The following is a 144,179-nucleotide window of genomic DNA, read 5'->3' on the forward strand; positions in this document are numbered from 1 at the left end:
ATGGATGCATTTTTAATTCAGTAAGCTAGTTTCATAATAGTAACTGATATATCTATTTGTACTAGGATATATGAACATTGCTTTCATCTCGTAAGAAAAATTTCTTAGTGTCTAAACAAATATCCAGTACAATCGATAAACCGCCGCCGACAAAGTCATGTCGGCGACCATCGATTGTGATTGTCCGAAATCGAACTCGCTAATATTACTCCCAGTAACAACGTCTTTTAGTAATACAGTAAAAATTAGTGAAAGTTCTCTTCTCTTCCGTTAAATCGTCGTTGCGTTTAATTTAACAAGGGATGTCACTCTTTTACTCTATGATGGCGCCATTTGCATTTTAGCATTTTTTGTACTTTACTCCAATATTGACATAAGATAAACGATTTGAAAAAGGCGGGGCATCAGATGCGCCCCTCCCATCGCGGTCCATTAGTGTAAGCTGTAAAATAACTATTAAATATGCTTTAATATATATATAATGCTAAAATAACTTACTTGATGCGGTTTGCATCATTCTGCAACTGAAGTTCTTTCGTTAATCAATTATTAAAGACAGTGATAGTGATAGGAAATTTAATATCTGTTCCTAAAAGCATGTCACACTTACTGATTCCAAGTTAAACCATTTAGCTATGATATTACTATGTATACATAGTGCATTACAAAATGATATCATGGACTTTCGATCATTGTCCGATACTAAATCGAAATGCTTGGTCCGATAGCAAATTAAGGCTTTACGTTGATAGTGTCTATACCTCTTTAACAAATGTACACCTGGCACATTTGTAAGCCGAAAAGGCGTAGTCACGACCAAAATATTTATTTTGGTGTTCACTGGGTAAATTATATTGTTACCTAAAATCAAGCATATTGGGAAGTGTTATGAACTACCTGCACTAAATAATATTTCGATCCATCGATATTCCGGATTTTCAGCAACAACAACAACAACAGCAGCAACATAATGCTTTAGTGTACAATCAAAACTGCCTATATTTCATTTAAAGCTATAAGATTACAATTTCACGAAAGAAATGTAGAAAAATGCAAATCATATCATAATATATACATAGCCTACAATCATAAAATATACAGAGCTAACAAAAAGCATTGTAATGAATGTGGAAAATGGTTTTAAATCGAAAATAGTAATACATGTGAGCTATGATTTTAACACAATAAAAGTTAAACATTAATACATTTAGCATAATACGCAAGTGGATATTGTATTTACCTCCCCTGCACTATAAAAAATACATAGACGTTATCCGGTTTTTCGACCAACGCACCTGACCCTATTTGGTATTGCCAATGGATAATCTTAATCTTATCGTTGTTATTATTAATATACATCCGTTTTGGAATTATTTTTTTGACATAGTAACTTGTTCCGCCAATACGCATGAATGCATTGTTTTATTCATAGGAGTGTGTAGCGTACATTGACATGGACAAAATGATCACGGTTCCATATGTGACAATAAAGAAATTTCAAATGTCCGAATCCAAAGACAAATTATGAACTTTATTTTTTCCTTAGTCGAACTGCTCGACAGTAGGGCTTGGTAATACGATTGTCACGACACTACGAAGGAAGGTTTAACTATACATTTTATTTACAAACAAACATATATAATTATAAGCAACACAATCGTCATTAATACATAATAAGCTAAGAATATATTTTCACACATGGATGTATTTAGAATAGTTGATATATGCATTCCATTATTCATTTATAAATCGCATGTTATGAATATGTACAATCAGCTAGATCAAAGCTATAACATTATTTAGCGTTTTAAATGTGTTAAGAAGCTGTGTGAATAGAGTCGTTAACAGAGTCGTTCAACGTTATGCTTATAGATATGCTCAGTTATCGAATGTATGGACATATTAAACTTTACATTCATTTAGGCCACACTATTCTGCTAAAACCAGATTTCGCTTGAAACACACACATGTCAATGTGGAAGTTTATTCTTTCTTTATGCTGAAATGTTGATGAAATAGTAAGTATGAATTACCATCGTATTTTATATTCCTTTAGTCTTATCGATGGTGTCATCTGAAAGTTACTTTAGAATTACTCGGTAAGAACATTTTGTCAAGATTTGTAAACACCTGTTCAATCTCACTCGAAATATCCTTCAATCTCTCTCTGACATACTTGCTGTTATTAATATATAGGTTATATAAATAGAAATTTCATTTTCTCTGGATAAAACACAAAACAAGATTAAAACACGGCGCCGATAAGCACTCGGGCATAAAACAATAACAGCATTACCAGCCTAGTTTGCCATAAATCTCAGAGGGCATAGCATCGCCGCTTTTATGCCTCTTATTTATCATTTTTCTTTAGAAAACCTATATACTTTCAACAAGATGGGTAATAACAGCACCCAAAAGAACAAAGCTCATAACGTAGTAAATCTGCATGTATACGATAGTACCAACACTCGGTTCTGGAGGGGGTGTAACTGTTTGTGTTGCGTTTATGCACTCCAAATCTGGACAAAGGCGAACTTTCTTGACATCAACGCGGACACCTAGCCTAAATTCTCCCGTCTCAATGTCATTGATTATTCGTGTCGCAACATCGGTGAGATTTATTGTGTTTGAAGATTGGTAATTCAGATCGTATTTTGCCCGATCAAGTAGCAGAACAGAAAGCGTGACTTCGCCAGACGTATGTGTGCTCCTCTTATTACGATTGTTCGTATTCAACGGATTCTTAAAAAACGGATAAAAGAAGACATCAATGGCGCCCTGGATGTTTATCTTACTGTATTCTCTGAATGATTTTTCAAGTTTATAGGGTGCACTTGCAATGTCTTCCGTGGACTCATCGTTGCTAATAACAAGTTGCAGTATATTAGAAATCTTGATTTTTCCACATTTAAAGAATGTCTCTAGACCCTGACCGATAGTAGCCCAGAACTCACTTATAATGCTAGATTTGATGGTTATAAGTACTCGAAAAAAATTGCTCCACCCAATGTCACAAAACGACGGTGCATCTGGAAACGGATCGACGTAACATTTGGAATGGCTCTGAAAGGCTAGAGTTTTGATTTCGCCACAACTGGGCGTATTGTACGGTCGAATAAGTGGAACCAGCGCCACTTGTAGACATTTTCGAACGCCATCGATCCAATCTTGTCCGATTTTGTCGAATCCGTTGTAGTTTTCGGAGTACAAGTTACAGAATTTCTCGCCATAGCTAATTGCATAGGAAGCTTCAGTACCAACGCATGGAAACCTTTCCTGAAACATTGAAAAAATGCTTGGTATATGTTAGATATTATATACGGACGCGAAGTGCAAATTATGTTTAAGCTTATTGTGCAAAGGGTAGCGTGTGTATATTAAAATATCATTGTTATTTACCTGCACACTACTAATTAAATGGTTTTTACTGGAGTGATAAAAGTTTCGAAAACGAAACAAATAAATCTGTTTTTATTGTAGTACGTACCTCCAAACATTCCTTGTACCAGTTGCATTCTGACCCATCAGGGCTGCTGCACCAAGAAGGGAGAGGAGTGCGTGGGACAGTTGGTAATGCATAGCCTGGCCTACACGAGCAGTCGGGATACACAGGCCCTGAATGAGTAAGAATATATTTCCATCCATGCTTGTTATCAAACTATACGTGAATTTATGGTCAGTAAAACAAATTGTTTAATACAGAAGAAGTACATACCTTCCTCTAAACCATGTTGTTCTAGCATGCATTGATAATAACAATACACGGCTGTTCGGTAAGTACAAGTGTGGTTTTCTCTCGATTTCTCTTCTATGTAATCTTTCGTTAAACAAGTAGACCACTGGTATTTATTATTATAATCAGGGAAAGCATAGCAGCCAAAAGATCCTTCGTCACAAACAACCCCAAATGATTGGTCAGGCAGACCTGAAACATAATACAATTCCAAACGTCAACATCAGGATGGTATAGGTCTAAACCTATCATTTATCGTCGCATTAAATGTTATTTAATTCATTTTAATTTAAACTCATACTGTATATCACGTTACAGTCAGGTCAGTGTTTTGTTGTTCTAATAGGTTTTGAAAATTGTGCATTTTGAATATTTGATATATGCATTCCATTATTCATTTATAAATCGTATGTTATAAGTATGTACAATCAGCTAGATCAAAGCTATAACATTATTTAGCGTTTTCATTGTGTTAAGGAGCTGTGTGAACAGAGTCGATCAACGTTATGTTCATAGATATCTTCAGTTATCGAATGTATGGACATATTAAACTAAACATTCATTTAGGCCACACTATTCTGCTAAAACCAAATTTCGCTTGAAACGCACATGTCAATGTGGAAGTTTATTCTTTCTTTATGCTGTAATGTTGATGGAATAGTTAGTATTAATAATCATCTTATTTCATATTCCTTTAGTTTTATCGATGGTGTCATCTGAAAGTTACTTTAGAATTACTCGGTAAGAACATTTTGTCAAGATTTGTAAACAACTCTTCAATCTCACTCGAAATCTCCTTCAATCTCTCTTTGACATACTTGTTGTTATCAATATATAGGTTATATAAATAGAAATTTAATTTTCTCTGGATAAAACACATGCAATAAAACGATTAAAACACGGTGCCGATAAGCCCTCGAGCATAAAACAATAACAGCATTACCAGCCCGGTCATAAATCTCAGAGTGCATAGCATCGCCGTTTTATTATCCCCTTATTTATCAAATTTCTTTAGGAAACCTACATACTTTCAACAAGATGGGAAATAAAAGCACCCCAAAAAACAAAGCTCATAACGTAGTAAATCTGCATGTAAACAATAGTACCAGTGATCTGTTCTGGCGGGGGTGTAACTGTTTGTGTTGCGTTTATGCACTCCAAATCCGCACAAAGGCGAACTTCCTTGACATCAACGCGGACACCTAGCCTAAATTCTCCCGTCTCAATGTCATTGATTATACGTGTCGCAACATCGGTGAGATTTATTGTGTTTGAAGATTGGTAATTCAGATCGTATTTTGCCCGATCAAGTAGCAGAACAGAAAGCGTGACTTCGCCTGACGTATGTGTGCTCCTCTTGTCACGGTTGATCTCATTCAACGGATTCTTAAAAAACGGATAAAAGAAGACATCAATGGCGCCCTGGATGTTTATCTTACTGTATTCTTTAAATGATTTTTCAAGTTTATAGGGTGCACTTGCAATGTCCTCCGTGGATTCATCGTTGCTAATAACAAGTTGCAGTATATTAGAAATCTTGATTTTTCCACATTTAAAGAATGTCTCTAGACCCTGACCGATAGTAGCCCAGAACTCACTTATAATGCTAGATTTGATGGTTATAAGTACTCGAAAAAAATTGCTCCACCCAATGTCACAAAACGACGGTGCATCTGGAAACGGATCGACGTAACATTTGGAATGGCTCTGAAAGGCTAGAGTTTTGATTTCGTCACAACTGGGCGTATTGTACGGTCGAATAAGTGGAACCAGCGCCACTTGAAGACATTTTCGAACGGCATCGATCCAGTCCTGTCCGATTTTGTCGAATCCGTTGTAGTTTTCGGAGTACAAGTTACAGAATTTCTCGCCATAGCTAATTGCATAGGAAGCTTCAGTACCAACGCATGGAAACCTTTCCTGAAACATTGAAAAAATGCTTGGTATATGTTAGATATTATATACGGACGCGAAGTGCAAATTATGTTTAAGCTTATTGTGCAAAGGGTAGCGTGTGTATATTAAAATATCATTGTTATTTACCTGCACACTACTAATTATATGGTTTCTACTGGCCTGATAATAGATTCACAAACGAAACAAATAAATCTGTTTTTATTGTAGTACGTACCTCCAAACAGTCCTTGTACCAATTGCATTCTGACCCATTAGGGCTACTGCACCAAGAAGGGAGAGGAGTGCGTGGGACAGTTGGTAATGCATAGCCTGGCCTACACGAGCAGTCGGCGTATACAGGCCCTAAATGAGTAGGACTAGATTTCCATCTTTGTGTAAAATTTGTAATCAAAATACACGTTAATTTATGGTAAGTAAAAAACAAATTGTTTAATACAGAAGAAGTACATACCTTCCTCTAAACCGTGTTGTTCTAGCATGCATTGATAGTAACAGTAAACCGTTGTTTGGTTCATACAAGTGTGTTGTTCTCTCGATTTCTCTTCTATGTAATCTTTCGTTAAACAAGTAGCCCACTGGGATTTATTATTATACCCAGAGAAAGCATAGCAGACAATAGATCCTTCGTCACAAACAAACGCAACTGATTGGTCAAGCAGACCTGCAACATAATACAATTCCAAGTGGCAACATTAAAATGGTGTAGGTTTAAACTTATCATATATCGTCGCATTGAATGTTATATATTTTAATTTAAACTCATACTGCATCTAACGTTACAGTCAGGTCAGTGTTTTGTGATTCTAAGGCCACAACAAATTGATCATTTGTTCTACGGCAATTTAAGGCAATTCAGAGGAGAGCGCAAGGCGAAAAATAAAATAAAAATTAAAAAGTTTATTTCTAACTAAATTTATCATGCAATATGTCAAGAAATGCTTTTTAATTGCAAACATAGGTTCTTAGTTTAAATATAAATGAAACGGTTTTGATTGTATCACATGAAAATCTGTCTCAATATATAACAAATGGCAATAAGATCCAGTGCTTTACTATTACTTAAGACACTGCCGATTAAATTGCGGGACAACACAATTGAAGCAGTATTAAACAAATCTGCAAATGTGGCACCGGTCATTATATTAGAGCAGGTGGTGGAATAAAGATGTTTCCCTTTCAAGACAGACAGACAGACAGACAGAAAGACAGACAGACAGACAGACAATTTATTTTGACTTGTACAATGTACATCGTCAACAACACATAATGATATAACATATAATGTCAACGTGTATGTAAAGTAACAGATAATGCAAACAAATTAGTATATATATACAAATATATATGTACAAAAGTATTCAATACTTCTAAGTAATTAAATTAAATAAACTAATATATATATATATATATATATATATATATATATATATATATATATATATATATATATATATATATATATATATATATATATATATATATATATATATATATATATATATATATATATATATATATATATCAGAGGATGAACATTAAATAGAATTATGTTCTAACATTAATCAAAGCGGATCTTTCTTTGAGAGCATTTTTAACAAACAGACATAAGTTAATCAGTTCAGCTCTATTGTTAGATTTCAACAGCTGCATATATTTAAATACAGAAGGTCTTATAAAGTAACAATTGCTGATATATTTCTTTCTTAAATTGCTAAAGGATTTACAAACACAAATAAAATGATATTCATCTTCGATGTCATTAGAGTTACAACACAAACAATATCTTTGGTTGCGTACAACGTTATTTCTATTGTATCTACCAGTTTGAATATGGAGTGTGTGCACGGACAGCCGTAGTCTACAAAAGAAAAAACGTAAGCTCTTTGGTAAAATATCTAAATAAGGTTCATATTCCAGACAGGTTTTAAAATGTCTATACACATCTAACACCGTACTATTTTCTATAGTACTATACCAATCTTGTTTAAAAGTATCTATAATTCTACATTTGATTTTTTTTAATGAATGATTTAACATCAAAATTGTAAATATCACCAAACACATAACTAAAACCATAATCATTTAATATCTTTTTAACATTATACACCCAATTACGGCAACCTTTATCACTATCACTCTTAGCCTGTTTGTATACAGATTGTATGATTATATTATCACTGTTAGCAACCTTAAACAAATAAGACAATATACGCACATATCTATGAATATACAATGGATATCTACCCAACTCTCCGTAAACAGTGGCATTGCAAGTGTTTGTTTTAACGTTCAGTAATCTTTTACAAAATTTCAAATGAATTCTTTCTAATTCCTTTGATTTAGTATACCCCCAAACCTCTGCCGAATAATTTAAAATAGAACCAACAAATGCGTCAAATAACTGACACATAATTTTGGGTTTTAAGTCATAATCTTGACATTTACAAAATAATACGTTCATTGCCTTAAGTGCTTTGCCATTTAAATGTTCTTGGTTCAGGTTAAAATTTCCAGTATAATTAAAAACAACACCCAAATAATTAAAATCATCAACAACTTGTATATCATGGCCATTGTAAGTCCATCTTTCATTGGGAAATAATCCGCCTCTTTTACGAAACACCATGATTTTCGTCTTATCAATATTCACCTTTAATCCCCAGGTATTACAGTAATTTGACAAATTGTCCAAATGGGTTTGAATTTCTTCAGGAGATTTTCCTACAATGGCCATATCATCAGCAATAGCATAATAATGACAATATCATCTATTTGTAATCCTGAATTAATATCATTTTGTAAATACAATTCAATATCTTCCACAAATAAAGAAAATAACAAAGGGGACATAACTTCACCCTGACGCAACCCGACAGCATAGCTAAAGTATTCAGAATATGATGACAACGATTTTACACAAGATTTAACCTTCATATACATATCACGCACTATTCTAAGTATTTTTCCCTGTATTCCACATTTATACATTTTCAGCCATAGGGCATTTCTATAAAAAGTATCAAAACATTTCATCATATCAACATATATAACATAAAGCCTTTTGTTTTCAAACAAATAATTTTGAATAAGAGATAACAATATAAATACAGCATCAGTGGTAGAGCGCCCTTTTCTGAATCCGAATTGGGCATCCGAAATAATATCATGTTGTTCACAAAACTTTTCAACACGCTTATTTATAACAGTGGTAAATAATTTCGATAAACAACTAACTAAAGTATTCCCCTATAATTATTTACATCAGAATATGATCCTTTTTAATGTAAGGGGATTATAATCCCTTCAGTCCATTGTTCGGGAAAATAACCCGAATTTAATATATTGTTTAACAAATTACATAGATGTGATGCTAAAATGTCTATAGTTTCAATAAAATATTCATTCAACATATTATCAGTACCATAGGCTTTACAACGTTTTAATGACTTAGTAGCATTTATTATTTCTTGTACAGATATTGCCTCGTCAAGTTCTGGAAAACTATTATTTGGTGCATTAAAATCATAATTAATATTAAAATCCTCTGCGTCATGATTAAGGCTGCCAAAGGCAGAGGTACTGAGATTTGCGAAATATTCTCGAAAATTATCGAGTGGAATTTTATTTGATTTGTTTGTAGTTTTAGACTTAAAATATTTCCAGAATTCTCAAGGCTTACTCTTTCTCAAATTTTCAATATCTCCCATTCTCTTTCTATAATCAATATTCTTTCTCTTACGAACTATATTCTTGTACTGTTTTTTCGCATTGCATAATAACAATCTATTTGCATCTGACCTATCAGTATTAAAAATTCTAAGAGCATCTAAATACAAATCACGTGCTACAGTACAATCATGATCGAACCAATTCTTATTGTTATGGGTATAATTCTTAAAATATACATGATCTGAATAAAAACGTCAAGACCTCGCCTTTACCACGAACCAATGGTTTATAGGTCCGTGCCTTGAAAAAAAATCATGACACCCTCCATAGCTTCAATGCCCGTAAGAAACAGGCCACTTTTATAACATGCCACTTTACTACAAATCGATCAAATAAAACAAATGGATAAGAACAAAGAATTGAAAAAATTAAAACAGTCATTTTACTGACAAAAGGTTTTATTTTCTGATTTTACTGATGTTATTTGTATATGTGTAATGCACTAGTCAATTGTAACCACGACCCCCATGGTCCGGGGAATAGCGGGGACTTTGACTTTCGGTCCAGCCAACTCCGGGTAAAACCAACGGCACTGCGGGGCCACCTGGAAGGTGAAAACACGGCCCATTTCACCGGCTATCTCCGGTATACCCCCGGTCCCGGGGGGGGGGGGGGCATGGTTACAATTGAATGGTGCATAAATACAGACTGTTTCTGAAACATTTACAAGTCCTTCTATTTTTATCAATTACGAGTATAAAACTGAGAAATGCATTTTAGAATTTAAAAAAATAACTCACGAAAACATGTTCATTTGTTGTAAGTCGAGTGTCCGTGTATTTTAATATGTTTTGCACTCAAAATCCGATTTAGTTATTATTTAACACTAAATTTTGAGTACAAAACAATGAATTACTTAAAACACACATAAATAATTATTGCCTTCGACGCTGTGAAACTGTTGTTGTTTACTGAAGACTATAATCCATTGACTATGACACTGATTTTCAATTAAAAATGTGTATCTTAACTGAAAGTATCCTGCAAATTAATACCGGAAATAGATAACAACGGTGCGTCCTGCAAAATATTCCCGACAAAAAAGACTGTCAACAAATATCGGCTGTTTTGCGGTTACCCGGACCTGATTTTGTCCTGACACGAGGAAAGTTTGCTCGCGGAGAATGTTAAGCATGGAAATACCTTAAAAAAAGGCGAAGACGACGTTGCAGGTTCAAATTTTAGGTAAAAAAACTTCAGAAAATAGAGGAAATTCAGAAGTAAAAAAAAAAATTATATGCGCGGCCAAATAGTAAGTGCGGGCGCAAAAAAAAAGTTTTTTATTTTTTTTTCGTTTTTCGAATTTTAGGTGCGGCAAATCCGACGAACAAATGATCAATTTGTTGTGGCCTAATAGGTTTTGAAAATTGTGTTAGTATTTGTTTTTAATATTAAAACAGTTAATTTTAAATAATGTTGGAGCAATGTTTAATGTTTTAAATAAATGCAGTTAACGATAAGGTTACTTGCACGATGTATGAATAACGTACACATACCAATGGAAGCCCTGGAGGGACATTTAAAATTGATACTTTTAACTCTCTTTTTTAAAATGTATTTGTAATTATTTAAAACGGGTCATAGTTTAGATTGGCTATCAATTCCTATTTTTTATTATAGTTACTTTTTAGCGTGTATTCAAATGTATATACGCCAATGAATTAATTAAAATGCTTTTGTAATGTATTGTAATGTTGAAAGAATCGTTGTTGCTACTATTATTTTTGTTGTTGTGGTTGTCGTTTTTGCACCCAGCTATTCGTTGTTTAGGCTGATATAAAATTTTAATTTTAATATTTAGTTTCTAATATGTATTTCAAGTTTTAAATATGAAGAACTTATTTACAAAACAAGTTAAAAGTATTTATCTTAAAAGTTAGATTTTAATTTCTAAATCATTATCTTTTTTATATGATATGTTTAAGTCGACCATGCACAAGGTGTGTAAACAAACTGTTTTCGACGAAACGTGTCGACGAAATAGTAGCATTGTTTTAAAGATTGTTCAATTCATTTATTACAATACACATACATAATTGAATCATGACAATTGCCTTGTAATATCAATCAGGTGAATTGTACAAAGTAGCTATAATAAAAAAATAGGAAACGATAACTAAATTAAACTATGATCTTTCTAGATAATACATTCCTGCTTAATGACAATGATAAACAACTAAATTGAAAATACAAAATATTAACATCAAGTACCTAGAAATAATAGAACTCCAAACATCCGTTTGTCCATGCTGCAAATCGGCAGGTTCTTTGCAAAATGCGCAACTACAAACTACATCAGGGCGAAGGTAAAACATGAAAGTGAGAACACTCTAGGTGACATTAGTAACAGACGAAGCGTTTACTCGACGCACCAATGAAAAGTAGCAATGTAACTTCCGCTTGTCCTTATACTTTTATTTGTTTTTCCGACCAATTTCATTAGACGTATGATTTAGTGATTCACGTGTGGCGTATGAGTCACAGGTGTAGGAACACAACGTTGATATAATTGTGTTCATAATAAGAAGGTAATCAAGACCCAATGGAGTTTCCGAATAAGCCTGAACTTTAAAAAAACATACACAATAAATTAACACAACCCTGATCTTTTCTTGAAGGGCTTGTATACAAACTAACTTTTGCGAAAATCGTGCTATTTTTTTGCTGTTTTCGAGATTTTTAATAGATGTTTCAATTTTTTTTCAAGTCAAGAGGTACAAAAAAATTGAGTCGGATCATTTTGAGTTGTCGGTTGGACCTTTGCAGGCATACATTTTTTAAGGATGGCCTTATGAAGTGATGGAAAAGAGAAGGGATATACCCGTGTCTACCCGTTCTTTGCAAGCCTCGCTGCACAAAATAGTCGATACCATCTATCCATAAAGTTTTGAATTGCCTGGATGAATATTTATGCAAAACAACTTCTTTTTTTAAATTATGAAACCAAACTTCTCATTGGGTTACAAAAGTTTTCCATCTCTCGTCAAGTCTTCCTTGTTATAAGCTATAGACAAGAGTAAATTAAAATAAATGACGTTAATTATCTGTTGTGCCGGCATTCCTTGCGATGAAAAAAGTAACCTATATTGCTGACATTTATTTATTCTAAATTGTATATGCATGTATATTAGTTAGTCAGGGCAAAACAAAAACAAATGTAAAGCTTAATTGAGTATTTAAAATAATTTTTTTACCCAAAGTTTACTTCCCCTTGTTTTAAATACATGTGATTGATTCTTTTATTCACTTTATTAACCATCCATTCGGTCACGTGTATGATATTTTAACGGTTAACATGTTACGGACGGTGTAAACATTTCAGCAGAATGTGTCAATATATGAGATGGAGATAAACAGTTAAATTGAAAAACTGAAACGTTACCACCAAGAAATAATTCTATGTGAAAACTGCGAATTTACATGCTTGCAATTTGCAGGCACTTTGTGTAATGCATAATAACCAACTATATCAGGAAGAAGTCAGATAGCAAGGGAATGAAAGTAAAAACATCCTAAGTGACATTCATAACATACGAAGTTAGAACTCTTTCGCCCCTGTCCATTGATTTTATAACACGTAGTAACAAACACTGTCAAACAGCACGCCCGCTTCATTATATAAGGTCATCCTTAAGATATTATTTGCTTGCCCGGCCAAATCTGTAGACCGTTCGTTGGTCGGTCGGAGATTTATTTTATGACTGAGTGACCCAGTATCAGTCACAGGCAGTGGAAAATAACATTAATACAAAATTTAAAAACACACACACATACAATATGTATGCGAAAAGCTACAGAAACAAGCTCAGTAGCAAAAGGTTTAAACATAAACCAGGTTTAATGGCACTGGGTAAACGTCAAAGACATATAACATAAAATCACAAACAAGAAACATGGAAAACCTGACCTCCTGTTGAAGTGCAAGGATGCAATAAATGTTTACTGTTTTCGAGAATTCAAACATATATTTAATTAAATTGTATGAACAAATTGATAGAGGCTTTCTTGTGTTGTAGGTCTGGCCTTATGAAGTGATGGAAAGCAGAAGGGATATACCCTTGTCTGCCCGTTCTTTGCAAGCATCGCTGCACAAAGTAGTACAACAATGTCAACTCATAACTTTTCAAATCCCGGTATACATATATTGCGTGACAAAAATATTACATCTCGAGTCAACAATAACAATGTGTTGTTTTCTGTTTTGTTTAATAGTTTTTTTCTCAGTGTGCTCTTGACAATACTAAAACTTAACTGTCCTTTTAACATCAAATAACTCTTCAAAACTATCGCTCTGTTCGCCTTTTACTTTTCATTATACCTATTTTACCTGGGGTTTGTTTGCTTTTAATTTTGTATCTGTAAATCACATGCAATGGGACAGAAGTGGGTCAATGCGTTGCGTAAATGTCTCCAAATTGCTCTTGTACCGTTGCTGCTTCCGTGCAATCACCCTAGCTGTGAGTAAATAAACGACGCTGCATTTGGAAGCCATTCAGAATGTTACGTGAGCCCGTACCCAGGTGCACCCTCGTTTGTGACATCGGTTGGCCCAACTATTTGAAAGTTATTTGGACAATTAAGTCAGCTTTTGCAAGCAATTTTTGGACACATAAAGGCAAAGATTGTAAACGGGATTCGGCTGCATTAGCAATACAGTTACAGAGAAGATTCACATGTTGAATATTTTTTTTGAGCGAAAGGTGGTAAATATTGTTGAAAACCTCGATCAATCGCTAATGGTGTATTTTTCTGACGATGTTTTAATGTATATTTTCGATGATTCTAGTCGCCGCAAGAGAAGCACAGATCCGTCTTATTCTACAATTATCAGTGTTGTTATTGAACAAAAGAAATACGATCTCAAGTATACAAGCGTTTCTAATATCAGCTTGGAGTGTATTTTAACAAAAGGTCGTGACGACATTGAAACGGAAAATACCAACTAAATATTGGAGTTCAAATAGAGGAGATTTTCTGTCCAGATATTGAATGTCAATTCGCAACGAGAACCGTGGTACCTGCTGCGGAAAAGAAGAGTACCGAGGTTCCAGGACATGAAAAGGAAAGTACCGGAGTGGCTATCGGGGCAATCATAGGTATATCTGCTGGTGTTTTAGTTGGTGGTCTAGTTCTTGATGCCTTAGCCCTTTTCATTATACAAAAGATGGATTTTCTCAAGTAATTAAAACTGCATATATCATTACTCTATTTTCCAAAGTTAGAAAAGTTCCCGAAAACTTCCCGAAACGGTGTGTTCCACACAGAACCGAATACGTTCTTAAAGTCTACATGTGCTTTGAAGGAATAAATTGTTTTTCTATTATAACATTGTTATGCCGTGAACTATGTTTAGAATGCAATATTTTAATCATTTTGTACGTATACTGAAAACACACAGTAAGCTTGGAATAAGGTTAAGACGCAAATAATTTATGTGGTCCTTTTCAACAGTTTTATCATTTATAGATCGTTTTATAAGGATAAGTAGAAACATAGCAATGTAAAGAAAATATAAAATTACAGTAAAATATTATTTAGTTTTGTGGGGTTTAATTTATCGGCAGACATCATGCAAGTTTAGATAATTGACTGACATCTTGTATATACTGTTCAAAGTCCAGTTTATATGGTTAAACCAACGACTTCAAATTATGTTTCTAAACGCTAAACTAGGAACACTTTAGAAATCAAGACTGTTCACGTTACACCAGAGTATGTATTTATTATACAAACTTACACATCACAATATCTTAACGGTTAAGTTATAAAAGGCTACACATGTTAATTGGTAATGTCTTTATATGAATATTATTTATCTTATGTTTTGGCAGAAGAATGCACGGCGTTTTAAGGACAGCGGGAGACGGGGGGTCGCAACTTGACCAGATATGTCATCCCTATTACGAATGTTCACAAAGTCACGAATTTTCACAAAGTCACGAATGTTCACAAAGTACACAACCGATCACAAAGTCACAAACATATTTAAACTTAGAATCACCGTCCGCAGCGGACCCTGGTAATAAGCGGTACCGGATGCGTAAGGCGGTTTCCTAATTATGTTAAATACTTTGGCACATCGAGGCCGCCAATTGGAGCCCGTAGGGATCCACCGCCGAAAAGGTTAGTCTAGGACCGTAATGGTATCCCGGAACGCCGCTGAAATGTCATTTAAAAGCATGTCTGAGCATATATTGGTCAGATGGACCCCGTCATTGGCGTTAAAAGGGGGCTTCAAACTGTAAGTTCTGTGTTTTAAATAATGGCCACCATATTCCAATGAAGATTTTGCAACATAGCTATTCACCCTTTTGCGGACAGACTCCATGGCTTTCACGTCGGACGAAAATCGCCAAACTTTACGCGGTAGCATTTGACACCAAATGAACTAAGTTTTGGGCAGCTGCTGTTTCTTGAATTCCAACAGTTTATCAAACTGGGACATAATATCGATAATTTTCACCCGACCTATATAATAAGCCCCGCAATGTACGAGAAGGTAGTGTGGGAGAACCCGTTCGTTTAGCAAAAAAGACAATACATGTTTGACTTGTTTAAGGGACATCTCCGTATCCCATCGCCAGGCGATTTCAACGTTATTGAGATATATGCAAAAAGCTAGGCCGAGATTAGAGCCGCATGCCCGCAAACTTGCCCTTGGTATAAGTTTTTTAATAATCGATGAACCGATACACAAATCTAAAATGAAGAGTAATAGGGAAGCCCATTAGATAATGCTATTAATAGCTGATTAAAATGTTAAAATGGGTCTAACCTTGTTCAACAACGGCCAGATCCTGAAAGTTCATTGTAATGAATTTATAACAGATCGGGGACGTTAACTAGATTGTGGCGAATGTATCTGCGGACGGCCTGTGAGCACCATCGACCGGCCCTCTGTATCTGCTCAGCAGAAATGCCCTTAAGAGCGGCTGTGGTGGCTGCACCAATCCTAAAGCTATGAGAACTGAACCGCGTATAGTCAAGACCTGCATCTCTCAATGCCTTTTTGAGCACCGATGTGAACTGATACCTAGTGACAGGGGAGCCATCAAAATGGCAGAATAGGGGTCCCGCAACTTTTGGGCGCACGCGCAGATACTGCACGAGAGAGCTTACGGGACAAACTGTGTCATTAGAACTTTTTATGCCTATTGTTTCCGGAGCACCAAGCTGGGTTTTTTTAATGACGTAATGTAATGTTAAGCAGACCTTTCCCAAACGCAATGTAGCTTTAGACAGGATGAGCTCCCCTACACGGAAGAAGCCAACACATGCAATAATTTGGGCTGTAGGAAACAGGGATGATTCGTATCTATTGGTGCAATCAATGGGTAACTTCTAAAGTGCAATTCTTAAAATAGGTGTTGTGATGGGCAGGCATGTGTCCTTTCCCGCTCGTTGACGGTGGAAGCTTTTGAGAAGTTTTATCACTAAAAACTGAGTTGACGGATCTGGTGTTTCCATCATTTTGCACTTATAACCGATTGATGTAACATATAATCGTGCAGTTGCCGGAGCGCATGACTGAAATGACATACATGAGATGAAGAGTAATATGTTATCGACGAGTGGGGGCCATGATTCTCCTAGGTTGTGAGTCTTTCGAAACTCGGAAAACTTGGCCAGACCCTGGGCAAACGATGACATGGTGTTTGTGCTATGGCCGAGTTTAAGTCTTTCAGCTTCAGCGAGTAAATGAGGGTGAGGAATTCCGCCGGTAAAACTTCCGGAAATGGGTCCGCCTCTGGGGCCAACTGACGGAACTGTTGCCACATCTTGCGTGAAAAAGAATCACAAATTGAATGTTCTTTGATTGGTATGTAACGCGCTCTAAAAACAATGTCATGGGAGATGATGCACAGAATTAAGGGGCGCATCACGCTTTGATTTTTATGACTGTTTGTAATACATGAGATGCAATATTGAAAAAAAAAATCATAGTTCAAAATTGTTTTGGAAGGAAATAAACAGAATATCAAAGCCTGTTCCTAGGCAATCGCCAATTGATATAAATACCTAGTACCAGGATTTTAAGTCTTTGTTTTCTTCTGGCATTGGTGTAAATGGCGGGGAGGCTAGCGTACATGACGTCAAAGTTTATGACTTGGATGAGGTGGAAAATATTATTTTTAATAGTCCTGTATCGCAAGAAGAGATAGTAGGTACTATTAAAAAGCTAAAACTGAATAAATCGAATGGAGGTGTATGTTACCTGCGCATATTGTCTATGGTATTGATATTTTAATACAATTTATTTGTAAACTATTTAATAAATTATTTGCTTCAGTGTCATTTCCTGAAAAATGGTCTCATTGTATTATTGTACCATTGCACAAGAAAGGCAGTTTGGTTAATCCTAATAATTATAGAGGAATTTCACATCGGTGTATAAAGTTAGATTTATATTACTATTGTTACCGCCGTGTGACTTTTTATGTTAAAGCTTATAGTAGATTATCAGAAAGTCAGGCTGGTTTGTATTATATGCATTCATTATTGTATGTTGTTTTACGTAAAAACAATATCTCAGAGTGTTTGTATAGAACAATTAAGTCAATGTATGCCTCTGTTAAAGGTGTTGTTAAGACCAAAACATGACTCTCCAATGTTTTTGATTGTCTAATAGGATTACGTCAAGGTTGTAGTTTAAGTCCAATATTGTTTGCCATGTTTATTAATGAACTGCTTAGCTTGTTTTTAAACAACAATGTAAGAGGTTTACAATTTTTCCTGATATAACTGAAATATATTTAATTATGTTTGCAGATGATACCTTATGTGTATCTGACACCGTTGTAGGCCTACACAGGCAGTTAAACATTTTATAGAACTTTTGCAATGAATGCAAGCTTGTTGTTAATATAGACAAAACGAAAGTTATGGTATTTAAGAATGGTGGACAATTATCAAGACATGAAAATTGGTTTTATGCAAATAGTAAACTTGATGTTGTAAAGGGTTTTGATTATGTTGGTGTTCATTTCTCAAGTACATTATCTCTGTATAAAACTGAACATAAGTCAATTAAGGCAAAACGAATACTTTTCCATTGTTTAAGTTTGTTTCAGAATGATAGTTATGTCCCATATAAAACATTTTTCAAAGTATTTGATGCAAAAATTATGCCAATTATGTTATATGGCTAAGAGTTATAGGGACTTAAAAATATGGTTTGCATTGGTAATGTACATATGTTGGGATGCAAGAGGTACTTGAACGTTCGACAAAACGCTTGTAATGATGTGGTTCTAGGTGACTTGGGACGTTTTCTTAGGCATACATATTCATCTAAACGTTGTATTAGATACTGGACTCGTATTCTTAATGTGCCGAAAACTAGATACTCGAAAATTATGTTATACTATGCTTTTATATTATAATAGTATTGGCTTTTGTAATTGGGTGACTACTGTAAGAGAAAATTTATATAGTAACGGCTTTGGCTACATTTGGGAAAGCCAACATGTCAATAATGTTACGTTGTTTTTATTCCAGTATACTAATAGGTTTAAAGATCAGTATTTGCAAATATGGAGAGCCTGATGTATAGCGAATAGAAAGTTATCATTATATTCTCAATATAAAACAAATTTAGAACTTGAAACATATGTCTGGGTTTTAGATGTAGCTAAATTTCGTAAATGTTTTGCATCATTCAGATGTTCTGTACATCATCTTTCTATTGAAACCGGTAGACATTTTGGGATACAAAGAGAAGAACGCACTTGCCCATACTATGAATGTTATATTGAAGATGAATTCCAATTTTTTGTTGATATGTCCTTTATATAATGTTTTAAGGAATGTTTATTTTGCAAAATACTATCGAGAAAACCCTACTATTTATAAATTTTACTATTAAATGTCTGGTACAAATGCTTTGAATATACGTAATTTAGCAATGGTTATTTATTATGCATTTGTAGAAAGAAAATATTTTATGGACATTTGAGTTTGACATCATAACATGTCATTATCACTATCTATCATGATTGTTTGATATATGCATGCTATTGGGTTTGTGTATGGGCCGGAGGCCTTTTGTACAATAAATTTGAACCTTGAACCATGTCTTACAGTTGCCTTTGAATGACTTTATCGTACCTCTTTAAGAGCTATCCCTGGTGTTCCGGCTTGAGTCCTTCGTTTAAAGGGAATGTTGGTATCCGGTCGTTGAGTACTTGAAATTTATTTATCAGTTTATATATTATTTTTGCGTTATTCTTTATTGTTATCAAGTTGATGCTTGCTCTGATGAGTCTTATATATTTTAATTTCATAATTATCGTTAAATGATGAGACAATTTTGAGTCTATGGCCATACTTACAAATTTAAGCCCCCAGTATGCTCGAGTATCATTGAACTCTTGTTTCACTGACCGTTTCATGGCGGTAATCCCATCATTTAACGTTAAAGAAATTTTGATGAGGGTATGGTTTGTTTGTGGTGTTTTTATTTGTGTATTTTGTGTTAGTTTGTTTTTGGTATTGTAATTGTATTTGTGTTGTGAATATGTCTGTGTCTATCGTTCATTGTCGTTTTGGCCCTTGCCCTGTGCCCTTAATCAGAGACTACTGGGCTTATCCATGTATTTTTCATTGTATTATTGCTTAAAAATATTTGTACTTTTTTTGTCTTGCTTCTTTTTTAAAATAATTATTTCCATAACATAAACATCGTTGTAAAATGATCGTTGTATTATGCAACTATTTATGATAAACAGACACATAAATCCATTTTGCAGTTTCTTTCTCGATGGTAATAACATCTATTAAATAGGAAAACTGGCGTGTGAATTTGTGTCTCGTTGAGATTCGGTTGAGTGCCTTTACAAAAACTTAACTCTTAGTCACATTTTGGCTATTGGGCTTGTAGTTTAGAAAAGGTTATTTTTTGAAATACCATTTTGCCAAATAAAATATATTTTGTAATTATTTTAGAGGATCATTATTCCTTATTCAAACGCGAAAAAAGAACTGACCCAGTGTAATCTATTCATAATCTTCAAAGTCGTTGCACAGAGTTGTGCAAGTTTGGTATAAAACAGGGTCAAAACCATTGTTTTGATGATTTAAAAAAAAAAATTCATTCAAGATATTAGAAAGATTGGACATTAAAAGAAGCTATAACTCCCTTTTTTGGTTCGTGGTATTTTAAGGAGCTTTTCTTAGGTAGTATTCGCAATTTAAGAGGGCGGTACGCAGAAACTCCAAATGTATGCTTATTCGAAAGCAGATCTATACAATAATCAAATAATATTTGTAAGGCATGATAAAGGACAAAAAGGACACTCGTAACGGAGAGAGAGAGAGAGAGAGAGAGATATTGAGAGAGAGACACACACACAGAGAGAGAGAGAGAGAGAGAGACAGAGAGAGAGAGAGAGAGAGAGAGAGAGACAGACAGACAGACAGACAGACAGACAGACAGACAGAAAGACAGAGAAGGGGTGTATTATTACACCCTCTTCAACTTTCCGTGTAGACCAATGCTTTCTTTGCATATGAATAAAATTATCACGAATTAGTTCTATAGTCATCTGTTTTTTCGTTTATTCGACTCAGTTTGCAAGCGATTTGCTAAGCTGTTTAAATAACATTCAATTAATTGGGCAGTACACATATATGCAAGGTAATTCCCCTTCGAAAATATATACGCATGAACAAACATATATTTGCTTTATATAGATTGTTATATAGTTTGTTTAATGTATTGAAACTTTTCCAAAAATCGCCAATAAAATACATTTAAGGCAGCTACGGTGTTTAGGCAACTCAGCTCTACATGCTGTTCAATGTTTTTACGATCATTATTTATTGAATAAGTAATTCTTCTTAAATCAGTCTTGTGTGTAATTTCAGGTATATCTTTCTTCATTTTCAATACAACAACGTATATATTCTCAGTTTTATTTGTTCACAACAAATAATGGAAATGTTAGCTTTAACAAATAACATTTTTCACAACAGCCATAATTATTTCGTGATTTTAAACCGTGATTGAGACTGACATGCAAATTACGTGGTATATCATGATCAAAATATCACATATGCTTTGTATAATACAACTTGTAGTATAAAGAATAATTTTTACATGAAACATGGATATGCAATATAAATTACAATATGTATCACAATGATAAGGTAACCGATACTATACCACTAAGCCATGAACAGTTGAGATGTTATTATTGTTAAGAATTAAACAATGTTTAAGGACGTGTTTTGTTTTAAGATGTTAGAATTGCTTCCAAACAGTTTACGAACATATACAATTTGAACATTCAACCTCCTAGAACAAAGTAGGTCATTTTACATTTATCTGAACAAAGTAACACTTATCTCTTTAATTCAATTATATGGAGTCAACATAATTTATAAATCACAGAAATGCTTGTATAATCCACAATATCACAATATAAGCCAACAACATTAACGAAAATCTTCAAAATCTTTTCTACGTCTACGCTTCAACAGTCTTCTGAGTGGTGGATTTGAACATGTCGGGGCTTGGCGTTGGGGGAACAACGGGCCTTTTTCCTTTGCGCAGTTTCTGAAGTGCCTTGTCACATGGTCCTATGATGTTCTATAAATAGGGTTTATATAGATAACTTAAAACTCGAAAAACAGGATCAGAAGAAATAGGCCTTATAATTAATAACGAATGGGGGAAGTTGAATAATTTACGTCACAGGTTCACATGACTGCAAATATAATTTCGGCACCAATGGTGACACATGTTTTAAAGGTCATGTGTACTTTTGTAAAACATATTTGGCATGTTGACATAAACTGAGGGTCGGTATGAAATGCATACAACAAAGAAATAGTGTAACGCATACAACATAGGCAAATAAGGGTTTTCACATTTGCATACAACATACACAAAGAAGGATGTTGAGAAACGCATACAATATAGAATAAGAATAAAAAATATTGACATTGAAATTTTATTGTTAAAATCAATAAATTATTATGTTTATGAGTTTAGTCAAGTAAAAAACAGTTAATTCACTTTATTTTTGAATTTTGCTTTTAGAATTAAAACCTAATTGATTGTTTGTAAACTTTTTGTTTTGTTTGAATAGGTAAAAGAACCATATTTCAAATCATTAAAATTGGTTTAATGGTTTAATATCTAGATTTATAAAAAAACAATTTATTATTTCTTTTTGGTAGTTGTAAAAATGTCTGAATTGATGATTTATATTGTAATAGGTGAAAATAGGATTTATAAGTTCTTACCATTATTGCAAAATGAGAAATATAGATAATTATTAATATATTTTGTAAAGGGATAAACCTCAGATGTTAAATTTGTTTAACTTTTAATGCAAAAAAACATTTGATCTTTCCGTATCCAATACATTCATCAGAACAAACAATCCCATATATATATAAAATGATCCTTTTGAAATTATAAATTGAAAGGAAAAATGAGCAAAAAGGGTAGGTATATATATTTCGTGTAGTAAATTTGGTTATTCTGTTTGATTAAATTTGTAGTTATTACATGTGCATATTATATTGATTGCAATATTTGTGATTGGAATAAATTTATCATTTTTTTTTATAAACAATGGCTTTAGTGATAGGACATAGTCAGACAAAATATTTGTCAGAGTGCTTGGATAAATCGTGTTATAGTGTTTTCTTTCCAATAAAATGAGTTGAGAAATAACAATCCTTTGATTTCATTTATTGACTTCCTTATTATAAACTCCCCAAAATTCTGAGACAATACTCCAATTATCCATGATAGCAGGTGCTATGCAATCGTTTGTTTGTTCTTTATTCACACATCGTTAATTTAAGGGATGCCATAAAGATAGGTGTTAGGTGACAAATGAAAAATATATAATGAATCATGATTATGTCATTAATGAATCATAATTATGTCATTTGGACACCTTATGGCAGACAATACACATAAGTAATCTCCAATAACTGGTATTTTACTGGACAAGTGACCCCTAATTTTATTGGATAAGTGAATCTGTATATAGTACACAGTTTATGTGTATTGATCTTAATCTTTATTGAATTTGATGATTTTGTAAATCTAGACAACTCATTAAGTTTAACGCCAAAAAAAACCACAAAATCCCGGGACAGCAAAAAACACTTTTTTTACTCTGCATTAACGCCAAAATTACTAATTAAACATCAAGGACTCCAATGCAGGAAAAAAAGATTTTTTTTAATTAAAGTTTGAGGCAAATTGAATTCATAAAATCCCTAAAATAGAACCATTACCAGAAAAAGAAAAATGTGAAAGCTTTGTATATCTTGAAAACATAAGAAATTATAATGAACCAGTTTCAGAAATGTTTCATACTGGTCAACCTTAATTTGACTGTTAATGACAAAAACTTAACAAAAAGCTTTCTTTGAAACATATGGAAGCAGCACATATTTTGTATAGAACAAATTTACTTAGTACGAAACTATATAATGTCTCCCACTTTTCGATGAGGATGAAGAACGGTGGAAATATAATTTTAAAATGGACCCAACAATTTCGCCTGCATGTCAAATTCACCACACCCGTAAAGACCAACAAATATTGTGTTAACACACCTTCAGATAATTCAACAACCACTGAAAGTATCATGCAATATTTAAGTAAAAAATTACTCATTATAGTAAACAAATGAATGTACATTTATCATGTGTAAACTCTTTACATCCCACATGCTTCTCTGTTGTATTCATCATTTTTTATATAATATATTTATGCAAATGTGTTGTTCATTTCGGATACAGTTTATAATTGTTACATATATGTTCTGCCGTAGTGCAGACAGATAAACCTATCTCAGTACAACGTTCAAGGGGAGTCCAAACACGTTGAATACTGTTCCATTTTCCATTTTTATTGTCCTGAGAATTTGGTAAATTGCTGTGAAAGAAACAAAAAACAACAATGTATTACTAGTATAATAACTATCCGTCATTTCAGAGGTGTGATCATTCTTAGCCAGTGAAGAAAAATGCTAAAAGCCCACCATAAGATGCTGCAGTCATATAGGTGTTATTTGTACCAAATGAATGCAGCATATTATAAGTAAATCGAGAGAATATTTAGGTCTATATATTTCTGATTTATAAAGAATAATCACGCCACTAAAATGCATTAAACATCAACGACTAGAACATTATGACAGTGATAGTTTAAGTAATATCCAATTAAATCCATTTCTTATTAAATGCCGAAACAATCAAAGGGTTAAACCCTTGTACACGGAACAGTTTAGTTCCAGACCTTATGAACAGTAGAAACAAGGGAAATAAATCATAGATGCACAGAAGCTAAATAAATCAACGGTTACTTCCCATGTACTTTGCATTAACATCGCTCTCAATAGAAGTCTAAAAATAGATACGTTATTCAAAAACAATAAACAGTAAGCATCCTAACGTTCTCTGTGACTAGAGGTACGGATCACTGAATACGTTGACATAAGAAATCATGAAAACATATAGAAATGACTAGATCAGATTTCGATTAACGACGTAAATGTGAGAAAACAGCATTAAACTGACCTTAAAACATGCAGTGCTTACTCGCTACACAGTTGTACAGAAAGCACATTGTTATCATTGTTTCGTAATAATGGCATAGTGTAAACATGAAGATCATAGTTTAACAAATATCAAGGTACATATAGATCAACAAAATAATAAAGCAAGTATGCTTACATCGTGATTTTCGATGGGACCAGAGTTATGCTGTTGTTTACGTAAAAGGTTAAGCGCCAAAACGAGAATGCTTCCCCCAACCTCGTTTCCATACACTAACTTTCGGTTTAGACGGAAGTGCGAAGCTGGACAACTCATTAATAAACAGTGAGCTATAAATAGAAACCGTGAAAACGGAACATATAATTTACAATAATTTACAATAATTCTTAAAAATACATGTATGTCTTTTATCAAGTACCAGGTGCTTTACTATACTTAATTTAATTATTTATATAGATTTTTTTTACAAGTTTCTAATGTATTGTAATCAGTGTGACATGATATGTTTCTGTTTCCTAAATGTACTTATATACTTGTAGTATACACAATGAATACAATCTTTATTTTATCCAACTGCAAAGTTTTCATAAACTTTTTGTTTCCTTCAATCTATTAAACCAATTTTAATGATTTCATATAAGGATCTTTTCCCTATTCAAACAAAACAAAAAGTTTGAAAAACAAATCAATTATGTTTTAGTTTTAAAAGCAAAATTCAAATATAAAGTTAATAAACTATTTCTCACTTGACTAACCTCATAAACATACTAATTTATTGATTTAAACAATAATATTTCAATGTCAATATTTTTGTTCTTATTCTATATTGTATGCGTTCCTCAACATCCTTCTTTGTGTATGCTGTATGCAAATGTGAAAACCCTTCTTTGCCTATGTTGTATGCATTACTCTATTTCTTTGTTGTATGCATTTCATACTGCGCCATAAACTGAAAAGTTTAAGACCTCATTCTGTTGTAACACATCTTATATGAAAAGTTAAAACTCAACTATACATATATATGTAATATAGATATGTAATATCAAAAAAATATCATTTTTACATAACTTTATAAATTGTTTTCTCTAATTTTACTGGAAAAAGAATTTTAACAATACACTTGAACTGAGTTGGAACTCGTGCAGTTGATAGCAAACTCGTACAAAAGCATATAACCATCTAAGATTTCAATTCAAACCTTTCACACGTTTAATAACTCTCTGAAATGTATAGGGTATATGACTCCTAATTTATCAAAACTAGTTTGGAGATTTTAAAATGTTAACGTTGATATATATATGCATGTTGCTTTGCAAAATATTGCTTAAAAACTGAAAAGAGATAAAAGGTTTCGAAACATTGTTTTGTTATTATGGAGAAACATATATACTTTTTTGAGAGTGAAATAAACAGAATTGAAAAAGTTATGATTAACAGCTTATCGTGATGATTAATTAGCAATCAAATAACGTTAGAAGGAGTGCGATAAAATAACCAAGAGCGATGCGGAGCGAACGCCGAGCGCTCGTCTGCTGTTGTTTTAGTAAATCAAAATGCTTGGTCCGATTCGACTCGAGGATCAATAGCAAATTGAGGCTTTACTTTGAGAGTGTCTATCCCTCTTTAACAAATGTACACCTTGCACATTTGTAATCCGAAATGGCGTAGTCACGACTAAAATATTTATTTTGGTGTTCACTGGGTAAATTATATTGTTACCTAAAATCAAGCAATATTGGGAAGTGTTTTGAACTACTAACACTAAATAGTATTTCGATCCATCGGTATTCCGAATTCTTCAGCAGCAGCAGCAGCAACAAGAACAACAACAGCAACATAATGCTTTAGTGTACAATCAAAACTGCCTATATCTCATTTAAAAGCTATAAAGAATACAATTTCACGAAAAAAATGTAGAAAAAAGCAAAACATTTCATAATAAATACATAGCATACAATTATAAGATATACATAGCTAACAAAAATAATTATAATGAATGTGAAAAATGGTTTTAAATCGAAAATAATGATACATGTGAACAATGATGTAAACTCAGAAATAGTACTACATGTGGAAACGATGTTAACTCAATAAAACAAAAACCTGTGAACAATGATGTTAACTAGATTATTGTCTTACATGTACACAACGATTTTTACTCACGAGTAGTAAAACATGTGAACAATGATGTTAGCTAGATTATTGTCTTACATGTACACAACGATTTTTACTCACGAGTAGTAAAACATGTGAACAATGATGTTAACTAGATTATTGTCTTACATGTACACAACGATTTTTACTCACGAGTAGTAAAACATGTGAACAATGATGTTAACTAGATTATTGTCTTACATGTACACAACGATTTTTACTCACGAGTAGTAAAACATGTGAACAATGATGTTAACTCAATAAAAGTAATACATGTATACAACAACACAAATCATAATACGCAAGTGGATATTGTATTTATCTCCACTGATAAATTATCTCCACTGCATTATAAAAAAGTACAAAGGCGTTATCCGGTTTTTCGACCAACGCACCTGACCCTATTTGGTATTGCCAATGGATAATCTTAATCTTATCGTTATTATTAATATACATTCGTTTTGGAATTATTTTTTTGACATAGTAACTTGTCCCGACAATACGCATGAATGCATTGTTTTATGTAGTGTGAAGCGTACATTGACATAGTCAAAATGATCATGGTTCCAAGTGGGACAATAAACAAATTTCAACACATAATGTCCGAATCCAAAGACAAATTGTTAACTTTATTTTTGCCTTAGTCGAATTGCTCGACAGTAGGGCTTGGTAATAAGATTGTCACGACACTACGAATGTAGGTTTAACTTTACTTATTATTTATAAACATACATATATAATTATACGCAACACAATCGTCATTAATACATAATAAGTTTAGAATGTATTTTTAAAACATGGACGTATTCCGAATATTTTATATATGCATTCAATTATTAATTTATAAATCATATATATTCTGCTAAAACCAAATTATGCTTGAAACACACATGTCAATGTCGAATTTTATTCTTTCCTAATGCTGAAATGTTGATGGAATAGTTAGTATTAATTTCAAATTGCTTAAGTCTTATCGATGGTGTCATCTGAAAGTTACTTTAGAATAACTCGGTTAGAACAGTTTGTCAAGATTTGTTAACACCTGTTTTATCCCACTCGAAATATCCTTCAATCTCTCTTGTTGTTATTAATATATAGGTTATATGAATAGAAATTTCATTTTCTCTGGATAAAACACATGCAATAAAAAGATTAAAACACGCTGCCGATAAGCCCTCGAGCATAAAACAATAACAGCATTAAAAGCCCAGTTTGCCATAAATCTTAGAGGGCATAGCATCGCCACTTTTATGCCTCTTATTTATCAATTTTCTTTAGAAAACCTACATACTTTCAACAAGATAGGTAATAACAGCACTTAAAAAAAGAACAAAGCTCATAACATAGTAAATCTGCATATATACGATAGTACCAACACTCGGTTCTGGCGGGGGTTTAACTGTTTGTGTTGCGTTTATGCTCTCCAAATCTTGACAAAGGCGAACTACGCGGACACCTAGCCTAAATTCTCCCTTCTCAATGCCATTGATTATACGTGTTTCAACATCGGTGAGATTTACTGTGAAGATTGGTAATTCAGATCGTATTTTGCCCGATCAGGTAGCAGAACAGAAAGCGTGACGTCACCAGAAGTATGTGTGCTCCTTTTTGATTATTAAGTGATCCATGTGTGAAATATAAGCCACAGGTGGTGGAACACAAAATTGATATAATTCTGGTAATCAAGACTGAATGGAGTTTCCGAATAAGCCTGAACTGAAAAATAACACAATATAAATTATCACAACCCTGAACTTTTCTTGAAGGGCTTGGATGCAAACACACTTTCGCAACATTGTGCTAGTTTTATTTTCTTTTTTTCTAGGCAAGAGATGTGACGCAGCATTTAGTGTTGTCGGTTGGACCTTTGCAGGCATACATTATTTAAGGATGGCCTTATAAAGTGATGGAAAGGAGAATGGATATGCCCTTGTCAACCCATTCTTTGCAAGCATCGCTGCACAAAACAGTCGATAATATATACCCCTAAAGTTTTGAATAAAACCACTTCTCGTTGGTTGACAAAGTTTTCCATCTCCCGTTGTTATAAGCTATTGACAATAATGAATTTAAATGCCGTTAATGTTTTATTGTGTCGGCATTATTTGCGATAAACAATTTAACCTATATTGTTTACATTTATTTATACGTAAACTGAGAAAATATATATATATAAAAAAGATTATTATAAAAAGAAACATAATTTAACTTGTATATACATGTATATACATGTATATTAGTTAGTCATGGCACAACTAAACAATGTAATGCTTAAATGAGTATTTAAACCCATTTTTTACCCAAAGGGTATGGAAATATTTTTTAAATACCTATGATTGATCTTTTCATTAACCATTTGGTCGGTCACGTGTATGATAAATGATCGGTAAACACATTATGAACATAAACATTTCGCAAAATGTGTCTATATATGAGTTGGTGAGTTAAATTGAAAAACTAAAATATCAAGACCAAGAAATGTGCAGGCGGTTTGTGTAATACGTAACAACCAGCTATATCAGGAAGAAATCAGAAAGCAAGGGTTTGAAAGTGAAAACATCTTTAGCGACATCTATAACATACGAAATTAAAACTCTTTCGCTTCGTCCATCGATTTAATGAAACGTTGTAACTAACACTGCCAAACAGCACGTTCGCTTCATTATATTAGGACACCCTTAAAATATTATTTGTTTGCCCGGCCAAAATTATCTGACGTAAGTCGGTCGGTCGGAGATTTGTTTTATGACAGAGTAACCCTGTATCAGTCAAAGACGGTGGAACGTAACCTTTACATTTAATTTAAAACAAAAAACACACACATACAAACCTGAGACCCCCGCTAAAGTGCATGGATGCAAATGTTACAGTTTTCGAGAAAAACAACAGGTGTTTAATTTTTCTAATAAATATGAAAATTATATAAAAGTAAATTAATAACAAATTTATTGTGGCTGTTTGTGTTGTAGGACGGGCATTATTTAAGAATGGCCTTATGAGCAGATGGAAAGCAGAAGGGATATACCCTTGTATATCCGTTGTTTGCAAGCATCGCTGCACAAACACTAGAAAAATAATGTCAACTTTTCAAATTCCGGTATACATATAGAACGTGACAAACAAATCTCCAGTCAACAATAATGTTTGTTTCTTGTTTGTTTTTTTGTTTTATGGTTTTGAGCTCAGAGTTCTGTTTTATTGACAATACTAAAACTTAACTGTCTTTTTAACATTAAATAACACTTAAAACTATCGCTCTGTTTGCTTTCTTCTTTTCATTATACCTGTTTTAGCTTGGGTTTGTGTGTTTTTCATTTTTTTATATAAATAAAATCCACAATACATGACTTGACATTTAAATAAAACTTTTACCATAACCCTTTTTACCATGTATTATGTTCAGAGGCGGATCCAGGACTTTCTAAATGGGGGGGGAGGGCACAACTTTATATAAACATATCAAACTTTTTTTAATGCATTATTTTTATCATATAATACCATAGAATTAACATTTGTCTTCACTATCAATAATGTTTGGCAGATAAATTGAATGAAAAAGATATCATTTACTGAGATAAATCTTTCAAAAAACAACAAAGATATCGAGCAGTTTAGGGGAATCGAACCAGGGTCGACGGAGTAACAGGCCAAGTCGTTAACCACTCGTCCATCTAAGACACACATATTTAAGCTCTTAAATTAGTGATAATTATAGAAACCTACACTACAGTATATTGATTGCCCTCAACGATACTGTAGGTACTTCGGATGTCATCGTTATAAATTTAGGTTATTATTATTATTATTATTTACCAAACTTATATAGCACCCTTTTCATATACACGTTCAAAGGCGCTTTACAACGATATAATCTGATAGCTAACTACAAGCAATATCATTAAAATACTAGACAGCTTTTGAACAATAAATGTACAACATACTAAAAAATATGAAACACAATAAAATGAAATGTGGTATTTAACTGGTCGTCTGAATTAAAAACAATAAATATCAATAGCATACGATAAAAAAAAATAGTCTAGCGAAACTTTGAAAGAATTAAAAATGATATTTATATAATTTACGCCCGACATCTAAATTGCATTTATATATTGTATCAATAGTCTAAAACAGTTTACATAGGAAATGTAACTGTACTAAAAGATCATGGTAGAATTAAAACAGGCTGTAAAATTATGTTTAAAATCACATAATGGTCACACAGTCTTCGTGAAACACTGTCACAGCTCATTCCTGGTAAAAATGCTATTCATACGCCTGTTTGAAATAGTGTGTTTTAAGTGCACGTTTGAAAGAACACAATGAACTTGAGTCTTTCACACCGGATGGTAGGTCGTTCCACAGTTTCGGAGCTGCATATTCAAATCGTCGGTCGCCGTAGGTTACAGTTTTATTTTTTGGTATCACTAAAGTAAGTGCTTTGTTTTGAGATCGCAGATTTCTTCGTGGTTTGTAAACACATAGCATTTCTTCCAAATATTCTGGTGATTTTCCGTTTAAAGCTTTGTAGGTATGCGTTAAAATTTTAAACTGAATTCTGTAGTGCACTGGAAGCCAATGTAGTTCTTTAGGTACAGGTGTGATATGATCGTACCGCAAGGTTCTGGTGATGATGCGGGCAGCTGTATTTTGAACGATCTGCAGTTTGTTGACTAATGTTTGAGATACTCCATGCAGTAGGGCATTGCAGTAATCTAGGCGCGAGATAACCAATGAAGTCACAAGTTGTTTAGATGCATCAATTGTCAGATATTTCTGAATTCTGCCTATTTGTCTAAGATGTAAATAACATGATCTGCATACTGAATTAACTTGATCTTCCATGTTCATGTTTGAATCAAAGATGGCACCTAATTGTTTTACATTAACAGACTGTTTAACTTCCGAGTCACCGACGGTTACCGATAGATCTTCAATGTGTTTGGAGTGATGAGGAGATGAGAACATGATGACTTCTATTTTATCAGTGTAAAGTTTGAGCATGATTAGATTCATCCATCTCGAGGGCACGACTGAGTGCGTTGTAATGTTTCTTCCTTAGAAATGTCATCTAATGGTTTGAACGATAAATACAGCTGTGAGTCATCGGCGTAGAGATAGTATTGCAGCCCATGCTCTTTGCAAATGGCGCCAAGGGGTATAGTGTACATTGTATAAAATTTCGGCCCTAATACGGACCCCTGTGGAACACTAAAATATACAGGTTACTAGTAACTGAAGTAAAAACAACTTGACAACAAATTCCAAAAAGGGTTTCAAATAAATTATTATGTATTAATTTACAAAGGCTCTAGCATTATTCAGAGAACTAGACGATAATAAAGGCCGAAATGGAAAGTTTCAAAGCGGCAACGTTTTGAATTTAAACTTTTGTTAGATGCACGTCATGCACACAAATATCTTGTTGCCAATGTTGGCACACAATGACGATATTAAAAGCAATGACGAACATATAATGTGCATATGTTATAAACAACTAATATTTCTGGTATATGATATATTCTGAAAACAATAAACTTACGCGTATATCTGCAGCCACATTTGTCTACTTTTGATCAACTGTCTGTGTAAAATGCGGCGATAATCAGGTTGTTTATTTGCTCAAATGCTTATATAAAATTTAAATTGTGACAAACAACTGATTTGTACAGTTAAATCAATAAAGATGTGTCCCCAAAAACATTACTTTCCGGCCCGCTGGGGGGTGGCACAGGCCCTACGTGCCCCCGGTAGATCCGCCATTGATGTTTATAAACGAATGCAAACTTTTGCGTGCACGGTTGAAACCTAAATGTCTTGGTGGAAGTTTTCTCAATAAACACACGTACACAAAATGGATTTCCTTTGTATCGATATATTTTAAGTGGTTAACTCGTCTTTGCAAAAGTTTAAAACTTCGTTGTCTTCAGATATTGGTTTATGGAGGAACTAGGTATTACTATTTTCTTTCACATTCCAGAGTGTACGAAATAAATCACAATGGGCATACACGAGCTTTTGTTTGGAATAATAATCGGTAAGTGTCATTTAAATACTTATTACTTACAAATATAAATGGTGTTGAATATTTAGGGCCTTTCACAGTGCAAAGGTAACTGTGAATGACGAAAACATAAAACACATTTTAGTCTAAGCGTTAAATTTTAAACAAGCATATCACATGCATCTTTTGAAAATTATTTCAGGATATGAGTTGTGTCCATATATTCAAGTTTACCCAATGAACAATTCATTTTGACTTTGTGATGATTGCTTCTACTTGCATTTAACCAGGATATATTTCACTTCTTTTGTAATAAATGCCTTATCATAAAAATCTTTTTAAAATGTCCTTAACCACTAATTACACAACAAATATCTAAAGGATTTATGTTTTACTCTTGAAAGTGGTTTATTCCTGCCATTGCGTATTGGCAAAAAACGCTACGATTGAACTCACCACACAAAAGGAAGCCGCAAAATCGTAGGCGAAAACATCAAATAATAACGTGGCGGCATTTCGCATTGGTATGTCGGGTATCCGTCCTCGATTTAGTTGTGCTTTCGAGGCGTGGATTATTGCTAAAAAAAAACTGCTACTGCTACGACCACTTCTGCCATACCACCACAACCATCGCCACTAATACTACCAGTACTACCAGTACTACTATTACTACTTCCTCAGAAAGGGGTGTTTTGGGTTTCAACTCAAGTCAATTTTAATTTTTGATTACTTTTTTCTTACTTACTGTTATTGACATAAAAAGTGAACTTGGACGATGTATATGTGTGTATGTGTATGTGTGTGTGTGTGTGTGGGGGGGGGGGTGCGCCTCCCTCCTAAGACCCGCTAGTGTATACCAATAATTCGCCCACTTAAGAACATTGTCGTTATTTCTTAAACATCTCAAAACATTATCTCCAGTGACAACAAAATATTGCGGTCTTCTTATTTTGAACATGAAAAATGGGATTGCTAAACAAAGGTTTTACAGGGTGGGCGAATAATTGGTAAGTGTAAAAGGTAAACGTTTACCAGTAGACGTCATTTAGGGAAATATATAAGCGGAAGTGAAGCAAATCTGTTCTATTTTGTAGTTTCTGCAATTATACAACCTATCACCGGGGAGTGTGATGCAAGAACTGGACCATCCGGGATCGTGGATTGTTTTTCGTCTATCCATTACGGTGGAAAGTACCAATGGGGAACCTGTTTAACGAAGGCGTATGCAGAACAACGCTCCAAGGGAAAATATACCTGTCGTGATCCATCAGCAACCTTCTGTTACTACCAGTGTATGGTTGAACAACACGACTTAGATGAAGGTTGAAATTAAGTTTTAGTACTACACAAACACCAAAATTTGATACTTTATGTGTTGAAAACAATAATGGCATTTAGTGAAATGGTCCAATAAAGCTGTTTAGATGAAATAAGTGATGTTCGTTTAACACAATACATTAAGTCTTACATAAGCAAGTGTTTTAAAACATTTTAGGCAAATAAGTAATGTTGACTAACTGTTTTGACGTTTCTATACTCAACGGTTATGGGATATGATAAGTTGCCTACAAAATACACGTGGATATTGCAGTGTCCTATTTCTTTCCAATAAGGCCCAGTATACGATGACTGTTTATGCCGACCGGATGACACACCTCAGAGTACAGAAGCCCCCCTACCTGCTTGGTGCCACAGTCCTGATGGAACAGAGTGTAGTTGGTACAGGACATGCTTGGAGGTTTGTATATCAGTTTTTTTCTCTTGGCATAAGACTGATAGATAAAAGAAAGGAAAATAGAGGCGGATCCGTGGTCTAGTGGTAACACACAGGACTGTCATTCCTATAGAACCAGAAGTTCGATCTCCTGCCTTATCCTTCAAAATACTAATTGTTGTCCTGGTGGGGCCTTTAACCTGGGTCGCGTGAACACTGACTTTCGTGAAATAACTAGCTTTTACTAGCTTTATATTCTGTCTGTGCTCTATGCCCACAATCTTATACTCGACTCCAATGCTTTGGCAACTGGCGTCGTAAAATGTACGTCCCAACATCCCACCCCCTGGAGAACCGTGTATGATCAAAAGAAATAATGCCTTTTGCAAAACATACATTCAAGTGGTGTTTGTTGATCGATGAAACAATAAAAGTTATAAATAAGAAGAGATAAATTCACTAATCTTAAATATATCAATCGATATGCATGTAGCGTGCTTTTTCCTAATGTTCGTAACTTTAAAAACAAGACACAACTGTTATTTCAGAAGAGATTCCCGTGTACCAGGTCCGGGACATCTTACGCACTGGACTATGGTGAAAAGTTCTGCAATTTGTACACCGAAAACTACAACGGTTTCGATGAAATAGGACAGAGGTGGATCGATGCGGTGCGTAAATGTCTCCAAGTTGCTCTTGTAATATTGCTGCGTCCGTACAATCACCCTAGCTGTGATGAAATAAAAGAAGCTGCATTTAGAAGCCATTCAGGGTGTTACGTGAGCCCGTATCCGGGTGCACCCTCGTTTTGTGACATTGGGTGGTCCAACTATTGGAAAATAATCTGGACAATAAAGTCAGCTTTCGCAAGCAATTTTTGGGATACAGTAGGGCAAGGATTGAAAACGGGTTTCGACTGCATAAGCAACAACATTACAGAGAAGATACACATGTTTAAAATTTCTGTTGAGCGAAAAGCGGTTAATACTGTTGAAAACCTCGAGCGATCGCTTATGGAGTATATTCCCGACGATGTTTCAATGTATATTTTCGATGATTCTACTCGCCGCAAGAGAAGCACAGACACGTCCAATTCTACAATTATCAGTGTGTTATTATTTGATCGGAAGAAATACGACCTCAATTATAAAAGCGTTTCTAATACCAGCATTGACGGCGTTATAACGAAAGTCATGGACAACATTGAAACGGGAAAATACCAACTAAATATTGGAGTTCCAATAGAGGAAATTAGCTTCTGCCCAGATATTGAATGTCAAAACCCTACGAGAGCCGTGGTACCGGGTCAGGAAAAGGAAAGTACTGGAATGGCTATCGGGGCAACCATAGGTATAACTGTTGGTGTTATAGTTGGTGTTATAGTTGGTGTTGCTCTTCTCGGTGCATTTGGCTTTTTCTTCATCAGAAAAAAGTAACGATTTTGTCGAATATTTGAAACGTGTGTATATAATAGAAATCATTTAACATTTCTTTCTGACAATTTTTTTTTCCAAAATTAGAAAAGTTCAAAACTTCATAAAATGGTGTGTTCCCTACAGAACCGACCACGTTCTCGAAGTCTACATGTGGTTTGAAGAAATTAATTATGTTTATTTCTTACCATTGTTATGTCGTGTTGTATGTTCAGAACGCGATATTCTCGTCACTGTTAATGCATACTGATAACACACAGTAAGCCTGTCAGAAGGTGAAGCCGCAAATATGTGGTAATTTTCTACATTTTTATTTTTTTATAAATCAACTTATTAGAAAAAGTACCAATTTGAAGAAAGAAGTAAAACCGTTACACATTTATTTATCATGACTGCGTTTTCCAAAGTTTAAAAAAGATTATAACTTCATGAAACAGTGCGTTACGAACACATTCTTGAAGTATACATGTGCTTTGAAGGAATAAATTATTCCTATTTCCTACCATTAACGTTATTTCGTGATTTATGTTCAGAACACGATATTCTCGTCAGTGATTATGTATACTGATAACATTCAATAAGCCTGGGGAAGGTTAAGCTGAAAATACGAGTGTTTGGTCATTTCCTACATTTTTATTATTTCATAAATCAACTTATTAGGATGAGTCAAGAAGTATCAATATGAATAAAATCTCGTCTTAATTTTATAGTGTAACGTGCGCCGTCAAACAAACAAATACCAAATAGCCGAGCTTTCTGGCGTAATGAAACAAACACCAACAGATCCCTTCAGAGCAATGCTCGATGGGGTCCACTGGTCTTTATATACACTAACTTCTCTATTCTCACATAGCCCAGGCTTTGCTAATTTGCATATTACCAAGTTAACATACGTACTACGAACGTACTTCCGTTTTATACGGAATATTATTTTGAACGCACATCCGCTTACAGCGGACCGTTACAATAGTAATAGGTTATTTAGCCTTAATTGTGTGGTTTGAAATTGAAAGGACGTATTTTTTCCATTCATTTCTTTTTTACACCTCGACGAATATTACACAGCAATTATGTATTGTTTTTGTTTGTTTGTTTTTTTATTATATTTTCATTGTGTTTTTCCTCCTGGTTTGTACAATGATACTTTCATTATAAGACTAAATGAAGACATAATTTAAAACCTTCTGAAGGCGAGCTATGTCTGATACTTGTCTTTGAATGACTTTATCGTACCTCTGAAGAGCTAGTACTGTTGCTCCGGCTTGATTCTCACGTTTACAGGTAATGTTGGTATCCGGCCGTAGAGTACTTGAAATTAGTTTATCAGCGTTATTCTTCATTGTTTTCAAGTTGATGCGTGCTCTAATGAGGGTTATATATTTTAATGAAGTACTCATTGATAAATGATGGGACAAGTGTTAGGTTATGGTCATGCTTACTAGTTTAATATCCCAATTGACTCGAGCTCCAGTTACCTCTTGTTTCACTGAATGTTCCTAGGCGGTAATCCCATCATTTAATGGTAAAGCAATTTTGATGAGCGTATGGTTTGTGTGTGGTTTGTTTCTGTGTATCTGGTATAGGATGTATTACGGAATCGATTTTATGTATGTGATGTTAATATGTTTATGTCTATAGATCATTGTCGTTTTTGCCAATGGTTTAACAGGGATGATTTTATGAAATTTCGACTGCTTGTCCCTGTATTTTTCATTGTATTTTTGCTTGAAAATATATTTGCATTGTGTTTCAGTGCTTCTTTAAAAAAACATTAACATTATCGTACGCTTATTGTTGTATTATGCAATCATTTATAATAAACAGACACACATATCCATTTTTGCAGTTTCTTTCTAAAATATATTTAATAAAAACAAATAACTCGATGGTAATAACATAATTATTATTATATCAACGACGCCTGGCTTGTGAAGTTTTGTGTCGTTGAGAGTCACCTCGGTGCCTTTTCGAAAACTTAACTCTTAGTTACATTTGGCTGTTGGGCTTGTAGGCTAGAATACTTTAATTTTATATATCATCTTGCCAATATATTTTGTAATTCTTGTAGAGGATCATTATTCCTCATTCACACGCGAAAAAAGAACTGACCTAGTGTAATCTATTCATATTCTTCAAATAGCATAGACTTGAGCATGTTTGGTATGCAACAGGTTCAAAAAGCATTGTTTTGATGATTTAACAAGAGGACCAAGATGGCCCTATATCGCTCACCTTAGTAAAATGTTGTGCGATAGACTTGTTGATAATTAATAGCAATAACAGGAGTTTGGCTTCTCTGATGTATTATGCCCATTCACATTCTCACCAAATTTTGTGATAATTGGACAAATGCTTAAAAAGTTATTGATAGGACAAGAGCAATTTTAGGTAATTTCTATGATAAGAGCGCAATAACTCTCGAGTAACTACAGCAATTTTGCTAATTATCAAACACGTTCATGCACATTCAGACCAAATTTGGTCAAAGGGTTAAAAAGAAATTGATCGGACTACATACTGGATGGTGCCAGTCTGCCCTTCCATACACCATAGGTGGAACTATTATATGCTCAGTTTTTTAAACACATGACAAATATGTATTTGTTTAAAAAGATACAAAGGGCAAAAACAATATTTTGGTTGGATTTTATATAACTCGTCACAAAAAATTACTATATACTGGGAATAAGTTCATGAAGATTGAAGTTGGTACCGTCAATGAAATTAAAACAATAAATAACAATACAAAACAGATGACCAATATTCGAACTTGACTTAAAAAATATCAAAACAACCTTTCTAACAAATTTCCAGGATATTTGGGCTGAAAATGTGACCTCTAGAGTGTTAACAAGGTATTTCCATATTTGGGCTCTGCGACCTGGTTTTTTACCCGAGTGACCCATATTCGAACTTGAGCTAGAAATCATCGAAACCACCTTTCTGACAAATTTCCAGGATATTAAGGCTGAAAATGTTACCTCCAGAGTGTTAACAAGGTATTTTTCATATTTGGGCTCTGTGACCTAGTTTTTTACCCTAGATGACCCATATTCTAACTTAAGCTAGAAATCATCAAAAAAGCCCTTTAAACAAATTTCCAGGATATTCGGGCTGAACATGTTACCTCTAGAGTGTTTACAAGGTATTTCCATATTTGGGCCCTGTGACCTAGTTTTTAACCCCAGATAACCCATATTCGAACTTGAGCTAGAAATCGTGAAATCAACCTTTATGACAAATTTCCAGGATATTTGGAATGAAAATGTTACCTCTAGAATGTTAACAAGGTATTTTCATATTTGGGCTCTGTGACCTAGTTTTTGACCCCAGATGACCCATATTCGAACTCCAGCTAGAAATCGTCGAAACAACCTTTCTGACAAATTTCCAGGATATTTGGGATGAAAATGTAACCTATAGAGTGTTAACAAGGTATTTCCACATTTGGGCTCTGTGACCTAGTTTTTGATCCTATGTTAACCCAAATTCGAACTTCAGCTAGAAATCATCGAAACAACCTTTCTGACAAATTTCCAGGATATTTTGGATGAAAATGTTACCTCGACAGTGTTAAGAAGGTATTTCCATATTTGGGCTCTGTGACCTAGTTTTTGACCCCAGATAGTCCGTATTCGAACTTGAGCTAGAATTCGTCTAAACAACCTTTCTGACAAATTTCCAGGATACTTGGGCTGAAAATGTGACCTCTAGAGTGTTTACAAGGTATTTCCATATTTGGGCTCTGTGACCTAGTTTCCTTGTTATATAGTTTGTTTAATGTATTGAAACTGTTCCAAAAATTGGCAATAAAATAAATTTAATTTAATTATTTATTGAATTTCTACTTAAATCAGTCTTGTGGGTAATTTCAGGTGTATTTTTCTTCATTTTCAATACAACAACTTCATGTTCTCAGTTTTATTTGTTAACAAATAATGGAAATGTTAGCTTCAACAAATAACATTTTTCACAACAGCCATAATTATTTCATGATTTTAAACCGTGATTGAGACTGACATGCAAATTACGTGGTATGGTATATCATGATCAAAATATCACACATGCTTTGTATAATACAACTTGTATTATAAAGAATAATTTTTACATGAAACATGAGTATGCAACATAGATTACAATATGTATCACAATGATAAGGTAACCGATACTATACCACTAAGCCATGATCAGTTGACATGTTATTATTGTCAAGAATTAAACAATGTTTAAGGAAGTGTTTTGTTAAAAGATGCTAGAATCGCTTCCTAACAGTTTACGAACATATACAATTTGGACATTCAACCTCCTAGAACAAAGTAGGTCATTTCACAAGTCTAAACCAAATAACACTTATCTCTTTAATTCAATTTGTAATATGGAGTCAACTTATTTTAAAAATCACAGAAATGCTTGTATAATCCACAATATCACAATATAAATCAATAACATTAACGAAAATCTTCAAAATCTATTCAACGTCTATGCTTCAACAGTCTTCTGAGTGGTGGATTTTAACATGTCGGGGCTCGGCGTTGGGGGAACAACGGGCCTTTTCACTTTGCGCAGTTTCTCAAGTGCCTTGTCACATGGTCCCATGATGTTCTATAAATAGGGTTTATATATATAACTTAAAACTCGAAAAACAAGATCAGAAGAAATAGGCCTTATAATTAATAACGAATGGGGGAAGTTGTATATAAGACGTCACAGGTTCACATGACTGCAAAAAGAATTTCACCAATGGTGACACATGTTTTGAAGGTCATGTGTACTTAAATTGTAAAACATATATGGCATGATAACAACTGAAAAGTTTAAAGTTTTATTATAAGGCCTATTTCTGTTGTAACACATCTTATATGAAATGTTAAAACGCAACTATACATATTTAAATAATATAAATATGTAATGTCAAGAAAATATCATTTTTACATTTATAACTTTATAAATTGTTTTCTCAGATTTTACTGAAATCAGAATTATAACAATACACTTGAAAATAGTTGGAACTTGTGGAGTTGATAGCAAACTCGTACAAAAGCAAACCTTTCACGCGTTTAATAACTCTCTGAAATGTATAGGTTATATGACTCCTCATTTATCCAAACAAGTTTGGAGATTTTAAAATGTTAGTTGATATAAATACATATGCAGGTTGCTTTGCAAAATATTGCTTAAAAACTGAGTGATAAATTAGGTTTCGAAAAATTGTTTTGTTAGTATGGAGAAACATATATACTTTTTTGAGAGTGAAATTTACAGAATTGAAAAAAAGGAAAAATTAACAGCTTATCGTGATGATTAATTAACAATCAAATTAGGTTAGTATGAGTGCAATAAGATGCGGAGCGAACGCCGAGCGCTCGTCTCATAACTGGACAATTATAAACATAAGAGTTATGTGTCTTTCTTTACATGTGCACATTGTCTCCGGCAACATATGTTCCATGTTTCATTTGATTTATTTTAATGATATTTAAGTTATGGCCGAAGTTAATGCTTTTGCACGAAGATGACACCAAACGACACCATCACAGGCTATCACAAAACGTCGACATATTTCTTCGAAAAGCAGACGATCTCAGTATAAAATCATATATAAAATGCACTCAGGCTACAGAAAATAAAACTTGCGCTTTATAACAATAAAAAGTGTCCAGAGTGATTCATATTGATTTTTTAAAATCTTCAATGTTTTTTCTTATTTTCTGTCGCCATAGAAAGTATAGGCGGCATTCGGAGCTCCTCGGCCATTTTATCGAAAACAACCTCGGGTGTATGCCGGTACATCTGTTGAACTAGTTCGTAAAATTTTGAATTATATCATTAGTTAAATGTAGTGTTTTAGAGTTGTATTTATTGATCTAAGTTTAAATTTATTGTCATTGAATTGTATTATAGCAAACATAATGAAGAATCCCAAGAGTTAAGTCACAAAGTTTAACTGCTAAATAAAATTACTACGCGATCTACTTGCAGCGGACTTAAACGTACCACTTTTTGAGTGTGTAAACCGTCCAAATACATCCGAGGTTGTTTTCGATAAAAAAGGCCGAGGAGCTCGGAATGTAAAGGCGGGCTATTCTGGGTTACAAACTACCATATTTACCACATTCTCTTTAAACCGTTTGAATATTTCGGAGAGCAAACCAGGGCCAATATTTAGATGATTCATTTCAGCCCTCACATCATCTGTTCAACCACAAACCAAACATGCATAGTAATGAACTCAAATAAAATACAGTTTTAAGTATTGACACATGTACAAAGATATCCGCCTGAAATTATTTCGGCTAAAGCCGATTTCATTCTGCATGTCATTCAAAAATACTTTTAAACAAGAGCTGTCACAGTATGTGACGAATGCCCCCGAATGTGACATTGACCTATGAACAAGGTCAGTACATGAAAAGTTGATCTTGCCTTTACATGTCAAATACATATGGCAAGTTATTTTAAATTGCCTCTGAACATAAATAAATACCACCCATACTTGACAACCTACACTGTTATGTCCTTATATTCAGAATTCCCTTGTGAATAAACACTTAGTGTATCTTTCACCTTAGAGGTAGGGACATGGGTCTTGCACACGACACGTCGTCTTCGTATGTGGAACACATGTAGCAAGTTATTTTAAAATATGTCCATACAAGGGAAAGTTACAGCCCTGACACGACAACCTATACTCTATGTCCTTATATGCAGCACTCCACTGTGAATAAACACTAAGTGTGACCTTGACCTTTGAGGTAGGGACACGGGTCTTGCACGCCACACGTCGTCTTGGTATGTGGAACACATGTGGCAAGTTATTTTAAAATCTGTCCATACAAGGGAAAGTTACAGCCCGGACACGACAACCTATACTTGATGTCCTTATATGCAGCACTCCATTGTGAATAAACACTATGTGTGACCTTGACCTTTGAGGCAGGGACACGGGTCTTGCACGCGACACATCGTCTTGGTATGTGGAACACATCTGGCAAGATATTTTAAAATCTGTCCATACAAGGGAAAGTTACAGCTTGGACATGACAACCTATACTCTATGTCCTTATATGCAGCACTCCATTGTGAATAAACACAAAGTGTGACCTTGACCTTTGAGGTAGGGACATGGGTCTTGCACGCGACACGTCGTCTTGGTATGTGGAACACATGTGGCAAGTTATTTTAAAATCTGTCCATACAAGGGAAAAGTAACGGGCCAGACACGACAACCTATACTTTATGTCCTTATATGCAGCACTCCATTGTGAATAAACACTAAGTGTGACCTTGACTTTAGAGGTAGGGACACGGGTCTTGCACGCCACACGTCGTCTTGGTATGTGGAACACATGTGGCAAGTTATTTTAAAATCTGTCCATACAAGAGAAAGTTACAGCCCGGACACGACAACCTATACTCTATGTCCTTATATGCAGCACTCCATTGTGAATAAACACTAAGTGTGACCTTGACCTTTGAGGTAGGGACACGGGTCTTGCACGCCACACGTCGTCTTGGTATGTGGAACACATGTGGCAAGTTATTTTAAAATCTGTCCATACAAGGGAAAGTTACCGCCCGGACACGACAACCTATACTCTATGTCCTTATATGCAGCACTCCATTGTGAATAAACACTAAGTGTGACCTTGACTTTAGAGGTAGGGACACGGGTCTTGCACGCCACACGTCGTCTTGGTATGTGGAACACATGTGGCAAGTTATTTTAAAATCTGTCCATACAAGAGAAAGTTACAGCCCGGACACGACAACCTATACTCTATGTCCTTATATGCAGCACTCCATTGTGAATAAACACTAAGTGTGACCTTGACCTTTGAGGTAGGGACACGGGTCTTGCACGCCACACGTCGTCTTGGTATGTGGAACACATGTGGCAAGTTATTTTAAAATCTGTCCATACAAGGGAAAGTTACCGCCCGGACACGACAACCTATACTCTATGTCCTTATATGCAGCACTCCACTGTGAATAAACACTAAGTGTGACCTTGACCTTTGAGGTAGGGACACGGGTCTTGCACGCGACACGTCGTCTTGGTATGTGGAACACATGTGGCAAGTTATTTTAAAATATGTCCATACAAGGGAAAGTTACAGCCCGGACACGACAACCTATACTCTATGTCCTTATATGCAGCACTCCATTGTGAATAAACACTAAGTGTGACCTTGACCTTTGAGGTAGGGACGCGGGTATTGCACGCGACACGTCGTCTTGGTATGTGGAACACATGTGGCAAGTTATTTTAAAATATGTCCATACAAGGGAAAGTTACAGCCCGGACACGACAACCTATACTCTATGTCCTTATATGCAGCACTCCATTGTGAATAAACACTAAGTGTGACCTTGACCTTTGACGTAGGGACGCGGGTATTGCACGCGACACGTCGTCTTGGTATATGGTACACATGTGGCAAGTTATTTTAAAATCTGTCCATACAAGAGAAAGTTACAGCACGGACACGACAACCTATACTCTATGTCCTTATATGCAGCACTCCATTGTGAATAAACACTAAGTGTGACCTTGACCTTTGAGGTAGGGACACGGGTCTTGCACGCGACACGTCGTCTTGGTATATGGTACACATGTGGCAAGTTATTTTAAAATCTGTCCATACAAGAGAAAGTTACAACCCGGACACGACAACCTATACTCTATGTCCTTATATGCAGCACTCCATTGTGAATAAACACTAAGTGTGACCTTGACCTTTGAGGTAGGGACACGAGTCTAGCACGCCACACGTCGTCTTGGTATGTGGAACACATGTGGCAAGATATTTTAAAATCTGTCCATACAAGGGAAAGTTACAGAGCCGGACGGACGGACGGACGGTGCGATTTTAATATGCCCACCTAAGGGGGCATAAAAATCGAAACTTTTGGTCATGCCAAAATCAGTTACACAAATGTCCTTAGTTTTACAGTTAAAAAAATACTTAAATTTTACCTGATTTGAAGTTTTAACAACAGCCTTAACTAAGTACGATCCAATCAAAATTTTAGTAAAAGACTGCCATACTAAAATCATAGTTGGCCCGTCTGGAATGATCATCCCTCACTTTTAATTCTCAAATAAAAAGTTCATTATAGTCAATATACTTAATATAAAAAAGTACAGATAAATGAGAAATAGACGAGGATATTTACGAAAAACAAATAAATTCCGCAGCATTTAGATCCCCAGCTACAGCGGCTATCAATCTTTTTCTGCATTTTTTCCCTCGGGAGTATCGCATGCAAGTTGCAAACTCCAAATGAAAAGGAGTTGCGTGTGTCTTGCCATAAGCCCATTTAAACATGTGAGGGTTGATCATCCCAGGCCGATGTGGCCATCTATGTCTTAAGTACAAACTACTTTAAAATATAAGGCAAAATTAATCACTGACAGATATCTTTAACATGACAATAACATGCAACACAACACATCAAAGCAACAACTAGCGGCGCCAATTGGTATGCCAAGAACATATTGGCAATCAAGTGGTACATCGTAATTACACTAACTACAGCTAAAACAATTTCAAGCATGCATTGCATTCAACCATGCGTACATTTTGCTTTAAAAATACTCACTGTAATACAACAAATCATTTTGTCAACATGTTTTCGTGTCCTATTATCTAGCCCAATACAAATTTGAATATGTTTTATAACGTGAAATGCACATGTACACATGTATGCCTCCGTTCTTCACCTAGCCGGAGGGTGGGTCTATTCCAAAAGTAAATTGGTCTTTGACTTTTTCAAAAGACACTGTGCTATTAGTAAGACACTGTGGTAATTGAATTAGGGAATCAACTGACCAGTCAATGTTGTTGTTCTATATGCGTTTAACTAATACACATTTAAATTGGCATTTAATAAAACGTTGACAGGGAGCCAGACTTTTTGAGGCAATTAGCACAATATATCAAACAGTGTAATAAAGTAAGAATTTAATAAATAGGACATGCAGCACGTTGACAAAAACAAACAAACAAACAAATAACCGTGAGCATTTCCAAAGTCTTCAGCCATGCAGTAGGCCTCACCTTATTCATGTTAAACTTTTTCATGATATCTTGGAGCGGCTTACTGAGTTTATAGCTGGTGAGATCTATACAGATCTCGGCTGAAGATGAAAGAGAGAAACGTGAAGAGAACAGATGTAGAGAAGGGTTTAAATAAGAGCATTAAAGTCAACAAATGGTCATGACCTAAATATGGTATAAGAATGAGGCACATAAATGATTTGAATTAAAAACGTAGAAGGTTCAGAAGGTACACAAATTAATGAATTGTATGAAAATGAATTGTATGAAAAAAGAAACAGATATAATACCAAGAGCGGTCACATAGACAGCGCGCTAGACTATTGCGCCGCTTTTCAGTGTAAGGATTAAAAAGTTGTGGATCACTGTAAAATTACATTAGATTTTAATGCAATACATGATGTATTTGCTGAGATATAAACATGAATGTGGTTACATGCATCATTTTAACCAGAATTTCTATGTCCAATAATAAAGGGCCATTATTTGCAAAATACAGTTAATTAACTTGGTTATTTAAGGTTTGGTGGTTGGGTACCATTTTCTAAAGTCTCAATACAACACATGAAGTGGTTGCTGAGATATTAACCTATGTGTGCTAACATGCAAAACCTTAACCAGAATTTCTAAGTCTCATAATAAAGGAGCAAAAATGATATAATATAAAAGAGTTATCTTTCCTGATTAATTAAGAAGGTTGAATAGTTGGGAGCCTGTGTATAAAGTTTCAATGCAATACATGATGTATTCGAATTTCTATGTCGAATAAAAAGGGCCATAATTTGAATTTAATGCAAAATAGAGTTATCTTACTTGGTTATTTAAGTAGATTGGATGGCTGAGTACCATTGTGTAAAGTCTCAATGCAATACATCAAATAGTTGCTGAGATATTAACCTATGTGTGCTTACATGCAAAACCTTAACCAGAATTTCTAAGTCAAATAATAATGGCCCATAATTTGCACCATATTCAAAAAAGTGTTATCTAACTTCAAAAATTTAGTAGGTTAGATAGTTGGGAAAACATATCTAAAGTTTCAATGCAATACATGATGTATTTACTGAGATATTGACTTAAATGTAGTTACATGCAAAACCTTAACCAGAATTTTTAAGTCGAATAATAAAGGGAAATTATTTTGCATTAAATGCAAACTAGAGTTATCTAACTTTGTTAATTAATCAATTTGGATGGTTGAGTAGCATTGTGTAAAGTCTCAATGCAATACATTACTAGTTGCTGAGATATTAACCTATGTGTGCTTACAAGCAAAACCTTAACCAGATTTTCTAAGTCGAATAATAAAGAGTCATTATTTGCATTAAATGCAAAATAGAGTTATCTAACTTAGTTAATTAGGAAGGTTGGATGGACAATTTTGAAAGGTCTCAACTTCAGCACTCAAAGCAGAATGTATCATGTAGAGGATTGAGCAAAGTATATGATTTAGTAAAGAAGCAGATAAGAAATAAGAAATGCACCAGAGGAGAAAGTTTATGATGCAGACAACACAAAGGTAAAAAATACTTGTGATAGCTGTTATTTACTGGTTTACATTTGTGATTGATGTTTTCCACTAGTATGATATGCAATGTCAGCGAGATATTAAAATCTATCTGAACAGTCGCATATTATTTAGTCTCAAGTTTTGAATATGTATTTGTATTTCAAAAGAAAGATTTTTTTTAAATGCTGTCACGACATTCAAGACTGGAGTGGTGGCAGAATTACTGCACGGCAAAAGGAAGTAGCTGCTGTGTGGATTTTGGCAGTTTTACGCATATTTTGTACATAAATCTCTATTTCACGCCTACATTCAGTAATAGGACCCTCTGAAACCTTGAGAGCATAATATAAGAACATTAAACATAATTATATCACTGCATTTCAATACATATCTGATTTTATAAACCTATCCAAATGTCTGCATATTAATTGAATTTTATTGAATGAAGCAATCTTGACTGAGGATAGTATATCACAGTTTTGAATGAGCTGACATTCCACATAAACTTAGTTCATTATTCTTTTACGCAATGCTGTAAACATTATTCAAGCTTAAGCACACTTCATTGGAAAATAATCAAGTTTCAGACTACTTCTGAAACCATTGATCATTTTGCAACGTAAATAGAGGATACAATGCAGATATTATTAAAAAAAAGTTTTGCTAAAATTGACAAAGCTAGCGTGTTTTTATCAATTTTAGTTAACAATTTTAATGAAGTTTATATTGATCGACTACGAATGTGATATTATATTTAATATAAAAATAACACAATGTACTGATTTCGTAATTTACATTGTCAAATACGTAAAACGTTGTTTCATTGAATGCTTATTCTAATGCTTTTCATTCAGGACGTCAGCCAAATGTTATTACACCAGGTAAATATTGAAAGTATGTAATGACATTATTACATGACCACGACGTCATTTATGATATATTTAAAATATTAGTTTATTCAGATACCTACCATATTCAGCAAGCTCCATAAGTAAGGTGACAATGCTCTCAACCACTTCAGCATTATCTTTATGCAAGTCGTATGTCTTCATAACGATCGGAATGCCTGGTATGTGGGTGTTGTTTGGGCCCTCATTTGTCAAGACACGGTAGGCGGACTCCTCTAGAATAAATTTTTCAATTTCATTATTGGATTGCATTTGGATATATAATCATCAACTTTAAAAAGGTGAGAGTGGCCTAGTGGTAAAGGCACCCTTCTCTTAATAGGTTGCGTGTTCGCTCCCCACAAGGGGTACGTCCTCCTGACCTCTCAAAAAGGACACAGTATTGGTTTCTGGATTTAGTCATATCAGCTTTAAGCTACCTGTACCATCGAGAATTTAGTTTTAGTTTAAACCAACTTTAAATGTATATAAAACAGACATATTTGGCATTTAAAGACAAATTGAAAAAGGCATACACATTACATTAAATCAAGCTTTTAATGATGACATATTTTTACCAGAAATGATTTTCTCACTATCAAACAAAATTGGTTAAAGACCTAGTTTAAGGATGTCTGGCATGATAATCCCCTGCTGTGCATCTCCTGTTAATTGCACTGGTGTCACAGTAGGGGTCAATTTCCTGTGTATTCGGTTATTGGCTCAGGGCCATTTAGGGTCCATTTTTATAATAAAACATCGAAAACTGCACAGCAGGATACTCAGATTGGAGATCTGATAAGACAATTAGGCAATAAGATTAAGATCAATTAACAGAGGTTGAGTACAAATGCACGTTGTTTTTTTTTTGGGGGGGGGGAGGGGGGGGGTCACTTATGGAAGGTTTAAACTAGGCATTTAAAGAATAAGATCTCTTGTTGATGAAGGTGCCCTTCAAATTAATGAGCACTAACAAATGAAATACTACCAAAAGAAATAGGAAATGTGTTCTCACCGTCAATTTCAACAAGACTGGCTAGAGCAAGGCAGGCATTCTTCACAACTTTAGCGTTGGAACCATGGGTGCCGATCGCAGACACTAGAAGTCCGACCCCGTCTAGGTCACAAATCACTGCCAGATTCTCCTCTACAAGAACGTCAAATACTTTTTTCAATTTGAAAATAAATCATATGTTATCAATCAATTTTATATTCACAAACATCGTAGTTTATCTTTTATTGTTTTTTTCTATATAAAAATATATTTTTCTTTATTTGTTCAACATTTTTGCTACTTGGTTTGTTCCTGTAGTTGCCAGTTTATGATTCAAATCATCATTTGCAAGCTATACATCAAATTAACCACTTATTCTCCGTTCAATTATATAAATAGCTAATCATCTAGACACATGGCCATCACAGAGGCAGATGCTGTCTCTGTCACCACACATGGGTTTTAATACAACATTGGCACATTTTCATTTCATTGAGAGAATTCGAGCCAATATCACAATATCTTTGGCTTGCCATAAAGATACATATATAGCTTACTTAACAACAGGGGGCACCACTTTAGTGTATTTAAACACCTACAAACATATCCGTGTATCAGAGGCCTACCATTCAGTGAAATTGCTATCACCACCACACAGGCTTCTCATGTCACATCCAATGTGTTTATTTGAAGCTTGAGCACATTAAACAACTACAAAAGGTATGACTTTATCAGAGGTTTACGATTACAACATCAAAGGCTGCTTCTTCAACCACAGACCTTAAGCATATTTCCAGTTTATCAGTGGCTTACCATCTAGAGGCATAGCCAATTACACACGCACAAAAAGCTTCTGCTACCTCCTCATATGAACCTTGACCACATTTTCAACTCATTCACATACAGCAAACCACACCACATCTTAGTGAACTACTATCCAGGGACATTGTATGTGTAACATGTGTGGCTGACCTCTGCAAAATTTGGGGAATTCATACTGAGCCTGCTTAAACACATTCTTATTTTATTTACCTAACCCCAAAACACACCACTATAGCAGTGGCGTTTCATCTTATGACATAGCCAGCGCAGCAGCACATGCATTGAGCACCTGTTTAGTGCAAATTCCACAAACATATAACTAAATTAGTTGCAGCAGTTAAATCTTGAGCACATCTGTAGCTCATTTACATAACTAAGAGATATCCCTATGCCAGAAGCTTACCATCCAGGGACATAGCCAGTACAGCAGCACAGGCAGCTTCTGCAACCTCCGAGGAGTTCATGTGAATCTTGAGAACATTGCACACTTCTTTTATAGCCCCACCTTCTGTTGCAAGCTTCACATTGTTTCCTGTTGCAAATGTATATTTTAGTCAATTGATTAGAGAAATGATAACATCGTTTCATAGTGTAATGTCTTAGTTTTTATTCAATTTTCAAAATGTGCTTGTATACTCAAAAAAGTAAATAAATTCAATAATAAAGATTACAAATGTATACAATTTATAACAAACATGATCTAGTAATCAAAACTGTTGTAATCATGCAACAAGAATAAAGCATATACAATGCAATTATTTAACCTATAGCCAACGTACAAATCTGTATACACAATTGCTTCCAAGAATTATCAAACCTAAAGAAATGCAACAGTTTACCATGAACTGTGAGTCCCCACAGAGCATTGAGACAGACTGTACAAATCTGTACATTGTTGGAGTGGGTTCTAAGGGCAGTAAGCACATCCTGAACCCCACCTAGATGACCAATTACCTCCCCTGCTACACCTATTAAATATAAGAATTATAAGCAAACCTTAAATGGAAAGAGACATTTTAATGTGCTGAAATGTATTTTACTGTGGTATAAATGCTTGAAGGAGGATAATATTCGATACTAGTTGTGCCAAACAATAACATTAACATCAACATTAAACAAGTTGAACGAATTGAAGAGTGGAATAAAATAAGTTATCCGAACATATTGTACTCAACTGTATTGACACTTGAAATAGATAATTCACCTTTGCTTCAACAAAGACATTATGCATAACAAGGTATTAAAACATCACTCACTGTTTGCTGCAAGTGAAACCAGGAGTGAGGCAGCAGCCAGCTGGACTTCAACATTATTTGTATGGTTCTGAAATTTGGGGATAAGATTCTTATACAGCCACTGTTGAAATATGTCACGAACAGCTTATTGTATAGACTGAATAAACCGCATGTATATGATTCCACTGGATATCTTGAATGTCTAAGACATTGAGATAATTTCAATTTTTGGTAAATAATCCCAATCTAAAAAAAAATCTTGGCTATATTTTATCTTATTTGGAATATACAATTTTCTCCCACCTCAGATAAGTAGATCCATTAATTTAACCATGCTACAAATTCTTATCTTGCCCACGGGCGAAGATAAAATGCCCGTATGGAACTCCTTTTAATGGTCACCACATTGTAATTACCTCCCTTGTTGAAGACTGTCGTCTGTAGCGCATCATGGAAATCTTGTCTGGTGGCAATATTTAGAACACGAGTTAATTATTTCTCACTTCAAATGTCACCAGAAAACAGTTTTCACGCACCTTTCAGGAAATAATGCTTCACTCTTCTTAGAACTATTTAAAGACCGATCAGACCATTTACATACTCTGAATCACTGCGCGAATATCCATGACAACCACGAATTATTGCATATCCGTACGCAATTATTTTCACTAAGCACAAAAGAGTTCCAGCAAAAAAATACATTTTTACTTAATTTTGTTTAACTGAGGTGGGAGAAAAAGCATCTACCATAGCCACTCATGTAAGATAGGTTCATCCCGACCCTCGCGCAGGGTGTTTTCCGAAAACTCGGTAAACCTCGTTTCCGCAAAACACCCTACGCTCGGGTCGGAATGAACCTATCTTACACTCTCGGCCATGGAAGATACTTATAATCTTCAAGCAATTTCATCTCATATTCAGTCAACTTAGGCATAGTTTCACCTACCTCCATAGCTAAAGGTACAACAGCCAAAACTTCAGGTAAGAATATGGCATCTTCCACATCAGCTGTTAAAAAGTAATTATCATAATGTAAAATGCATAAAATATTCATCATGTCCATTAACCTTTTCCAGCAGATGTGTTAACATTTTCCACACATTATTTTATTTGCAGTTTTCATAGAAACATGTGTAACATATATACCAGAAGTAGAGTAAAGATATATACCAGAAGTGGAGTAAAGATTGCAAAAGCCACATGTACAAAACCACTTTGCCCAGCTTTTATATAAAGTTGCATAAAATCCAAGGAAAGAATATGTACTAGAAGATTTATTTGCTTTAAAATACTTTTACATACATATTAACCATATAATCTGAATTAGCAACCGTTAAAGTAAACATGAAAAATGTAAATGTTAATGTACAAACCTTAGTACAATGTGAACATATTGAACATATCTTAATTACTTTAAAAGTGAATAGTAAACGCTTTGTACAGCTGTGCTTAATTAGTCTTAGAGCAGAGAACAATCGAGGTATATGTTATATTACAATCTTCACTTAGTTATCTGGTAAAATAGTGCACTAGAACAAAGTGTTTTTCAGAGAGAGAGAGAGAAATAATAGAATTCAAAACAGTTCATGTTCAGATCATTGAACCCATCATGATGTTCTAATAACCCTTAAAATAAAAACAAGGTATAAACCTGGTCTCTTGTTGTATTTTGGAACTGTAAAATTAATATACATGACTGAGACAATACCAATTTCATTGCAAAAAAGGTACAAAAGGAAGTAAGGTTTGTCAAAGAGTTGAACTCTTTAGACACATTGATCTACAAAAGACAACAGAATGAACAGAATAGCAAAATTGCTTTGCTAACATCATTAGAACAAATACAACAGGAGAATATCTTGTTCTATTTTAACAAATATAACCAATAAGTTCTTGTAAAGAAAAAATCTTTTTAAAGTCTTATCTAAAAGAACATGCACAGTAAAATGTTCCTTCCTCATACAAGGAGACTATTAAGAACTTACCTCCAACAAGGAGACTATTTAGAACTTTACATCCACTGATTTGTATTTTGTCATCTTGCATGTTGTTCTTCATTGCCATGGCAACCAGTTTCTTGCCTCTGAATAAAACAACAGCAAAAAATTGTGATTCCTTTAAAAGGAAAATCTCATGTATTGGTGTCAATCAGTAACTTGAATATGGCAATGCTATACTTCTAAACAATTATTAAATACAACACTAATTAAAATGGATTGACAATGCCAATTTCCCACAATATTTGGCCCAAAGCAAATAAACTAAAGCCAATGATTTTGCCTTAATACAACATATCAAACCATATAATGTTACACATGGATCAAGCTAGGCTTTGCAATTAAAGAACATGCCTTTATCCCTGTTACATTTAACATTGTGGAGAGCCCTCATAATTTGTCTAGTAAACTTCATCATGACCTTGACCTTGGCACCAGTGAATCAAAAATCCATGAAATTTATTTTATGACTATGATAAATGTGTCACATAGCCTCTACACCACTTCAATAAAAAGTAAATGATCAGAAAAAAGCATTTGTATTTTCTAATTAAGATCACCATGACCTTGACCTTTGACATAATGACCCAAAAATCAAAAGGGTTTATCAGAGACAAACAATACAATTTATATGCTACAGTCATAGAAAGCCTACCTTGGGTCCAAGCTAAGACCATCCTCTGATTTTGCAAGCTCAAGAAGATAATCCAGAGCTTCTTGTACACAGCTCTCATAATCCACATGGCTGGCTAGATACTCCAATACCACCAACACTCCCTGGCCCCTGGGTACAGGCCCTGAAAGCATGGGCAATATTGCTTTAATATACTCTTATCTCACTGACCATGATTGTGTCCAGTAACTGATCTGAAACATGTCTCAAAAGTACATCTACCCTGACTAAATTGGCCACAACATTTTTTTTATAGATATCTCAATTTATCATTGGCTAAAACATGCTATTAAAAACCCTTAAATAATTCACTATTTTTAAATATCATAAAATAATTGGCCAAAAATGCTTGATAAAATCCCTAAAATCATCAGCTATAAACAACTTGTTAAATACCCAGAAATCATTGGCCAAATTATTCTTTATTACCTCCCTTAACATATTGGTCATAGCATGCTTTATTCAAAATCCTACATATGTTGCCCAAAACATGCTTTATCAATAACCTAAAACCATTAACTTCATTGTCCCACCAATTATCTTAGATAATTATAGAAATCATTGGTCATGAGTTTTATAAAAAAAATAGAAAGTATTGGCCATTTACCTTATTGATACCTTGATAACTGATTTCTTATAAATTTAACTGAAACTTTGGCCTTATGCTGTTGAAGACATAAGCATATGTAAATGAGGTTTGCATTTATTGTCTTTGAATTCAAAATTGTGTTGTTTAACAAACTGAATCAGGAATAAATGGTTGAAGCTAGTTTGCCAGAGCGCAGTCTGGCTGCATAAGCTTTGTCTTTGGTTAATACACTGAGAAAGAATAACCCATTACATTAAAAAGGGGGAAAGAAAGCTATAATGCTGCAGAATAGCATCTACAAGTTATTTCATTACCTTCTTAACTAAATGAAAAGAAGTGAATGAGTATTGATAGAAATACAATTGTCCACCGAAAATAAATAAATGATTCACATAATCTCCTCATTGCCCACTTAACACAAACTAAGTTTTATAAAAAAATTAGCTTGCATAATTTGTGAAAATGTTCAAAAATTAATCTAATAAATACTAATGACATCTTTTTAGCTTTGGGGGAAGAATTATATAGTTAACAAATAAAAGTAAAACAAGAGCCGTCATAAGACAGCACGCTCAACTACACCGCTTTGACTTAGAAAACAATAACGATGTAATAATACCAAGTTTGGTCTCTTTATGTCAAACCTAACTAAAATTATTCGATATAAAAGGTGACTTTGATGCTGCCCTTCCACCAGCCCGCCCAAACAATGACGCAAATCATTCAAATAACTTGTTTTCCCATTATGAAAATGTGGTTAAGAATATACAAATATGCCTTTCAAAGGAAATAAAAAAAAAATTCAAGCTTTTACTTGCCTAAAACTTTAACCTAAGTCAATCAGGGGCCATTACTTGTATTAAGGATATGGAATTAAGTAACCTCATTGGGTGATGGTCCTGAACAATGTAAAGTATTAAGTCAATTGAATGAAGGGTATAGAAGTTATTAAACAATATCCCAACCTACCCTAAAACTTTAACCTAAGTTCCATAGTCAATCAGGGGCCATAAATTGTATAAAATATAATATGGAGTTATCTAACCTCATTATGTGATGGCTCTGAACATCTGTGTGAAGTATTAAGTCAATTTAATGAATGGTATTGGAGTTTTAAGTGAAAATCCCAACTTGCCCTAAAACTTTAACCTGCCCTAAAACTTTAACCTAAGTCAATCAGGGGCCATAACTTGTATTTAGGATAATATGGAGTTATGTAACCTCATTGTGCAATGGTCCTGAACAACTGTGTGAAGTATTAAGTCAATTGAACAAAGGATATAGAAGTAATTAATAAATATTCCAACTTGCCCTAAAACTTTAACCTAAGTTCCATAGTCAATCAGGGGCCATAATCTGTGTAAAGAATAATATGGAGTTATCTAACCTCATCATGTGATGGTCCTGAACAACTGCGTAAAGTATTAAGTCAATTGAATGTAGGGTATTGGACTTATAAGTGAAAATCCCAATTTGCCCTAAAACTTTAACCGGACGCCGACGCGAGTAGTATAGCCCACCTATTCTTTGAATAATCGAGCTAAAAATTAGCTTGCATACTTAGTGAGATATCGCAGGAGACAGACTTTTATTCCGCTCGATGAAACCAGGAGTGAGTAGGGAACTAAGTACTGAGACAATGTCTCTTTATACAAGTTCTGTGCTCTGTTATTCATCTACAAAAAGGTAAAAGCTCAATCCAAATTAACTATTAGTAAGTGATTGTTAATATTATTGTGAAGTAATAGAATAACATTCAACAATTTAATATAAAAACAAATAAAAATGTTGTTTTTTTATCACTATTTGTAATGGCATCATGACCATATGACCTAAAAGCTAAGGGTTAAACAATTAAGAAAGCACACAAGCATTTTAACACCTTGCAATGAAATGATTCTACTATAATTAATAATAAAAATTGGTTATGTTTAAGTCATTGCCTTTGCGCTATCTCTCTGGATTTGAACCCTTCTTTTGGAGTACTAAACATCACATAAGGAAAAAAAATCACATTACATTTATATCAATGAAAGTCTAAACTTCCCTACAAGACAGCATACTATTATTTTAACATTCTACCAGATCTAATCTAGCACTATGTTTTTTTTATTGAACAGGACAAATTAGTTTGTGTGTGCAAGGTACTGCAAAGAAAGTTTGGTGCATTTTCTAAAAAAAACATAATAGAGGTACTAGTCCCTCAGGCCTAAATTTCTCCAAATATCTTAAACAAAACCAATCTAAGTATCTTATTTCATTTAGCCAATTAACTTGCTTAAACTTGATCTTACAGAGACAAGATGCAGTTTATCCTGTTTCTCTTTTAATTGAAACAATTTCATCTTAAATTCTCAAAAAATTAAAAGGAGAACACAATGAGAATTTGCTTGAGAAATGGGGCCGAATATTTGCCATACATATGAAAACTATTTTGAATGCTTAAGCATGTTAAGACCAACCAAAAATAATTCCTCTGCAGTAAATCTAGCCAATTAGCAGTTTTAGTTCAAATAATTATAAAGTGTAGAATTTCAGAGGGTCTAACACCTTAAGAGGGACTAAAACCTGACATAGGTCTAACACCTTAACTAATCATTTGTGTCAAGGAGAGGGTGAATCAATGTGCAACTTACAGCTACAGTTGGTTGTTGGTTCCGTGGAGACTAACACTGCATAAAACAGTTCAAAAAGCAAACATAGAAACACATAACATTGTCCATACACCTGACACTGTTAATACACCTAACATTAATGACACACCCAAAACACCTATAATTTTTGACCCACCAAACATTGTCAAAACAACTCAAAATGTTGACACAACTCAAAATGTTAACACACCTATTACTGTTGAAATGCCCAAGATTGTTGATACACCTATCACTATTCCGGCACATATCATTGTTAACTCATCTAACACTGCTCATACACCTAACAATGTTAACACACATATCAATATTGAAACACTTAACAATGTTGATGCACCTATCACAGCTGATACATCTTACATTGTATGTTAGTTGATACACCTAACATTGTTGATACACCTAACATTGCTGATACACCTAACGTTGTTGATACACCTAACATTGTTGATACACCTAACATTGCTGATACACCTAATGTTGTTGATACACCTAACATTGTTGATACACCTAACATTGCTGATACACCTAATGTTGTTGATACACCTAACATTGTTGATACACCTAACGTTGTTGATACACCTATTATTGTTGATACACCTAACATTGCTGATACACCTAATGTTATTGATACACCTAACATTGTTGATACACCTAACAGTGTTGATACACCTAACATTGCTGATACACCTAACAGTGTTGATACACCTAACAGTGTTGATACACCTAACATTGCTGATACACCTAATGTTGTTGATAAACCATACCTAATAACATTGCAGATGCACCTTACAATGTTTATACACCTAACACAGCAACAGTGACCTTGACCTTGACACTAGGGGCTCCAAACACAATTCCATTAATGGTCTCCATAAACTCTTCTTATATTCTAAGTTTGGTTGCAAGATGTCAATCCTAACTTAAAATATGAAGTACCATATGTTATGCTGGTGCCAAATGTAAACAAATTTAAGTGTGAGATCAAATCACTCAGAGAAGCATGTTTTTAGCAAATATTACATGTTTGTATATTATACCAACATATATACAACTTATATTGTTAAAGCTAAGGTACATTCATTAAACAAATGTGAGTATATACTATACTATATAATATAGCGTTCTATGTTGTTGCTATGAAATGTATTGGTGCATTTTGCAAATTAAATAAAGTCAATAAAACTACAATATCAAAATATGTAATCAAAGGGCCAATTGTTCACAGTCTTGTTAAAGTTTACAACATAGTTAAAGGCATTGTTGTTTATTTCCAAATCTTAACTGCACTTGAAGTTACATGATTTGAGAACACTTTGCAGATACATGTGTGTTTTTTGAGATGATACTAACTTAAACAATTTCTGGACAATCGGCTCATTGTGTTGTCTATAGGCTGTAAACAAAACTCTAAAAGTTAAGTAACCAAAATGAAAAAGTATACATTTTCAAAATCATGTATCAAATAAATTCTTGAATATTAACTTGAATGAACAAAGCTTATATTGTCGTTCCACTGTTCAAGGTTACACTTACTTCTTAAAGGTTGATTGTGATGAAAACTAATGGCTTATATAATCACGTATATATGAGTCAAATTCAATTCTATTAAAACCAAAATAACGAACCAAAACTCAGTAAGAAAATGGGATTCTTTAAAGCTTAGTTGAGGAAGATATTTTTAAAGATCTGTATACAAAAAATAGACTAACATCACATTTAACTATGGACACAAATTTCCATCTCAAAACCTGATCCATGCAATTTGCAAATCACACATTCAAGGGCAATAACTCCCAAAAACAAAATCCGAACAACAAAAAGAAGGCAAGCATCATCAATAACACACAAGACAATCCCTACCAATATCTGAAGGGCTGGTGGATGCTGACTGGATACGTTTTCTCTTCTCAAGCTGACTGGAGTCACTCAGGGCAACACACTCCCGGATGTAGTTGTTTGACAGGAGGCCACTGAAGTCATATAAATAAATACATTGTTACATTACGACAAGACAATGTGCTGATTGTTCACAGCGTTTTCAACATCATTGATGTAAACTTTAAAATCTTTACTGCTCTGGACGTTTAATGGATAAACATGTGATCTCAGTATTTCTAACAAGATTAGAGACAACTGTTCCAGCTGTTACACTTGCTTTATTTAAATATATGAGCACAACTTAAAATTGCTCACCTTTAAAAGTTTACAACAAAGCTGCTTACACTATGGTTAATTCTATCAAAGTTCTCAACAATCAGCCCATGGTATTTACAGCTTCACATGTTGCAACGGATATATGAACAAGAGATGTTTGTCAAACATTATGCCCCTCCTGAGCACCATGTTGTCAGGATTATGTGGACAATTGAATGAAATATGCATGGACCGAAATGACAGCTGATTTGTCATTGACGTTGGCTGCCTTTGAGGCAGTTTTAAGATTATGACCATTTGAAGTGTGAGGATAGAGTGTGTTATGACCATAACCTTTGACTCTATGACCTTAAAATCCATAGGAGTCATCAGTTGGTCACCAAAAAATGTCAAGTTTGAGGGCCATGGGTGCAGACTTTGTCAATTTACCACACAGACAAGCTTTTTTCCATTCAAAGATGATCATAGGTCCAGGCATTGTTGAGATATCACTAGGAGAAGATTTGTAAACTTTTTTATGGTTAAAGGTTACTGTGACCTTGACCTTTGGCTCAATGACCCCCAAAGCCATTAGGCATCATCTACTGGTCAGGCCCAACCTTCATGTCAAGGTTGATGACCATAGCAGGGTTCGACACTAACGGTAGTCCGGTAGTCCGAGACTACCAGATTTTTGGTCGGACTACAAGACATTTTAAGTCAATAGTCCGTCGGACTACTAGAAAAAAGTAAATATCACATCAGATAATTGAGCATAAAATCTTTATTACGCTTAAACTTGCGTAAAACGTGATGCCAAGAAGCTGATTATCACCGCTAAACATTCATCGACTCGTAAAGCTTGTCGAAGATGGCCGAGCAGTTCCGGACAACATGGACTGTTTTCGTACTCTATGATGTGTTTTAATCGTCAGACATGTGCACCTCTGCCAATGTCAGCGAGTTAGATTTGGGACCAAGTGGCAGAATTTCTAAATCCCTTGCATTTTCCGTCAAAAACAATGAAAGATACGATGTAGACAAACACTTGCATTGTTACTATTTTTAGATTTTCTGAAAATACTTCATGGTTATTATGGTTTAGGGTATTGCCAAATGTCGGTGTATATATTAAGCAAACAGAAGGAACATTATGCCTGGCTTATGAAATCTTTTAAACTGGCTTTTAGAAGAGCAGCTGATAAATTAATCATACTGCCAAAACAGGTATAATGCAGTGTAAGTGCACACTACGACAAAATTGTGTGCGTTAATTTTCGTGCCAAAATGTCGTAACATTTTATACATTGAAGCTAGGGCCAATAACAATTGACACCACGCCGATAGCGATAAGGCTACACCTACAGTGTCACATGACATCTTAATTAGGGACCTCCGACAAATACCCAGAAGCAGATAAAAATTAAATGCATGCGACATGGTAAAACATAACAATAAAAGCAAGTATAACATTAAATAAGTTCATTATTATTAATTGTATGCAATGTATAATTCAGGTAGAAAAATGTCTAGACTTTAAAATAATTTATTTCTAAATAACATCGGAATTTTGTTACAGTACAATAATAGTCTCTATTTTAAAACTCAAATAAAGGGAAACAAAACATGTATTAATTTCCTATCCGAGAATCAACAAAAAAAGATGTTTGTATAGATCCATTGTCAAAACTCAATGGATTTCGCTGTTTTTCTTCCTTTCTCGATTCAGAATCACCTGTTTTATACAAGTGTAATGCATTATTATCATTGTTGATATAACTACCTTATTGTTTCTCTCAATGAATAAATTTCCGTATTAAATGAAATGCAAAACTGTTCTAACAATCAGCATAGAAATTTTGAAACGACCAGAGTCATTATAAATGCAAAGGTTTTTACTTTGATTTGCGTCATTTAAAAATATGATTTTGTTTTATCTATACGTATATACTTTTTGTGACCTTAAGCTATATATCAGATATTTAATTAAATTTAATAAAAAATGTAACTCACATAAACTGAGGTGTTTTTTTCACTAATATGTCAAACAAACTTACAAGCAAATGTATATGCTTCGGATTTAAAACCTTTCGCACAATAAGGAGACAAATTTCAAAATCAAACTACTAGTAAATCGCAAGATATCATCAATATTGTACACTAATTCTCATAATGATATTTCTTATTTAAGGCTATTAAAACGGAATAATCAAAAGTGACAGATTATGGTGTATTTTAGCATGGTTTTTAGCATTTTTTAGGTTTTAGAATTAAATTTAATAACCAAATATTGTTTTGAAGAATGTGGAAATTTTAAGATTGAGACAGATAAAAATCATGACCAATCAAAGGGTTATACTGACAATGTTCTAAGAAGGCTTAGTCAAAACACTGAAGGAATCCGTTGCAGGCTTGCATTTTTTTTTGGACTACCAGAATTTTTGCTGGACTACCCAGATTTCGGATCCAGTAGTCCGAGGGACTACCTTGGGAAAAATGTTAGTGTCTAACCCTGCATAGGTCCAGGAATTGGTCATCAAGCTTGTAACGGAAGTTTGGCCTGACCAGTAGATGACCCCTATTGTATTTGGGGGTCATCAGGCTAAAGGTCAATTGGCCTAGGCATTGTTGAGTTATCACTTGTACAAGCTTTAAAACCCCTTTACCATTAAAGGTCACTGTGACCTTGACATTAAAAAAGATTTCACAATTCACCAATCCGAAAAACATTGTTTTGTTCATGGACTGTTGTATATTTTTTCCAAGAAGAGTATTTGAGCATAGATTTTACAGTAAGCAAGAATATAAACCCTATTTTTAGCATTTTCTTAATTTTTATTTTTTTTTGCCTTTTCACAATTAAATTTTGCTATTTTCAACAATTTTGTTTCGCAATTTTCACATTCAAAGGGCCCAGCCTCATTCATGGCAGATTTCACAAGTGCTAGTGTTACATGGACGGAATGTGTCCCGCTGACTTTTGAAATATAAACATGTTATCTTTCTGATTTTTCATGTTGAAACAGAGGAAATAATCCTTAAACTGAGTGTATCTGTCATTTTTTATATAAATTTCATTCTTTAAATGGTTAAAAATATCAATAAAACAAGAGCATGTAATGTGAACCATGTTTCATTAACATATTTCAAGTTGTATTTTTTGCCATTTAACATTTGAAAAAAGTGCTGATATAACTCATTTTCTTTTATTAGTCATAATTCATTTGAATTTTTAAAATATCTGTTATATTTCCATAGATATCATACAATTTCAAATACCTTCCATTTTTGGCTGCTATGTGTTCGTTTTTTCCCCACATAATCTTTAATACATGAAATTGGTAACATTTAGTAAGTTGTAGATGGTCATATGTATTTACTTTAAAAGATGAACATAAATTATATTTCAGTTAAATATTTTTAGTTATTTATACTTAACAAAAATAAAAATTGCTAATGTTATGGAAAGACGGATGCTAATGTGACAAAGACGGAAAATGTCCTGCTAGTGTTACAAGTAGGACAGAACACCAGAATTGCTAATGTTACAGAGGACTGAAACTGTAATTAATACTGTTATATTGTACAAAACATTGAGCTTTTACATGTTTAATTATAATTAACCCTATCATTAATATTACAATTATGTTTATATTGCATTAAAACAATATTATATACATGTTTTACTATTTTATACCATAAACATCTTCAGTTTCATTTCTTTTATTAGATGTATACATACATGTATGCATGTGAATATTAACAACACATATGTGCCCTTTACCCATTAGCTACTCCCTGCTGTATGCTATGGTGCAATGTAACATTACAGTCCAAATATACTACAAATTGACTTGCATGGGTGAAAGTTTGAATTTTTCAAAATACTGAAAATAGGGTGTTTACATAGGGAAATGCCATTTTTACAATAAATTATATAGGATAAATATTTTCCAAAATACTGAATTCAGTATCAATACTGAAAACTTTCACCCATGGACTTGTTAAAAGCCTTCAAACAGTATTCCGTCCATCAGTCACGTTATCACAATAACGTATCATAACACTAGCAAATCATTTCTGTCCATTAATAACGTTATCAGAATTATGAATTGTCTTCTAAATAACGATAGCAAATGAATATAACGATCGCAAGAGTATCAACTGAAAATCTAAATTCTATTCGTTTTCATTGCAAAGCCGGTTTTGGTTGTGCAAATAAACGTTCCGAGAATTTGAAAAAGTACAAACACACGATAAATTACATCAGAATATCATCGAACACGAGTCATCATTGCTAACGTCATCTTTTTCTATCGTTACCAACAATGGACAGAAATATTTGTAACATTTTCAACGGCTAATTGTTTTTTTATTACGCTACTGAGATCTGTTTTCATACCCGCCTGGGCGCCGCCATTTTGGTTCACAGAATGAATAATGGGAAATCACACGCAATTCATGAGTGATACGGTAATTTTCCATTGCAATCGTTATCGACAAACCGGACAGAAAAAAAATCCGTAACTATAGCAAAACAATTATCAAACCTGTTGATAGTAAAAATCGTTGTGAGATTGTTCTAAATGGTCGAAAACCTTTGGTGTTGAATTAATTCCCCTGCCGATCGGTAATTTCCGGAAATTTCCGCCATAAGCTAAATTACAAACGAGTGACAGGTGCGATCGTTACGAAAAGACATCGGGACGGAAAAAAACAGGCTATCAACGTGTGTTCATAAAAATGTTATAAAATGAAAAATAAAGAATTTAAACACACAAACCTCTAATCTTTTTCATATATGAACAATAATGGAGCGTACCAGAGATGCTACTTTGTTATATTTGCATTTCTTATTGTGATATAAGTGTATACAAACGACCTGTTAATATTGACAGGAGTGTTTTCCGTCTCGTGTTGGTGTCATTTGATATACATTTTCAAAAAATAAACGTCAGGGAACAACTGAACTGATCCTAAATTTTATTTGGTTTATTCAAAATTATTAAATTAGACAAACTTTAAGTAAATTATGACAAAATTTATACTCTGCAGTAAAAATACAGCATTTGGGTTACTTTCCGTCCTGTAACATTAGTAAAATGAAATCTGCCTCATATAAAGATGAGAGGGAAAAAAAATCCACTAGATTTTGGAACAAGCCAAGAGCTTCACAAAATTAATAAACAATAATGAATGATTTTGGTGATTCAGCATAAATCTTCATTTAACATATTTATTATATGTATAATAATTATGCAATATGTTTATTTTGATATGAAAGCAAAAAGTCTTTTAAAAGTTAAAACCTTTACCATTCACTTCTCAATATAGCAAACTTACATTGGAGTTGTTCTTTGTTGACTGTTGACTTTCAGCATGCTGGCTAGGGATTTGATAAGAGCATCACTGTAATGCTGAAAGGAAGATAAGATAAGAGCATCACTGTAATGCTGAAAGGAAGATAAGATAAGAGCATCACTGTAATGCTGAAAGGAAGATAAGATAAGAGCATCACTGTAATGCTGAAAGGAAGATAAGATAAGAGCATCACTGTAATGCTGAAAGGAAGATAAGATAAGAGCATCACTGTAATGCTGAAAGGAAGATAAGATAAGAGCATCACTGTAATGCTGAAAGGAAGATAAGATAAGAGCATCACTGTAATGCTGAAAGGAAGGAAAATGTATAGGGTTTGAGCTAAAACTTACAGGAGGGTGCTGCACCCTACCCAATTTTTGGTAGGTGACCCCTCTGCCCTCATGGAAACCAGCATGTGCACCCTTCTGCCTTTTTAGAATTTGAATGCTTTAGATAGCAAGTAGTTCCTTTGTTTTGTTTAAGAGCATAGTGTATAACTAATAATACATACAAACTTAATATATATATCTCACTGTTGAAGCCTAGTATGACTCCAAATAAATATATTTCTGATATTTTTGCCAATCAATGAGCTATTTTAACCCTCAGCACTCTGTCCCTTTTTCTGCAACAGCTTGTCCTTTTTTAAAACCTAGTTAAATCACCAAGAAGAATACTTCATAGTGATACAAGAATATCAAGTTTACACACATAAAATGGCAGTTATTTATTTGTGGGCAGGATAATTATGTAACTGGACTGTACTTCAGGTTCATTTATGCACTATGTTACAAAATTATGGTTGGAAACTGATTCTGGCTGTAATTTGGAAATTTGAAATAGTTTTCACAGCTGAAATAGACTAAGTTTTACTTGACACATGGACTTGAACTTGGACATAAATAGGGACTTCAATTTTTTTCTTAATTACGTTTATATTAAATAATGTGAACAAAATTTTGAAAAGTGAATTAGATGAAGTATATTTTTTATTATATTTATAAAATCTGTTCATTATAGCATTAGCTCACAATGCAAGCAGAAGCAACAATACACATCCACTTTTCTCAGTCTTACAATGAGCATATTTCAACAAATATTTTGCCATTTTGCAGTGATGTCCTTCAATTGTAGACATGTGTATGATTGACTAAGGTAGCAGATGTAATAATGAGCTTTTCATTCCATTGCTTACGGATTACTCATATGAAAAATCATTATACATGTGATACCTTAAAGCAACTGTGCACCAGATGATCAATTTGCAAGAAAAAAAGAAAATTGTCGAAAACTGTCATAAACTTGTTTTGAATGTGTACAATGCATTGAAACTTACTAACTGAAGTACTACATAGTTTACAATTTATTTAAGTTTAGCAGTTATTTCGTATTTTTCCATTAAATTTTTTTACTGGGTATGTCTACCAAGTAGAATTCATTCCTTATGCGTGATTGGCTAGTCAGAGTTATCACGTGATATTACCAAGTTAGGTATATAGCTTCATTATGTCACCCGGTTGAAGTAAGCCATAGTAGCTCAGTGGATACGACGCTGGACTGCAACTTTGGCGACATGGGTTCGAACCCGGTCTCAGACACAATTTTTTTTACATTTTGGGTATTTTTTACAATTATAATATCAAAGCGCAACACATTCTATTTAATAATTGTCCAGAGATTCGTTTAAGAAACAACCTTTTTTTGGTGCCAATCTGGTGTACAGCCCTTTAAACACAAAAATGTAGTATATCTTGATTTCCAATCCAATCATGTCAACTACCAAAGATTTGCAAGATACTGAATATTATGCTTTCAATACATTATACTGCAAAGGCATTTTCATTGCCAATTTCTGTACTTATGTTTTGTTTTAAAGTTGCAATACAGAAAATTAATCTTACATAAAACAAAACCTGAATCGAGTTCAATTTACCTTTGAGATGTCCTCAAACACTTCATCCAGGACAGCAGGGTTTGCCCTCACTTCCTGTAGTTTATCAATGGCGTCTTTACGCGAGTACATCCACGCGGTCACCAGCTCAAACAATACACAGCCTAGCGACCAGACATCACTCTTCTCTGTGTAACCCTCGGTGGCTGCCTCTGGTGCCATGTAGTTCATGGAAGCTACAGTAGTAAACAGACCATGTACATGTAGTTGTTGGAGGCTTGTATGATGGAAATGAAGGGCCCATGTGCAGGAAAAAATATATGAATACATGTCTTTATTAGACGTAAATTATTACTATTTCAATTTTCATGAGCTGTGTAAATTCTGTCAACAGATAAAAAGATTGCATAAAAATTATCAATAGAGTGCCAAATAGGCACTCAAAAAGCATTATTTTTATCACTTTTAGAACAGACATTTCTATATGGTTGGTGTCAGATCACCTTTTACTTCTGAAAACTTTTGAATAATTTAAAACAGCTTAATCTTTGTTATAGGGTTACACCTGAAAATTGTAAAAAAAGGCCATATAATAGGTAAGATTCAAATCCTTAACATAATTTTGTTGAAGCGTTTGTATTGTAATTAACACCTGGTTTACTTTCCATCAAGGGTACACTAAAAAAATAACAAAATTATTAATACATTCCCTCAGGCCAAAAAAGAAAAAATGGTTAGGGTTATATCCTTTTCAAAAACATGTAGTGTAGGGACAATTATTTCTAGAGAAAAATAATTTACAAAAAATGCCCGAGTAATCATGAACTCAAAAATAACAAATTGGACTCAAGTACAATTTTTGCTCTAGAATTATGACCAAATATTTTTATTAACATATTAACCTTTGAGTGAATACTCCTTTTAAAAATAGTAATCATCAGCTATCCAGTTATACGGGGAAAATTGGCTTGAGAATTGACAATTGTTATTGTGGCCTCACAGGCACTCTACCATAACTGAGATAATTCAATCATTTTTTTCTAAGCCAATTAAGTCTAGATATTAAGAGTTTATTCAACCATCAAAATGATAAACAAAACCCTACAAATGGCTGGTATTCAATAGTTTAAGATGTATCATCTTTAAACAAGAACAAAAGTTTTATCATATGCATTCCGGAAGTTAATAAAGATTTATCAGTGAAATAAAATTGATATTTCACTGTTTCAAACAGTGAAAATATCCATTTGATATTTTCAACTGTTTTGAATTTTAAGCCAACTCTCGTTTCCAAATCAATGTCAGCACGAATAGGGCTGGGACACAAATTCAACGACATCATTTCCAAATAATGTTACGTGCACATACAAATTGGCGTGTAAGCTAAAAAAATGTAATTAAATGACTTTTTAAATTCCAATTCAAGGCATGTGATAAAAAGAAAAAATGCTTGTTTCAGTGTAAGATAGCAATATATCGCACCGAAACAAACAATTATTCTCTATATCATCGTCAAGACAATACTCATTTCTACTTGTTTTTTTAAATATTTTCGACCACTATAAAAATGTAACAAATACCATTACAGTCTACATTTTCAAATAAATAACATTAAAGTAAATATTGAACACCATTCCATTATAAGAAAAATGTTTGTATCTAAGGTCAGAGAAATGTAATTTTTAGATTCTGACATTTCGATTTGAAATGTGTCAGGTGGGCAGATTATTTCTTATTATTTTTTTAAAAAGTGTAGGTATGGATACAATTTGGCAAACTCACTCCAGAAAGTGAAGATACATGTATGAATACAATTTTGCAAAACGCGTCCTATTTGTGGTCAATTCATGCCGTCAGGCCCGTGTTTTTTTTTATCAAATATATATTACAGGCCCGGGGGATGCAAAATTGGGCTGTTGCGGGCATAAATCTAAAAGTTGTTTTTCTCTGGCAGAAATGAAAAGTAAAACATACCGTAACTTAAATCTAAAAGTTGTTTTCTCTGGCCAAAATGAAAAGTAAATCATAAATCATAACTTCTAATTTTGTGAACTACTTTTTAACCTTAATCGATGATGTGCTGGGCTAAAAATGTAACAAATGAGTTAAACCAACCAACCAAATAGGGCATGATTTGATCTACTTTTTAGGGGAATATACCATAGTCAAATCTTGGAGGCCTGAAATAGTCTCCCTTTAACTCTGAAAACATGCTTTAATAGTTAAATTTCCAAATAAAATAATGATAAGGTATTTAATTCTTACTATAATATTAACAAAATAAATGCTACACCTTTATAAATGTATACTTATAATGCAGAACTTAAGAAGTTTGGAAAATTTATAGTTAATACGGCCTTTTTTCTTTAATATGGTTATGAAATATTGTGTTTATAGGTAATACAGCCTTTCTTCTTTAATATGGTTATAAAGTTTTAAAATATTGTTTTTATAGTTAATACCGCCTTTCTTCTTTAATATTGTTTTTAGACTTAAGGCCAGCACTTCATAACTTCAGTTGTAACAATTTCAAAATAACTACATACTTATTTTATACCAATAATTCAGCAGGCCTGTTTACATTAAAGCTGCACTCTCACAGATTGATCGTTTTGACCTTTTGTTTTTTGGTCTTTGAATGAGCCAATCATTGAGCAAGTGTCTGGAAACCAGTGATACAAGACGGCTGACAAAAGATAAATATCGCTGTGTATCATATTTACATTCGAAAAATGATGTTTCATGGCTAAATGTGTTACTTATGCTTTAAAAAAAATGAAATTTTCTGCATTTGACTAAACAATGGAGATCTGTTCTTTTTTTAATTATCTAATGTGTCTGAATTGAAGGCATTGATGCCAAAATCAGCCAATTCTAAGACAATATTTCAAAAGCGTCAAAACTGACAATCTGTGAAAGTGCAGCTTTAACAGTCCAATATATTTAGTATATATATATGGCAGCAGCAAGTACTGTAACATAGAGTTAACAAGAAAATACAACAATTAAATATCACATTGAACAAACAATGGTTACACAAATAGTCAATACTGAAGATTGCATTAAATTCATAAGGTGTTTAACTTATAATGAGCCGATTGTTCAGAACTTCGTTAACATTTTTAACAACATTGTCATCAACTTTAAAATCTTAACTGGTCTAGAAGTTAATTGAATACACTTGTGATTTGCTGTGTTTCCAACAATATTCAAAGCAACTGTTTCAGCTGTACTTGTTTATTTTTACATATTTATGTGAACACATCATCCAATATTTCATGTTTACAAGTTAATAATGTTGACGTCTGAATCACGTTGTTACCTTTAACAAGGTTCTGAACAATCAGCCAAATGTATTTCAAGTGTTTTGTATATTATTTAGTGATGTCTTAAATTGGCCAAATCGAGCAATCACAAACAGGAGAAAATATAGACCCCTCATGAATTTAAAGCATCCACACAGCTGGAATACAGCTCCACTCTATACCTGCTGTAGCCCTGGTGCATGTGACAGCATCTCCCATGATTGTGTCGACACCGAAATCCCCGACGCATAGAGTCCCATCCTCTGTCATGAAGATGTTTGTTGGACGCAAATCCCTGAAATTACATGCAGATTGAACCAGAGTTTCAGTTTGTACTTGGTACAAGGAACTCGTAAATTGCAAGTTTAAAGGGTGCAAATTCCTGAAATTTTGTGAGGATTGAACCAAAGATTCAGTTGGTATATTGGTACAAGGAACTTGTAACTTTGCATATTTAAAGGATGCAAATACCTGATTTTGAAATGTTTTCTTAGTTACACTGTTTGTAGCTGAGGAGTATACACCCTCAGTGGTTTCATACCACATATATATGAATATATATATATATACTGTATACATTTATATCCCCAACTTCTCTTTGTATTTCTGTTTTAAGCTTGCCACTTATAATTATTCCGGGTGTATGGAATATACACATTGTTCATGTGATTGCTCTTAGCCAATTGGGTAGCATCATTCATATTGGAGGTGAGATATCATCGTATATACAATAATAAGTATCTTCAAAAAAATGGTGGCTATTATTATCAATCTTAAATAAACTAAAGCTAACCTTTATTGCATGCAAGTACATTGATATATGATAATGCAAGTCCCTCTCACAAGCAAGGAACTTGTCATTAAATTTAGCTGTTTTATTTGTTAAATTAGATTTTGGTTCAAATGACAAAATTTTTGATTAACTGAATTCCACACCGTTCTACAGTACTGCATTCTTACCTGTGAATAATTTTCTTTTTGTGCACATAGACCAATGCTTCAACTATCTGTCCCAGCCAAAACTTCACTTGCTATAAAAAGAAGTAAAAACAGTTTAGTCTATGAACAGGAACGCTTTCACTATGAATATTTTATCTAATTGGTTTTAGTCACATTACAAAATGGGACAACCAAATATATAGAAAACAACAATGAAACATCATGAAGGATTTATGTTCATTATTCTTCAAGAACAGACCTTTTTAACTTTGATCACAATAGCACATTATTACATATATAATTATATGATAACCTATGGTCAGATACTCCCATTACTTGAGGACACTCTTGGTCACATCATGAGCATGTAATATAATTGTGTTATAGGTTTGAATCTCACCAGAACCAAATATTTCTTAGTTCCATTAACTTCAAAATCATTAAAACAAAACTTTGTCAATTAAAAAAAATAATATTATTGGCAGTAAGCAAAAATTGAAGATAAATTAGCCAATGTACATTCAAAATCCATTGCACCAAATTCTGTTTTAGCTAGTTTATTTAACAACTTCTTCTAACAAATGATTAATTTCCTACCTGCTCTTGAATAACCCCATTTTTCTGTCTGTATTTTTCCAGCATGGTGTCAAGAGTGCCTTCTGGGTAGTAATCCATCAAGATACAGATGTATACTGAGGAATCCTGAAAAATGTCAATAGCCACTAGTGTGGTAACCAAAGAAGTGTCTTTTTTCCATTCTTTCATCTGATTTCTGCATTAAGTTTCAATAACTTGGGTAAATCCTTTTTACATAACTATTTTATAGCAATTTAACATGACTATTACATATTGTTTCAATGGATTGAGGGAAATGATAGGGTGAGCTTGTCTATCAATGTATGTGTGTGTCTCAAACACAAAACGGTCCCAGTTTCCACGGGCACTTTCTCACAGTATATTTCTTTGAGTTTCCATTTATTTTAAGTTTATTTCATAATATCGTAATTTTACTTTTAAATTCAATGACAAAATTGTATGCAGGCAATAGACAGAAATCAACATATTGATGTATGTCCCATTTTTTTAATATTTTCATTATTTTTTTATTTATTTACTTGCCCATATATATTGTCAATAGAATAACAATTTGATAATAACGTGTGCTTCATCTACAATAAAATAATATGTTTTTGCATGACAATGTGCTAATAAAATCCAATCTAAGGCTCTGAAAATGCCTAAACACCATGAACTTCAAGGGGGGATTTGCCCTCTCTGAACCCCCACAAGAACGCTGCCCTGGACCCGTACGGGGGCCTTTTAGCGGCTCCCTTATAACCCCCTGGCGGAAAAGTGGCGACAACTTTTTAGAACCCAGATGGAACCCTGCAACAGCACTGGTTTCTACCCTGAACATGGACTTGAGCTAACAGATTTGGTCACAATCCAGTTTAAGTAAATCTAAGAAATATAAAAAAATATTCGGAACTAAGAATTTCATTGATAACAGAACATCTATAAGTATTCAATCTAACCTGTTTTTCCCACAAAACAAAGAACTCATTGTAGCCTGAAACATAGACATGTTGGAGATCTCTTAGTGCTTCGGCCTGAAAAAATATGGCTAATTTCAATATCAATTGTATATACACCTGTATATGCATGTAATTATTGATTCAATAAGTAATGGAGAAGGAAATGAATCTGACAAAGCAGTGCCTAATATATCTTTTGCCTATGATACCTACATGTATACCAAACCACAAGTACTTTGTGATTTCTTACAATGACTGACAAAGTTATATGAAAACTATAACATTAATCAATCATAACTTTATAAAAGCTTCATAATTATTCAGGTACCATTGAATTAATCGATATTGAATTTTACCTCTTTGAAGGCCTTGTTAGCCTCACTCTCATCAAAGCACTCAACCTGAAAATAAGAAGTCCATAATGGACATAATTGATTAAAAAAACAAAAACACAATGATATTGGAAGAGCTAAAACAATTCCTTCTTTAATGTTCTTATCACCACTCAGCCCTGTTTGAACACAAAACTTTGTCAGTAATGGTATTACTACATTGTACATGTACAAGCCAATTATTTGAATATATATAACTAAGTTTCTGTAATCACTTCTCCACGCGAGTTCTAGTGTAAACCATTGAGAAAAAGTGCACCCGGTGCAGGCTTGAACCCATGACCAGTGGAACACTAGCAGTGTGTTCTAACCAACTGAGCTAACCAGGCGGCTGTTGCTCCCCAAAACACACTTCAGTTCTAAGGTTAACCTTGGAGGAAAAGTGCCATAGTGCAGAGTTTGAAGCACAACTGCCTGAACCCTACGATGTAGTCTAAAATAATGGATTTTCCATATCAAAAATCATAAAAAAAACGTCAACATACAATTATTTGGACTACTCTACCATGGTGCTCTACCATTCTGGCCTGTTCTTAAACCCATTAACAGTTTTGCTGACCCCTCCCCTAATTAAACTTTTAGGCTTATTCAGGCACAGAAACTTGTAAAGCAAACCAAAGAAGTTAGTGGGCCAGCAGTGGTCAAAATTAACACAAGTCCACAATCCCTGCACTAGGCCACACTAGCTACAATAATGAGCGATCAGGGATACTTTTTTATTTTGACTTTACTTATGTATCCTTTTTTCGCTACAACTCTCTGCCATTAAACAACAGGCGAAAGACTGTATAGTAATATTATGCATCGATGTTGAATAATAATGATAAAGTTGTTCAATATATGCCTGACATTGATCTAAACTGGATTGAATTACAGTTGTTATTTTCACATAAATATATTCTGGGTCATGGAGACCGTTAAACATGTACACAACCTGTCAGATTTGTCCCTGATTTACAAGATATCAGGATACTTGATAAACAATCGACACATGTAAGTGTTTTTATGATATCTGAACATGTTTGTTTAGCATAATGACATAAATAAATTTGTGTTTAATAGTAGGCAATAATATTTTCATAGAAATTTGAATTTATAACGGAAATAATTTCAAAATTGAGGCAGGATTCTCTGCCCAAGGACCGTTGGCTACTTTTTGCTTTTGCTGGGATGGTGGACGTCACGAGTCTGTCATTGTCAAAAAAATCGTCAAAAGACTCATTGACCGTAACGGCCATTTAAGTGGACTATCTATCTATCTCTGTTTAATGTCAACTCCTCTTCCGAGTGTTACTGACATATGGGCCAGTTGTGAAATGCATACATGCCATATCCCCCGGCGGGGTGAAAAATCCCCCGGAATTTCGATCCATCCACCGGTCTCCCGGCGGGAGATAAAAATCCCCCGGAATTTAAAAAAAAAAAAAAAAAAATTGTTTAGAAATTTTACATCAGGCAATAATGACAAAGTAAAACCACAGTATTTGAGTGGGACTGAATGTAAAGAAACAACTCCACCAGGGTGAAATGCCAAAAGGAAACTTTTATAACAAGTGATCAATTAATTTGTAGTAATTATCAAAGGCAAAGAAATATTACTATTTTGGAAGGAAGAAATTAATAATATTTATTCTATTCTCTTATTGTCTGAAAGTCATCAAAGCTGATAGAATTAAGCACATTTTTTTAAAAGACTCTGGAGGAAGGTAAATTTAATTTAATTGTCTTGAAAACATATTTTTCCAATGACATATTTTGTTCTGCAAGTGCATTACAGTATGACATGACAGTGTATCATAAAAATATGATAAATCATGACATAAAATAATTCTGTATAATGAAAAAGTTAAGAGGTTTTCAAAGCAAACTATATGTGAATACATTTTTTCATACTTGCGTCTAAAAATACTTTAAAATTTCGCCAACTTAGACCTGCTAAAAAAATCCCCCTGAATACAACCAAAATCCCCCTGAATTTTCAGCCTTTTGAACAAATCCCCCTGAATGGTCTCCAGAAAATATGGCATGTATGGAAATGTAATTTTGTATCTTTCCTCTTTCTTTAAGAAAAGTCTGTTTTCTTCACAAAAAATTGGTTTAAATTCAATTCTTTTAACAGGGACAATTATAAATATAATGCTAAAAGAACGGTAGATATAAAAGACTACCTTTTTCAACACAAACTGTTTATTATCTAGTTGTCTTTCAACGATGTGAACAGTGGCTTGACCTCCTTTTCCAATTTGTTCCTTGATCTGGAAATATTAAATAGTAGAGTTGGCTTAATACAAAAAAAACATATATTAACAACATGACGACACTTATATTGCCCTAAATTATATAAACAAAAATGCACAACTCCCGTTTATTACCGTGTAGTTCTCCATACTTGACAACATCAAGCTTTCAGTTTGCGCATGCGTGACTTTATTTGTCGAATACAATTTGTGAATTAAATCGATCAGTGTATAACAAAGAAACCAGAGTTATCTGCATGAGTTGTCGACCAAAAACGTTTAACTATAATGAGATGAACAAATAATATAATTAATGAAGTAGTCAAAGCTATTACTTTGCAGAGCATTTGACTTTCTTTTTCTTTGTAACCGGAAACTTCAAATAGCTATTGTTACTGCGCACGACGCGTGACGCCATCGTCATGGCGATTAGTCATCATCAGTAGTAAAGGGAAAGCACACGTTCAGCATCATTTTCTCGGTTTTTTATTTATCAAATATTTTACCGTGAAATTTCAGGCTGACTCATCTTTTCGCACTCAGGTTTTGGAAAGCTTAATTGCTTGGGCAGGCAAGGTAAAATCAAATGTGCATTGAATGCACAATTAGTGTTATAACTTTAGTGTTAAAGTAAAATCATTTGAAATGATGCCGATACTGGGCTTTGTCGTTAAACGACCAAATATTGTACACCCAGACCTTTTACAAATGATATATAACTATTCTACATTAGTTCATTAATCAAGAATACCGTATATATGTACATTTGTTCGGTACAGTATGCGTATTAGATTTACTTATTTAGGTTAATGTTTTTTGTTTCACAAAATTCACGATATGTAGAGCCGAAAGGGACTACAGCGGTCCCATGAACAATTGGTTTCTTTAGGCTGTTTAAAAGGGTTTGCACTGTTTCATGTTCGGTCTGATTTGACATTTCAAGTTAAACTTGGTTGGATGAAACTTATTATCCGTTCACGTCGATATAGTTCACAATTTTATGTTCACATGATACATGAACATATACATTTATAAGCTATCACAGTTCAATTTGGGACTGTTAGGTGATCACTTTTCACAGGATCTCAGTTTTAAAATCCGTTATACGATAATGAAAGGTTTTCATTATATTCTACCTATTAAACATATATATGAACACTTTGTCCAGTACAAAAATTTTGCGCTCGATAAAGAATCTTAAAATATTTTCATTCTTATCTCCCCATAGTGTAAAATGCTTCCTTTTTTCAAAATTATTTTAAAGTGCTCTTTAAATGAAGTTTTAGAACAGAACATAAATTTTGCGTGTTATTAAATTTAAGATGGCCGAAAAGGAGAAAGTAATACGGAAGTTCCGGGTCAAATACAACTTCATGGGGGCAGAGGTATACATATGCCTTTGTGGAAACGTTCCAGAGCTAGGAAGGTGTGTTATATTCAATTGTAAATAATTTTATAATTTATGCTCAATGAAAAGAGGAACAAATGTGTATGTGCCGCCGTGTTAATGTCACATTGTTGGAAAGGTATGTACTGTCAACAGAACCCGATATGTCGAAGTCGCGTTGACCTCCGGATGTACTTCGATATAACGAACAATCGACATAACAGAAATACAAAGCATGCCTAACGAAACACAGAATATTGTTCGAAAAATGTTCGACATAACCGGAAAAAAACAGACAACATAGTTCGACATAGCGAGTTTCGACTTTACATTCATAAATTAAAAGCGTCAATGGCTGTAAGAGTGTATGCTCATGCAATTGTACCCTTAAAGCATGCATGGCTCTACAAGGTCAAGGTTTTTTCTTGGCTTCACCCCCCCCCCGGATAACTTTCGGCCATTTTAATCTTTGCCAAAAAGTGTATTTTTATATCTACTATACTCAAATGGTCATTTTTTGTTAGTCGAGGGTGTGCCTAAATTATATTTTCAAAAATTCTGTCTTTTACAGTCGATACGGGCCTAAATAAACGCAATAAAGCGGAAAGCATTTACCACGAAGTATACTGCACCTGTCATTTTGGCTATAGTAAACTATCAAATGACTTTCACTCATATAGGAATAACAGGAAGATCAAATACAGTTTTCCAAATCAGCAAATGGAGTTTCTATTATATTGATTAATGTTTACACCTACGAGGAAAAACGATTTTCTAAAATGCGTTGAGAAATTACAAAAATAAGATGTAATAAAATAAAGGCACGCTTTTCTGGCAGAAAGAAAATGAAAATACAGTTTTCGCATAGGGAAATGTCCAATGGCAGGATTAAAATAATCAATACGCGAGTTGGAATTTTTCGTCCTTTGCACTTCTATAATGTAGGTGTCGATTGCGCACTTCTATAATGTAGGTGTCGATTGCGCACTTCTATAATGTAGGTGTCGATTGCGCACTTCTATAATGTAGGTGTCGATTGCGCACTTCTATAATGTGGGTGTCGATTGCGCACTTCTATTATGTAGGTGTCGATTGCGCACTTCTATAATGTAGGTGTCGATTGCGCACTTCTATAATGTAGGTGTCGATTGCGCACTTCTATAATGTAGGTGTCGATTGCGCACTTCTATAATGTGGGTGTCGATTGCGCACTTCTATTATGTGGGTGTCGATTGCGCACTTCTATAATGTGGGTGTCGATTGCGCACTTCTATAATGTGGGTGTCGATTGCGCACTTCTATAATGTAGGTGTCGATTGCGCACTTCTATAATGTAGGTGTCGATTGCGCACTTCTATAATGTAGGTGTCGATTGCGCACTTCTATAATGTGGGTGTCGATTGCGCACTTCTATAATGTGGGTGTCGATTGCGCACTTCTATAATGTGGGTGTCGATTGCGCACTTCTATAATGTAGGTGTCGATTGCGCACTTCTATAATGTAGGTGTCGATTGCGCACTTCTATAATGTAGGTGTCGATTGCGCACTTCTATAATGTAGGTGTCGATTGCGCACTTCTATAATGTAGGTGTCGATTGCGCACTTCTATAATGTAGGTGTCGATTGCGCACTTCTATAATGTAGGTGTCGATTGCGCACTTCTATAATGTAGGTGTCGATTGCGCACTTCTATAATGTGGGTGTCGATTGCGCACTTCTATAATGTGGGTGTCGATTGCGCACTTCTATAATGTGGGTGTCGATTGCGCACTTCTATAATGTGGGTGTCGATTGCGCACTTCTATAATGTGGGTGTCGATTGCGCACTTCTATAATGTGGGTGTCGATTGCGCACTTCTATAATGTAGGTGTCGATTGCGCACTTCTATAATGTAGGTGTCGATTGCGTCTGAAGAGTCTTGGTAACAGAATAAAACAATTGCTTTAACAATTGCAGAAATATTTTTGTCATCGCTGACCTTACTTCTGTTTGCAAACATGTTCGTCAGTCAGGAAGCATTCGCATTGCTAAACTGCACCTAGGAGACACAGTGGTATCAACTCTCTAAATAGATGCATGCTTCGGTTATTACCGTGCTATTATTGTGAGTGTTTTATCTGACGGCTTATGTTAACCCAATTAAAAATGCGCGTGTATGGGTGCTTTGCGTGGGGTGGGGTGGGGGTCAAGCCCGCCTTTTCATTAGTTAGTCCCACTTGTTACTCTCCAATCGGTGATGGCGACTGTTATGCATGCTTTGTCGATTGACATGCTATAGCTGTTACACTTTATTTGAATTTCTTAATGGATTGAGGCGGAGTTGAAGCAATTATCATTCAATTGTTCAAGCACTTGAAACGCAAAAAAATAATCCAACCGCGCAAAGACAAAAAAAATAGTTAAATAGTTTCAGAATGGGATTAGTGCCCCTTCATACAATGGCCCACATTCCATTTTCAATGGGCACATATGCAAAAGAAATCGGAACGGGAACAAGATCAAGCACATTTTAATGGCGTGTTCATTTTCGGATCTCTGCCTATGATCATAACTTTTAAAACGCAACTTCATAACAACAGTTAACGGCACAACAGGGATACTTTGTCGTCAACAATGTTTAGAGGTAAAAGGTTAAACACTAACAGTCCTCTTTACGAGAGACATCCTTCCTCAATCAGACAATACTTAACACACCAAACATGCACCAAAATATCTTTTATTAAATTAGTAATAACTTTAGTAATACATTTGTATGTAAACAAGCACACGAAAAACGCTAGAAAATAATTAATTGCTGCAAAAAGCACGAAACATTAATTATGACACTTTGGCATAGATATCGGTAAGGTTTTGTTGTTGTTTTTTCAAATGCCAAGAAAATGCCCCTTTAGCAGGGGGAACTACAGCCTCTCATCCATGTATACTTTCAACAGCTGGAACCCGTTTGATGGAGTCATCGGCGTGAAGAGGACAAACACAAATGATTTCACCGCTACCATCAAAATAGAGCGGGGAACCGCCCTAGAGTTCAAATGGGTGACCCTGGACATCAGTAAATATAGTTTTTGGTTTTATCAGTTCCTTATTTACGATAACAATCTGTACGAGAGTATTATTTATGAATTGTACAGTTAACGACAGAAGGGGAGGCAAATAGTTTTATCGGAGACAATATCTACAGAAAGTAAATCTGTACCAGCAAAAATGCACTGGACGTTCTTGATAGTCTACTGTTTTCTTTATTCATGGATACCTCTGCCATTGATAGAATATCAGGCTTTATATGATGTTACACACACTGTTGTCTATTGAGAAACGAAATATGAAATGAGGGTGAGGATGGATATGTGGTATAGGTGTTCGCCTCTGATAGGAGGTTGTGGGTTCGATCCCCACTAGCGGTACTTTTTCGTGAACTTTCAAATGGACATCAGTACTGATTTCTACCTCCTCGGAAGTGGACTCGTGACTGATTTTATAGGCTATCAGCGTTCTTCACAATCAAGCTGAAAGAAATGAATATATAATAAATAAGACGTGCTATTAGTAAAATGATTAATATGTATTTAAACTAAAATGTCTTATATTTCCTAGACAAGAGGCCACTAAGGTGGGAGGCTTTCGAGAATAAGCGCATCGTTGTCAACGAGCCAGAGGACGTTGTTGTTTACGACGTACAATGGGACGTCATTCCCAAAATAGCAGGTAACAGAACAACCCAGGCCCGTATTCATAAAGCATACTAGTTAATATTTTCAGCTAATTGAAGTTGAGTTTAAAGAAAAATAACAAGTTTTTTTTTACCACAAATATGAAAAGACGATAGAAAAATAAATAAGAAATAAAAAAGTAATTTGAATAAAAATATAACAAAATCGTATTTAAAAACTTTGTTTCCAAATTTCACTTACTAAGACGTTTTATGAATAAAACCCCAGCTCACGATAGGGGTATCCCCAGAAAATCTAAGCTTGAGCGAGATGGCCTAGGCTTGAGCGATATGACCCGAGATAGAGCGAGATGATCAGAGCTTGAGCGACATGACTCGAGCTTGAGCGACATGACCCGAGATTGAGCGAGATGATCAGACCTTGAGCGACATGACCCGAGATTGAGCGAGATGATCAGAGCTTGAGCGACATAACTCGAGCTTGAGCGAGATGATCCGAGCTTGAGCGACATGACTCGAGCTTGAGCAAGATGATCAGAGCTTGAGCGAGATGATCCGAGCTTGAGCGACATGACTCGAGATTGAGCGAGATGATCAGAGCTTGAGCGACATGACTCGAGCTTGAGCGAGATGACCAAAGCTTGAGCGAGATGACCCGAGCTTGAGCGAGATGACCCGAGATTTAGCGAGATGATCAGAGCTTGAGCGACAAGACTCGAGCTTGAGCGAGATTATCAGAGCTTGAACGACATGACTCGAGCTTGAGCGAGATAACCCGAGTTATTTCAATTGCCAAAGAAGCTCAACCTTTTCTTTTTCAAAGAAAATAACTCGTGGCTACACTGTGATGTTGTTATAACATTGTTGCCATCGTCTTCGTGCAAAACGAAATAGTTTGCTTTATGTTTGATACCATTTTATAAGAAACACATCTCCTGGATGAAGCAGAAGAAACGATCTTTTGAAGCATGAATGACATTTTGTTATGCACATTCCAGGCACCACGGGCACTTTTCATTTAAAAATGTATATCTTCCAGAACGCAAACCTAAGCCGGCGTCACCTATGTATGCATACACCGCGTCGCTTGTTGAACCCACCGCTGTTGCCGACCAATGGTAAATAAACAGAACGTGTTTTGTTTGTTTTTTGGTACATTTTTTTACAAGTTTTTGACTGTATAAATATTGCAGGTATGTCACGCGAGATATACTTCTATGAATAATAATAATAATAATAATAATAATAATAATAATAATAATAATAATAATAATAATAATAATGAAAATAATAATAAATAGCAATGTGTTAATTGAAATTGAATAAATAAGACAGGAAATTATTAATATTAAGTTTTGATAAAACATTTTTATTACTATTTACGATTTTGTTTGTTTGTCATGGCAGCCTTCACATCAGTAGTACGGTGAAATCTCCCGACAAAAAACACGTAGTTTTTGACGACGTGGCGATCCCAACCCAGCCATCAACACCGCCAAAGAGGTATGTTGTTTTTTTTCAAAATTGTTGAAACAACGAGAGAAAATTACTTATTATTATACATGTATTCATAACGCTTTAATTCCAAATTACATGAACTATATTTTAGACAAATACCAGTCGAAACTCCAAGAACGTTGCCCAACATTATCGACTCAACATGTACACGCGCCCCGCCTTTATGTGAAGAAAAGCCTGCAAAAAAGGTAACCAAATGTTGAACTTGGAGAAAACCTGGCACCAAATCGTCTAAAACTTGACTTCGCAGGTTATCTTTTGGTTTGTTTAAACATAGCAATTTCATTGGTCAACAGTCATCATTGGATATATATTGACCAATCAATAAACATTTTTACTGACAGCAGCCAATTATATAAAACTGTTTAAATCTTTGGTTTGGTCAAAGTTATCAAAAATGCTATTGATTGGTCAATATTTATCCAATAATAACTACTAACAAACCAAATGGTTTTAAGAGTCAACTATAGCCGAAAGACAACATGTAGTCAGTTAACTAATTAATCAGTTTTAAACAAATGGCTGCTGAAGTTAAGTGGTACGATTTCATTATTTTGAATTAAGCATTAGAAAATTCAGGTTTCCGATGTAAATCTTTATAATATTACGCCTTCCTGGCAATCTTTATAATATTACGCCTTCCTGGCGTTTTCCAAACCATTTAAATCGATTAAGCTACATGTAATTTTACGTTAAGCTAACAAAATGAACTTGCCCTTTTTGTGAGCCCAATTTATAACGGTTTTACAGTTCATTTCCAAATACATCTAGACAGAATTGTCAATTCGGATACATTATACTGTTTATGTTACGATTTTTACAATGAAACGGGTAAAATTTTAGAAAACAGAGAAATATTTTAATAATTTAACTGTTTCTAACGTCGAATTTATCGAATTTAGCTAACTCGTCGCTCGATATGTAATACATGCAACTACATATATATATACAACACTTAAGTTTAATTGATTTTATTGAATATTTATATTTTTAAAAACACACACACTTTCCTTCTAATTTGACCAAGATTATTTTGGAAATCGTCTTAATTCAGTTAAGAAACGACTTAACACATGGATGAAAGTTTGAATTTTTCACAATACTGAAAATAGGGTGTTTACATAGGGAAATGCCATTTTTACAATACATTGTATAGGATAAATATTTTCCAAAATACTGAATTCAGTATCAATACTGAAAACTTTCACCCATGTGACTTAACATGTTTAATGAATACTGGCAACTTTTTATTAGATATATACGATGAAATTGACTCCGATGCCAAATGACTGTATGCAGAATTGAATACATACAATTGTTTTAAATTACTTTATTTCCAGTTCCCAAAATACCTTAAATGGGCCGTCGCGATCGGGGCCGCGGGTGTAGCGGCGGGTGTAGTGTATTATGTCGGCAAGCGTATGCTGGCTTAACCGACATTCTTAAATTACTTATAAAACATACCATCAATATAATATTTTCAATCATGCTATTTACAAATATCTTTTAAATCTAAAATTGGACTGAAAATGCTTTAACGAGAGTGCCTACTATAAATAACGATTCATGTCTCTTTTCTCACTTTTACAATTCCGCTCGTGTGTATGTGAATGTATTTAGTGTTGTGTGTGTGTGTGTGTGTGTGTGTGTGTGTGTGTGTGTGTGTGTGTGTGTTGGGGGTGGTGCGTATGCGCGTGCTTTTGCGTGTGTGCGTACGTGTGTGTGTTTGTGTGTGTGTGTGTGTGTGTGTATGTGTGTGTGCGTGCGTGCGTGCGTGCATGTGTGTGTGTGGTCGAAGTTACGTTTGGAAACACTTTTGGCTTTTCGTTTCTGGGCGGACTTTGTCCCACATACATTTGTGTGAGTGTGATGGTGATGGTATGTGTGGATTGGTGCATGTATGTGTGGTATGGGTGCGAGTGTGGTCGAAGTTCCGTTCTGAAACACTTTTGGCTTTTCGTTTCTGGACGGACTTTGTCCCACTTGTATGTGCGAGTGTGATGGTGGTGGTGTGTATGCAGAAGTATATGAATGTGGTGTGTGTGTGTGTGTGTGTGTGCGTGTGTGTGTGTGTGTGTGTGTGTGTGTGTGGTCGAAGTTACGTTCAAAAACACCTTTGGCGTTTCGTTTTTGAACTGACTTTGTCCCACATGTGTTTGTATGTGTTTGTGTGTGTGGTCGAAGTTACGTTTTTGAAACACTTTTGGATTTTCGTTTCTAAACTGACTTTGTCCCACATACATGTGTGTGTGTGTGTGTGTGTGCGTGCGTGCGTGCGTGCGTGCGTGCGTGTGTGCGGGCGTGTGTGTGTGTGTGTGTGTGCGCGTGCGTGCGCGTGCGGGCGTGTGTGTGTGAGTATGTGTGTTCAAAGTTACAATTGAAAACGTCAGTCCTTTTATACCTTTTAAGTATGTCCCTTATTGTTTTAAAGTCAACAACAATATATATCTGTTTATAAGCTATATGATAAAAAAAAAGATTTTCTTCCCAAACTGACTTCACTAAACTGTGTATTTTGATACTTTAATACGTGGGCACTTCTCCGTTTTAAAAGCTTTTTCAGTCCTTCAAAAAGCAAATGATCCTTAATCCTTTTCAAATCGTTATTTTTTTCTATATTGATGGTTAAGTTGCGTACCTTGGTTTCTCTTTCTAAATAAAAACAATGAATCACATTGCTCTATTCTTGTCAATCCCTTTCCAAGAAACACATTCAGCTGTTTTTTTTTAGTTCCAAATTGCAAATACAGTGGCCCTCAAAAACACAGACAGCTGTGTTGGTTTTCATTGCCAATTCAATAGCATCCTAGAAACACATTCAGCTGTGTTTGTGTTCATTGCCAATTATGTCAATGTCATCATAGCTACACATTCAGCTGTGTTTGTGTTCATTGCCATCCTAGAAACACATTCAGCTGTGTTTGTGTCCATTGCCAATTCATTGGCATCCTAGAAACACATTCAGCTGTGTTTGTGTTCATTTCCATTCATTGGCACTCGAGAAAAACTCATTCAGCTGCTTTTTTGGTTGCAAATTGCAAATAACAGTGGCACTAATGTAACACATTCAGTGTCTTTACTATAGGCATATTTGTCACTAAAGCGGTAAGGTGTATATGCGTGTATCCGTGCGTCCAGACTGAACTTTTCGGACTGTATCTCGACCATGCCATACAGGATTTTCAAAATAACTTGCCATGAATGTTCACCATGATGAAGTGACATGTCACACCCAAGACCAAGGTCTGTACATCAACGGTCAATGTCACGCTTAGAGGTCAAAGGTTAAAATGATCCCTGTCCGGATTGTGTGTTGACCATTCATACTAGGATTTTCAAAACATTTGCCATGAAGGTTCACCATGGTGAGGTGGCGTGTCGAGCACAAGACCAAGGTCTGTACCTCAATGGTCAATATCACGCTTAAAGGTCAAATGTCAAAATGAGTACTGTATGGACTGAACCTCGCCGGGACTTTAAATTGACCATGCATTATAGGATTAAAAAACACACCTTGGCAGCGTGTCCAAGATCTGTACCTCTAAGGTCACACATGAAGGTCAAAGGTTGAACTTGAAATGACTACTCTTAATAGGACTGTTCCTTGTCCGGGCCACCTCCTAACCGAGCAATACAAAATTTACAAGTAGCTTCACATGAATGTTTATGACGATTAAGTGGTGTGCCACATACAAGTCACAAGCGTCTGCCTCAAAGGTCAAGGTCACATTAGTGGTTCAATGTCAAAATGAGTACTGGTGATATGACTGTTTTGGACTGAACCTTGTCCGGATTGTATCTTAACCATGCCTAATAAGAAAGCGAGAAACACATTCGGGTGCGTTTTGTTTTCCAGATGTAAAATACAGTGACTCTCAATAAACACATGCAGCTCCTTTTTGGGTTTAATTGGAAATACAGTGGCTTTCAATAAACACATGCAGCTCCTTTTCGGGTTTGGAAATACAGTGGCTTTCAATAAACACATGCAGCTCCTTTTCGGGTTTAATTGGAAATGCAGTGGCTCTTAAAAAACACATGCAGCTCCTTTTCGTGTTTAATTGGAAATACAGTGGCTCTTAAAAAACACATATAGCCTGTTTTCGTGTTTAATTGGAAGCTTGTTTTCGTGTTTAATTGGAAATACAGTGGCTCTCAATAAACACACATCTTCTATTTGAGTTGGATTTGAACATAGAGTGGCTGTCAAGAATCACTATCAGTTGTTGTTTGTGTTCCAAATTGCAAATGCATTAACACTCAAAAAACACACTCTGCTAGAATAACGCGAATTGGGTAAGTCACCTGTCGGGTCACCGAAAACTTCGCCATGATCCTAAAAACAATAAAGGTTATCTACTGTTTATGACTTATGCACATATCCAAATGTATTGATCGGAAACGAAATCAGCCTTTGCTTGTAAACATCGCCATGGTCGTAATATTCTGATAAAGGTCACCATGAAATTGACCCCTTGGTCCCCAAACTCTTTGGGGTCAGCAACTGACCATGACCAATACAAACATGCAATCCAAGTTTTATTATTTGCTCCATGGGCTTGCGTAGAAACAAAGAACTCTTCTTATTGCTACAACTTGTCCAATGTATGGCTGTCAAATGTATAACATAACGTACTATACATGATACTACTCAGTCACCACTTTTGTTACCAAACTGAACATAACAAGAGATGTTTGTCAAACATTACCCCCCCCCCCCCCCCCCCCCCAACTCCTGAGCGCCATGTCATCTATGTCTTTGAGGCAATCTTAAGATTATGACTAAAGAGTGAGGGTAGTAGCCTGTAGGTACAGTTTTTAATCATATTCAAATGATGACTGACATTTGCAGATAAACATGTATCCTCTACGCAGCAGGAAATACGTAAATATTAATTACCTATATAAGTTGTAACATTGACTTTATGAACTCAAAATCCATAGGGGTTACCTACTGGTCACCCCCAACCTAAATGTAAAGTTTGAGAGCCATGGGTGCAGGCCTTGTCGAGTTATCACTGAGACTAGCTTTTGCATTCAATGTCACTGTGACCTTTGACCCGATTACCCCTTAATTCGATAGGGGTCATTTACTGGCCAGGCCCAACCTTCATTTCAAGTTTGATGACCATAGGTCCAGGAATTGTCGAGTTTGCAGTCAAGGGCACTGTGACCTTTGACCCGAAGAACCCTTAAATCAATACGGGTCATCTACTGGTCAGGCCCAACCTCCAAGTCAGGCCTGTGGGTCTTGGGTGCAGGCATTGTCGAGTTATCATATGGTCAACCTTTTCTTGTTAAAGGTCACTGTGACCTTGACCTTTGACACCTTAAATGAATAGGGGGCATCTACTGGTCAGACCTAGCCTCCATGTCAAGTCTGATGACCATAGGTCCAGGAATTGCTCTATAATCACTTGGACAAGTTTTGGTCTACAGACAGACTGTCCAACCAACATGTCCACAACAATACATTTATATCCCCTCTTCTTAGAATGGGGGCATAATTAACTTAACAAGAGCTGTTATAAGACTATGCCGCTTTGACTTAGAAGTGAATACAATAATGATGTAATATGTGCCTGTCAAAAGCAATACTGGTAAAACAATCAAATTAAAAAGTGAACAAGAATCGTGACAAAACCAGGTTTCTAATGATTGGCAGAAGAGATTCAGTTTCAACCTTTTCTTCTATTTTTTGTAACAAAAATTGATTCTAAGGGCCCCAAACACAATCCCATGGAAGTCCTCCATAAACTCTTCCTACATATCAAGTTTGGTCACAGTATGTCAACCATAATTGAAACAGTAATCTATTTTTAGTAACAGTGACCTTGACCCAAGAGAGCCAAAAGGCAATCCATGAAAGCTCTGCATAAACTTGTCCTATATACCAAGTTTGGTCACGCTATGTCAAACCTAGCTAAAATAATTCAATACATAAGGTGACTTTGACACTGCCTTCCCACCAGCCTGCCCAAACAATGACGCAAGTCATTCAAATGACTTGTTTTCCCCTTCATGAAAATGTGGTTAAGAATATAAAAATGTGCCTTTCAAAAGAAATTAAAAGAAAATAATAAAAAAAAAAATCATTCAAGGGCCATTATTTGTATTTAGGGTTAAAATGGAGTTATGTTCCTTGTTGCAAGATGGTCGTCAATAATTCTGCGAAGTATTAAGTGCATTGAATGAAGAGTATAGAAATTTTTTTTAATAAAATCCCAACTTGCCCTCAAACTTGAACCTGCCCTAAAATTTTAACCTTAGTTGATCAGGGGCCATAACTTGTATTAAGGATAATAGTTATGTAACCTCATTGTGTAATGGTCCTGAATAATTGTGTGAAGTATTAAGTTAATTAAATGAAGGGTATAAAAGTTATCAATAAATATCCCAATCTGCCCTAAAACTTTAACCTAAGTTCATAGTCAATCAGGGGTCATAATTTGTATAAAAGATAATATGGAGTTATCTAACCTCATTATGTGATGGCCCTGAACAACTGTGTGAAGTATTAAGTCACTGGACTTATAAGTGAAAATCCCAACTTGCCCTAAAACTTTAACCAGATGCCGACGCCGGGGCGAATAGTATAGCCCTCCTTATTCTTCGAATAGTCAAGCTAAAGAGATTTTGTCAAACATAATGCGGAGCTCTGATTTCCAGAAACATGTGATGTCGAAGAAAATTCAACCAATCAGTTCAGACCTTCTGATCTGTTGTCTTGGTTACCAAGGTGCATGTGTAACATCATGATGCCATCTGTCTACCATACCTAAACATATACTTCACACGCTTTCCACACACATATATGCTAGGGACTAGATAATGAAACCGTTTTGTAATATTGTTGTTTAAATTGTTTAACATTCTTTTACTACTATCAAACCCTTTCAAAAGGTTCCACAATAATGGGATCATCAGGCATAAGAAAAACACATGATAGAACAAAGGATACCTGAAAGTTTGACTTACTTGCTTTTTTTAACAAGACTTGACTGACAGATGTTTTCGAGTTATCCCGGAATTTTTATTTAAATATCATCATCTTATGAATGGAAAAAACCTTTAGGCAGTTAACATTTTATTGATGTACTACATGAATTTTTAGTGTTAAAGGGACTTGCTCATGTTTTGTAAAATGCATTTTTTATTTTCTTTATTTTTTTTATGACGAAATAAAGTGTGGAAAATCACTAAGAGTGTTAAAACTATGATACTGATGACTGAAACATTCAACAAATATTAATCTATGTTCAAATTTTATCTTTGAAGTAATGTTTGTTATGCAATTAACATAATTAGGTTCTGAGATTTAGGTAACGGCAGTGGGTTCGCAGCTAACAAAAACCAGAATGTTCCTTTATTCCTTAAGTGTATTATTGTCTGCAATTTCATTATCAGAGAATAAAATAGTTCTTCTATGTATTACCAAGAAAACAGTTGCCAAAACATGAGCAAGTACCTTTTAAATGAAAGTGACTATTAGAATCAAAATTTAATATACTCATACCAATTTTTGGTAAAAAAGTTGAGAAAAACAACTTGTTAAACCCAAATCTTTAAGTATACTCAAACTGTTTTTAGCATATTTAATAACCTGGTAAAAGAATTAAATGTACACAGTGAATTGACTCGGTGAACTTGAACATGTTTGAAAAACTGAAACTTGGATCAGGTATAAACTAGAAATGTGTCCATAGGACACGGATGCCCCCACTTCGATTTTTTGTCACAGAAAATAAGCCATAATGATTATTCAGGATAATCTGCACATATAGGATAAGTTGAGTTGAGTTGGGTTTTACGGCATCGCAAGACTGTATAGGTTATATGGCGCCATTCAGGCAGGAAAAAACTTGTTGGATCCACATTGGACACATACTTTTCAAGAATTAGATTGGAAACATATATTTTTGAAGTACTTTTGGCAAAAAAGGGCCGTAACTCCTAAATGACTAAAGCGATTTCCATGACTATCGAACTTGATCAAGATATTATGGTCACAAACATGTGTTTAAAGTTTGGTGAGGATTGGAAAAACAGTTTTCAAGAATTAGATTGGAAACATATATTTTTGAAGTATTTTTGGCAAAAAAGGGCCGTAACTCCTAAATGACTAAAGCGATTTCCATGACTATCGAACTTGATCAAGATATTATGGTCACAAACATGTGTTTAAAGTTTGGTGAGGATTGGACAAACGGTTTTCAAGAATTAGATCTGAAACAATCTTCGGGACGTACGTACGTACAGACAGACAGACGTACGTACGGACAAGGGCAACCCTATATGCCGCCACTTTGTGGGGGCATAAAAATATACAAGTACAATTTTACATTTTACAATGTTCTTTACTATGCAAGAAACAATATTTTTCTCAATAAACTTGCAATAACATTATCCTATCAACACATTTCTTTATTGATGGGTAATTAGTATAAAAACTATGATTCTTCTGTTAACTGTTATCATGAATCTTCACATACTACTGGAACATTTATCAATTCAGAAAAACATGCTATTCCTGAACATCTGTGCTAAAATCTTCTTTTCTTTTCTGTTTCGCTCTTTTCACTGTTTCTTCAAACACCTCCAGATAATATTGTACAGATGAGAATGTGTCATCATTAGCAGGTATAGGGTACGTGATCAAACGAGGGTCACAGTTAGAATCCACAATGCCGATGGTCGGAATCAGCAGTTTGGCAGAGTCAATCACCGCTTTGTGAGCCTGAAAAGCACTATTCTGACTACCTAACAACACACAGATGTCTGGCAATCGAGTCGGAAAGCCTACTGCATGCCTGGTGTTTGTGAACAACTCTGGATTCCAATACCTACAGTGTGCGTATTCTCCACAGCGTTTTGCCATGCTTTCTATCAAAGGCATTGTCAGCTTCTGTCTTGAGATGAACAGAACAATCCCGCCCCTGTAAACAATGTGTGCTAGGAAGTTCAAAGCATCTTGAAAGAGAGGAACAGTCTTATCTAGGTCAAAAATGTCTGTGCTGTAACGTGTACCGAATAAGTAAGGAGCCATGAACTCATTCCTGCAGTCTTGGTGATGTCCATAATGACAGAAAGCATTAAACATATTTCCAACTTCCACGAGATTTCGAACATTGAAATAGTCGTAGTGCTCGAGGGGATCAACTGAAAAATGAATAACAAAGTTATAATGTTTACTTTAAAGAACAACACAATGAACTAGTCAGTTGTAACCACGCCCTCCCCCCAAGTCCAGGGGTATACCGTGGATAGCGGAGGAAATGGGCCATGTTTTTACCTTTCAGGCGGACCTAGGGTCCCTGGGGTGTGGGGGCATTTCGCAGGGATTTTACCAGCATTTTACCCGGACTTGGCTGGACCGGAAGTCAAAGTCCCAGCTATTCCCTGGACCTGGGAGGGCCGTGGTTACAATTGACTGGTGCATAACTACATGAAAAAGTAACAAATTGTTAAATTTAAGTCAATTTGAAGAGAAACAAATGGTTAGAAACATGTTGATTTCAAGAAAAGACCACATGAAATTGATATGATAATCAACATAACATTATTAAAAATCTTCAAATGTATTTTAAATGTTAACAAGCTGTTGTAGGACAGCATGCTCAACTACATACCCCATTGTCTATGATATAATTATGGAACCCTAATATGAAGTATTATGTCCAATGCATATTTTTGAGATATGAACAAAGTGCCTATACATTCATACTTTCTTAACCAATCAGGGGCCATAACTTGTATTAAGGATCATTTAGAGTTGTCTAACTTAGTTGTATGATAGTTCTGAACACTTGTGTGAATTATAAAGTCAACTTAATAGTTTTTGAGATATACATGTTCAAAAGTCCCAACATGCTGGAAAAAACTTTTTACGTTGATTGGGGGCCAACATTTCTACAGAGAATCATACAGGATTGTCAATAAAAAAACTTTAACCAGATAAAGATGCTGATCATGTGAGTAGGGATGCCCTCATAATGTCTCTGCTGCAGGTGGCTATTACTTATACCTAGGCGGCCATACACCATACCAATTAAATTTTTCTAATAAATTCTAAGTAATGTTTTGTTATATTTAATTTCTTCAAAATGATCAAACTATTATTTTTTCCTTTTTTAATGATAAAAACATACTTCAATGTCTTTATAATTTTTTTTATAATCGATCTCAATCTTCCATACTGATACTTATACACCTGTATTATTCAAGGGGCTACTGGGTCATAATCATAGCAGTGGTCGAAATTAACACAAGCCCGCAAGCCCTGCACTGGTAAAATGTCTTCCGGGCTTGCTCAAACTCTGAATTTTATATAGCAGGGCTTGTTCAAAAGTTTGAGAACAAGCAATAGTATAAGAATTTGGGCTTGTTCATCCAGAAGTCTAATTTCGATGACTGTCATAGTGAAGCATATAGCAGCACATGTTACAGAAATGGCTGCCTATGGTTGGATACTTGGTCAATATTTTTCAGAACCCCCTGTTTTGGCACAAACCCGTTTAGACGTTAGGGATTGAAAAGATTCCCATAAAACACGTCTACTATTTTAGACTAAATCGGTCATATACAAGTCTCTGGATACATGATAAAAAATATATATTCTTATCCTCACGTCTGTTAACTGCATCTGACACAATCACTCCTGTCTGTTGTCTTTCTCTATTAGTGGAAAGTTGGCAATGAACAACGGATGATGTGATACAACGCTTTGACACTGCCATTTCAGCCGCTCTTGGAGTGGGACACACATTGCCTGCAAATATTTAGACCAACATTGAAAGTGATAATAACTAAAATATGAATCTCTTAAATTTAAACAGTGACAATAGCTGTCACACTATTTACACAAACCAGAAAATCGAAAACCATTGACCTCTGCCACTGTAAGTGTGTGGTCGCGAAAAAATGTGTCATCATCAAACTTTTGTTATAAATTAGGTCAATCAAGGTTTTCAGAAATATGCTTTGAAACATGTAAAAAATTACGTTATAAAAACCCAGAAACCTTTTGTTTTTAGTATTGAATTAGCGCATGTTCGTAAAACTTTTGGAAAAGTCCACATCTTGACAGACAGGGGAAGTAACTAGTAATGGTGCAGTATAATTTTTTATCTGTATCCCAGATAGACGAAACTCTTCAAGGCCTGATTGTATGCTGTTGTTGCGACTGCTGCTGTTGTGGTTGCCGCCGCTGCTGATGTTTGAAGTGATGATGATGATGATGATGATGATGATGATGATGATGATGATGATGATGATGATGATGATGATGGTGGTGGTGGTGGTGGTGGTGGTGGTGGTGGTGATGGTGGTGATGGTGGTGATAATGATGATTTCAGGTTTCATAAGACTATGGTTGAAATTAAAGGTTGGATGTTTTCAGGTTGTATTAATAGTCTCTCCTAGAGTGTCCGCTGTGTTAAACGTTTTGTGCCCAGTGTCGTCATATTTTATTCTAGTCTGTCCTCGGGTTTTGGGAGGCTTTGAATGCAATTAGGTCGTATTTGTATGTCTTTGGATGTCCCGAGTTAAATATTTGATGTTTTGTGCCCCATTTTGAACAAAAATATCTTAGTCGTAAAACTTACGCTGGCATAAATACTAAGTAACGACACAAGTTAAAATGTCATTAACGTTAATTGTATTGACAATAAGACAGGTATACCCTTTTATTCCATAACAACACGTTGATTTAATTGCATTTTTACACGTTATGAAAACCTAGTGCACTCGTTACTAAAACGATGCTGACAAAATTCACATTTCTTGCCTAATCAAAATAATAATATTTACGCTAAATTTACAATCATGTTTGGTTGAGTGCAGAATGGTAGACCAAAATGTTTACTGAAGCATTACTAAATTATGTTGACTCGATGTAGATATGTACATTATTATCTTTGAATACCCTTATTTATTATGTTTAATTGCCCATATGTATTTCCAAAATTGCTAAGTCGTGGGAACTGTTTAACTATATTTTCCCTATATAAATCTATAGGCACTTTCGCTTCAGTGGATTTCTCCAAAGTTGGCAATGCGGGTATTGTTCATGGGCGTTTCAATAAAGCTGTCGTAACAAACATCTAACTACCTAGATTTTCTGTGTGCCATGGGGTTAATAAAGTGTGTCATTGGGTCGTAAGATGTATGTTGTTTTTTCAACACTAAAAAGTATCGTCATGGTGCATACAGCTAAAGCAAACACCTTAGCACATTGTCTGTTCGTAGAGATTTAAATACAATCATTAACACATTTGAATACTATGGTTATATAATAATAATGAATTGTATTTGCATTTTAAAATCATATCATATATCCGTGGCTTAGTTGTTAGGGCGTCCGCCTACGGAGCGGGAGGTCGTAGGTTCGATCCCTGGCCGCGTCATACATGAAGACGTTTAAAGTTGGTAAATAGGGGATATTATGATAGGACGCTTTTCTGGTGACCTGTATCACGTCGAGTTCGGTGTGTAAACACGTATCCGTCGAGACCGCATGTCGATAGGGATACATGTTTACTCACCGAACGAGACGTAATGCAGGTCACCAGAAAAGTTTTATCGTAATATTCAATTTATTATAATTATACCTGCCTATTTAATTATTCCTTTTTATTTTTCGGTTTCAATTTGATTTAAATTTACCGCCATATGTCAAATGCCCTTTTCTATGTCATAACAACGACCTGCCCTTATCAATAAAGTCACAAGCGCGCCTCTTTGCAGACGACTGCCTGCTATATCAGAAATTTAGAAATCATACACACTTCAGAATGATCTCCAAGAACTTGAAAGATGCGCTGATAAATGGGGAATGAAATTTAATGCTAAAAATGCTACAATTTGAGTGTCAACAACAAAACCCCACAATTTTACACACTCTGTGGACATAGTATAATACAACAAGTTACTGAAAACCCATACCCTGGATTAACTATCTTCGAGAACTAAACATTGTCAACCCATATTACTAAGCTAAAAAGCAAATTCAGCTATGACACTTCTAAGAAGAAACTTGAGACACTGCACAGAGGATTGTAGAAAATCAGCATATCTGGCACTAGTTAGGTCTATCCTTGATTATGGGGCGATTATTTGCGATATTTTAAAACTAGAAAAAGTTCAGCGCCAGAAGAAGCATGTGTGTCAAATATGCTAGAATCTTTGAAACTTCCTACTCTACTAGAACGACGAACAGACAGCAGGCTGATCTTCTTCTATAAGGTGGCCGAGGGCTTGGTGCCAGCACTACCACCTACTGAGTTCCTACAGCCAGCTAGGCAAAAGAGGCAAAGTTGAGCTACTAAATTTCAAGACTGTATTACAACAAATATTACTGACAAACAAGTGATCAATCACGACAGATGATTTATAATTCAACAGTGTAAAACTGAGCAGTTAGTTTTAGTTTGTAACTGTAAAATTTTGCATTTCACCTAATACCCGTAATTCATGTAAGTATGTATTCTAAATATATTTCGAACAGCTGCAAATCTTCAAAACTTATATATATAAAAAACTACAGAAACAAGCTCAGAAACCAAAGGTTTAAACATAAACCCGTATTTTATTTCACGAAGCCACCAGCCAAAATATATTTTTTCTATGATCACGAGTGACATAAAAAACGATCTCTCACTGAAATCCACAAATTTTCTGTTTCTGTTATGAGAAGTGTTATTGATATTTCAGTTCAATTTTTGCATACCCCATTTTTTCAAAAAGGTGTTTGTTACGCCGCTATTTGTCGGGCACCCTTCATGCGAATTTTATACTAATGACATACCAGTCATTTTCTATGTAAAAGTAGTTTTCCAAGTTATTTGGTAGTTAAGTATTTACCCGTGTTTCAGGGCAAACATTTAAAAACTTTCATGAACAAACTATTATTGATGAAAATATATTCAAAATAATAACAGTCCATTCACAATTATTAATCGTTAACAAATAAATGCACATGAATACAAAGCGAATTACACACTCCAGCATTTACTAAATGGAATGTTTCAATTCAACAGTGTAATCGAAACGAATGGAGATTTAACAATTAAACGACAGCTGTGTAGCTCTAAGTAATAGTTCAATCGCGCTCACTGTCAGATACCCTGTTATTAATGTTGTCACCGTTACACTAATTTCCGTGCTTTGACCTCGGGTTATCATAACTGCGGTCCCGTCTCTGCAGTCCGACCCTACAGGAGGCGCTACAGAATGGCATGTTCTAAAACGTGGTCTGTCCTGGCCCGGCCTGGCCAGAACTGGCCTGGCCTGCTGACTCAGCATTTGTGTCAGGCCAGGCCGGGCCAGGCCAGGCCATATTTTATACATTATGAGAGTACTGAATATACTGAAACGCAATGATTTACCTTTATTTAGAAACTAAACTGCATGATTAATATAATATTTTTTCTTGGTTTTATTTTGATAAAAAATTTAATTTAATAATGATTAATTCATTTACTTATACAAAAATTGGGTTTTCAATTGAAGTATGCATGTAGTTTTGAACAACTTAATGTTCAACTATCGTATGAACTGTAAGATAGAATTTCAACATTTTAAATAAAAACAAAACATAAAAATCTTCACAAATAAACATATGTATATAAAAAATAAATAAATATATATATATATATGTATGTAAAAGTTGAGTCTGAACACATTGATTTTAAGATTCGATTTGTAAACCCAGAGCTGTGCACTTTAATAAAATAATATCCAATTAGTATTAAGAATTTCTCCATACATTCAATTAAGCTACCTTTTATCTTAATAAAGCAACAACAATACATTACATTAAACCGGGTGCCATTGGAATGTACTTAACAAGATTATTAATTGTTCTTAAATGCTCTTACTATATCGAGGTTATTACTAAACAATGGAAACAAACATTATATTTTGCAGCAAATTTTCGATAGTGTTTTTATTGAAGTATTTTCCTTATTGCTATCAAACCTCAAATACCCGGATGCGTCTGCAATACACAAAATATTTTTCCTCATTGTTGGAACTATTGCAGTCAATCTTGACATGCGCATGCGCGGGATTTCTAAATCAATTGAAACGCAGCCATTTAAACAACATGGACGAAAGTGAATGCTCATTGGATTCTTTGACGGTATATATATATATATATATATATATATATATATATATATATATATATATATATATATATATATATATATATATATATATATATTGTGTCTGAAAAATAGCATAAAAACATAATAAAGAAAATGACTGTCTCAAGGGTACGAAGTGACCGATAACTGGAGGGCACAAATGACTGTAAACATATCAACAGGCTGATATAAAATTTACTGTCACAAATATTATACAGGGCTAGCATTTTGTTCCGTAAGCAAATTGTGTTTATTAGTTAGTGACAAAATAGCGTGATAGCAAACAGTGATTAAATTAAGACAACAGGGACAGAGTGAAACGAATAAACCACGCTAAGCTTAAATCACATACTGACAATTAAAAGAAGATCTAAAACAGTTGAAACACAAAGTAACGTACACATGTATCTAGACAATTTACATCACAGAATGATATCAATGATGTATTTAGACAAAACGGAAAAAAATAATAATGAATTGTATGAACGACAAATAGACGCAATGAAAATGCATTAATCGAGAATGAATTAAAACACAGGTTTTAGAACTATCCCTTTGCGAAAAGAATTAAGAAATTGCATTTAATAAAATGAAATAAACAAACAAATTGATAAAATAAACAACATTCGGAGAGGAATTTTGACCCATCTGCCTTTTCGTCCTTTTTTGGTTTATGCTCTATCACGCATTGAACCAGCCATGCGTTAGGTAATTTAAAACGTGTTTGCAGCGAACGTCTGCTGTTTGGTTCCCCGCTTGTAGTGTATGCGCTGCGTTGCAACATGGATACAAAACAGCATGTTTGCCTACGTGAGGCTTCTACTGATGAACGCATTGCACATATTTATATAATCTCATAAATCTGCAGAGCTGCCAATTCTTAGGCTGTGTTTGTGAGTTACTTGCTTCTACAGCATTTCGTACATTCTATCCGATATGAACGGATGCAAGATGTTTAATTGCGTGAAGTATATTGGTAAAGGATGTGCTGTTCGATTCAGAAGCACATGGGCAGACTTCCGTAAATCTTGTCATGACTATGACACATATATAGGAGACCAGTAGGAAGTGATATAATTGCCGGATTGAGCCAGTTTTACACCGGGAAACAGTTAACGGTAATGTTTATAACAAATTATCATGTATTTATTTTGTATCATACCGAAAAATAGTATCATATGAGCAAACACTTAATGCTGTCAAGTGATACGGGGTGTTTTTAATATTTTGACACACCATATCGATAATTGACTGAAATAATAATAAATTGATGACGATGATGATGATGATGATGATGATGATGATGTGTTGTTGGTTGGATTGTGGTTTGTTAATTTTAATTGTTGTGATGGTGGACACAGTAAACTAGTTTTAGTTTTTATAGTAGTGCAATCTTTCATAACCTTTTATTTTATAAGGCAGACTGTGTGTGATGTTTATAGCTTCAAACAATGACTGCATCGTATCTTTGATTTTTTTTTGGATTAGGTTATCTGAATTGTATTCCTCCTTCTGCAGATAGAGTAAGGATCTCTAATAATAGAAGTACTTAGGGTTTACCTATAAGTTTATTATTATCTGTTTGTTATTGTTTTATTTTCACGTTTCCTCAAGTTAATGCATGCTTTGATAAGATTTAACGTTTGCGTTTTATCTTTATTTAGGATTGTTGGGATAAGAGTGAGGTTTATGCACTTAAACTGGTTTAAACCCCCAGTAACTTTACATTTTACTGACCGTTCCAAGGCGGTACCTAACAATTCCTGATAAACATGCCTAGTTTTATATATATATAGTATGTATGCACTGTGCTGTTTGTGGAGTTTTGTGCTGTTCTTCCATGTTTCTCGTTTGTGATATTATGTTCTATGTCGTTGGCGTTTACCCAGTGCCATTAAACCGGGTTCATGTTTAAACTTTTTGCTAATGAGCTTGTTTCTGTGTAGCTTTTCGCATTAATATTAAAATATAATTTTTTTTAAGTTAACTCATTCCAACGTATTACCAGCGACAGCAAAACAATATTATGATTGAAGCATAACTTATTTTATTTTTTTGTAAGCATTAACTTTGCCTGGTAAGTGTACACATACTTCAGGCCCCAATATCACAAACATAATCAAGTCTAATCTCAATCTCAATCTTAACTCACTTCATCATATATTTACAGCTCAACTTCACTTCCTTAAATGAATTGCCTTTCGGCCATTGCGGTTATCATCTGATGAACGCAACATCTGCTTATATGTGCGGATAGCAATTTATCGCATAACAATATACATGGAAATTATTGATCCTGATATTGTTTGTATTGTGTCAGCAGATCCCGTATAATATATATCAACATTTTAGAAAGTGTTAATTCATGATATGATAAATGTATTGTTGCCATAACAGTTTCAATTTGACATTTAAAAGCGATTTAAAGTATTTGATTTTTTCCCGCGTTATTGTGACGTCATTTGATAAAATGTTTCCGGTTGCAGTCGGGTCATTCTATTTACAGAATGAATAAGAAAGGATTACTGAAAAGTTTTCCTAAATGAAATGAGTTTTTTTTTTAACAATTCTTGAATAATATTGATGTAAATATAAGTAATGATTTGCGGGCTTGATGTCATTATCGGGGATATGAATGCAATTGGGCTGGTCAAAGTCGCGTGGAGTGAAGGACTCCACGCTACTTTGACCAGCCAAATTGCGTTCATACCCCGAAAATGCCATCAAGCCATCAATTCATTCCTTTAATAAAAGCATTGAACGATTCGAAATCGTGCATGTTTTATACGTTTTAGGAAAATATTTTCTCATGGAATATCTTGAAGAAAAGATTTTGTCAAAATTTAAAAGATAACTGATTCTAGAGCAATAAAATATAGTTGAGTATTTTTAAAAGAACAAAGAACTGTTCTCAAGTACATCTCTGACTGTAGAATATAAAAACAAATATTTCCCTTGGAATTCAACCAAACATGCTCTACATACATTATTTACATAAACATGTAATAAAAATTCAGTGACTCCTGTGATTATAAATATACATTTACTGCAAATGTAGGACTGCCTTGTGTTGGGAATCGGTTGCAATTTTACTATCGATGATCGGTTCCACTCAAGTAACCGATTATCAATAGTACAATCGGTTCTTAAAATACTAGATAGTACCTGAGTTGTAGTTTTATTAATGTACAGTATTAAACTCTTAATCATTATATGCATATACCTTATGTATATGATTAAAGTTATTAAGTGGTGTTGTATAAAAAATCGTTCATTTTCTTGCTCATTGTGGCTTTCATCAGCTATTTTCTTAATGATAACATCTGAACACTTACTTCTTTTTTTTTCGATAATCGATTATAACTAAATCCTATCGATTGTCGCCGATTTCAGGCCCAACCAATCGATTTTCGATTATAATCGATCATCGGAACATCACTAGGACTGCCACTGATCAGAGGAAGTTGGATAATTTTAAATATTATATTAAAATAAAATGAGTCATATTACATTCAAATATACTGGTATGATGTCAAAAGTCCGGACATGGAGGTTGAAGATACATTATTGCTTTGTTGTGATCATTTCTCATATGATGATAATGACTTAAACTGTATTATTATACTGCTTTGAAACATGTATTATATATATATTGAAATAAGGTAGCAATGTTTTATGATAATTCCAAAAGCAAAGATAAAATAGTTAATGAGATATATATCTATGGAAAGCGTACATGTAGTGTGTATAATGTTTACTCATTCTTCTAATGAAGAATGTTCTCACATAACAATTCAGAATCAGAAAAGAAATCTTACAAAGAAAACAAACATTGATTCAACTGTGTCGGTAGAGAAGATATAAATCGCTGTTTCAAAAGATACATTTTTAAGAAATGAATTTTCTAGAAAACTACATATAAACGAAGATACACAAACGCAAAGAGGGCTTATGTATTTCATATGAAAAGTGGGCAACGATATGGGTTTTTTTTAAATGCATTTTAGGAAAGACCACAATGTCAATGTATCAATAGAAACCTATGAAAGTTCAGTTTCAACATCAAGGTAATATAGTGCTCAGATTAAAAAAAATAATTTGTAAGCTGTGTTATTTTTATCAAAGTAATAAGAATATCTTAGTACATCAATTTATGACCTTATTTCTTGGCAAATGGTTAAAATATTACATTTCTTTTAACATTACATCGTATGCCTCCATAAAATGAGTGGGGGGCATACAGAATTGCCCTTGGTCGTCCGTCTGTCTGTGATTCCGTCCGTAAGTAGTTTGTCATCTTGTGTCACTCAAAACTCGATTTTATCACCTAAAGTCCAGAAACCTCGGGCGCTATTTAGGTAATGAAGTTTTGCACCTGGGGTTTCGTTTCCCACTGCACTTAGTAAAGCCAGAGTTATTATAAGGGGTATATTGCTTTGCATATGTCGGTCGGTAGGTACGTAGGTCGGTCGGTCGGTCGGTCGTTCCGTCCGTTGGTAGACCAAAGCTTGTCAGAGTGATAACTCAACAATCCCTGGACCTATTGTCATCAAACTTGACATGAAGGCTGGGCCTGACAATTAGACGAGCTCTATTGATTTTAGGAGTCATTGGGTCAAAGGTTAAGGTCACAGTGACATTGAATGATAAAAGGTTGTCGAAGTAATAACTTGACAATGCCTGCACCCATAGCCCTCAGACTTGGCGTGGAGGTTAGGTCCGACTAGTAGATGACCCCTATTGATTTGGGGGGTCATCGGGACAAAGATCAAGGTCACAGTGACCTTGAATGATAAAAGGTTGTCCGAATTATAACTTGACAATGCCTGCACCCATGGCCCTCAAACTTGACATTTAGGTTGAGGGTGACAAGTTGATGACCCCTTTGGATTTTAAGGTCATAGAGAATAAGGTCATGGTCATAACTCATATTCAATATTAAAATTTTGTCATATTTACTTATTCCCTGCTGCTAAGAGGATACACTTTTTTAGCTGCAAATATCAGTCATCAACTGAACATGATTAAAAACTGTACCTACTGTCCTCACACTTTGAATGGTCACAATCTTAAAACTGCCTCAAAGGCATGCAATGTCAATGACAAATCAGCTTTTATTTTGGTCCGTGCACTTTTCATTCAATTGTCCATCCTGACAACATGGCGCTCAGGAGGGGAATAATGTTTGACAAACATCTCTTGTTTAATCAATAACGTATTTCACAGGAAAACATACGAGCCTTAATCCAAGTGATGACTTCGGAGTTTACAAACTATGGACTTCATAATTATGAGACTGTTTGCAATATTATTGATGATTTAATGTTGAATTACGCGTATTCATCGTAAAGTGAAAAATAGCAATGCATCAAGTTTGCAGTATTTTTTCTTGTTCCAAAAATGCAGCAACAGAAAGTATTAATTTTCATTTGTTGTGAAAATGGAGAAAAACATATTCTTTACATGTAACAATTTATAACAAACTTTATTATAACTGCATGATTGACACTGTTAGATATACATGTAATACATTATATAAAACCTAATTATCCATTTTTTTCATTCAATTGTACATGAGTATGAGGTTAATATTGATACTTTTGTAGTAAGTAGACAACCTACGTCATTTTAATGAAAAATATAAATAAAAAAATCCCATGTATAAAGTAATTCCGTTCGAAATTAAATCAAACGATAAGACTGAATATTTTTCTTTTATTTTCTTTAATGTTTAATTTTTTTGGAAATTGCTTTTCCATAGTCATCATGAAGTTTTGTGCAGAAATCATACTAAAGTTGTTCTCTGATAAATATCCTTCTGACCCCAAAACTGACCAGGGCAGAGTGTTTAATGGGCCCCTGCTGACAGAAAATGGTTATCTCAATTACATGCATAAAGAACACCTTGCTGTGAAGTGAGGCTTCGAAAATGAACCAAAATCCAGAAACCTGGCATAAACTGTAGGACTGCAAAGGCTTTAATCAACATATTTTATGATAAAAAGCATTTTAAGAAGGTGTAAAAACAATCATGAGTTTAATTCAGTTGATGCTATGTGGTAAAATGAGTTGAGACAGAGTTTGAGATTTCACTTTAGTATTTTCCTGATATTGGGGCCAGATTGCGATTTGTATCAACCATCCAATAAGATTACTGGTCTCTTTGTCAGTTGTTCACAGTTGTTCATTTCATTCAGGCAAATTATGTTCATTGCATTCAGGCAAATTACCTAGTCAGTCATATAGTCAGTAAATGGGCATTGTCCATCGGTGGTTACGTTTATTTTTACGAAAACCTTTTTCTCCCACCTCAGATAAGTAGATCCAATAATTTAACCATGCTAGAAATTCTTATCCTGCCCACGGGCGAAGATGAAATGACCGTATGGAACTCTTTTTTAATGGTCACCATATTGTAATTACATCCCTTGTTGAAGACTGCCGTTTGTAGCATCATGGAAACATTGTCTTGTTGCAATATTTAGAATGCTAATTAATTATTTCTCGCTTCAAATGTCACCATAAAACAGTTTTCACGCACCTTTTAAGAAGTAATGCTTCACTCTACTTAGAACTATTTAAAGACCGATTAGACTATTAACATAATCTGAATCACTGCGCGCATATCCATGACAACCACTTATTATCGCATATACATACGCAATTATTTTCACTAAACACAAAAGAGTTCCAGCAAAAAATATATTTTTACTTAATTTTGTTTAACTACCATAGCCGCTCGTGTAAGATATGTATAACTAAACCCGTTACTGCTTTTTTTATGAAAAACACTTTCGATTAGTCCTTCATACATAAATACACCCGAAACTAGCTCAATCTGATAGTCTGTGTCAGGTTTTCCAGTTTCACTGCCTGTCATCCAAGTGCCTGTGCGTCTGTTTTTTTCTAAGGCGTTTTGACCCAAAATGCCATTCTTTGAGGTTTTTCAACTGAACCTGGACTCAAATGGCATTCTAAGCATCAAACGGGGCAGTTCTACACATCTTTGCACACATTTCAAGTTATCGCAGTCAAATTTTCACCAAATTTTGACATTTTCTGTGCTCGTAAGATTGCAGACGACTCAATTTTTTTAAAAAAATAGGCGAAAGTTGTGAAAACTAGGAAATAGCATATTTTGATCAACCGGACAAGATAAATGCATTTAATTGTGAAAATTTGCCAGAAATAGGGAATTGCAATACATTTCTTGCCAAAAAGGACACTTTTTAAACGAAGCAGTTTTCTCCCTTTTAGGTTACACACCACCATTGTCATTTTCTCTATAATTCAATGTGAAATGATTATTTTTAGACAACATTTAAAGGCATTTCGAGCGAAAGCAGACTATGATAAACATTAAAGTACAAGCTTTAAATTACCCTTTGAGCCAATAAAAAGGGGAGTCAAGTTATTCCTAAGAAAAATCTCTCCACTTGAAGAACAAACTCTAAAAATTGCACAGTCCGCCATGACAGTTCTTCCAAAATGACCTTTCAACTATAGGGCAGCAGTTTATGTTTAAGTCTATATTCTAAATGATAAATCAAGCAATAATAGATACTCAAGGTATAAAAGTTTCAGGAATAATGATATTTTTTATTTACAGTGTATTGAGCATGTGAAAACATGTCTATCAGTCATAAAAACATTATTTTTTATTGAGAATTTTCCACACAACGGAAGTACATATGACGCAATGGTGACGTCATACCTATATTCATCTTGACCCTCGCGCAGGGTGTTTTGCGGTAACTCGGTAAACCTCGTTTCCGCAAAACACCTAGGCTCGGGTCGGAATGAACCTATCTTGGACTCTCGGCCATGGAAGATACTTATAATCACAGTAGGTTTCATCATACGCTCGAGTAAGCGCATTTTTCAAGTGGCTAATAAGTACGAGTTCCCGACTTTAAATTTAAACGGCTTCAGTTATGTCGTTGATTGCTTCCATTCAGGGTTTTGCGCAATCTCACTTCTGCCGAATTGTTTTATGGGGCATTCCGATTCGTCTATGATAGGGATATTGTAGCTATCGGCATTGTCTTGCAACACGGGTAGTAGGCTGTAACTGTCCTTTTCAATAAAAAAGCGATACATTTTGCTTTCGCATAAGTTTCTGATCCAGTTTTACTTTAAACTCTTGCCCTGTAAAACAGAAACTAAATATGCGTACTATTAATAACGGTCTAAAAGTATGATATTTTACACACAAAAAAATTACAAAAACTAAAAAGAATGCATTGATTTTCATATACATATAGACATTTGATTAAAAATGTACCTTTATCCGTTATTAATTTTGCCGGACTGTTCTCAAACGCATCTGCGACCTCCTGACCCATTTTCCAATTGACCCAAGGAAAATGTGTGAAATTCGACCACTGGGACTGAAATATAAGGTCGACATAGCGAAACAATCGAGATAGAAAAATCGACACAAGCAGATTTATTTTATATAGATTAAGAAGGAATAAATTCGGGACCGGAGAAAAAAGTCGACATAACCGGAAAGTCGAGATATCCGACGTCGACATAGCGATTTCGGACTGTACATTGAACTTGACGGTGCTTAGGGGGCATTCGTCACTTACAGTTCATCCGCAAGAGAAACTTCAAGCGCAAACGAGCGAAATATTTGTATTTCAAGCGCAAACGAGAGAAATATTTGTATTTCAAGAGCAAACGAGCGAAATATTTGTATAAAACGTCTAGAATAAGTATTAGAAGAAAGTTTATGTCTGTCATTAACAAAGAGGATTGCCGTGGCAATGGTGAATAATGTATTGGTTATTATTGCAGGACCTTCATATTCTTGATGTTGGCTGTGGTACCGGTCTGTACGCAAAGGCTATGTTGGACCATGGGGTTGGCAGAATGTCACTGATTGATGCCTCTCAAGATATGCTGAACGTAGCAAGCAGTAAACTTGCCACAGAAGTAAAACAATGTAATGATATGAACTCTCAATGTTTAGAAATGTGCGATTGTTAAATAAATACTAGAGGCGTTTGTTAAAAATAATATTCACTTCAATATGCAAAGTTCTCGTTGGGATAATACTTCACATTTTAAATTAATGTGATTATTATCTTTTTAGGGCGCATCTTGAGTTTAGAACACTTCCAGATACCACCTTTACCATACCGTAACGGGAGTTTTGACGTTGTGATGATGAACTTTGTAAGAAACCCTGTTTGAAGTCGATGGTTATTGCAATTGACAAAGTATCCATATAATTTTTCTTTTTATATGCCAATCTCTCAGTTGCATTTGATGATACTGTGGTTTAATATAAATGTTATCATTATATAGCGTGAGTTAAGGCGTTTTGTACATTACAGGTTATCCCCCATTTAGATTCTGGAAATGATAGAACATTTCCCAATGCCACTTGCTTGCTGGAGGAAGCCAACAGATGTTTGAAAAAGAATGGCATAGTGGCAATTACTACGATACTTCCCGAAAACACCACAAACTACTGGTACCTGAATCTGCATCCTGAACACACCCAGAGGTGTTACCAGGTTTCGTCATCCGTTTTCTACTGGCAGTATAGAGGAATTACTTCGTCACGTAACTTCCAATGTTGTCAAATTTTCCGATGATATCATCGTCGACCTAAATTGTGCGTTTCAATGTATAGCTTGATCAACAAAAGACTCTTTAATCAAAAACGTAAACAAACAACTTTAATTATTCTCACTTTCCAATTAACCTCCAACTATGACAGTTTGTTATTTTGACAAGCACGGTAATTAAGCGACATTCCGCAAACTTTCATAACAATGTTCGCACCTACAACTCGATCTACAGTTCGACATAAGGGCCAAGGAAAATGTGTGAAATTCGACCACTGGGACTGAAATAGAAGGTCGACATAGCGAAACAATCGAGATAGAAAAATCGACACAAGCAGATTTATTTTATATAGATTAAGAAGGAATAAATTCGGGACCGGAGAAAAAAAGTCGACATAACCGGAAAGTCGAGATATCCGACGTCGACATAGCGATTTCGGACTGTACATTGAACTTGACGGTGCTTAGGGGGCATTCGTCACTTACTGTGATAGCTCCAGTTCATCCGCAAGAGAAACTTCAAGCGCAAACGAGCGAAATATTTGTATTTCAAGCGCAAACGAGCGAAATATTTGTATAAAACGTCTAGAATAAGTATTAGAAGAAAGTTTATGTCTGTCATTAACAAAGAGGATTGCCGTGGCAATGGTGAATAATGTATTGGTCACCATTGCAGGACCTTCATATTCTTGATGTTGGCTGTGGTACCGGTCTGTACGCAAAGGCTATGTTGGACCGTGGGGTTGGCAGAATGTCACTGATTGATGCCTCTCAAGATATGCTGAACGTAGCAAGCAGTAAACTTGCCACAGAAGTAAAACAAGGTAAAGACCTGAACTCTCAATGTTTAGAAATGCGCGATTGTTAAATAAATACTAGAGGCGTTTGTTAAAAATAATATTCACTTCAATATGCAAAGTTCTCGTTGGGATAATACTTCACCTTTTAAATTAATGTGATTATAATCTTTTCAGGGCGCATCTTGAGTTTAGTACACTTCCAGGCACCACCTTTACCATACCGTAACGGGAGTTTTGACGTTGTGATGATGAACTTTGTAAGAAACCCTGTTTGAAGTCGATGGTTATTGCAATTGACAAAGTATCCATATAATTTTTCTTTTTATATGCCAATCTCTCAGTTGCATTTGATGATACTGTGGTTTAATATAAATGTTATCATTATATAGCGTGAGTTAAGGCGTTTTGTACATTACAGGTTATCCCCCATTTAGATTCTGGAAATGATAGAACATTTCCCAATGCCACTTGCTTGCTGAAGGAAGCCAACAGATGTTTGAAAAAGAATGGCATAGTGGCAATTACTACGATACTTCCCGAAAACACCACAAACTACTGGTACCTGAATCTGCATCCTGAACACACCCAGAGGTGTTACCAGGTTTCGTCATCATTAGATGAGTTTGAAACAATGTTTAGCAAATCTGGTCTGCAGTCTATCCGGAAATTAACATTTCTTGGACCAGGAATCATTAGTTATAAAAATATTATTAATTCGAATGCATATTTGGATCAAAGCTGGGTGAACGCTGCTTGTGTATATGAGCTCACAACAGATAAAGTAATGAAAGCAATACATGAAAAGGTACATAGAATTGTTCAAAGCGGCATGTGGCAACAATGGATGCAAGAGAATGACTCAACGGAAGAACTTGGTGGCGTAACTCTACTTGTATGCCAAAGAGGTCATAAAGACTAGATATATACATGTATACACACATATATATTTACATGTCGATGCAAACGATAATGTTTAATGACATTATTTTTTATTTGCAATGTATCTAAGCGATTTAGAGGAAGAGCTTATGACAAAAGGTGCTATTATGTATCTATTATTAAATACTGGTTTAAAGTGATAGAGAGCTCGGATAGAAAATTTATTAACAATGTGTATAACATGATGTTAAGAGACATTGATATTAGACCAAGAAAAAAGAATTGTGCAGCTAGTGTAAGAGACATGCTGTGTAATTTTAGGTTCAATGAAGTATGGTTAACACAAGGTGTTGGTGATATAAATGTATTTATCAGCTTGTTTAAGCAAAGAGTCAACGATAACTTTATTCAAAATCTTAATAGTCGGATAAATGATTAATTTAGAGGAACGTTTTATAAATCTCTCGGTAATTTTGAATACCAAGCATACTTGAATATTGATAATGTAGAAAAATATAGAATTGCTATGTTACGGTTAAGACTTAGTTCTCATCGTTTACTGATAGAAACTGGACGATGGTCAAATGTACCAAGAGAAGATAAGATCTGTAATTTATGCCAAGTACTTGAAGATGAATACCATTTTTTGATGGAATGTAATCTTTATAATACTATTAGAGATAAATATATAAAACGATATTATAAACTTAGGCCTAGTATGTATAAGACTGTACAACTTTTGCAGTCCGAAAACGTTAATACTGTAAGAAACTTATCAGTATACATATATCATGCTTTTGAATTAAGACAATTAAGAATGAGTGTAAACACGACTTAGTGTACGGTTACGTTGTATTTGAATAACGGTACTCTTTATGCTAGACGTTAAGTGTATATATGAAATACAACAGATTAATAAATTATTCGGAATAAGTTGACACACATTAACCGGATAGTATCGATGACAACCATACATATTTGTACGTACAAGCCTGATTTTGGTATTCCATAGACTATCTTTCTGTTAAAAACTTAGTCCAAACAAGCAAATCATTAGTGAAGTTATTTGTACATAAGAGTACAGTAGTAACGAGAATTGCTAATCAAAATTCATGGTATCATTGTAGTGTTGTGCATAAGTCATACGGTTGATAGATATACAGTTAAGTTATAACTCATAACCGATAAAGACAATTATATTAACTTATATGAATATAGTTGTTAAATCTGTGAATATATCAATAGAGTCAATCAATCTGTTCCGCCATACATGTGTATATAAGTCATTGTATTACACTTCTTGTTTTTGACGATGAATACCTGAAACAAAAAATTGGGTTGAATATAGCATCCTTTCATAACTAAACTTTCATTGCTTTGATTTTTATGAAGAATTTGCTAATTCATGTTATCTTTAAAACCGTTTTTAGCGGACACTTGTTGACTGACTCCGAGTGTTTTGGCTGTGACTTAATTTTCTACAAATATTTTACGTTTCAAATCATTTGGAACTAGAGAATATCATATACAAGTCGTTTTTATTTTTAATAATGTATTTCTTTATATGTTCCCAGTTTTAGTACAATGATGCTTTTTATTATGAAACTCTATGATCACACAGTTTTAAACCTTTTTTTATAAGGCAGACTGTGTGTGATGTTTGTGGTTTCTAACGATGACTGCATCGTATCTTTGAAAAGTATTTGCATTAGGTGCTCTGAATTGTTTCCCTCCGTCTGCAGATAGAGTTGGGATCTCTAATCATGGAAGTACTTGGGGTTTACCTTTTCGTTTTTTATTATTATTTGTTTTATCGATAAGTTTCCTCAAGTTAATGCATACTTTGATAAGGTCTACCTTTTGCGTTTTATCTTTATTATGAATTGTTGGGATAAGAGTTAGGTTTGTGCACATAAATTGGTTAAAACCCCCAGTAAATTTACATTTTACTGACCGTTCCAAGGCGGTACCTAACAATTCTTGATAAACATACCAATTATTTAAATATATATATATATATATATATATATATATATATATATATATATATATATATATATATATATATATATATATATATATATATATATATATATATATAGTATGTATGCACTGTGCTGTTTGTAGAGTTTTGTGCTGTTCTATGTTTCTTGTTTGTGAATTTGTGTTCTATGTCTTTAGCGTTTGCCCATTGCCACTAAACCGGGTTTATGTTTAAACTTTTTGCTACTGAGCACGTTTCTGTAGCTTTTTGCATGTATATTGATCACGGGTCATGTTGGCCTATTTCAAATATGTATTGTGTGATATATTTCTTTGAATAAACTTTCTTCTTCTTTCTTCTGTATACACAAATACACACATGTATAAATAAATAAATAAATATAATTATACTATAAATTTATATAATATATTTATAATTGAGACAGGTTTTCCCGAGCTATTTTTGTCACGCGATTTTAGCGACGCGCAAGCGTGATACGTGACAAGAAAACGACAGTGAGGTGATACGGACTTTTCAATACGGCGTGCTATGTTTTCACGGTTGGATATGGAAATGGAAATTGATTGGCATTTAATAACCTTTAAGATGTTATTGGACATGTTGTGAAGATATAATTTTTAAGTGCTGTAAAGAAAGCACCTGAAGTTGTAGAAATGTGCCTTAGTTATTGTTTTTCAATTTGATTTTTTATGTATATCGATAAAGATATAAATACAAGTTTTTCATTGAAGTAAAATTCATATTTTTTCAGAACATGTATAATTCTGATGTTTAAACGTATAATCTCAGTTAAAACCACAGGGCCTTGTTCATTAAAATGCACTGTTTTAAGTTTTGCAAACAAGTTACCGTTTGGCGCTGACGTAGTTCATTCAACAATGAAGAATGAAACGGTATATGAAGTAGGTATTTCCAAATGGATTTGAAAAGCGCAACTACTGCAACTTTAAATACAGCATTTCCATTAGTATACTCATTTTAATTTATGTCAACCTACAACTAAACATGCAATGAAAACTACAGGGACAAAACCAGCTGTTTCAACATAGCATACATTTAATAGTGGTTTTCGATGGAAATCCGTTTTTCAAAACATAGTGCGAAAGGAATATATCGTTCTTGGTTGCAGCTATTACCTTCATTACAGAAAACATAACGTTAGCAAACAACAACAGACAGTTACGTTCACTTACCTCTAATTGATGCAAAAAGAAAATATGTGCACACGGGAATAATAATAATAATAATAATAATAATAATAACATATATTACAATATCAATTAGCGGGACAAGTAATGTAGACAGATCTTTACTGTGTTACTTTTCATGGCACAAAGCCTAAGGCTTAAACTATTCAGATGTCACATACATGGTCCTTCAAACGGATTTTTTTACGTGTTTTCTACAAATTAATAAAAAACAAACAAGCTTTGACATTTTTTTCAACAATCTTGATTTATAGTCATTAATGCATAAAATGTCGCTAAAAACGCAAACACTTAACAAACTTATTCAGATATGTAATGAATATACAATGATGCTTTTTCATGATGGCTCATTGGTGATAAACACATCGATATTATCAGTTTGTATTTAAGCTAATGTATTGAAGATACCTTTTCACGGTTTTATGATTATCATAAATTCGTAGATAAAATTATACCACTTTCGTTAATGTAATTATGCTTGAAAGAATAAACATTAGTATCGACAAGTCTAAAAGCGTATACAAATACATACGTACCAGTTTGTATTGGCTGAATTTGTCATTTGCAGTTATCACAAATACATCTCTGTCAACGCAACGAACATCAGCTGAAGTGGTTGTCTATTTTCAAGAATAATCCCAATGGTCCAGAATGTAAATTGGTATACTTTGGATTAGTCTATTTCAACATCAATATTATGCAACATTCCATGATTTCAGAGTAAAGTGCCCCAAAACGCAATCTCATCACATCATGTGCGTTTTGGGGCGCTTTACTCTAAACTTATGGAAACGTACAGTGCAGTTATACATTGATTGTTGTTCATGGTGTACATTATGGTCACGATATTATAGTTAAGATCTAAATGACAAAGTAAAATCACATCATGTTGTCGAAATTGTGACATCTTGACGTCAAGTTTTTCGCATAAATATTGAACACTAATTAATTAGAAATCTCGATATCAATCTTATCGACAAAACACGTTGCATGGATATTTGGTCTATAAATCGACAATGTATGTCGATATGTCTTGTAATTACTAGTTGACTAAATGGAAGTCAAAAAGACATCATGACTGCTTTTATCATAAATGAATCATAACTTTCCATTATCACAAATATTGCAATACGATCGTATTTCACTCTGCTTACGACTAGTGAACTTTCACAGGCGATGATTTCACTTGTGAAAACAAAGGATCTGCAAAAATTGAATACAATCTCAAGGTACAATACGCAGTACCAACAACCCTCATATCAACTGTGATATAGAACTGCTGACAAAAGATCAGATCGCAGATTTTCATATTTCCATTCGATAATTAATGTTTAATGGATTACGAACGATTTAAAGATGCACTATTACTCTCAAATAAGATTTACCACAATTAGTAATAGTGTTTTAATATTCTAAAATGGAAAAATAAATGTCGAAAACGACGGTTCTTATGAAGGATACCGAGTTGAATTTGAAAGAAATGAGCATAAAACATGGTATTTCTCCCTTATAAAACTATATTAGACCACAGTTAATATTTTAGCATTCACAAATCATTTAATATTTTAGCGCTTTCTGCTATTAAATTTACGGTCACTATCTTGTTAATAGTAATTAATATTTTCCATATACGCAGTATTTAGCAGGTAGTTTAAGGTTTATAAGTCAAACTTGATGTTTGTTATACCTGTTTATGTATTTATGTTGAATAAGAGTGTCACTTTAAGTAAAATGCATCAAACATCAATTTTTGAACTTAAATATGAAAATCTGCGATCTGAATTTTAGTCAGCTGTTTTATATCACTGGTTTCCATACATTTTCTCATAAATTGGCTCGTTCCAAGACAAAAAATAATAAAGTTGTTAAAACGTTCAATCTGTGAGAGTGCTACTTTAACAGTTCGGAGAAGAATGTTTCACATTTTGACCCTTTTTCTTGGATACCATGGGAGACGGCTCCCGTCCGAAGTTGAGCATCCACGTTCCCTCAAATGTCATAGCTTTAACCCGCCTTTTTTCTAGCAAGGTATGGTACAAAATTAAATAATAACGTTTTTTTATCATCTACTCATTACTGTATCATGCTATAATAAATATGTCCCTAAGGCTACTTACACCTTTATTCTATGATTACAGCGGAAATTATTTTTAAACCTATAAATTCATATAATGAAATCTGGCCCCGCCCATATTGGGCAAGTTTAAAGATTCAATATGATTTGAAGGATTTATATAAAGAGCCACCTAAAGAACTTAAGGTGTCATGCCTTGTGTATCATGAACTCATTAAACGTATCCCGTACCGAAGCTGCACTTGTACAACTCGTCACTTTCGCAGCTCGTTTGTGTGGTGGTAAGTTACATTAAACATTTAATAATAAAATAATGAATTTGAAGTTAAGATTAAATAATAAATCAATGGAAACATCATAGATGGTTACGTGAATACGGACAAATTTATTTTTGCGCTATGTCTTGCTTGAAGATTTATGATCTGTTTATAATTAAAGTAACTGTAAAGTCTTATCGTCTTCAATTTGGTTAACATAGGATGTTATTACAAAACATGTCAACAAACATGTTTGAGAAATGGACAAAGAATTCGATACATTTAAAAACAAATAACGCTGAAATCGAGATATCCAATCAATAATTAAATTAGTCAACACACTTTAGCAACATGTTGTGTTTATTTCGCTACTTTTTTAAAAATTAAAATCTCTCAACAATAGTGTACATCATGATCACCAATCAGTTTGTTTACAATATACGTTTCAATAACTTGTGAGGTAACGCCCAAATACGCACATAATGTGATAGCATTGCGGGGATATTAAATATTTTATTGGTATTCACTATTCAATGACATTGCAATTAAAAAAAGTAATGACAACCAGGATATGTTTTAAACCTTAATGATGCACTGCGCTACTGGGAGTCAACCTGTAGGGACTCTAACAATCATCTTGAAAATGACGGTTTGTTTACACATATACCTTTTAGGTAAACAGACGCATATGTTGTAAATAAATTATTGGTAAGACATACTAAACTGTTTGGGGGTTCTTCTTGAACATGACAGTTCGTACATACATTTCAATATAACATAAACCCCTTGAGATATCCAGGATAATACCTTTTTATAATAATATTTTTGGAAAGATATGAATAACTGTGAGGGGTCTATCATTCTATCTTGACAATGACAGTTAGTTTACTCAGCTGCATCGCATTGTACTCGTATCAGATTTCGTTTCACTGGACACTATAAAAGAGCGTACCACGTAAACGTTAGACTAAGAGGAAACATAGCGGCCGGATTATTTATCGGTATGTAACAAATCGTGTTTTACCATGTAACAAATAGTATTTTACCCGTTGATGCTTTTGAATAAATTTAAAAAAGCAATAACATTTGCTTTGTGCATTTATGCAAATACTGTTGAAGCTTGGATAAAATGAAATAAATTGTTAAAACTACTAAAACATATTTATTAAGTAATTTGATCGCTTCTAGTTTTTTTTTTTAAATTTGTGCATTTCTAATTGAATTGCTTGCTTTTGAAGTTCTCGTTGTTTTATTATTATTGAAAATGTACTTCTTTATTTATTTCATATTCTTCTCTTCCAGTATGCATTTTACGGCTATTTATACTTTGCGGAACGGAACGAAACGGAACGGAACAAACATTGAGGCACCACACGGGGCACAGCATTTTTTTACTAATATGTAAATATATTAAATAATAATAATGATATATTGAAACTGCCTAGCGAACAGTCGATCAAGGGCTTTTTCGAACTGAACCATCTGAAAACCCACTTCTAAATGGATATTAAAATCTTCGGGACTGCAAACAGTTGTTCCGTTTCGTTCCGCAAAGTATAAATATCCCTTAGGATAATGATATTTAGCGGAACGGAACGGAACAAGATTCATTTTTTCTTGTCAATGGATTTTTTCATCCTGGTATATTACAGGTACACGAATTTATTACATGCAACCTAGCTGTTTTAAAAAACTATGTTCTTGACTTAGTCAATATAGGAAATCCTATCGCCATAAAATTTATATATTTAAATGTTTTGCACTTGTTGCAGTAATTTAATATTTATTATTCATATACACTGACGAATGAAAAAAAATGAGTAGACAATCTAAATATTTTTTGGCGATATCAGGACCTCTTTAATATGTATCGAATGGCCGTCATATCCAGTACACTCATTTTGTATTATATAAAATTCTAAAAAAATATTAATAATCATCGTAAACAAATTATATTTGAAAACATGCTTGCCATATATAAATTGATATTACATGCACTAATAAAGTTGAAATATCACTATTACAGTCGGCATTGTGTACAAACCATGTCTTCAACTCTATAAATTGTGATTCCGTTTCGTTCCGCAAAGTATAAATATCCCCTAGGATAATGATATTTAGCGGAACGGAACGGAACGGAACAAGATTTGTAGCTGCCAACTTCCCTACATGAATCAGAGGTGGAGGACAAATGATGTCAGACTAAATGTCTTATCAAATCGGCACGGAGAACATTGCCCGCCCAAGGATCGAACTTAGACACCGACGCTTCTACTTATTGATCTAAGCGGGCGGGTTGGAAACTTCTATAATTATCGTAAACAAATTCAATTTAAAAACATATATTTTGAATGTGCATGCACTAATAAAGCTGAAATACATGTATCACTATTACAGTCAGCATTGTGTACAAACCATGTCTTCAACTCTATAAATTGTGATTCCGTTTCGTTCCGCAAAGTATAAATATCCCCTAGGATAATGATATTTAGCGGAACGGAACGGAACAAGATTTATTTTTTCTTGTCAATGGAATTTTTCATCCTGGTATATTACAGGTACACGAATTTATTACATGCAACCTAGCTGTTTTAAAAAACTATGTTCTTGACTTAGTCAATATAGGAAATCCTATCGCCATAAAATTTATATATTTAAATGTTTTGCACTTGTTGCAGTAATTTAATATTTATTATTCATATAAACTGACGAATGAAAAAAAAATATGAGTAGACAATCTAAATACTTTTTGGCGATATCAGGACCTCTTTAATATGTATCGAATGGCCGTCATATCCAGTACACTCATTTTGTATTATATAAAATTCTAAAAAAATATTAATAATCATCGTAAACAAATTAAATTTGAAAACATGCTTGCCATATATAAATTGATATTAATAATTAATATTAATAAAGTTGAAATATCACTATTACAGTCGGCATTGTGTACAAACCATGTCTTCAACTCTATAAATTGTGATTCCGTTTCGTTCCGCAAAGTATAAATATCCCCTAGGATAATGATATTTAGCGGAACGGAACGGAACGGAACAAGATTTGTAGCTGCCAACTTCCCTACATGAATCAGAGGTGGAGGACAAATGATGTCAGACTAAATGTCTTATCAAATCGGCACGGAGAACATTGCCCGCCCAAGGATCGAACTTAGACACCGACGCTCCTACTTATTGATCTAAGCGGGCGGGTTGGAAACTTCTATAATTATCGTAAACACATTCGATTTAAAAACATATAATTTGAATGTGCATGCACTAATAAAGCTGAAATACATGTATCACTATTACAGTCAGCATTGTGTACAAACCATGTCTTCAACTCTATAAATTGTGATTCCGTTTCGTTCCGCAAAGTATAAATATCCCCTAGGATAATGATATTTAGCGGAACGGAACGGAACGGAACAAGATTTGTAGCTGCCAACTTCCCTACATGAATCAGAGGTGGAGGACAAATGATGTCAGACTAAATGTCTTATCAAATCGGCACGGAGAACATTGCCCGCCCAAGGATCGAACTTAGACACCGACGCTCCTACTTATTGATCTAAGCGGGCGGGTTGGAAACTTCTATAATTATCGTAAACACATTCGATTTAAAAACATATAATTTGAATGTGCATGCACTAATAAAGCTGAAATACATGTATCACTATTACAGTCAGCATTGTGTACAAACCATGCCTTCAACTCTATAAATTGTGATTCCGTTTCGTTCCGCAAAGTATAAATATCCCCTAGGATAATGATATTTAGCGGAACGGAACGGAACAAGATTTGTAACTGCCAACTTTCCCACATGAATCAGAGGCGGAGGACAAATATTGTCAGACTAAATGTCTTATCAAATCGGCACGGAGAACATTGCCCGCCCAAGGATCGAACTTAGACACCGACGCTCCTACTTATTGATCTAAGCGGGCGGGTTGGAAACTTCTATAATTATCGTAAACAAATTCGATTTAAAAACATATAATTTGAATGTGCATGCACTAATAAAGCTGAAATACATGTATCACTATTACAGCTACAAGTTCAAAAGAATACACAATTATGTAAACAAGTTGCAAAAAATATCAATAAAGTTAATTTATATCCTCACTTGAAGGGATTATAAGGTCAACCCAATCCAAAAGTCGATAGTGCAACAGATGAAAAATAATCGTCAGCTTTCATACCACCACCTTAAGTGTACAGTGTATCTTAGTATCAAATATTAGGGTATGATATTATTGTTACAGGAGGGACAAATTGTTGGTACTGCCGAAAGATTTATCCCATTCTTGTAAAACTACGAGGCATTCAGCTTGCATTCAATTAATTTTACATGGAGTATACATCTACAAATAAAATCCATCGGACCAAAACAACAAACGGAGATAGCTATGTAGATGCAAATTGTTGCGAAAACAGATATTGACTCGTAATCATTTTCATTCAGTTTTATTATGCTCCCCGAAAAATTTCGGGGGAGCATATAGTCGCCGCCTTGTCCGTCCGTCCGTCCGTCTTTCCGTCCGTCCCCTTTTCTTGTCCGGGACATAACTTTGAAACAACAAGAGGTATCAACATGAAACTTTGTAGGTAGATAGATCTCATTGAGTAGGTGTGCAGTGCACAAGAACCGTAACTCTGCCTTGCCTAATTTTTTAATTATCCCCCTTTGTTTATTTTCACACTTTGAACTTTGTTCAGGACATAACTCTAAAACTATAAGAGGTATCAACATGAAACATTGTAGGTAGATAGATCTCATTAAGTAGGTTTGCAGTGCACAAGAACTGTAACACTGTCTTGCCTACTTTTGGAGTTACCGTAAAATTCCTATTAAACGCCCCATGCCCTAATAAAGGCCCCCCCAGGTTTTTTGACAAGGAAAAAAAATTACTCACCAGTAACTATAAAACTATTAGAGATATCAACATGAAACTTTGTAGGTAGCTAGATATAATTGGATAGAACTGCAATGCTTAAAGAACCTAAACAAAGCCTGGTCTAATTTTGGAGTTATTGCCCTTCGTTCATTTTTACACTTTGAATTTTACCCGGGACATAACTCTGATATCATCAGGAAACTTTATAGATAGATAGATCTCATTGAATAGAAGTGCAGTGCAAAAAAAAACTCCGCCTTGCCTAATTTTGGAGTTTTTGCCCTTTGTTCATTTTTTTTATACTTTCCTGTGTCCAGAACCTTCTCGGGGAGCATCACCCGGTTCAACCGGTTCTTGTTATACATAATCATATACATGTATGCTGGAGTGGTTGTCATTCATTAAAGCTAAATGTGAGGTCATAATTATACTTTGCATATTTAGTGGCTGATGATTCAGAAGAGAATGAAGGTATGGATTCAACAAGCACTTCTAGCGGCAGTTCAGCATTTTCTGAATCAGATTCCAGTGTGCACATGATTGAATCAAGTGTTGAAAATTCAAACTGCAAAGGTATGACCCTTAACCTTGCTATACAGAAACCTAACCATTGTTTGCAGGCCAGTGTATATATAATCAACTTTCTGTATGATCAGGGTCTACATACTTAAAAGACGTTTGTTTTGATGATCTCTTGGCCTAGGCCAATTTTTAATCAAGGTCAACTGTATTTAAAAATCAGGTCACCAACTTGAATCAAAGAAAAATCTTGCTTATACTCTGAAGGGCCATTTTGAATCCACTCACAATGAAAGTTGGTCTTAATCTTTATCTATATATTTTTTGATCAAGTTTGATTCTGGGTCATATTGGGTAAACAACTAGGTCACCAGGTGAAACATAAGATAAACCTTGTTAGTCCCCTACCGGTTTAACCGGAGGGGACTTTAGGTTAATTGCCTCTCGTCCGTCCGCAAAAACTTGATCCCGCGATAACTCAAAAAGTACTGAAAATAATTTTTATGAAACTTGAAATATGGTCTGTCCATCACACTTTCGTGTCCGGTCCATAACTTTGTCATTTATCAAAGGAATTTGAAATAACTTGGCACAAATGTTTGTTATAATAAGACGGTGTCATGTGCAACAATCAGACCCCTACCTCCAAGGTCAAGGGCGCACTTGCTCATTCAAGGTCAACATTGTCTATTTGAGGGTATATGTCGTGTCCGGTCCATAACTTTCTTATCTTTTAAGGGATTTTGTAAATACTTGCCATAATTGCTCACAATAATGAGAAAATGTGTCATGCGCAACAACCAGTCACCTACCTCCAAGGTCACACTTGGAAGTTAAAGATTAACATAGTCTGTTACAGGGTATATTTCGTGTCCGGTCCATAACTTTGTCATTTATCAAAGGAATTTAAAATAACTTGGCACAAATGTTTGTTATAATAAGACAATGTGTCATGCACAACAATCAGACCCCTTCCTCCAAGGTCAAGGTCTTACTTGCTCATATAAGGTCAACATTGTCTATTTGAGGGTATATGTCGTGTCCGGTCTATAACTTTCTTATCTTTGAAAGGATTTTGTAAATACTTGCCACAATTGTTAACAATAATGAGATGATGTGTCATGTATAACAGTGGGTCACCTACCTCCAAGGTCAAGGTCACACTTGGAGGTCAAAGATTGATATAGTCTGTTATAGGGTATATTTTGTGTTCGGTCCATAACTTTTTCATATATCAAAGGATCTTGAAAATACTTGGCAAAAATAGTCACTATAATAAGACGATGTGTCATGCGCAACACCTTCATCCCTACATCCAAGGTCAAGGTCATATTTCAAGGTCAAAAATTAACATTGTCTGTTAAAGGGTATGTATTGTGTCCGATCTAGAACTTCCTCATAGTTCAAGGGATTTTGAAATAACTTGGCACAAATAGTCACAATAATAAGAAGATATGACAAGTACAACACCTGCACCCCTACCTCCAAGGTCAAGGTCAAACTTAGAGGTCAAAAGTTAACAGAGTCTGTTATATGGTATACTTTGTGTCCTGTCCATAACTTCTTCATAGATCAAGGGATTTTGAAAATACTTGGAATAAATAGTCACAATAATAAGACGATATGTCAGGTCCATATCATAGGTCCATACCTCCAAGGTCACACTAAGAGGTCAAAGATTAACATAGTCTGTTATTGGGTATATTTTGTGTCCCATCTATAACTTCTTCATAGTTAAAGGGATTTTGAAAATAGTTACAATAATAAGACGATATGTCATGCACAACTCCTGGACCCCTACCTCCAAGGTCAAGGTCACACTAAGAGGTCAAAGCTTAACATTCATTTTTATTTCTTTAAGAAATTTATTGTTGCATTTGCAGATCTAGCATTGATCATAATTTTGGACTGAAAATCCTTAGATCCATACCTCCATCTTTTGAAATAGCACAATTTTATGCTTCATATAAAACTTCCCCGAGGCGGGGGACGTTGGTAACTCTGTTACAAATTTTTGTCTTCTTAACACCTGTGCAATTTAATGCTATTTTGATACCCTCGGTTTGCATGCATGCAATGGATAATAATTAACAACAGTTTCTAAATGAAATAACATCAACATTACCTTTATAAACTGGTCACAAATAAAAGCAACCTTTATAGAAAAACATTAGATATAATTTTTCCTCTTTAGATAATTGCATGTTTTACATTCCAGAAGACTTTCTCCAGAACTGGCCAAAGTATGACCAGAAAGAAAGGGGATTAACTGTTAGTGAAATTGTAGAAATAATGGCATTTAAAGACCTTTCTGCTTCACAACTTTGTAAACATGTACCTGATCCATCATCAGATTCTGTGTTTGTTGTTGATCTAAATTCCGTGAGTGAGAAAGATCTTTCGTGTGATGATAGTGGCAGTTACAACAGTCATTCGACTCCAACTGTTGTTGTCGAAGTATCATCTCAAAATAAAAAAAGTGACAAACATTAAAACATTGTCAAGGCGAAGACTAAATATAGAGGACCCAATTCTAAAAGATGAAAATGTATACACTGTAAAACGGTTGTACAGTGAACGAAAAGGAAGACTTGGGCTAGACAAATACACTAGAATTATCAGTAAGGTGTATTCTTGTCATGGTATAGAGAAATATTCTATTATTCAGTATTTGGGAGCATGTATGCATTCTGGTCAAGCGCACAAGAACTCGAAAGACAAGAATAAGCTATATGTAAGAACGAAGCCATCTGTTATCGAAAGGGAAAAAAAGCCTTTTACATAACCAACCACCAAAGAAGGTCATTGATTTGATAGATGAAGAAAATGGAGGGCTTTTGAGTGTACATTCATCTAGCGATAGACCTCGTGATAGACGACAGCTTTACAACATCAAACATAAACAAAGTAACAAAAACAGATCAAGAAATACCGGACCAGTAACAACACCTGATTTTACTCAATTAATTGCAGAAATGGACAATGGAAAATTTATCAAGAATATTGACTTTTCATTTAGATCTAAACAAGGAAGAATTCATCCAAACACATTTGCCATGACTGAAAATTGTGTAACCTGGATTAAAATGTTTTGCAGCCCATTCAGTTCTGTAAAATCTCAGCTTGGTATAGACATGACATATAAAGTTGGCCCTTTTTACACCACCTGTTTAAGTTTTCCTCACCCACATTTTGTTCATAAAGATAACAAACAATGTCACCCAACCATATTTGCAGGAATGATGACAAGCACTGGTCGACAAGAACATGACTACAGATACTTGGCAAATCAACTTAAATTATGTGGAATAACAAATCTGATTTATGGAACTGATGGGGAAATAGCACTTGAAATGGGGTTTGAAAGAATATTCCCAATAGAAAGTAAAGATCAGAATCAGAAAAATATAAAGCTGAGATGTTTTAACCATATGAAGGATGATATACTGAAGAATTTAAAAAAATACAATATCACGAAGGAAGCAACCAATGAAATAATAAAAGATATACTGGGTTTTGAAATAAACGGAGTTAAAGTAGCAGGTCTGGTAGACGAAGATCAGGAATGCTTTGAAAATAGATATAATAATGTATCTTCAACATGGCCACCACAGTTTAAGGATTATATTGAGTCTGACAAATTGAAAGTTCGTTCTTTAAAAAGCACCTTCTTGAAGAGTATGGGTAAAGAGGTGAGAACAGATGCTGGGCTGGGAAATCCTCCAAATAAATTCGATAACCAGAGGGCAGAATCAATAAATAACGTGCTTAAAGAAGCAACCGGAGGTCAATATGTAGCGCAGTCTGCAGTGCATGACATCATTTACACACATGTAGTTCAAAGTCAACAAAATGAACTTATCAAGGCTATATATGGTTGTGGGGAATACAGGCTGTCTAAAGATTATGAACACTTTGAAATTAGTCCACAAAAATGGAAATCCATGAGCAACTTCCAAAGAATAAATTACACAAACAAGGTTTTGCAATGTAAAATACCAGAAGAGAACAAGCAAAAGGTTATCACCCGCAAGTTATCTATACAACCTCAGGACTGTACCGAAAACCTATATTCTCTGCCTCCTACAATTGTCGAGCAGCTTTGGAAAAATGCAGAAATGATGTTGTCAAACGACTATGTAAGGGAATTAGAGAATGGAAGCTTTTGTATTGCAGAGGATGACAATGCTTATATCATCAAACAAAACAAGAATACATTTGTTTGCAACTGTCCAGATTTCCAAAAAATAAGTCTTTGTCCACATGCTTTGGTTATTGCAGATGAAAAAAGCTGTCTGGTTTCTTTTATTTCTAGCTTCAAGTATAATCCATCAGCCGTTATAAACAAACACAATGTGCATGGTGCAGGTGAACGCAAGACCAAAAAGCCAAGAAAAGGTATGTAAAAAAAAAACCTATAGAAAGGTTAATAAAGGCTGCTAAATCGGATGTGGATTATTATGCAATAAACCTACAAGAAAGAAGACCCTTCCAATTTTCTGAAGTATGGCACAATGATTTCCCGTTCTATTTCATTTATGTAAACAGTGAATCACTTCGCACAAGAAAAGTATTGAAATGTGTATCATGTGACAACATCATTGGTAGGGTCAATGCAGTACCACCTTATGATATAGTACTATCACACCTGGAGAGATACATGTATCCTCATCGAAAAGACGACGGGAAGGTTGAGATGAGACCAACAGTTTCGAAAACCGCCTTAAAGTTATATTGTGTGAAGAGGTCTTGTGTCTTGAGGAGGCATCCATACTTCTGGTGTGGTATGCTAAACACAGAAAATATCACTCCTTCAGACTTGCACAAGAAGCTGTTAAGAGAGGAGTTTGGGTTTCTGTTTAATAGACAGGCCTAGAATCCTTATTTTTATATGAAATGATTGTTCAATGAACAGTTTTCTCCTAGATGTGTTTCTAGTCTTATTAGGACCAGAAAGGGCAACAGCAGCCTCAACATTGTGATCATCATAAATTGACTGATTAATTATGAATTGACATGTAATTTTATGGATTGTATATGTTTTACTTTAATGTACAGTATATGCTAGAATAGTTACTTGTTGCCTGAATTTTAACAGTTTTTAGAATGTCAGACTGGTCCAAGTTTTTCTTTATAGATATACGAGGGTTGAACGCAATACTGTAGTAACTCACATTTTTACCGAAATTGACTTTTTGTCATTTTTCATTGTATTTCATGGTAATACTGTACATAAGCTGTAAAAATATAAAGCTCACATTCTACTCTTTTTTTATTTTTTCAAAAATGCAATATAGTAGTAACTCACTAAGATAAAATGATTTACCGCAATACAGTAGTATGTCTACCTGCTACAGTATTGCGGGAAATTTATTTCCTCTATCAGTGTCTTTTTCACTGCAACACTGTAGTAAGTTTCTTAACTTTATTATTACAGACAAATTATTGTTTTATTTTCTTTGCTGTAGGTACTATAATGCAATAGTAGACATTTTTGAATTAAGGGGTCAGCCTTTTCAACTTCTGAGTGAAGGTATTAATTAACCCCAAAACAAGAATTGCTTTTGCCTTCTGTGACAATCAGAATTGACTTTTCTTCAAACTTTTGGAGTAAACAAGATATTTTGTTTTTTTTTTCAAAATATCATTCAGTAATACTTTAATGTTATACAAAATTAACAATTGTTACAAAGAGATACATGAAAAAGCAGAAATTAAGAGTATTCGCCAGTGTACGCACAAAATAGTGAAATGCAAGCATTTTTGATTAGATTTTAAATTTTTGTGAAGTGCAAATACGTATATAATTATGCAGTCAGAATTTGTCTAATATCTCCGCAGAAAAAAAGAAACTTGAGGCAATTATGTATAAATGATATAATTGATACTTAAAAGCTTTATTTCTTTTTCAGTGCTATGAAATATATTTAGGCTTAGTAAATGGATGCTTGCATTCTTTTAGGATAAATTGTGTGTTGGGTACACCCCTGAGTCAGAAAGTAAATAGACACAAATGTTATAGGTAAATCAGGATGAACAAGTGGGTTGGGCAGGGGATTAAGAGTTTTAAGAGAAAGTCATTTCAGTCATTAACCAGTTTTATATTTTTCATATTTTGTACTTCAAATGAAAATTTACCGTAATGATTTAATTGTGTTTTTTTTTTGTTGACATCTTGGAGTAATGCATAATAATTATATAAAATAAATTGTATCAATTTTAAAAATTGCGACTTGTTATTCGCGTGAATCATGGTGGAAAACTGAACAAGACAAGCTTTTAGTATTTACAAAACAAAACTGACACCGTTTAATTTGTTAAAACCATGAAAACGCCTATTTCCAAACACGACATATTCAGTGGAGTTATACATAACATAAAAAATTGCAACATTACTTACTATTCAAACAGTCCTGATCTACCCCATTACATAGGGCTGTTATACCAAGATTGCAGAATACTGCATTTAGAAGTTCAACACCCCACCCCACATGGTTAAGGTTAAAATGATATTACGTTGATACATTTACAGCTTCCACATTTCTGCATACTTTGCGGAACGAAACGGAATAACAATTTATAGAGTTGAAGACGTGGTTTGTACACAACGCTGACTTTAATAGTGAAATTTCAGATTTATTAGTGCATGCACAATCAAATTATGTATGGCAAACATGTTTTAAATTTAATTTGTTTACGATTTGTTAGGGAAGTTGGCAGCTACAAATCTTGTTCCGTTCCGTTCCGCTAAATATCATTATCCTAGGGGATATTTATACTTTGCGGAACGAAGCGGAATCACAATTTATAGAGTTGAAGACAAGGTTTGTACACAATGCTGACTGTAATAGTGATATTTCAGCTTTATTAGTGCATGTACTTTCAAAAAAATATATGGCAAACATGTTCTCAAATTTGATTTGTGTAAGATTAGATAGTTTTCACTTTTCTGTATATGATTAATATGTTGTCATTTCTAAAAACAAAGTAAAGAGTCTTCATTAGCAGCGCAGGATAGCAGGATAACTGATTATATATAAGTGAAGTTTATACAAGCATTATAAAGGAGGAAATGAGTCATAAATAACAAATCTTGTTCCGTTCCGTTCCGCTAAATATCATTATCCTAGGGGATATTTATACTTTGCGGAACGAAACGGAATCAATTTATAGAGTTGAAGACATGGTTTGTACACAATGCCGACTATAATAGTGATATTTCAACTTTTATTAGTGCATGCATATTCAAATTATATATTGCAAATGTGTTTTCAAATTTAATTTGTTTACGATAATTATATAACTTTCTAACCCGCCCGCTTAGATCAGTAGGTAGGAGCATCAGTGTCGCGAGTTCGATCCTTGGGTGGGCAATGTTCTCCATGAAGATGACAAGTCATTTAGTCTGACATCATTTGTACTCCACCTCTGATTCTTGTGGGGAAGTTGGCAGTCACAAATCTTGTTTGGTTCCGTAAGCTAAATATCATTATCTTAGGGGAAATCTTGTTCCGTTCCATTCCGCTAAATATCATTATCCTAGGGGATATTTATACTTTGCGGAACGAAACGGAATCACAATTTATAGAGTTGAAGACAAGGATTGTACATAATGCTGACTGTAATAGTGATATTTCAGTGTTATTAGTGCATGCACATTCAAATTATATAGCAAACATGTTTTTAAATTTAATTTGTTTACGATAATGATATAGTTTCCAACACGCACACTTAGGTCTGTAGGTAAGAGCGTCGGTCTTCGGGTCGCAGAGTCGCAAGTTCGATCCGGGAAGTTGGCAGTTACTTGCGGAGAACAGGTAAGTACGGGTACAGAATCCAGGAACACCGTTTAGGTTAACTGCCCATCGTTACATGACTGAAATACTGTTGAAAACGGTGTTATATAAGTTCCACATTTCTGTATTTGATTTATATGTTGTGATTTCTAAAAGTGACGAGTCTTCATTAGCAGGATATGTAACCTGCGATTTTGTTTATGCATCATGAATGATTATTAATATGTGAAGTTTATACAAGCATTATAAAGGAGGATATGGATATTGAATAACAAATCTTGTTCCGTTCCGTTCCGCTAAATATCATTATCCTAGGGGATATTTATACTTTGCGGAACGAAACGGAATCACAATTTATAGAGTTGAAGACATGGTTTGTACACAATGCTGACTGTAATAGTGATACATGTATTTCAGCTTTATTAGTGCATGCACATTCAAATTATATGTTTTTAAATCGAATGTGTTTACGATAATTATAGAAGTTTCCAACCCGCCCGCTTAGATCAATAAGTAGGAGCGTCGGTGTCTAAGTTCGATCCTTGGGCGGGCAATGTTCTCCGTGCCGATTTGATAAGACATTTAGTCTGACATCATTTGTCCTCCACCTCTGATTCATGTAGGGAAGTTGGCAGCTACAAATCTTGTTCCGTTCCGTTCCGTTCCGCTAAATATCATTATCCTAGGGGATATTTATACTTTGCGGAACGAAACGGAATCACAATTTATAGAGTTGAAGACATGGTTTGTACACAATGCCGACTGTAATAGTGATATTTCAACTTTATTAATATTAATTATTAATATCAATTTATATATGGCAAGCATGTTTTCAAATTTAATTTGTTTACGATGATTATTAATATTTTTTTAGAATTTTATATAATACAAAATGAGTGTACTGGATATGACGGCCATTCGATACATATTAAAGAGGTCCTGATATCGCCAAAAAGTATTTAGATTGTCTACTCATATTTTTTTTTCATTCGTCAGTTTATATGAATAATAAATATTAAATTACTGCAACAAGTGCAAAACATTTAAATATATAAATTTTATGGCGATAGGATTTCCTATATTGACTAAGTCAAGAACATAGTTTTTAAAACAGCTAGGTTGCATGTAATAAATTCGTGTACCTGTAATATACCAGGATGAAAAATTCCATTGACAAGAAAAAATAAATCTTGTTCCGTTCCGTTCCGCTAAATATCATTATCCTAGGGGATATTTATACTTTGCGGAACGAAACGGAATCACAATTTATAGAGTTGAAGACATGGTTTGTACACAATGCTGACTGTAATAGTGATACATGTATTTCAGCTTTATTAGTGCATGCACATTCAAAATATATGTTTTTAAATTGAATTTGTTTACGATAATTATAGAAGTTTCCAACCCGCCCGCTTAGATCAATAAGTAGAAGCGTCGGTGTCTAAGTTCGATCCTTGGGCGGGCAATGTTCTCCGTGCCGATTTGATAAGACATTTAGTCTGACATCATTTGTCCTCCACCTCTGATTCATGTAGGGAAGTTGGCAGCTACAAATCTTGTTCCGTTCCGTTCCGCTAAATATCATTATCCTAGGGGATATTTATACTTTGCGGAACGAAACGGAATCACAATTTATAGAGTTGAAGACATGGTTTGTACACAATGCCGACTGTAATAGTGATATTTCAACTTTATTAGTGCATGTAATATCAATTTATATATGGCAAGCATGTTTTCAAATATAATTTGTTTACGATGATTATTAATATTTTTTAGAATTTTATATAATACAAAATGAGTGTACTGGATAGGACGGCCATTCGATACATATTAAAGAGGTCCTGATATCGCCAAAAAATATTTAGATTGTCTACTCATTTTTTTTATATTCGTCAGTGTATATGAATAATAAATATTAAATTACTGCAACAAGTGCAAAACATTTAAATATATAAATTTTATGGCGATAGGATTTCCTATATTGACTAAGTCAAGAACATAGTTTTTTAAAACAGCTAGGTTGCATGTAATAAATTCGTGTACCTGTAATATACCAGGATGAAAAATTCCATTGACAAGAAAAAATAAATCTTGTTCCGTTCCGTTCCGCTAAATATCATTATCCTAGGGGATATTTATACTTTGCGGAACGAAACGGAACAACTGTTTGCAGTCCCGAAGATTTTAATATCCATTTAGAAGTGGGTTTTCAGATGGTTCAGTTCGAAAAAGCCCTTGATCGACTGTTCGCTAGGCAGTTTCAATATATCATTATTATTATTTAATATATTTACATATTAGTAAAAAAATGCTGTGCCCCGTGTGGTGCCTCAATGTTTGTTCCGTTCCGTTTCGTTCCGTTCCGCAAAGTATAAATAGCCCATTTTACTGCTTGTTTCATCAATCGAAGGTATGTAAATTTAATACCAATTGTATGTATTATGTAATTGTTTGTCGATGTTAACATATCCTATGGTGATGCCCTTTCATGAGGACCACTATACCTTAGTTTAAACATATTTATTTTACAACGATTGTGAAACAAGTAATTACAACATTTATTTATATTAATTACTCTCGTTGGCACGATTTTATGCGAGAGTATGGTCTTGTGTTGTGGGCGAAACTGGAGATCCCGGAGAAAACCCACTTGTCCGGCTTGGTGACCACATACCAAACTCACATGCGCCAAAGCCGGGAATCGACCCGGGTGGCTTAGGTGAGAAGCGAGTGCGCTAACCGGACAACCGGAGAATTCTAGGATCAAGACAGAATTAAAACTATTTTTTTTTAATTGTTTTTATTTGAATGAAAGTTTAGGGAAAATTGAATTAAATGTTGCTGTTGTTTTAATTTTGTTTCCGTTATTTTCGCTTCCAATTTTTAATTACATTACTTTTGTAAATAATACATGTGTAATTTCTTTAAAACTGAAAAACAACTTTTGTGTTTTCACAGGAGCTGTCTTAATTTTTCAACTTGACCATATGGGTATTGAATTTGGGCTGATCCTAAATTATGTTAGTCCCCTTTCAAAAAGTTAATTGTAAAAAATATACAGACAAGCTATTATGAACAAGATTTATTTGCCTCGTAACATTGCAAACTAGGTTATTTCATTCGAAATTAGGAACTAAAAATAGCTTGTCAAAAGTTCAGAATCGGACCCAAAATTGTGCCTGATTACCCATATGATATCGATATCAATTGAAAGGGATTTGTTTGCAGAATAGAAACAAATAGACGTGTTACCGAAAATAATACAACAAACTAATTTGATTGGCCTTCAATTATTTCAAAATACGTTATTAACGCTCGAACGAAGTTAAAGATATAACAAATGTAAAATCTTCTATAACTTTCAGTTATTATTGTACCTGATAAAAATAATCTAAGAATGCCAAAACACGCTCAAACATATACATATTTATTTATTTGTTTCGGGGGGGGACGAGGCATCCACTTGTAACTTGGTCGCCAATGGCAATGACAAAACGACATTATAATGTGTACATCGGATACCTAAGCAGGTCCTCTACTGTTTCAGGCATCCTATTTGACGATGGGACGACATCGCCTCTGGGTAAATTTCTTAAAAGTTTTTTACCCTGACCGTAACTCTGATATTGCGATAAAACGTTTCAATTTTTTACAAATTAAACCCAAATTTAAAACTGCTTTTATGTTTTTTTAGTACAAGATCATGTCAATTTTTGGTACCCGTGTTGTTTGTTACAAGTAGCTTAAATAGCGTTCAGTATACCAGGTTAAATAATTTGAAATTTGAAAGAAGTTATGTTTAGGGCAGTATTTTACAATTACTGCCAATCTTATCGGCATTTTTATTTTATACGAGTTGACAAAGAATACGAAAATTGATTTTCATTCTGCATAATGTGTGAAAATTATTGTTTCACTCATTGCATCCACACTTGAACAATAACGCTTGGTGTGGTCACTCGGCTGAACTAGTTTCTATCTTACACATTTCTTAACCTAATCATCTTTTTCATAATTTAAGCTGTTGACAAATTTAAAAATATAATTGAGGGCGCCTGTCGAAAGTTGCACGCCTTGCGTTCTTTATCCTCCTAGTAGCTTTGGTAACTGGTAAATTGCAAAACCAAATATCCAACGGCATAACAATTGAGCAATACTAAAATAATGTATCCTTTTGAACATACATTATGTTAAATACCGCATAATTTACTAGTTACTGGGTTGTTTGTGGAGGTGTTGTTACAGTATCAGCGAAACCTAATTTCGAGTACAAAACTTGTCCTACCATAACAAGCCTTATTGTTTAGAAAAAAGCAAACATTTGTTTTTCTATCAGTAATCTATAAATAAGTTTAATTGGAAATTCGACCTTTTCAAAAATCGACATTTTATGCCGAAGTGCGAAATGGCTTTATTGAAAACATCTGTAATGCTTACATCTTGTATGTATATGTTATTAGCAATACGATTGTATTTTACTGTTTTAAACAAGTACATGGCGGTTGGAGCGGATGGACAGCCTGGGGAGCCTGTAGCGCCTCCTGCGGAGTCGGCCTCCAGAGACGGGACCGCAGTTGTAACAATCCATGGCCATCCAAGGACGGCAACCACTGTTTCGGGGACAATATTAACTACAGGGTGTGCGCCGATGTTCTATGTACAGGTAGGTCATCATATAGTCTCAATGTTACAGAAAAAATGTCATCTAAAGAGTATAATTGTACTGAAACCTTGGCGTTTAAACTGAAACTTGATTGGGTTGTTCCTTAATTATTTAGTGTTTAATTAAGAGAATTGCCGTTAAGGCAATTCTGATTTTGTCCATTGAACGTTTCACGAGTAGAAGAGACATTGTTCAGGGTTTCAACTATTTGTAGATGGATGGGATAATTGGTCCGCCTGGAGCTCTTGCAGTGTCACCTGTGGACGGGGGCTGAAGTATAGACATCGGACGTGTAGTGACAGGAAGGGGACACTGTTAGGTGGAGGATGCATTGGTACCGACCAGGAAAATATTCAGTGTGACATGAAACCATGTAATACCGTTGTTTATTTTTATGCTCAGGATCCTCATTACAGTATGAGCTATGACCAGACCAGAATAGAATATGCAACGGTAACGATCAATATAGGTGGAGGTTACAAAGCACCTGGTGATTTTATTGCTCCACACGAGGGTTTGTACTTGTTTACATCACAGGTCTGTAAAAAGCCTTTTTTTTTTGAAGCGTGGACAGCAATAACAAAAAATGGGGTTGTGGTTCAAGATTCACAATTAAGAAATGGAAATGACATTATATGCCGCAGTATGCAAGCTGCTATAGAAATGAGTGTCGGAGATTTAGTCACTGTTTTACTGAAAGGCCGAACACAAGTTATGGATACACCTTATATCAAATGTAGTTTCAGTGGGATGTTGATTAAGTAAACCCACCAGCCAAGCAGTGACCATCTTTTTTATTAGGTAAGGCAGTGGCTAGAAAATGCATTTTCATGTAGCTGCATTCTCGTCAGTGTCAGAGAAATAGGAAAATGCCGTTTCAGTAAGCGCGAAACTTTCAAATTATAAGTCGTATAACATAATTCAGGTAGACATGTTAATATTTAAGTGGACATTGTGGTTACTTCGATAGGCTAAGTAATGTTTATTAACTGTTGATTTGTATTGATTGTGATAAGTAGGTGATTTGTCCACTAAAACAGTTGTTTACAAAACGATAACAGGTTGAAATATTTTGCCCTGTAAATTGGTTGCAACAATTATGTATATATTGCATTAATGTTTATTATTACACGGTATTACTTGCATTGTATGTACTTAAATTATTGATGATGGTTCATTTTTACCTTTTTTAAACAGATGCTTGTACTCAGTTATGTTCGGAATAAAACGATTTCATTGTTCAATTTCAAAAGTCACAGTTACATTTTCACCACAAACAGTTAAATGTAATTTTCGGCGTTAGAATGAAGTAAATAATTTTCCTGGATTATTTATTTGCCAATAGATGGCGTATTAATTGCACGAGTTTTTCGTGCACACTAGCCGCGTATAACATTCAGCCTAGGGATTTGTAGGCGACAAAGACCGTATTTATTTTTTACGAACGAAAACAACAAACTTAAGGGCGCAAGGCTGATATTTAGAATTTTATATGATTAATAACCTTGCAGTATCTCTGTTTTATATATTTATATGATTTCATGTCCATATATCGGATTGTTTTACTAGAGATGAATTAAATGTGTATTATGTTTTGAAGTATGAAATGGATGCTATATATTTAAATGCTTTACGTGGGTATATGTATAATACATGGTTATTGAGTCGTTGCTCCCATCGGCTTATACCAAGAAATACATTGTTTTTTTTGTTTAGTCAATAGGTCAATGTCAGTCTTATTGGAGTGTGAGTATATGGGGAAAGGTGATTAGTAGCTATTTGCTATTGTTGCGGCCATATTGACAGATTAAATCTGCATTACTAACACGATTCATAACGCACTTGATTAACCTAAATGAATGCTCACGAAATTAAAGCAAAACAATGGAGGCGATAACACTGGACTTGTTTGAAAGTTGTGCGTGATTGCTAGTACACATAGAACAGTTGCTGGTTCAAACCTTCAGGCGGTGTTGTTACAAATAGTAATCACCATTACAATGTTTTGTATGAACTGTTACCCATGCGTGAGCCTACGTCATGGGTTTTACCGAGATTCTAAAAATAAACTGCATATCGTTTAAACACGTGGATATTCGGTATTGGTTTTATAATTTTAATTGGTTCACGGAAAATACCGAAGAAATTTCAAGCGCTCAATCGTCTAAATGATCAAGATCATTACCAGACGTAAACAAATCAATATCAGAGGTAACAAAACAATATCGCGATTTGAAACTGTTTCCAAGATTGATCTCAACAATGTGCTCGAAAATATAAACTCGTTAAGCATGAAAAATGTTCTTAAAGGTGCGGTTCGTGTTTTAACAAAAATATATAATCAGGCACAATGTTTAATAGGTTGATGCAAAACATTTTTTATTGCATTATGATAAACGTCATTATCAGCCTTTATCATCAATATCTATGTAGCCACAAACTTCCCAGTATATGAATCAATTTACGGAATATAATTATGAAATCATGAAAGTACCTCATTTGTGTTAAAATCGAAAACATTTATTTATTTCATGGGGCTCGAACTCAGGACTTCTTATATAACAATTTTCGCTGAAAATTTAGAAACTTACAAATTATCATTCAATAAATGGCGGCGTAAAGATTTGGTCATGCATTTATGCCCTGTTTAATTTAAAAGTGCTTTCGTGCATTAACTCTTGTTATTTGGAAGTCAATTATTTGCCAAAGAAAGTATTGTAAGTTGAAGGCTAAGATACGAAGAATATAAATCTCTGTATTAGCATGTAACACCACATTTTTGGATAAGAAATAAGACCATTCTGGATTTTCAAATAAAACAAATACTTTTACATTATTATTCTTGTTTTAAAATGTGTCTTTACTTGTAAAACTGTATTACATTTTATGCAGCAAATTTCACCTGACGTGTTTGAAATAAGCAGTTTCATAAAAAATAACATTTTTGAGATACTGGCTAAAGTTCAATTTACTCAGGTATTTAGCATCATATTGAAAACATAACACTAAGATAGATTACCATTTTAGGACGTGATTTCTCTATTTGAATGATGTGAAATAATTATTATGTTTTATGATATGTTTTAATCATTTCTGCTTGTTCCTGCTAGGCACCTAGAATTAGTTACATTATTACCTTATTCGTTATATAAATACTAATTTGTTATTTCTTGCTGTATTTGCTGACATGAAAGCTATCAATCTGTCATGGATGTTTCTCTCTCGCGCTATGATGTCATTAGAATATCCAAATTATGTTTTATACGACGTATTAACGTTTTTCAATGTTGTTGAACACTTTGTTCAAATAACACTTTGGTCTGTTAATAAAACCGTTTAGTTATTATTTGTTTAGATACATTTTTGATAAAATAAGGAAACAGTTATTTCATAGTTATTTGGGTATTAGTCAACACTGATATCCCTTGGTGTCGGGGATGACATCCTGAGCTGCTGCCCGAGGCCGTGTGGAGCGGAAAACACACCGCTAGGTGAATTATATCCACCACTTTTGTTTGTCGGTACAACCGCATACACTATTGTTTCATTTTTAGACATTGACGTGGGTCAAGGAGCGAGAGCATAGAATAGAACAACCGTATCACAGGTTTGTATGTTACACCTCCATCTGTTCCTACCGATACACCCGCCACCAACCAGCGTCCCAATCGTGTCATTACACATCCAGTGTCTTTGTTTCAGTCCCGATTTACAAGTGACGCTGGAAGAACTCCAGTCAGACTAACTATCATATCCAACTACAAAAAAGGTTTAAGAAAATACCACGTTACGTTTAAATGCAAAAGCAAAGAGACAAAGATTATCTTCTTAAAAACCAATAGAGACAAACAAACCTCAGCTCAAACGCAAGTGATTCTGTACCCTAATATTCCTGTAAAAGGTGCTCCGGCGCACAACTTGTTGTTGTTGTTATCCCCGTTATGTACAGAGATTACCGTCCGGGGAAGGCCAGGGTTATTATAACATTGCGGTCCCAACTCTGCAGGAGGACCCTGATAGGATCCTCATTAAGTCCAAACACTCCATGCACCGTTTCTTAAAACATTTCCTTTCTTTTTACAAAAAGGTCTTTGAGAAAACATAAAATATGCCACCTACCAACACCGAATTATGTTTGTTCGTGTAGACATATCAATTCAACTACGGTACAACCCGAAAGTAAGCAGGGAGAAGCCGCCCTTAATATTTAGAATTTATAGAAGTGTCCCCCAATTGGTAAGCCGGCGCCTTAGTACATACATCACTTTTTAATCAGATGCCGGCATATAAAGCTGACTGACGTCATCAGGGGGTACACGTATTCCGAATCTGGAACGGTTTTTAAAGTGAGGATTTTGAATGTGAGCAGCAAGATGGCGGCGAAACGTTAAAAAATAGGATTTTTGGAACCTGTTTCCGCCTGGTAACTCACCGTAAGTATTATAAATTATATTTTTCAAAAATATAACGACGCGCATTCGGCTCTACAATCTGCATGCTTCTCTCTGCTTTTTATTTCAAGCGATTAGGCTACAGAATAAAAAAGTTATTGAAGGAAAACCTTCAACCAGTCTGATGTTCACAAATGTGGGAAGCGAGATTTTGATACTTTAAAGGTCATTTTAGCTCAAAATACATTCTTTTTTGCAATGTTTTCTCCTTCAACTTTATTCAAATGTGGTATTTTAATTTTTCTGACGCTTTCTTTGCTGTACAAGGGCTTTCATGTTCAAATTGTTATGGGTTTAACCACCTAAATGTGTGCTGATAATAGTTAAACAACGTTTGGGCATCTGAGCTGCATAAAATTTGACAAGCATTTATAAATAATAGCGAACTTTGCGACACATTGAACGTGTGACCACTTTTTATAATATTTACCACAACATGTTGAATACTTCCTGTATAATTATATATAGGTTGGTCTGTTTGATTTTTTGTCCCTATTTTACAACCGTTTACAAAACAAGGTTCTTATACATGTTTACTCTCCGTTGTAGCAAAAATATCGGCCATGGTTGTGAAATAAATTGGTTACGTTTGTAGGGGAATTATCCACGGTTGTGGGGATTTCAATATATTATTTTGCGTCCTTCATATTAATCAGCTACATTGTTAGATATTTGCTGTACCAAAAATGAGAAATATTATTTCCATTATAATTTGTCTGCCTATCTAGTTGTATACAGTTGACAGCGTTGATCGCGATGACGATCTCACCAGTGCCTGTAACGTTTCCTCAATCACTTGGTTTAGCTTTGATAGTATATACAGGACACGAGCGACACGAGCGACACTAGCGACAAACCAAAGCAGTGTCCCCTAAAACTTTAACAGAAGTTCTCATGTCAATCAGTGGCAATAATTTGTATTAAGAATGAAATGGCGTTATGTAACCCAAATGTTAGATGGTCGTTACTTATTGTGTGAAGTATTAAGTCAGTTGATTGAAGGCTGTGGAAGTTGTAAGTATAAAAATCCCAACTTGCCTTAAAACTTTAACCTGACACAATGTGTCCATTTATTTTAACCCAAGTTCCAAAGTCAATCAAGGGTCCGATACTTTTTATAAAGGATAATCTGGAGTTCTTAAACCTCATTGTGTGATGGTCCTAAACAACTATGTGAAGTATTAAGTTAATTGAATGAAAGATATTAGACATTTTAAGTGAAAATTTCAACTTGCCCTAAAACTTTAACCAGACGCCGACGCAGGGGCGAGTAGTAAAGCCTCCTTATTATTCGATTGGTCGAGTTAAAAAACAAAAGCAAACACATTTTATATTGTTTATAATTATACGTAAAATATAATTCATAAATACAAGCATAAATATATTGCAGACGGTTAAAAATAATACTTGACAGCAAAAACATGTGTACGTTGAAGTTCATTTAAATACAAGCATAAGTATATTTCAGACGGTTAAAATATGCACAAGACTAAACTGGAAAGCATATGTACATTGAAGTTCTATAATTATATAAGTTAGGATAGCGGAAGAATTAGCTTACGGTAGCTGAATACAGAACGACCGGCAGAACGGCAGTCCTTCACTGGACGTTATTTACAAAGTTGTGATACAGAGAGTGGCCTGCTGAACCATTGGTACACTTAACTTCTTTTGGAACTAAAATTAGTTATTCAAATGCGTATGTGCATTGTCCAATTCGCAAAGATGGCCTGCTAAACCATAAATAGTTAGGCAAATTTCAGCCCCAAAACACCGTATGTTAGTTGAACCACAATGTTCGAAGATCCATGCATATTAAAGCAAGTTTCAGTACAAAAATGTTATTTGTGAGTTGAATCAAATTAAGAGTAGATGTCCATCTGCTAAAACATCATCGCGGCCTGGTGAGAACGGAAAGTTTCGTCGCGTTCTCATGTCTATTTGCAAAACATTTTATGAGCAACCCCCAATAACAAACATGCTGCCACTCTCAGTAACATGGAGACACGTTTGTCGTTCTATGTTGGAATCAACGAAGGAAATAAGTTCCAGTTCAATATCAAAACCAATGAAACTATAGCATTACCGCACGCCTATGCGATTTCACTCTCGAATACTAAAAAAATCAACTCTCAAATATTTTCTTTATATAGTTATTTAAAGAACTTTCAATGGATTGCGTAAACATACATTTCAAGCTGTGTCGCAATGTAAAGATGACCATTTTGGTGTGAAATGTCTTCACGATCACAATTTAAAGAACATTCTCTCATCAGCTGAATTTGTTCACACACAGTGTCTACAATCTGTATGTCTGTGGAAACACAACCACGGAAATAGATATCTCGTGGTTTAAACTGTGGCAAATGTTTTATAAGAGGATACCGTTAGGCTAATAGAAAATTTTCGTTCCCTTTCAAACATATTTCCCCAAGACAAGTTGGTTTTGACAAAGCGTTAGCAATGTCTTTGATGGATTTAAACGATATTTTAGAAACCTCTTTGGTATCTATTTTTTCAATTAATGATTCAGTTGAAACAATCATTTCTTGGCCAAGTTTTAACGCAATGAATGCCGTGTTTTCTTTTGCCGATGACTCAACTGCATCTCGCAATTGATTGAAAGCTTTGTTTATGTTCTCGCACTGGTAGGCATCCTTTCTCAAATTATCAGACACACTGTCAGTCAAACCACCAAGTTTTTCGAGCATATGTTCCTTAACGTTTTCTAGATTTTGATCGATTTCTTTTCGAAATGCTTTGATTTTGTCTACAGTGTTCTTCCCAGCATCTGAAATGTCTTTCTGACTCATTCCTCTTAGTTTAATCAAATCCATTAGTTTGCCATGTACTGCTTTAAGACACTCTCAAAATTCTTTAAAAGTGCTTTTCTCACGAATTCCTTTCGCAATATCAGGGATGTTGCTGATACTGTAACAAAACCTGAAACACAATTCACGGCTGACTGCAATATTTCATTTTACTTTATAACATTGAAGTTGTAATGATTCAACTCCTCCATGCATAATTTCTTTTTTATACAAGAAATGCAGAGGAGTGAATTGACAAAAATGAAGTGACTCTAGTACAATGAACTGGTATTAACAGCATCAAGTGAATCAGATCATACCATATTGTTCAGTCATGTAATTCAGGAATTCTAAATTCAAGGTTTTAGGACAAAACGTTACATACGTGTTCATGTGTTTGAAAAAATAAAAACTTAAATGAATGTCAATGTAAAACTCCACCTACCGGTGTGTGTCGTCAACACAAACGCTGCAACAAAGTTCCTTGTGGTCTTCACAAAAGGTTTCCAATTCGTTGCCATACTTTCCACAGAATTCAATGACGCTTTTCTTCTCTGGTTGCTCTTCACTTTTCCACTTAATCACATCAGCTCGGCCAAGCACTGTGTGGTCGCTCAGTATCTTGGAATGAAAACTCAGGCATTTGTAACAAAAGGATTTTCCACAGTTTTTGCAAAAGTGATTTCTTCTGTGTTCAACTTTTCCTTTTCGCATGGAGTACAGATAAAGTCGTAAATTGTGTCTGATCCCTCCTTTGATGAGATTGACGATCCAAAATTGTCCACCATGATACTGTAGTCTAAACTGAGACACTCGGGTTCATGTGTAAACCAGGGGCCGGATGTCAAATCCACTGTTAAATATAACGCTACGTTACCTTAACAGTCCGTTAAATCCTTAACGGGACGTTACTTAACGCTTTGTTAAATATGAGTTGCTCAATGCATTAAAACGCTGACGTTAACAAACGGCAGCGTTAAATGCTTAACAGTCCGTTATCTTCTACTTCCTGTCCCATAATGCATCATTCAATCCAAAAAATCCCATTCCAATATGGTGGACTGCCAAATTTCTTTCAAAATCTGAAAAAGGATAATTCTTTTTAAAGAGATGAATTAGGAAAATGTATCAATAAATATGAGAATTTGAGAAAAATGAAAATTTTGGTAGAAGAAAAAAAACGAAAGAAAAAATATTTTATTTTTTTATGTTTTATTTTACATGGACGTGAACTAGTTGTCTGTATTCTGGGACCACAGGTGATCGTCACATAGCTTGGTCACGCCAATTACGAAACAATGAAGCGGTTCAATAACTACGAAAATGTCCCCCTTAAACACGTTAAATACAGACTGACATGCAAACTTTGCACATGCATTACCAACAGTAGCTTGAAATACATCCATATCGTTGTGATTTTTACGTAATAGTAGGTGTTTTTTTGCTACAATATCCATTTGTTTTGTAAGCTAGCGTATGTTTTCCACATCGGTTATTTATAAACAGAATGCATGCATGCAAGTGAGCTAAATTTAGATCAATGCGGATTATCGTGTATATAACAATCAGATCCGATATCAGAATAAATCTTTGCCAAGGTAAACATGTCAAATTGTGTAAATACTAAATTATTTGGATTTTACATCGAGCATTACAATATTTTAACTTAAGTGTAATATTTTGAATTGTTATAATCTTCAAAAAGCAAATTCTTTCAGATGAAAGTTTCGTTTTTAAAAACTTAAGTGTCCATATTTTAATTGCAGAATCAACACTAAGCATAACATTTTCTACATGTGTAATAAAACAGTTAAGGAAATTGTTAAATTAAAGGAAAAGGTAAAATTTTAACTTAATATGTTTCTGTTAAATGGCCCCTGTCTTATGTATAGCATTGTTTAATTTATTAAGACTGATATTTATAACGTTCTGCCCATTCCTTTTAATGACACTGTTTCAAATGTCTTTAATTATTAGATTATATCTGATTTTTTTATTATCATGCCACTACTAAACATATATTCTTCCAATCAGCTGAGACAGTTGACCAGGAAGAAATCTTATGCAAATATCACATGCCATAGTTTCTATCTCTCAGGAAAAAAACACACTATGTCATAAGCGTCAGATGAGTAACCAAAGTTTAGTTTGGTTAGACAGACTGGACTACTTCAAAGGACTCTTCTTTTGTTCAAGTTTCAATTGAAAAACAAATTTCAGTAGTAGTAAATAACTAGCTGTGTCATAAACAGGGAAGCCAAATATAATTTTGTTAAGGAAAATTAACAAATTGACTTGACTTAAATGGGGTTTTTATGCTAGTGTGCGTGGACTATTAAATAACTACTTAATCTTAGGCCAGTTTAGCAACTATCATTCATTGTACGAGTGGCTAGATTAGAGCAGATAAGGAATGACGGATTTCTCAGGGTATTTTTGTTTTTAAGCTTCGCAAAGTTGTATTAAAATGTTAAGGAAATATTTTTCAGGATTTATTTTTATGTCCTCATACTTTATCACTTTTGTACCATTTAAACTTAAGTATCATAGTTCAGAGCTACTTTAAAACGGTTCAAAACTTCACAACTTCAATTATTTAACATGTAAACATGTCTTTGATTCTAAAATCACTTCTTTAACCAACAATTCAACTTTAAACAATTGTCTTCAAACAATTAGAACTACTGAAATTATGTGTATAGAAGTCATTGTTTCATGACTAGATCTATATGGTCTGTTTTGTCATGCATTTCTTTTTTCCATTATTTTTTTTTATCTGTTTTATCTCTCTCTCTCTCTCATTTCAGTTAGACATCAAGCCATCTAAAACAGCCTTGTCACTCAAAACCTTGAAAAAAAACCAGGACGGAGTGAAAAACTGAGGTAATAAAGATGCATATTTATTATAGAGAACAATGGTTCCTATGAAGAATACCGTGTTTAATTTGAAAGAAAGGTAAATCAAACACAATAATTTTACTTTATGAGACGATAGTTGATCACTGTACTCACCAGTCATTTAATATTTGTGCATTTTCAGCTATTTAATACACAGAACAATCATGTTCACAGAACAATCATGTTATCAGTAATTAATATTTTCAATAGATGCATTATTTAGTAAGTAGTTAAAGATCCATCACTTAAAATGAATGTTTGTTATACATGTGTATGTATTGATTTTGAATAAGAGTGTCACTTTAAAGTTTTCCACACTTTCGTATCATAATCAAAGTATTCATTTTAAAATGGTTATTCAATAATGCATTACCGTTTGAAACAGTTCCATCGGTTTGTCCTTGAATAGGTAAGCGTATATGTTTAAAGACCTGCCTAATTTAAATCGAGATTATTTACTATTTCTTGTCGTAAATAGAGGTGCACACTTTTTATGGTCATATACAGATTTTATACAATATCTGAAGTTTGTTCATTTGTCCAAGCCTTTTTAATAGTGGTCACATTGTGTCTTAGTCTATAAATACATATATTAAGATGACATGTTTCTGACACCATATATTTCAAGTATCCTCACCATTACAAGTCTTTATTTGTAGAACTCGTTAAATAAAATTGAGTATTGTATGACGAACCGTGACAGAGCCTATAATTAATTTTTGTTATCGAACCTAGAAAGTCCCAAAGTTTTATATAACTTGTATAGATAGTGATGGAGGCATAGACAGACATACGCACACTTGTAACGACTGCAATTGGCTATCCTGTTTGGGTGTAGTGAGGGTACGACCTTTGGACCCAGTAAGGGGGTCATTCGATCAAGAAATTCATTTACCTAAGAGGGATTATGAACGCTTCCGTAGAACGGTCTCAATAATATAATAGGCAAATAAATCACTTCTAGAATTCTTGATTAAGCTGCCCCCATTGTTCCTAAATTACAAATGTACGCACAATTACGCGTACATAAGCAAATGTATGCATATGATTTGCAAATGTACGCCTCTGATTAAATCAATAATTTTGTAACTCAATTACTTAGCGTTACAAATCGTCGTGGTTTGAAACATATCGTCGTTACAAAAATACAGCGTATATATATATATACTGTTTATATCAAAAACAGATATAAGCCATGACGCTGAATAATTGTACTGTTATGTAATTCGATTTTGATTGGCTAAGATAAATCGGATAATTAATAGAACAGACTATAATTTGTAGGACACTTGTGAAAGGTACTCAGTGATCTAGTGGAATAGGTGTCCACCTCTCAGCCAAGAGGTTGTGGGTACGATCCCCACTAGGGGTACCTTTAATGGCTTCTCAAAATGGACACCAGTACTGGTCTGTACCCAGGAAACGGATTCAAGAGTAATTCTGATCAGTTTTCGACACTCTCGAGCTAAAATTATTCGGAATCAACTCACTAAATGGTGCTAAAAATATCATCATTTGTCTTATAAACTTCTGATTTTCGTTATTTTTTATGTATGCTTTTCGTTGCATGAACTGTATTTTTTTATATTTATCAAGCTTTGTAAATAGTTTCAACAGCAGTTTATCCTTAATATGAGTAGGATGGTATTCATAAAATATCTCTAATAATGAATAATCAATCATTAAGTTATAAAATCATTTCATACCAGTGAGGAATTTAACGTAGGACGACGATTTAAGTTAGAAAACAAATATGAATACAAACCCAGATGCGTTCTATTTCAATCAAAAGAAAAAAGGTTGTTTTTTTCAATCATATGGATAAGTTTTTATGAAGGTAGTTTAATATCATGCGTAAACATCGCATAACAGGTTTAAGTGTCATATTTCATTCAACAAAATTACTTCCTTAAACTTAGCTGAAACGCTGTTTATCATGATGAGTTTAAAGGTCTTAAAACTACGGTAACCTGTTGGGGGCATTGCGACTTCAGCCCCTGCGACTTTCAGCCCTCGCCCCTTGAAACTGTATGAGAAAACAAAACGAAACGCGAGGCTTGTTTGTTCTTCCGCGCATCTACGGTCGATCAAAGTATGCAGCAAAAATTATATAAGTTCACTCCTAAAATTGCATGAAAAAGACGCAACATTGCATTGCAGTTCCGTGCATCTCTTTTGTTTCTGGATTTTGTTTTCT

The 144,179-nt window shown here is 34.4% G+C and overlaps 7 protein-coding genes and 2 long non-coding RNA genes across 18 annotated transcripts in view; 4 read left to right on the forward strand and 5 right to left on the reverse strand.

The window, feature by feature from the left end:
- Positions 1-959: 959 nt before the first annotated feature.
- Positions 960-11,741, reverse strand: LOC128222783 (uncharacterized). The gene is made up of 7 exons (XM_052931896.1): positions 11,591-11,741; positions 6,102-6,311; positions 5,865-5,992; positions 4,840-5,653; positions 3,716-3,925; positions 3,488-3,615; positions 960-3,276 (listed from the first exon to the last, which is right to left on the reverse strand). The coding sequence occupies exons 1-7, from the start codon at positions 11,625-11,627 to the stop codon at positions 2,377-2,379; spliced, it is 2,427 nt and encodes an 808-aa protein (XP_052787856.1). The 5' UTR covers positions 11,628-11,741; the 3' UTR covers positions 960-2,376.
- A 4,457-nt stretch (positions 11,742-16,198) lies between these two features.
- Positions 16,199-17,157, reverse strand: LOC128223621 (uncharacterized). Its single transcript, XM_052932894.1, has 2 exons — positions 17,022-17,157; positions 16,199-16,668 (listed from the first exon to the last, which is right to left on the reverse strand). Exons 1-2 carry the CDS (start codon positions 17,155-17,157, stop codon positions 16,199-16,201), a joined length of 606 nt encoding a protein of 201 aa, XP_052788854.1.
- Positions 17,158-21,278: 4,121 nt separating this feature from the next.
- On the reverse strand, positions 21,279-25,189 carry LOC128224447 (uncharacterized). Its single transcript, XR_008259481.1, has 2 exons — positions 25,085-25,189; positions 21,279-24,284 (listed from the first exon to the last, which is right to left on the reverse strand). It is a non-coding gene; the product is annotated as an uncharacterized LOC128224447 (long non-coding RNA).
- Positions 25,190-32,858: 7,669 nt separating this feature from the next.
- Positions 32,859-38,049, forward strand: LOC128222857 (uncharacterized). The gene is made up of 4 exons (XM_052932006.1): positions 32,859-33,098; positions 34,160-34,387; positions 34,679-34,803; positions 35,328-38,049. Exons 1-4 carry the CDS (start codon positions 33,062-33,064, stop codon positions 36,213-36,215), a joined length of 1,278 nt encoding a protein of 425 aa, XP_052787966.1. The 5' UTR covers positions 32,859-33,061; the 3' UTR covers positions 36,216-38,049.
- Positions 38,050-40,118: 2,069 nt separating this feature from the next.
- LOC128224563 (serine/threonine kinase-like domain-containing protein STKLD1) lies at positions 40,119-75,597 on the reverse strand. Of its 4 annotated transcripts, none has more exons than XM_052934448.1 (22): positions 75,560-75,597; positions 75,356-75,442; positions 73,152-73,196; positions 72,796-72,870; positions 71,858-71,962; positions 71,282-71,352; positions 70,504-70,616; positions 67,059-67,252; positions 65,108-65,181; positions 59,492-59,601; positions 57,617-57,652; positions 54,374-54,515; positions 53,707-53,804; positions 53,373-53,396; positions 52,668-52,729; positions 51,743-51,809; positions 51,326-51,454; positions 50,890-51,018; positions 49,686-49,817; positions 48,754-48,906; positions 42,322-42,404; positions 40,119-40,814 (listed from the first exon to the last, which is right to left on the reverse strand). In XM_052934448.1, the coding sequence occupies exons 1-22, from the start codon at positions 75,584-75,586 to the stop codon at positions 40,692-40,694; spliced, it is 2,079 nt and encodes a 692-aa protein (XP_052790408.1). In that variant the 5' UTR covers positions 75,587-75,597; the 3' UTR covers positions 40,119-40,691. The 4 variants fall into 4 exon arrangements, with proteins under 4 accessions (XP_052790408.1, XP_052790409.1, XP_052790411.1 ...); XM_052934449.1 differs by lacking the exon at positions 42,322-42,404 and adding an exon at positions 46,274-46,353; XM_052934451.1 differs by lacking the exon at positions 57,617-57,652.
- Positions 75,598-75,905: 308 nt separating this feature from the next.
- On the forward strand, positions 75,906-83,434 carry LOC128223622 (uncharacterized). Its single transcript, XM_052932895.1, has 8 exons — positions 75,906-76,000; positions 76,747-76,850; positions 79,747-79,865; positions 80,408-80,518; positions 81,523-81,601; positions 81,891-81,986; positions 82,093-82,189; positions 83,342-83,434. Exons 2-8 carry the CDS (start codon positions 76,747-76,749, stop codon positions 83,432-83,434), a joined length of 699 nt encoding a protein of 232 aa, XP_052788855.1. The 5' UTR covers positions 75,906-76,000.
- A 5,467-nt stretch (positions 83,435-88,901) lies between these two features.
- LOC128223046 (28S ribosomal protein S2, mitochondrial-like) lies at positions 88,902-93,110 on the reverse strand. Its single transcript, XM_052932285.1, has 3 exons — positions 93,022-93,110; positions 92,629-92,769; positions 88,902-91,160 (listed from the first exon to the last, which is right to left on the reverse strand). Exons 1-3 carry the CDS (start codon positions 93,077-93,079, stop codon positions 90,526-90,528), a joined length of 834 nt encoding a protein of 277 aa, XP_052788245.1. The 5' UTR covers positions 93,080-93,110; the 3' UTR covers positions 88,902-90,525.
- A 4,915-nt stretch (positions 93,111-98,025) lies between these two features.
- Positions 98,026-110,390, forward strand: LOC128223049 (uncharacterized). Its single transcript, XR_008259278.1, has 6 exons — positions 98,026-98,265; positions 105,950-106,097; positions 106,248-106,330; positions 106,492-107,552; positions 107,703-107,785; positions 107,947-110,390. It is a non-coding gene; the product is annotated as an uncharacterized LOC128223049 (long non-coding RNA).
- A 30,239-nt stretch (positions 110,391-140,629) lies between these two features.
- Positions 140,630-144,179, forward strand: part of LOC128224742 (uncharacterized) — an 8,125-nt gene continuing 4,575 nt past the window's right edge. The window contains exons 1-2 of one of the 7 annotated variants that reach the window (XM_052934749.1): positions 140,630-140,682; positions 141,892-141,967. The gene's annotated coding sequence lies outside the window, so the exon portion shown is untranslated. Of the gene's footprint in view, positions 140,683-140,848; positions 140,924-141,205; positions 141,515-141,891 lie in introns of those variants that run through there. The other 6 variants (XM_052934748.1, XM_052934747.1, XM_052934750.1 and 3 more) reach the window with 6 other exon arrangements.

This window comes from Mya arenaria, chromosome 17, assembly GCF_026914265.1.
Source record: "Mya arenaria isolate MELC-2E11 chromosome 17, ASM2691426v1".
NCBI classification, from domain to species: domain Eukaryota; kingdom Metazoa; phylum Mollusca; class Bivalvia; order Myida; family Myidae; genus Mya; species Mya arenaria.

Coding starts and splice junctions, on each gene's coding strand:
- LOC128222783 (XM_052931896.1), bottom strand. CDS start 11,627: ATGGACAAACGGATGTTTGGAGTTCTATTATTTCTAG. Junction 5,654..5,864: donor GGTACAAGGACTGTTTGGAG/GTACGTACTACA, acceptor TCAATGTTTCAG/GAAAGGTTTCCATGCGTTGG. Junction 3,277..3,487: donor GGTACAAGGAATGTTTGGAG/GTACGTACTACA, acceptor TCAATGTTTCAG/GAAAGGTTTCCATGCGTTGG.
- LOC128223621 (XM_052932894.1), bottom strand. CDS start 17,157: ATGTGGCAACAGTTCCGTCAGTTGGCCCCAGAGGCGGACCCATTTCCG. Junction 16,669..17,021: donor AGCACAAACACCATGTCATC/GTTTGCCCAGGG, acceptor TGTTTCCTACAG/CCCAAATTATTGCATGTGTT.
- LOC128222857 (XM_052932006.1), top strand. CDS start 33,062: ATGGGCATACACGAGCTTTTGTTTGGAATAATAATCG. Junction 33,099..34,159: donor TTTGTTTGGAATAATAATCG/GTAAGTGTCATT, acceptor TCTATTTTGTAG/TTTCTGCAATTATACAACCT. Junction 34,388..34,678: donor ACAACACGACTTAGATGAAG/GTTGAAATTAAG, acceptor CTTTCCAATAAG/GCCCAGTATACGATGACTGT.
- LOC128224563 (XM_052934448.1), bottom strand. CDS start 75,586: ATGTTGTCAAGTATGGAGAACTACACG. Junction 52,730..53,372: donor AAAATACAACAAGAGACCAG/GTTTATACCTTG, acceptor ACTTTTTAACAG/CTGATGTGGAAGATGCCATA. Junction 51,455..51,742: donor GGTTTCACTTGCAGCAAACA/GTGAGTGATGTT, acceptor TATATTTAATAG/GTGTAGCAGGGGAGGTAATT.
- LOC128223622 (XM_052932895.1), top strand. CDS start 76,747: ATGGCCGAAAAGGAGAAAGTAATACGGAAGTTCCGGGTCAAATACAAC. Junction 81,602..81,890: donor ACCGCTGTTGCCGACCAATG/GTAAATAAACAG, acceptor TTGTCATGGCAG/CCTTCACATCAGTAGTACGG. Junction 82,190..83,341: donor AAGAAAAGCCTGCAAAAAAG/GTAACCAAATGT, acceptor CTTTATTTCCAG/TTCCCAAAATACCTTAAATG.
- LOC128223046 (XM_052932285.1), bottom strand. CDS start 93,079: ATGTGGACTTTTCCAAAAGTTTTACGAACATGCGCTAATTCAATACTA. Junction 92,770..93,021: donor TTCAATACTAAAAACAAAAG/GTTTCTGGGTTT, acceptor AAATATTTGCAG/GCAATGTGTGTCCCACTCCA. Junction 91,161..92,628: donor GTCAGATGCAGTTAACAGAC/GTGAGGATAAGA, acceptor TTCATTTTTCAG/TTGATCCCCTCGAGCACTAC.